We start from the raw sequence: 115,966 nt of genomic DNA on the forward strand, positions 1-115,966 counted from the left end.
GCCACTGTGCCGCAGAGGGCATTATTCCACTCCCAGGGAACATAGGTTATAGGCAGGGTCAGAGGGAAGATTGGACTGTGGCCCAGAGGACCTTATTCACTGCAGCATCCCACCACAGCATTGAAAGGGAAGTGCAGACCAGTGTTCAACTTCGTTATATCCTAGTCAAGGTCAGTTACTATGAGGGTTTTGATTAGTGCATAAAATGCAATCAAATTAGCTGAGTCGGCACCCAGCTCTGATGTTCGTTAAAGAAGCTGCCATGCTCATTAGATGGAAGGAAGCCACCTAAAAGGTCAAAGCTAATTTTGAAAGTCCTCAGGACTCAGAGCGGCAAAGCAGGGTGAACCTGGCATGGCAAAGAGAGAAAGAGAGAGACGCCTCATCACTTGAGCACTTTTGTTGGACTCTCACACCACGGTTTTCAGTGTGCTGCACTCCTCAGTGGCATTTATCCCACTGCAGACCTTAAAAAAGGGTGGTGTCCTCACCAGGTGGAGACCTCAGCATCACTTATTTGCTCCAGGATGCTCAGGCTATGATTGAGCCCAGAGTTAGTCCCAGCTAACAAAATACAATTTGAGAAAATATAATTTGAAATGCTTGTGACAGTAAGAGAGACTCATACTCCTGTTGTCCTTTAAAAGTAAAAGGAAGCAGGGTATCAGCAGAGCTCCTTTGGCTTTAGCTTGACTACACATTGCATTTAGGTACAGCTGTGATTATGGACGGAGCAGGAAAGAAATTACTCAAAACTGCTGTAAGTACTAAACTCACACAGACAGGTGGGATATCATATTTCACAGGATTTCCATTAAGCTTTGAACAGCAGACACCAGACTAGGAATAATAAACCGCAAGAACAAGCAGATATGGTAAGGTTTTTACTGGAATAAAGGCAAGAAAATTGCTGAATTAATGCTGACCTTTGTAAAATAATAAAGCCACAAAACCACAGAACAAAGATCATAGCAGTAACATTTAACTACCACTGAGAGTGCTTCCCCCTGTTGTATTTCACAAGCAAGATATACTAAGATAATATGGACAAAGAGATTTGCCAACCAGGCTCTCTACGCAGAGTTGTGTTACCTGTGTCTAAAAGTGCTGGAGAACGTTAGTTTTTTAGCAAGCATCTGCTGTATTCTGAACCAGATATAGCCATATTTGAATATTTTGGTCAAAAGGGGCCAGGCACTCCAACCTTTTCTTATATGTCTCCTGGAGTCTAGATGTCAGGCAAGAAAAGAAATTGGGTATGTATTCTAGGAGTAAAGAGAATAACCGAGGCATGGGAGAGACATGTGTGAAGGATTTCTTACTTTAACCTTATTTATCTGGTGACAATTTATTCTATGAAAACTGAGTTGTGTCAGTTATGACTTTATGCAGTCAAATTATACTGTTTGAAAGATACAGATTGAACCAAAAAGTCATTTTGAAACGGTACATTGAAACACTCCAGCCTAAAAAACTAGAGTCAGAATATTCTGAAGTCACCTTTATTTCAAAATGAAATTTTGAAATGCCACTGAAATGCTTCCCGTCTTTCAGCTTGCTGTCAGTCCCCAGTGGAAGACAACAGGCAGTTGCAAAAACTTCTCAGAAGCTCCATTTATGAGTTTAGTTTGAAGAGCATTTCCCCAGCCCTGATGTGAAGCTGGGGTGAAACAATTCCCCAAGCTTACTGCAAAGGCTGGAATGTGCTGCAGTCAACAGGCTTAAGCCCTAAAAGAAATTTGGCTATGGCAAAGTTAACACAAGGCTGAAACCTGCTCTGTCCTTACTAAAATCTCCTGCAGTGAGATCATACTGTTCTCGCTGTATCTGTTTTAACAGTAAGCGAAAATATGTAGGTTATTAAATAGAAAAGCCATCCCTGTTCATTTTTATGTTTGCAGTGGCTGAAGATGCTGTGTTTAATATAATAGCTTTCAGTTCTTCATACACATTTCTGCTGCACCTCCACATGAACCTTGGTGGTGGAGGGGGAAAATCACCCTCACTTTGCTATTAAAATGCTAACAATCTGGAAGTCTTTTTCTGATTCATCCAGTCCTTCCAATATTGCTTTGCTTAAATTGGAAACACAGCCAAGTAATGTCACCAGCTGAGCCATTCACAAAAAATTAGCTCTGTGGCTTTAGAAGACTGTCGCTTTACACAGTGACAAGTCACATATCCCTTTTCCAAAGTAGCTTTGTGTGTGTGCATGAGTGACTGCACGCATATATATAATTCATATAAATATATACACATATGTGTGTATATATATATCTCAGAAAATAGTCAGTATCAGGAGGAATAAGATTACAGTTTTGTGGGGAAAAATCAGAGTCCTTCCTACCCTTTGTTCACCATAGCAACTCTCTCTCACACACACGCACACACAGAGGCAGAAAAAGAGGAAAAAGAAAAGCTTCTACCTGATTTTCTACCAGGCCTTCTCCAACAACAAAAGCAAAGCTTTTATCTTCTAGATAGGGATAAAATATATTCTAGCAGTTCATTGCATAGGCATGCATCAACTTTTCAAGCAAGTACATGTTTTCACTCCTCTCTCTGAGAATTTAGGACAGCCTATCAGGAAATGCTTGGGCACTTCCCAGCACAAACATTTCCATGTCTTATAATGGCTGTCCTGTTAACAGCTTCCCACTTCCTAGCTTCCTGGGAAGCTAACAGCTTCCTACGTACTCACAATGACGCTACATGTGCATGCATACATATGCAGAGACATGCTACTAATCAATTCATACTTCAGCTTTCCAGCAAAAATATATCTGAGGTAGGGGGTAACAGGAAAGGTGATAGCATTGTATTTTACTGACCATGATGTGTGTTTTGGCAGCATATAAAGAGCCCACATGGTAGCATTGGGATCACACTGTGCAAGATGCTGTACAAACATATAGGATATACATAAGTCAATTATACATATCTAATGCTTCCTGAGGACTCCACAGCCTGAGGATATAAGCAATGCCTGCTGAGGTCACATCAAAGAAATACACAGACATCAGCAAGCCCATATTAAGCAAAAAATATCTGCGGTTTACAAACAGGTCACTGCAACACAGGAAGGTTAAAGGACCCGCTCACGGACATGCAAAAAGTTGTTTGTGGAGAAGCTTGAACATAAATCTCCCAAGTCTCCCTTGACGTCTTAAACGCGACCTGTTTGCCCTCAGTCGGGAACCTACGTTGCTCTGTCTGCTACTTTGCTTTGTGTCTCTTTTTTCCTTTTTTCTCCAGAAAGCAGCTCCACTATCTGAAATCTGCTACTAGTATTAGGGAAGAAAATACTGTATTGTTCACCCTCTGTCAAGGCCTGATGTCAGAGATGTGCTTTTACAACAGCTACACCTATACCATTTTGAGAAAAGCTATAGCTAGGCTACGACTGAGCTTGAAACATTACTTCTTCTGTATAAGGGATCTGATTTGCCATATTTTTGCCCCAGCTTTAAGCTAAGACTGCATTGGCTTTTGGGATAACAACAAAGTGTGCCAGTCATCAAGAAAAGTCATTAAAAAAAGGCACATGGTAACGGCCTTGGCCAAAAAAAAATTAGTGCAATTTGCTTTCCCCTGTGCGTCACCTCCCTTCAGCCTATTGTCACTGTGAGCACCCGGTGGCCCAAGGAGACTCCAATGGTGAGGATGCAGAGGAGGCAAGGTGACACTGAGCAGTTCTCATCACTTAAAAAAACCACCTCTTGCTGCAACCACTGAGGCTGAGATTGAGAGAGAGACATAGCTCCCTACTTAATGAGCCTCACGTCCCTGCAAGAACAGCACTGGCAGCTCGCTGCTGTGCAGCAGGTTACAAGGGGACTTTGTAGCTCCATCCTTACCAGAGCCAACACTACCAAAGTACTTCCCTATTTTATATCGCTTACTGTGGGCATCATTCAGCTGCTGATCTGCCTTTTATTTCGCCCTCACATACTGAATGTGCCAGCTTGCCAAGCAAGGCAAGCCATTCTTATAGCCTGGAGAATATTGCCTGTCCTGCTGCTGTCCTAGCACTCAGGAGGGCCTGTTCATTTGCAGAAGAATGATTGATGACAACAGAAATGCGTTTTCTTTGGGTTTCCAGGTCAGGAGACAAGTCTAGCTGGCATGTAAATAGCCAAAGCCAAAAAAGGACCATTTCTATTTTGATGCCCACTGTTTTGATGCACACACTAAGTATCGGAAATAAATCAAAAGTTCAGGTTTTATTCTTTCAAAATACAACATTTGCAGCAAGGCTAAGAAATCCCATGGTTTTAAATACTATTATCTAACAGGTTACTTAGCAGTGCCCTCTGGAGCTGCAGCTCTAGCTCTGTGACCGTGAGTTCCTGAACTGTGCGTGCAGCGAGATCCTCAGGCACATCTACCCAAATTGCATTCCCACCTTGGGGTGCAGATACACCCTCAGAGACAGAATCAGCTGATGTCCCTCTCCACTTGCTGGATGTTGAATTTTTAGTTTCTTCTCCTAGAAGAATGCTTAGGGTTTTTTCTCCTCCCACTCCCCCCGATCTTTGATTCAACACCAAATTAAATTGCCCTGGATTTTACCTCTTGCACTTTTTGAAAATGTGTCTCTGCTAAGTAAAAGACTGAAAGGGATTGGTAAATAATAGTACATTGCCAATACGCCAGGAACGGTGCTGCTGTATTCAATACGCTCACACGCGTCACTTGTTTGTACGTTGTCATTCATGCTCTTGCTTGTATAACAAGGTGATTGAACATTTCCTCTGAGTAAATGTGTGTATATCTTCTTTACTGAGGCATACACAGACGCACAAGGTCTCCTTGAGGACGTAAATTCATTTTCCTGTCTTTTTAGCAGAGTGGCTGATTTTGGTGTCATTAGCTGATCTGCACTGGAACTTCCTTGAGCCATTCATTGAGGTAAATGTCTAGGCAGGTGAAACTAATGTTTCTTTCCCAGCTAGGATGAACCAGTTCATTTACTCAAGCTGGACATATTAAGAGCAGTAGCCTACTTACTTCATAGCCAAGAATTTTAAAAAGGGGTGGCCAAGGGGCATTCAGCAAAATCAGCATTGATTTTTCGACACTGCCTGGAACACAGCCAGGTTTCATGCGGCCAGAATAAAACAAATACAGGACCCAAGCCTTAAAATGGTTAAAGGTAATAGCATGTACAGGCCTGTCAGCCAAAATCAGTTTGGGCAGGTGAGAGGAAATGGGTTAGTAAAGAATGAAAGGATGGGATAATTAACCTCACTTAACATGGGTTTATGAGGGCAAAAGACCCTGTCAAGTTAACGTAATACTAATTTAGGAAAACTGTTAAGGTCACTGCCACAAAGATTGCATCCTACTTAGACTTTTGTGCTTGGGACCACGAGGCACTTTAATCACTGAAGTCTGGAAGCAGCAGAACAGATTGAGTGGTTTTAAAAGGAATTAATTGACGAGCCTTCATTTTGAGGGAAATCTTGCAGACTGGCAGATGCTCCTAGTGGGGTCCTAACGCATCCTCACTTGCAATTCTTAGGTACCCTGAAGACAGGAGCAAAGTTTCAATGAGAAACTTCCTCCTGCTTTTGTCTCCAACCACGCTGGAGTGTCACATTGTGCATCTAAACCTGTCAGTGTGAAACGTCCAGCTTGTTTTCTCTGCCAAAGAGGTTATGGTAAACTTGAAAACAACTGGAATGTCTCCAGACTGATGCTTGTCGCAGCAGACCTCCCTCCGCTATTCAATTCTGACTATTCTTAATAATTGATCTCTATCGTCTTGGTTTTGATTAATACTAATTGACTGTCAAAAATGCAGACAAGTGCCCAGTGCTCTCTCTGCTGTTGCTAATGGGAACGTGCTATAAGAAAAACAGTTCCTTTCAATGAGCCTTGCCTCCACCTAAAACATCAGTCTCTCACAGAAGTCTCAGCCCCATGGGGTGGGCAGCGGGGCTGCATCCAGGACCACAGGACCAGAGCATGGCAGATATTGCTGTCCTTCATGCACACCTGTGAACTGAAGTCATACTGAGATGCAACTTTGTGTGCCATATTCCCAAGCCCCACATTGCTCAGCAGCTTCCTTGCCAGTGACCCAGCCTTTGCCGCTGACTAGTTATTTTCCCCAGCTCCCATCAATAAATGGGGATGTGGGGTCCTCAAAATGCCCTGAAGGTTCTGCTTTTGGACAAATTCAACTGGGCTCGCTTGCAGTTGTTGCATCTATGAAAAATGCTACTTTTGTTGCTGTGAACAGCTGGAACAAGTTCAATTGAATTTATATAAAGACTGGGTTTGTTTCTGAGCGGGTGACTCATGTTCTTGTCTATTTCTGATTAAATATTATCCCTGTAAATGGCATACACATTTTTTCCTATTTAATTGTCATGGCTGAAGGGATTTAATCTATGCACCAATTCAACAAAATGTTATCAACGGCTGGCCACGCGAAATGCAATCAGAGTGCCATTGCACGCATGGCTACGAGACATAGACGTGCACTCCTGGCTTCGGGGAGAGGCATTCGAGATGGCCTTTTTTTCACTCAAAGAGAAAGAAGCAACTAAAAAAATCAAACTGATGCTGCATTCACAGAGCCAGATGTCTTATACGCAAACAAAAGTCACGAGCAGCAAAAGAGTGATCCCAGTACACTGTGATATTTAATTGATGCAAGTTTGATGTTCAAAAAATGAGCGGGCAATTCCCATGTATATGTGTTCACCAACAGGAGGAAGAGCAGCTGGGGTGCTAATGGCATTATCCCAAGCTTTCTGAACGCAATGAAAGTTATTTTCAGGCACAACTCTGGGATTTGCCTCATGTCAAAACCCGAAGGTTTTGAGGTGCTCACGGCTGGATTTTTTGGCTGCTTAATTCTCACCTGTGAGGCCAGGTATCCAAAAGAGCTTAGCCGCACTAATGCAATTCTGACAGATTTTTTTCAAGTGCCTTTTTATTGGTATGCAACACAATAAGAGACGCTGAAGATTTGGCAATTGTGTTTGCTGTTGAAGCCTGTCAGGTTTAAAAGTGTCACCATTACTGCTTCCTTGCAGGACCGGCGTTTTCTTCAGCTACATCTGTTCAAACCCCCTGAGGGGGTTTTGAGCTGACCAGGCTGCTCTGCTGAGGAATCCCATTGCCCTGCTAACTGGCCTAGGGGCACATAAGCATATCTGCAACATGGATTGCATATGGGTTGCCTGCAGCCCATAGAAGAATCTCCCATCACTCATTTCTAGTGCTTGTGGGAATCTCTGCAAGCTGCTGGAAGAATACAGGCCATTGCCTCTGCATGAAAACAAGTGAGAGTGTATTCCTCCCCAAACCATCTAGTGTCCAAACAAGATCAGATTTTTCAGACTCTCATATGGCGGGGCCTGAGTTTTGCAACTGCAATGCATCAGGAGATAATTGTGAGTTAATATAGAGCAATGGTAATGAACAATAAAGAATGCTTTATATAGTTTTATAATCATCATACGGCACCGTTATTCCCAAATGCACCCATAAATCTGCCAAAGGAGGCAGCTCTACAGCAGAGACACTTTTATATGTGTTTAAAAAACGGGATAAAAGTCATATCAATCCTTGGCAGACCTAATTTAGTATCACACTACATTTATCATAATACCAGTAACATTAAAGTAGATGCCCACTGCACCGTGAGCTGGCAGCAGTTTATTGCAGGCCAAAGAGAAGTGGCACACTGTCTAGACGGGGGCTTCACTGGCAGGAATAAAAACTTGTGAAGTGAAATAGGGAAACCAAAATTTCCCTCTGTGCCATGGACCCTGCTAAAGAAAGCTAATGGAGGTCCACAAGCTACAGACACAAGCCCTTATAAATCCAGATGACTTTTAAGAAATGCAGTGTAAGATGGGATGCAGCCCCAGTGGCAAAAGGAGATGGTACTGCAAAGGGTCAGTTTCCCACCAAGCAAAGTGCCTGTGGCACAATCTAGTACACATGGCAGGACTGGCGATCACACATGCTTGGATTAAGTTGGATCTGGAATGTTTTTCGCACGCCAGGCTTCCATAATGAATAACACTAGTACTCAGTGTCAGAAAAATATTAGAGCTGAGAGCCTGGGTTTCCCGCATTAGGCTGCAGAAAGGTGATTGAAAATTTCCTTACAAGCTACTACTTGAGAAAAATTGAACTTTCAGCTAATCACAAGCTCACATACAGAGGTCTGTTTTCAGTGGAAAACTCTTTATTTCTCATCTTAGAAACTCAGCAAATGAAGACGCGCACAATATTTCATAGAAAACATGTTCCCAACAGGAAATCAGAAAGGCAGAGGCCTCAAGTACCACTTCCACTAGGCCCTGAGGCGGTGCTTCAAGACTGAGATAATTAGGCTTTTGCCTGCCTTAGTATTTTCTAAGTAGTTTCTATGTTTCACATAGGCCACAACATCACCTGTATGGAAAGCGTTGAATCATTTTTCCCCCACACACGTTTGAAAGGTGTGTACTGACACAAAGCGCTGCATCATACTTGCAAACATCATTGTGAATTTTACCCCCCGACTTACACCCTTTCTGGCTGTCAGTGCAATCACAACCATTAATTGACTTCTGCAGGCTCCCAGTTGGTACAGAAACCTTAATTTCTGACTTTCCAGAGAGGTCCCTGTTTATTTTTTAGGATTATTTGCAAACACTCCTGTCTGCTGCTTAAACACCCAAGGTACTTCTGACTAAATATTTTCATTCCCCAGTTTGTGACCTAAACCAGAAATCTGGGGTTATTTTAAGCATTTCTCTAATAGCTGTATGTATTCAGCAAGCTGAGCAATCTTCAGAAGAGCAACGGAAATGGAGAACTGGAAGGAACCAAGCCCAGTTTTAAAATGGAAACCTAAAAACAAAGTCCCTGCTAGTATTGCTGCAGGCAATCCAAAAGGCATGTCTGAGCTGCTTCTAATCATATCAGCCCTGCTTCCCAGCAGGAGGCGAGGGAGGAAGCGTGACACAAAACTGACAAACATACCTTTTATTTCACATCAGCCAGACTACCATGCTGAGAGACGTGATTCAGGCTTTTCTTAGGAAAACTCACTCTGGCCTATTGGGAGCATCATTTTAGCAACTGATCAGTGTGATCCCAATTAGAGAGAGCAGTTGAAGCTGGCGACAAGGCCCTCAGCGAGGGTCAGATCCTGCACCACAGCCTGCAAACGCACTTCCCTGTACCATTACTCTCCCTCCTGGTAATGCATCCCCTCCAAACCTACCTGCCTACCCATGTGTCCTGCTTTGACAGAGATGTGTCCCATGCCACAGCAGTGGGTGGGAAGGATGTGCCCTCAATGTTGCATGGAGCAAGAAGAGACTATGGAGAAGGGTCACAGACCTACGCGCTCCAGAGTCTGCTTACGGTAAGTGGTTATATGCAACTGTGGATACATCAAAAATAATTTTAATTTAAATCAGACAAATTTGCAGCAGCTCAGCAGGTGAGAGCTACACGAGCCAAATGGCTCAAATCCAGATTAAGCAAGACCACATGTTGCACGGAGATGTCCGCTGCTACCACACCACCCAGCAGCTGGAAAGGACACTTTGCAGTAAGAGCCACCTTGCTGTGACTTTTAATCACTGCATGCATTAACAACCTCACCTTTACGAGACAAAAGGGCATTTTGTCAAGACAGACTAAGTTGGCCACTTGATCATTTAATTGCCCTTGTTTAATTATTACAGTCTGGATCATGGAGGTATTGATTTTTCAGAAAGGCTCTCCAGACCTTTCACTGGGCTCTACCTCAAAGTGAACTAACAAGTGGGGGGGAATGAAGTCTGCAATATAAATAATTTAATGCACTGTATCATCCATGGACTACATTAAAGGGTGCAGGTAAAATAGGAATACAAGCTATGAAAAGCTGTCAATCTTTGATTTTCCTAAAAGTGAATGTTAGGGGTTTCTTCAATGGCCCAGCTCCAAACACCAGAATATCACCTTTTGTTTAAAAGAAAAAAAAAAAAAAAAAGAGAGAGAGAGAGAAAATTCTTAGGATTCTGGGAAAAAAAAAAGATAAAAAGATATCATCAAAATTCAAATCCAAGTACAAAAAAATAAGAAAAAATAAAATAAAGTAAAAGAAGATCCACAGGCAGAGAACGATTATTCTGAAAAACAAACCAAGATTGCTATGCCAAAGATATGATTTTTCAGTCAGTTTCTGAGCACTTGAGATCTACAGGGTGAGAACATCATTATAAAGGAAACCCAGTGCCTTCCAAGTTCATCACTTGTTCAAGAAGACAAAGTCCAAACAACTTTAGCAGAATGGATGAGAAGGGGCAAGGTTTTGAGAACACAGCAATGAAATGGTAATAAATCCCTTTTTTCTGTTATTTTGTAAAGATTCTTACTACTTTTAAAAATAACTTTTTTTCACCAAAGGACTCAGCAACAGAATTATCGCATGCCAACCTAAATTACAGCCTGTCAACAGAAGCAAAAGCCCTAAGACAGGAAAAGACACTGTTGCAACCTACGGCAGTGGTATGTAGCCAAAATGGTTTAATACGGGAATGTAGGTGGTGCGCTGCACCCTTCTAGTCGAAATCAATGGGCCTGAAGTTTAGTGATCTGCCCATAAAGCAGCATAAATGGTAACGCATATCAGCACTGCGGTTTCTAATGAATGCTGCTAACATCACAGCAGGTCCTCCACACACTTAGTCCAGCAGAGCTTTGCAGCCCTTGCAGAGGATACAAGGGGAAAAGGATTGTGCAAGGCCATGAGACAAGCCCTAAACTCTTTGCTCACAGAGATATGCAATTATTTAAAAATACTAACTCTCAGCAGAGAGCCAGTTTGCTTTTAAATTGCCAGTTCTCATTATGGCAAAGTAATATTTGAAAATGTTAAATGAATGACACCTGAGAGTTTAGAAACAGGAAGAAATGTTTTTAAAACCCCAGAGATTTGGATTTGGCAGTTGTTGGGTTTTTCCATGCTTTTTCATCTCCTCCTTTTGAGGGAAAAAACTCAGTATTTTTCTGCTCAATGTGAAACCAGTGTAAATTGGAGCAGAACTCATTCTCTGCAAAACTGTGTAACATCCCAGCCCTTTAGATCTGCAGAACTACAACTGAGGAGCAAGCAGTGATATTCTTGCAAGGTCATAGCCCCATTTAATGGAATTAAGGGAATTTATTGTTTCCTGTTTTGCCACACATTTTGGGGGAAAATAGCTTTTGCCTTCATCTGAACTAACTCCCAAGTAACTTAAAATCACAGAATCATAGAATTGTTAGGGTTGGAAGGGACCTTAAAGATCATCTAGTTCCAACCCCCCTGCCATGGGCAGGGACACCTCCCACCAGATCAGGCTGCTCAAAGCCCCATCCAGCCTGGCCTCGAACACTTCCCGGGATGGGGCTTCCACCACCTCTCTGGGCAACCTGTTCCAGTGTCTCACCATGGTGAAGAACTTCCTAACATCCAATCTGAATCGACCCATCTCTAGTTTTAATCCATTCCCTCTCGTCCTACCATTACCCGACATCCTAAAAAGTCCCTCACCAGCTTTCTTGTAGGCCCCCTTTAGATACTGGTAGGCCACTATAAGGTCTCCTCGGAGCCTTCCTTTCTCCAGACTGAACAACCCCAACTCTCTCAGCCTGTCCTCATAGGAGAGGTGCTCCAACCCTCTGATCATCCTCGTGGCCCTTCTCTGGACACGTTCCAGCACATCCATATCCCTCTTGTAGTAGGGGCTCCAGAATTGGATGCAGTACTCCAGGTGGGGTCTCACAAGAGTGGGGTAGAGGGGGAGAATCACCTCCCTCGATCTGCTGGCCACGCTTCTCCTGATGCAGCCCAGGATACGATTGGCTTTCTGGGCTGCTAGTGCACACTGACGGCTCATGTTGAGCCTCTCGTCCACCAGCACCCCCAAATCCTTTTCTTCAGTGCCGCTCTCAAGCCAGTCACTGCCCAGCCTATATCGGTGCTTGGGATTGCCCTGACCCAGATGGAGGACCTCGCACTTCGTCTTGTTGAACTTCATGAGGTTGGCATGGGCCCACCTCTCCAGCCTGTCAAGGTCCCTCTGGATGGCATCTCTTCCCTCCAGCATGTCAGCCGCCCCACACAGCTTGGTGTCATTGGCAAACTTGCTGAGGGTGCACTCTATGCCACTGTCCATGTCGCTGACGAAGATGTTAAACAAGACCAGTCCAAGTACTGATCCTTGAGGGACTCCACTTGTTACTGGCCTCCACTTGGACATGGACCCATTGACAGCCACTCTTTTGGGTGCTTTATTCACTGAATTGTCAGTCCATCAAACCCATCAAACTCCATATTGTATCAGCTTGGAGACCAGCATGTCATGCGGGACAGTGTCAAAGGCTTTGCTCAGGTCCAGGTAAATCATGTCAGTTGCTCTCCCCTTGTCTATTGATGTTGTGACCTTTTCATAGAAGGCCACCAGGTTTGTCAGGCATGATTTGCCCTTGGTGAAGTCGTGTTGATTGTACCCAATCACCTCTTCGTTATTCTTCTGCCTCAGCAGTGCATCCAGGAGGATCTGCTCCATAATCTTACCAGGCATGGAGGTGAGACTGACTGGCCTATAGTTCCCTGGTTCTTCCTTCATCTTTCTGAAAATGGGGATTATGTTTCCCCTTTTCCAGTCAGTGGGGACTTCACCAGACTGCCATGACTTTTGGAATATAATAGAGAGCGGTTTAGCAACCTCATCTGCCAGTTCCTTCAGTACCCGTGCGTGTATCCTATCGGGTCCCATGGACTTGTGCACTTTCAGGTTCATCAAATGGTCACAAACCTGATCTTCACTTACAATGGGCAGTTCTTTCCAACCCCTGCCATTATCTTCTGTGACTCCGGGAGTGTGGCTGGAGCCCTTACCAGTGAAGACTGAGGAAAAGAAGTCATTGAGAACCTCGTCCTTCTCCATATCACTTGTTGCCAGTTCTCCCGATTCCTTTCTGAGGGGTCCCACACCTTCCCTAGTCTGCTTCTTACCATTAATGTACGTATAGAAATTTTTGCTGTTTCCCTTGATCTCCTTGGCTAGATTTAACTCTAACTGAGCTTTAGCTCTTCTCACCAGGTCTCTTGCTGCTCAGACAGCTTCCTTATATGCACCCCATTCCAGCTGTCCTTTCTTCCACTCCTTATAAAGTTTCTTTTTGTGTGACAGTGTGTCCAGGAGCTCCTTGTTCATCCAGGCAGGTCTCCTAGCATTCTTTCCCTGCCTTCCTCTTTGTTGGTATACTTTGCTCCTGGACACAGAGAAGGTGATCCTTGAATACTGACCAGCTGTCCTGGGCCCCCCTTCCCTCTAGAGCTTTGTCCCATGGCACTTTGGCCAGCAGATCCCTGAAGCGATCAAAGTCTGCATGCCTAAAGTCCAGGGTCGTAAGCTTGGAATATATCCTCCTAGTTGCCCTGAGGATCTTAAATTCTATCACTTCGTGGTCACTGCAGCCAAGGTTATCCCTGAGCCTCACGTTGGAACAAGGTCCAGCATAGCACCTTTTCTTGTTGGTTCCTCTACCATTTGGAGGAGGAAGTTGTCATCAATGCATTCCAGGAACATCCTGGATTGCTGCTGCCTTGCTGTATTGTCCCTCCAGCAGATGTCAGGGTGGTTGAAATCCCCCATGAGGACCAGGGCCTGTGAATGTAAAGCCACTTCTATGTGCCTATGGAGGGCCTCATCTGCTTGGTTCTGCTGGTCAGATGGCCTGTAGCAGACCCCTACTGTAACATCACCTTCCCTGTCTTCCCTTTAATCTTAACCCATACAACCTCAACCAGCTCATCATCCTCTCCATATGGAGCTCCATTGATTCTAGCTGGTCACTGATATAGAGGGCAACACCTCCTCCCCTCCTACCCTGCCTGTCCTTCCTAAAGAGCTTGTATCCGTCTATCCCTACATCCCAGTCACAGGAATCAGGAATTAAAAGACCCATAAATGTTTTGTGGTTAGTGCTTTCCCACCTCTGTAAAACAGGTTCCTGTCATTTTGGCAGGGTGAGAGGCTCAAATACAAGTGGAACAGGGAACTGTATCAATACCTTACAGCAGATCAGTCCCTCCTGCATCTTTTGCCACTCAGCCCTGGGTAGCCCAGGCCAGCCCAAAAGTTTAACTCACATCACAGAGAAAAGCAGGCACCTTTGCTGCAGGTTCCGTGTTGGCTCCTCCATCTGCATAAGCTGCACAAGGGATAGCCTCAATGCTGGGAAGTGCTAATAGGCCCAGCAATTAATCCTTATTTTTTCAGCTCTGTGCTAGGCATGCAAGGCAAGAAGGCAGCGGGGGAAGAGAAGACACAGTGTCTGTGATGGGACAGGACAGGACCTGTTTTCTAAACAGGATCATCAGGGGAAGTAGGAAGTTGGGGAGCTGTTATAGACAGAAGCCTCATACAAACTCTAAGATTTCCATATTTCTCTTATTTAATCCATGTTGAAAATGATGCATTCAGAGCATTTGGAATAACTGTATCAACATATAAATTCCTTATAACTAGTAACTGCTGTTGCAAAGGTTAAAAAATCACCATATTTATTTATCCTATGCTTTGGGAGAATTGAAAATACATAAAAGCTGTTTGACTTGCACACCCTTTTTCTTAAAAAAAATATAAAATCTCTATGCTTTTATATTTGCTGCAGCTGATGGTTTGATCACGGTAAAGTGATCAAAATGGCATCACAGAGCTGTACATAACGCTAAGAGATAAGGAAAAATGTAGTAGATTTCTTCCCCAATTATGGAAACTATTCAAATAAAAACCAGCAAAATGTTATTAATTTTTCTTTGTAAGGGAGCCATGAATTTCAAATACCGGTTTTTTTAAAGGGATGTATTTTTCCATAGACATTTGAGTAAAGAGTGAGCACAAAATACTCCTAGCGTACCTGGCCACTAGCTGGCACTTTCCAGCTCTCCTTGCTTCAGGCAGCACGACGTGAACAACCAAATCAAACAGCTCTTCCACTTGGTTTCTAGTATTTTTTTCCAAGTTTCTAAGCATCTTCTGTCATTACAGATGGGAAATGATTGCATCTATGATAATTAGAATCAATTTATTATTATTATGAATTGCTATAATCAACACAAATCGGAAGTTTTCCTTCCTGCTACTCAGCCACAGCTTTGTTAAGGAAACATGCAACGCACAGCATTTCATGCAGCAACGTTAACAACAAATGCAATCTGTTATTGCCTTTGGCACAATGTCTTAATGCTGACCTGCTCATGGACATGTAACAGGTACTCTGTGCTAAAGCTAAGCAGTGCTTAAAACATTGTTATTTTAGGTCTCTTCACACCTAACAAATTGAAGTGATGCATGTATAATCGATATAAAAGACTCAGAGATACGCGAAGAGCTATGCATTTGATTTCATCTAGGTGATATGAAAAGGAAGCTCATGGCATATAGGAAATGATGACCGAATAAATTACATCCAGTAGGAATAAAAGTTGTTTGACTCAAAGATTTAGTTGTATTTGGAGTATGAAGGCTGAACTGAAAAAGGCAGATTAGGAGAACCATGACAGATGCATGTGTATATACAGATGTCCGGGGCTGAAAATGTTTCTGTTTGTATTTATTTGCAGTAGTTGCCTTTAATGGAAATAAAAGAATGCAGTCCAGCCCATGAAGCTGGAACTGATTTTGCAGGAATTAGATGAAAAGCTACCAATCTACGGACTAGAAAACATACATAGCTATCCATTTAAGACTGCAAAACATCCAACAGACAAAGAAGATTCGGTTTGAGACTCAAAAGACTGCAAATTGTTAACAAAATGGTGAAATAATATAGGTCTATAATTTATCAATAATCTAACATAGATAATATTATATTCTATATTTTATATCTGTATATTTATATAAACAATGTAGAAAATTCATGGTCAGTTGTTTGCCCAATGTAGCCAATGAGTTGCATGGAGCAGAAATGAGAGCCAAACTTCATTTAGGGTATTCTATGCTGTGAACCCAAAAAAGCTGGATTCTAAAAGATTCCTAACTAACTGCTCTGTTTTCAGAAGATGACAAATTAAACAGCAGAGGTGACAAAAATATTTGAGGCATGCGAAATTCTTCTTGTATCCTTCCCCTTCATCTCATGAAAACAAAACTTTCATTTTATGGGAATTCAGCCACAATAACTGAGAATCTTCCCAAAGAAGGTCTCTCTTCCCCACACTTCCCTACTGAAAGTTATCTACATCGATAAGTAAAGTAAAGACTCCCAGACAGAGACATAAGGAAAGCCATTTAGATTTTTAAAAATTGATCTTTTGGCACCTCAGTGTCCCTACTCAACTTTCATTCATCCTTCATGTTAGGACTTGGCCAGGTAACGTCTCGCATTTGGACCTTGGCAGACTGAGGGACATGCCTGAAAGCAAAGAATCATTAGTGCAGGTGGCCTTTGTAGGTAGAGACGGCTGTGTCTTGACTGCTAATTTCAAGTTTACAGCCTGCAACCGAATGCCAGAACGGACCTGTCTTCTTTTCTCTTTAGTAAAAAGGAAAATCACACATGCTATTGCTAGAAGCAGGCCAGGCAGCGCAGAGTGTGCAGCAGGTACCTGGCAGCGAGGCTTCTGGAGCTATCACACAGGAGACAACTTTTATGCTCTTTTGGAGTGAATGAGGATTATGCCAAGCCCTAATGTTCCATACGAAGGAAATGAAATCACTCAACATATTTTACAGCTCAGGGAAAAATGTTGCTTCATTTTTCCTCAAATGAGGTATTTAGCTCTGTTAGCAGGACATTATTAGACTTATTACCATGTCAAGTCCAAGAGAGCTACCAGTTTAACTCTCAACGCAGTCAAAGCGCTATTTGGAAGGAGTGGGAGCAGTGCACACATTTGAAGCGGGCAGGAATTGTCTTCGAACAATTCGAAGGAACAACTTCGACTGAGTTGAGCCAGTAGGGTACATTAAGAGAACGCAATCGTCTTGATAGTTCAGAGGGAGATACAAGATGATTAGAAAATATCATTCCCGTTTAGAAATCTGCATATAGTTAAGTGTAGGAAGGTTAATATACAGAGAAGAGAATAATGCTGCAGCTCCCACTTCGTACCTAAAAGCAAGCAAAACTGTCTGGGGCCCTATGTGATTTGGAGTTGCACGTGGTATTGGCAAAGGTTGCTTGGGCCCTGGATTTAATAGGATTTAAGTCCCCAAGTGCACTGCATTTCCTTAGCTATGCTAGGATGGGTTATGTTTTAAATGCTTCAAATGCAGAGTCCAATATCCATAACTCTTGCTGAGCAGCACCTCACTCCACAATTTCTATGAATTTCACTGTAATCATTTATGGTGTAATATCTAATACCCAAAAGCATACTCTGCTCACCACCACAGCTTGCCTCCTCATCCATCTGAAGAGCAAGGGAAGAAAAAAAAAAAGTTTTCTATAATAACACGCTGCCTTGCACATTCTGAAGTACGGTGTCCCGTAATACACTTTTAGTATCCCTTATAGCATCAGTGAGTGCTGTGGCAAGTCCTTGCATCACCATAGTAATGCTGGGATACTGTAAGGGACAAGGCTAGTTCAAGAAAGAATTAAAGAACAGGCTGTAGCTGAACATTAGGAGGTGGAGGGGCCGATTTAATGCTCAAGGGACCAAAAGGAGGAAAATACAACACCAGCAAGCCCATGTTTCCCTTCTCCCACCAGCCAATCACAAAAACAGTTAACAAGAGTTGTGTTTAATGGTGTGGCTTGTACAAGGCAAAGACTACGGACTCTGCTCTCTGATACCAAGAGGAGCTGACCAAAAATCACATAAAAAGCATCAAAAGTCTTCAGCGCTTTACAGGCCACAGCACCTCTTACGCTAATGCAGAGTGACAACAGGCTTTGCACTGATTTGGCTAATATTTATTTGTGCATGCAAAGATGCCAGGTCTGAAACGCTTATGGTGTGGCATTTAATTCAAGAAGCAAAGGGAATGCCCTGCTTTTACAAATGACTGTAAAATCATGCTGTTGTGGGACTCAGGTGCTTCGCATCCTCAGAAATGTTTTCCAAAAGGCTCAGAGAGCAGATGCTGGGCTGCTAACCGATCCGAAAAGCAAACAACGCCAAGCATGGGGAGGGAGGGAAAAAGAAGGACTAATGAAACCCTATGAATGCACTTGATGGTTTCCACTGCCAGGGCATCTTTCTGACTGACAGATAATTCATCTTTTACCAGCTCCCATTGCCTAGAGATCAGTCTGTTGGTTGTTTTCAGCTAAACCTACATAAACCAAAGTATTTTCAAACAGGAAACCAGATGTGATGGGGCCTGCCCCAGCCTGTGACAGGGACATGCGGGTTAATTATGATTGATGCCATATCACTCTTCATAAAGCACCCACTTGCCACATCAGGTGTTTTTACAGTCATTTATGGAGTGATGCTGAAGGTGCCAGCAACCGAGGTCTGGGGTCAAGGAGAAAGGGACGGCAGTATTAAATAGCCAATTAAGCTTCCCCTGCTTGCCAGGAGGAGGTAATAGAAATACACATTAAGCAAAAGCCACATAGTGATTTTTTTCTTGTGTTTTCATGCTGTCTGTGGTCCCACAGTGTCAGTGTTGCTCATACTGAGGAAGACCCAGATGAGGAGGTGGCTGCCAGGGTTAAGCTGTGGCTCAACACAGGTGGAGCTGGGAGGGGGACGCAGAGCCACAGTGCCTGCTGGGGACTGCCGAGGGGCAGGGAGCTGGCTATGACCACAACAACAGCTGTAAAAACAGCAGCATTTCAGACATGACTTTGCCGCACAGATAACATTGCTCCTTTAGGGGCTACACGCTATTGAACCGTCTCTGCATCTTTGACTTTGTAAGAGGAAAATTCTGAGAAATTCATATATACGGGAATTAGTGTGCAAACACACCTGAGCCCTTGGCATTTTTCTCACTTCTATCCAGTAACGGATATATGTGGCGTGCACACACCCGTACACTCATGTGGAGAAACGCAGATCCCCTGTATTCAAGTGGTGGATGGTTTAAGATGGAAGGAAGGCCTGAATCCAGTATTTCACCAAAAAAAAAAAAGATGTAAGCATCTCAGGCTTAAAATGTGTTCACTGACACATGGTGCGCTTTGTGTGTCTTCTATTGCATACTAATCCCCTCTGCAGCAGCTTTCACACCCTTTTTTCACCCTTCTTTTCCTAAACCACAAGACCAAGTTCAGTAACTGCCCCTGTCTGTGGTCTCAGGCAAGTTAGGTTTCTCTGCCTCCCACCTGGCGAAGGGTTAGACACATCTAAGACACTGACATAAGCTAGTGCTGCTGTGCTGGAAACTGGTAAAAATAAGAGCAAGAAGTGCGCTGGTGAGCCAGGGAGAAAAGACGAGGTGCTGTTCTCTGCTTTAACTATTCATAGTTGTGTAGCGCTTCTGAATTGGGTATGGCTTCGTGTATGACAGCCGTAGCTGTCATCTTCTGTGAGTTACAAATATGGATCAATGGTAAATGAACTATTGTGCTTCACTTTATCTATTTTATGAGTTAGATCAACTTATTGTATTTTAATGAAAAATCAAGATAATAAAGCTCATAATTAATAAAGGCAATAGGATCTGCAGAGCCTGGTATTGAACGAGCCAGGTAATTTCACGTGTGAGGTTATTTATCCTCTAGTTACAGAGTATTTTTTTTTTTTCCTCCTTGTATTTAAACTAATCGGAGCCATTTCATTTCAGGGAAGGGATAAGGTAAAAAGGAGGAGTCCTAAAATTGGTTTGCTCAGGCATCTTTGCTGGCTGGGGCTCTCAGCTCAGTACCAGGACAGAAGGAGCTATCAGAAAGTCCAGAAAGCTTTTGCACTCTATTTTGAAATCGTTTGCATGCCATTAAGGATAAACAGAGCACAGCTGGAGGACACCTTTCACTACCTCCTACATGTCCTCAACTTGAATTATACAGCTCACCTTAGCAAATTGTGTCCAGCAGTACCTGTTTGCAGAGCTGCTAAGGATGCCTTTTCTCATGAAAAATGGTGATTTGGGGGTGTGAGATTTGAACAGCACATGCATCTGTACATGCACAGGATCCTCAGAGGGGGAAGCTCCTCAGGGTGTTCCCCCAGATGAGATGGGGGCTCTGGGGTGTGCTTGATGCCTCTGCTGCAGGGAGACAGGGTTGTACTGGATCAGTTCTGGAAGAGCAGAGGGAGCAGGGGAGATTGCAAAGGGTGCCCTCATGTCTTCCCAGATAGCCCCATTCACCCCAGCGCCCAAAAAAGCATGCATGTGGGGATGCAGGTGCCACTAGCATCTTAATTTGGCTATTTATTAAGAAGTTCAGATGTTGGCTTGGCCGACTGAAACTCAATGAATAAAGAATAAAGCTCGTGTCTCAAAGTTTGGCTTGTCCACATGTTTCTCCAACTAACTTTTCGAGGCTTTTTATCCTAGCCTTGTAGCCCTGACGTTCCTCCGCAGTGAAATGATCAGCACTGAAACAAGGGATCATTTTTAGCAGATCATCTGGGTGTGTGTGGAGGGTAAAATAAACAACTTTCACATTAGTTGCAGAGAAGTGCACAAATGAATTACCCGCTGTTTTCAGCCAGTCATGAATAATTCAAATTCCCCTGTGTCGGTGGATCTAATTAGTAATCATCCAAACTATTCTTAAATTATCTAGTTTTCTGTTACTTGCATAGCAACGACATTCATTTCCAATAGGATTATTAATCCATTTGCCAGTGTGAGATTGCCAGGGCAGAGGCAGTGGGAAGCCATACCATCAGTTAATGTTATTAATGTTTCTTTAACAATTAACCTATCCGGTGTTCAGGGACAAACAGCATATGTCATGTAGAGAGATATTTTTAAAGCTCTGTGGATACGTGCCATACGTCCTGCTGATTCGGCCACCTTGAAACGCAAGGAGCTGTCATTAGCAAAAGCTTGACCCTGAATGTGCAAATTGCATAGGAACCAAATGAAAATATGAAATAATAGAGTTACCACAATATCATAGCAATAGCCGAGGTATGAATCCACTCCAAAAAGTGACTTTGCAAATGCAAGGCTCACCAGATTTTCACTGATTCCCATTCAAGTAAAAGAGATCTGTAATTTGTTTTCCCTGTTGTTAATTAGAAGGCTCCCAAATGCAGCCCATGTCTGAAGCTCACTTCATAGGTCCTTTCCCACTTTGTCTACCCTGTGACTCTGCGGTCAGTTCTTTTGAAAAGGAAAATGCCAGTTTAGTGTACCTCAAAAAATGGCACAGCTAAGATGGGTCAGGGAGCTGTATATTTTTATTCAGTATAATTCTGTAAATAATGAGTGGGTATCATAAGCTTTCCCTGTCCACCAGGTATTCATAGTAAAACACCTGCTCCAGGATTGATCTGTAACTATGCAAGGCCGGGGTGAGACTTTTGTTTAGGGCAAACCATCCCACATCAATTGCTGTGGGAGTTTCATATCTTATTTAGTAACATCTGGCACTGATGCTTGTCACAGATGGGAAACTGAGTTAGATGAAGCTTAGATCACATGAAAATATGTTCCCAAACTTGATTATTTTTAAAGGGGCTTTTAAAGTTACCAATCCAACATTCCCTTCAAATATATCCTTCCAGAGAAGCAGTGCCAGCTTGCAAAAAGGTAACAGTTTGATGTCCCATAGAGAAGCCCTCGCTCTCAGCCAAGCAGCACTCAGGTCCCTGGGTAGCTCGTTGCCACAGCCCCGTTCCCTGCATAAACCAAAATTGTCGCTAAACCAATTAAATAGCAGGAGGGATGCGCTCAGGGCAGCTACCAGCCCTAACTCCATCATGGGGTGGAGCAAGGCCACTGAAGAAAGCCACTCCAGCACACCGGCTACCATGGCTGTAAATACCAACAACTCACTCCCCTACACCTTTTAATACTTTCTACATCATTTTAAAAGGTGTTAACTCATTTGGAAGCAAATCTTGCTTTCTCAGTCGCTCTGAGGGCTTCACTGGAAACTAGTATTTGCAAGCACTCTGTATACAATACTTTTAAAATCAGTAAAATCTAATAGTCAAAAGACAAAGGAGAATTGAACTTTTACCAGCCCAGGAAAATCAAGAGACCTGTCATTACTTAGAAGTGCGAATGCTTTCTCATTAGCACAATACATTGTGCTGGAGCTGGCCACGTAAAAAAGTACGGCATGATAAAATAGCATGGGAGAGAGCACAGCACAATTTTTATTAAATAAAAAAAAAATACATTGATGCCACCAAAGGAAAGGAATAAAGTTGTAAACATATTTCCCAGACACCAGCTAACAGCAGGAGTTTACAGTTTTTCTGCAGTGGCCAAGTATAATAAAATTGATCTGTTGACTATACAGATCCATAAAATAGTTTACACAGAGTTAGAGTTATTGCCAGTTGGATCAGAAACAAAATTCTTCTGAAAGAAAGTGGCCTTATAAGCATCCTTTTTCCATTACACATCATGGCAACTGCAGGGTAAATGAGGGCCAGGTTTCCTCATAGGTCAGCACTTTGGGATATTATGCATTTAAACATCATTCAAGGACCAAGTATAGGAAGATGGGTGAGGTGGAAAATACTGGAAAACCCTTGAACATTCTCCTCCTCACAGCAAATGCAGGTTGTAGCCCTGCCCCAGGCATTGCACTTGCCCTGGCAAAGGAAACGGGTTTGCAGGGTGCTTTGAACACAAGTCTAATTGTTTTTTTTGGCAGGAGAGGCAATGGGAGACTCTCTCTCCTAACAGCCCCAGGAGGGTGATAGGGCAGAGAACTGCAGATGCAAACAGCTTAAACCATCATTAGCACTGGTGCCCAACAGCTAGTAGTGGCATTTAGCCTCCAAGTCTCCTTGTCTTCAGCCTGAACCAGATGTCCCCCTCAGAACTGGGCCCCTTGGACAAACCCCACCAGACCAGGCTTTCAACAGTGTTACTCCAGGTAATCAATTCTGGTCTATTATTAGGGACAAATTAATTAAATCCTAAAAAATTTAACTTAAAAACTCATTATGATCCAAACTTAGATGATATACGGTTCATAATCTTGATCCAGGAATCAGATCACTGCAGATGGACACCCAAGTGAGCTGGGAATCAAGGAGTTTTTCTTAGAAAATCTGGGGAAAAGGGACATTTGGGCACAGAAAAGGAGGGTTACCTTCTTTGAGGACTACAAATCCATACCTAAGAGGGTGGAAGCACTTCTATCTCCATTGCATACATGAGGTTAAAAGACCTGCAATAAGCCAATGCACAGCAAGAAACTGAACCTGTGGCTCCAAAATGCCCTAACCACTGAAGCAGCCAATACACTAGTGCAGGCCTCTTTTCCCCAACCTTAGTCTCATGATTACTAAAGAAAATCAGTATATAAAATATGCAAAAACATAATTCATTATTTCACAACGCAACATACACAAAATCCTCCCCAACGCACCAGCATTTAGTTTGAAATATGCCAAGGTTAATAGCTATAATGTAAAATCGTTATCTGCAGCAGAGTATTAATTAGGGACCTCATGCACAATGCATTAACAATTTGCATGCAAAGAGGGCTGCAGTCATTCTCCACAGGAGGCTGGGAGCACGTTATAGCCTATGGAGAGCTGGAAGACTTTGGGAAAAGCCTCACAGTGAGCTGTCTTACAGCCCAAAGCGGAGCTTAGGGCCAGCACCAGATGCCTCTCTCCTGCCCAGAGCACCAAGCGAAAAGCAGTTTTTCTGGACCTCTCTACATTGCTAGGCAAACAAGATTCAGTCATTTGCACCCCTCTTGGTGTACAGGATCCCTTCGGGCACTGGGGATGTACCTCAGCATTGGCTGCCATAAGCAGCTTGCTTCTAGATTTTGCCAGGCACCTTTCAAAGCCTCCCAACTTTTTTGGCTTGCACGTGCTGTATATTTTTGGAATAGTACAGAAAATGTATGATATGTTTAATGCTACTATTAACAGAGCCAGGCAGCCCCTAAGCCCCTGTAATTCAGCAGAAGCCACCTCCACAAGTCTCGGAGAAGGACAGAACACGAAATTTCTGTCATATTTGTGAATTTTGTAACTTTGGAGGGCCTCACAGTCTCCCATGCACAACACTTGAACCCTCAGCCTTGCAGGGGATAGTTCTAGGACAAAGCTTCAAAACTCTCATGGGGGACATGAAACTTGTTCAGCTGCAAGTCAGGAGCACAGCTCCTGCTTGCAAATATTCACAGCAAGCACATGCATCCCTCCATACTAAAGCATAGTATCAGATCTTTTTTTACCATCTGTATCTTTTCCATTCTTTTTCTGTGGAGCTTACTGGTTTGGTTTTTGGTGGTTGTTTTCCTTGAAAAGTTAACATTTTCTAAACAAAAGCAAGTTAAAAAGAAAAAGTATTCTTCCAAACAGCTGTTTTCCACATACAAAATAGTAGCTATGGTTTTAAGCAACCACAACGCACAATTAGATGTCTCAAGCAGTGTGCCTAAATTTTTACAAAGTCTCACTGAGACCACAAAACCACAAGAAAAGGGGCTACATGGGACTTTATGAGTGCATCACACACACCGTTTTCCCCCAAGGCAAGCTGATCATGACTCCAATGGCTGATGTAGCCCATCATATAGAAGGATGGACACACATCTACAGAAGACCATTGACTTCATGGATTGTCCGTCAGACTAGCAAAGAAACCTGGGAAAAGTGCTTCTTCAGAAGTAAAAAGCCTTCCTTATTTTTAATCCTGGAGAGGAAATCAAGATTCCTCATCTCGGGCGGCTTTCATCTGAAAAGAACGTGGTGCTATCCTAGCAATTTGCACATAGCCTTTGCCATCTTCCAGCTAAAATACTACAGCTGGGACAGACTCATGATTTGACTGTGGTGAATCTGAGGCTCTTATTAATGTGAACCGTCACCAAGCCAATGGTTAACATATCAGTTGTTTTACAGGGACTGTTATCTTTCTGCCAAACTCCAGATATAAATGATGTCTGTGTGACTTGCAAGTTGCTGGGTACAGTCCGTGAGGCAAAAATCAATAGTCCCTCTAGAAAGTACCTGCTCTAATCAGACCTGGATTTGATACAATGAGGACAAGAACATTTTCTTCTGGCATTTTTAGGCTAACTTCTGAGAGAGCTCCCTCAGGCTACATCCTGAGTGTGCCAGGATGTTTGCAAATGGTGCTGGCAAAGTTGAGTGGCTCTAAGGCTTGCACAAGGCCAGGTGTGAGCTACCCATGAGTTTTAAGATGGAGCTTGATAGCCATATAAACAGGATTGTATGACAGAGTTGTATGCAGTGGGGGGAGACAAATCATGACCACCCCCCAGCCCTATTCCCCAAATGGATTAAATTTTTATCAGAGCACAAGGAAGAAAACACCAAATGTCAGGTGTATTCTACTCCTAGCAGGTGCTAAAAGATATTTTTTCAAACGGTTTTTGCCCCTTTTAATCATCACTAAAGCTCCCTCTTGGGCTCCTTTTGGACAACCTGCTAGAGAGCAAGTATTGGTGAGGCTTCAGCCAGGGCTCAGGCACCTGTGGGCTGAGACTTCAGTGGGGAGGACTGATGAGAAAGCAGGAGAAATAAATCTCTGTGTGTAGCTGCCTGCCTAGCTCGTCACCTGCTGAGCGATGCCTCTCCAGGGACCACTTTGACTTTTTAAGGTTTTGTTTTATTTTTCTTTTAATAATGAACATGCAGATGTTCCTTGTTTCAATTTACTCCTATTCACTTTTCTTTCTTTTTTCTCTTGTTTCCAGCTTGTTTAGGGCAGGGCACCACTTGGCATGCAACAAAGCTGTCAGTCAGCGATTTCACATCCTTGAACCCCAGGAAAAGGAAAGTACAGAAAGTACATCCCTCCAACACTGCTCCCCCACTCAATGACAAAATCCTGTCCCTTTCCCCCTTTGGGCCGTGACCCCCAACTGTACCCTCTTTCACCCCTTTTGGCCCCTTGCATTAGTCAGCGTTCCTCGACTTCAAAGTACTCGAGGTGTCTTTGATCCTCTCAGCCTCTTCCTGCCACATACTTCCCTCACCATCCAAAAATGAGGCACAAGATGAAAGGTGTGGAGATGAAAGAGCAGGAGAGAGAGCTCGATCCCCAAGCAAAGGTGGGACACAGAAAAAAACCCAGACCACAGCCATCGGTGCAGGCATGAATAGGAAACACAACTTGGTCCCAGTAAGAAGCCACTTTGCTCCAAGCAGTTTTTAAATATGCAGAAAGGGGATGCAAGCAATAGCGCACTGCCAGCTAACGCCACTACTTTCCGACCCACGGTTGCATGCAGCAGCATCACGTCAGGGAAATGGCGGGCGGTGAATCTGCAGGAGGAACGAAGCACCACAGCACCCTCGCAGCCACAAAGCCAGATCCTAAACACTGCAAATGCCAGACCCTGCTGAAGCCCATGAGCATCACACAGTTCACAAGAGCTAAAGGCTTTTGCAACCACTCACACCATCTCTAGTGCCTCTGAAACAAAGTTCCTTCCAAAATTCCCAAGACAGCAATGAAAAAGACCAAATACGCAATCGCAGGTTTCCGAAGCACATATTACTTGGCACTTTTTAAGAGAAAAGCTGTCAGTAACAGGAGCCTCAAATGAAGTTTCACATCTAAATAACAGTCCTTCCTTTCAACAGCACTAGTTGCTGCTGGGAGCTCTGCATACTTTTGTAAAATCAGGCATCATGATGAATTGCCTGAATATACTCATTTTTATACTAAGAATCTATTCACTATGCCAAATTCTGCTCTCATTTCTACCAGGGTTACTTGAAATAATGGAGTCACCTCTTTTATCTGGGTAAGTTTAGGGCTGTCTGGCTGATCTTTTGAATAACAGCTATTCAAGTATTTTTCAGCATTTTTTTCTCTGAAACAGGATTTTTCTTTAGCAGTTGAATATCCAAAATACAGACCTAATTTTTTTTTTTTAATGGTCTGGGATTTTCTTGCAAACCATGTTTGTAGTGTCTTGGGCTTTTCACTGCTCAAAACTATTTTGATAATTCCTTTTGGTGACAAAAGTATTTTGATAATGACGCTATCAGCAAAAAAAGCTTATTTAAAATCTTACGATTTCCTGACAAATTTGAGCAGCAACTGGGAAACAACCTACTTAACTATATGAAATGCTACACCCTGCTTTAAAATACTTCCCCTCTCCAGTCTGTGCTTAGATGTCGTCTTATGTCCCTGACCTACGATCACAGCAAAGACAAAACTTCCGATTTTCCCCACTTCATGAGAAAAAAGACATGAGAGGATAGCAACCCCGCTAAGTCCTGGAGGACAGAACATTTGGATTCAATATTGTGACCCCGATGGCTATTTGATTCTGCGAATATCTGTGGCATTTACTGCCCCCAAAACCCACTGCAAACGCATTCCAGATCCACATACTTATTTTCCAGCGTATTTTTGAGAGTACTGCCTTGGTTTTCTTTTCTTTTTATGTGTGGATTCCTACATCAAACATACAAAAAATGCACCAGCACACCCAGAGAGTGCCTGTGAAGCTACAGAGCTGCAGAAGAGCCTTCCTGGAAGGAGCTGATCCATCAGAGACCCTCTACACTCTGCCCAAGCTTTGCAAAACTACCTGGGTCAGTGATAATTATCATCGAGGTAAATTATATTCTCTGTCATGTCATATCACAATTAACCAAGCAGCCATAATCATCTTCTATCTTGCTAAGTCCCTGAGTAGGCAGTTTGCTATCTGCTGTTGGGAGATAAGATAAATGCCCACATAACTGTGAGAAACATCCTATTTTCTAGATACACACAATCCATTTCAAAGGCAATAAATGCCCAACAGTGTGCTATTCCGCCACTTCCCATAACCTTTCTCTCTCTGCAACCTGATTATCACAGGGACCCTGCCTTCCTCCCAGCAGCAGCCCCTTTAATACACTTGCCCTTCATTTCTCCAAGTGTGGGCACGCAGTAGGAGATAACGAAAGTGCCAGTCTGCACTTGGAGAAATCATGCACCAACACATGAATGTATCCCTCACAGGGCTGCCCATCGTGATTAATCAGCAGAGGCAAGAGAGGGCAAAGCAGGAGAGTCTCCAGTGCATAAAAAGCAACCTCAGCATGAGAGAGTGCCTCCCTGCCTCAGTGCACCTACACTTATGCCTCCATGAGCCAAAAGTCTCTAAACACATCAGATTTCCTTCAGTGCAGTCTTGTGCTTCTCTCTGCCTTGGCTGTCATTTGGCTTTTGAAGATCAGAGCTTCTGAAATCAAAATGTTTATAACCAACCTACAGCACAACTCCCACCAACATCCAGTCAGCCCAGTGTTATCCTTCCACTGCTCATAAACAGCCTCAATGAGAGCAAAAATAAAAGCTAACAAATGGTAAACTTTTATAAATACTTTTGATCGTTATTCACTGGCCTCATAAATCTCTCACACATTAGACAGTCAGACTAACAGGGACGCAGAAATTTTGCTCTCAGCGCCATAAATCTTTCTCATGTTCTTTCTATGGTTATAATAATAGAAATTTATTGTTGCTTTCGTTTCCTCCGATATTCTGTGTAATTAATCTCGATGTGTTGCCGTGTACATTTAGAGACAGTACATTTTGTGCCTGCCCATTTATATTTTTTTCAACAGCAAGTCCCATCTGAGTTAATATATTGTGTTATATTATATATAACCACTGACCATAACTCAGATAGAACACAACACATTTTCATTTTGTTGCACCATTATTTTTGCAGTAAGTCGATACGATATGAGGTGAAGCGTGCCTTGCTCAGCACTTATTGATCTGTCTGTTTGCTCATTGCTTACATCAAAACACCACTTGTCAGCTCTGGCTCTGTTATGATTATCTTATCATGCAGGAAGCGACAGCCTCAAAGACTAAACGCTAGTCGACATCCAAGGTCAGGTGATACCAAGAACCAACCCAAAGGGTTTTCAGCAAGGCAGAGATGAGTAACTAACACTTCAGGACAAGTCTCCTTTTTACTAAGGGCACCTCTACATTGCAATCAGGAACAGCAACTACGGTAGACAGAGGAATTCTTCAAGCAGCTCTTTCAGCAGTGAAGCTCAATGTAGGGATGGTGGTAGACTCACAGTACTCCAAAATGAGAGGAACCCTATGGACCACAAATGACAGGCAAGCTGTCTTCATTTTTTGGTAGAAAAAGGAGTTCAGAGTACGCCAAAACCTTGTCCATCTTACTATAAGGAACACTGACCTTGTGGGAGATTCCAGTGGAGCAGAGATGTTGTATATTGGTTTGGACTTTTTACCTCCTCAATAAGTGCCTTGCACACTGGAAAACCATAAACCCACTTCTTGTTGAGGACATTTAGCCAGTTGTGTGTCAATGCGGCATATATCAGTACCACTTTGGACCAAGACCAAATGTGTTACCTCTCTGCATATTCAATGCACCAAGATAGCGTATAATGTTCATCCATCTTACCCTGACCTCATATGATGCCACTTGAGCAACAAAAATTACTGCACCCTCTTTCCTCCATGTTTCTAAATGATAGACTCACCCACCCTCCCCTGCAGACCGCTGCTCTTAAGTTGTTAAAGAGCTTTGAAAAATACATTTGGAAAGGCAGCTCTGCTCTTTCAGAGCTTGCAGGACAGCAGTGCCTGAATAAATGAACACAATTAATGAACCCCTGCTTAAAGGATCAATCCCTTCACCTCTGTAAAGAAGAGTTGTGGAGAGACAGATGCCAACAGCCAATTTGCTGATGCATTATGGAGTTTGTTGGCATGGGGGAAGGCAGGGCTGTGAGTGACAGCAGAGCCTCTTAAGGGTTTGGATCACACTGTCTTAAAAATCCAGACAGGAAAGATCAAGGTCTATGGCTGGGTTACTGGTTGATTGAAGTAATCTACCCAGAAAATGGCAAAGGCACTAGCAACCCCCAGTGTACAGTCATCCTACTACATGAGGGTCACAGTTTTAAGTAAGCAGGTTTCCTGTGCTTGGGTATATGCATAGGGGTGAGCCTTCGGTGCCCTGGAGGAACCTCATCTCTTGAGGCTTTACATCCTCTGCAGAGAGAGGAACTTACCTACAAGGTGATTCAGAGCAAGAAAGAAACCCAAGTTTTCCCTGACACAGAGGCACTCTAGGGTGCTGTCCAATGGCAGTGTGCAGAAAATATAAAAACCCCTCCACAGTACATGACCATTACCCACTACCAAATTATCATTTGTCTCAATCCCATGCTTTAGGGGCACTACGTGAGATGAAGCGATGATGCCAAGCACCACAAGCACTGAAGGAGGCCCCCAAGCAGCACAACATAGGGGTCACAAACCTTTGCGCGCTCTACCAAGCACCCTCTCTTTTTTGCCACCTCTTCTCTGTGGAACAACAGGTAGAGGGTTTTCTGGGATAACAGCGAGCCACCACAACATGGTGGCTTGGGGAACAGGAGAGCTCAACCACAATTTCAGCCTCCGTGCACTGGGTCAGGGAGCTATGTGGAGCATGTAATTTGTTCTGCTTCTTTCAGCGTAAGGCTGCAAAACAGGTTTAGACTAACTCATTTACAGCTGTATGATGCCAGCACCCAGGAACTCAACAGTCCACATAAATACAGAGCCAAATTATTTCTTGTAACACGCTTATAAAGAGGAACTGAAGAGCATTTCCATGCTCTGCATGGTTTGCATTACCGGTGATTTTTTTTCAAAATGTAATCCAATACATTACAGCTAAATCTGATGAGGAAACAGCTCACTAGAGTCCCCAAAGGATTGTTTTCGTGTGTTTCCTGATTTATGACTGTTTGATTTCACTTTCATGTGCTGAATTTCTAATTGCAACCTACCCATATCCAAGTTCCAGCCCATATGCCACGCACTGCTAGTTACAGACCAAGGGGGACTCATACCCCTTCCCTCACCTGCTCTGTGGCCTGATCCTGCCCTTATAGCAAAGCCCACTTATGGTTTATAGACCCCTATGCTTTATGCTTTGATGCACACAGTTTTCCTACCATGTCTCTCCCTTAAACTTCTCGGCTTCAGCTTTTGAGTTTCTCATTTTCCAGAGTCCCTTTTCTCTATCAGATGGTGTCTGACTTCAAGGGTCACAAGAGCTGCCTTAGCAGTACCAGCAGCATTTCCCTATTGCAGTGTGCAGAAAGCATGGGCCACATCCTTTAAACCCACTACACTTTTGTTATCCAGAGTCTCTTCTCCACCAAAACCGTGAGGAGCTGCTGGCAGTAGGCTGCTCCCATTGCCTGGTGTTTCCATCCCCTGGGATGATGGAAGGGAAAGGTGCTAATGATATGATACGCATTTTGCAGCTGCAATGTGCTTCTAGAGGGAGATAATCTAATTGGTACCTTATTACTAGAGCACTTTAACAGCAAAATCAGTGACAGGAACGTGCACGCTGAAGCCTTCAGTCATTTGGGGAGAGCTGATACGAGCTGTGGTGGCTGGGCTCATTGCTGTGAACAGATAAAATTAGATAGAGGTGAGCTAAGAAAGAGAAATTCCTGAACTAAGCTGAACTCTGGATCCCAGAAAAGCACAATTAATTTCCTCTCTTTTTCCTCATCTTTTGGGACAATTTTGTTCCGAAACCTGCAGCTCAGGATCTCTGATCCCAACACTTAACTTCTCAAAATCACTGGGGAGCTGGCATGGTTTGGGGAGCCTCCACTAAAGTGGAACTTGCATGTAAATCAGTGCAAGGCACTGCCAGGGTGTATCAGCCACTGAGGGTCTGCTGACATCCTTTGGGGCTTTATCTCTTGGCCTCATCTGTGCAATGGGGGCACCTCCAGCCTCCTGATGCTGCTGACACCAAGGCGGTCAGAAACCACAACTGAGCTGACAGAGTGCCACTGGGTCTTCATTTGAATACTCACAAGGGGAAAAAAAGCTCTTTTATTCAGTTCATTCCTCCTATTATTCTTCTTTGCACATGCTGCGTTTGTTTTTGTCATTAGGTTTCCAGTGTCCCTAATAAGATATTAATGAGATGCTAATTCAACATGCAAATTACAGGAGACTGGCATGGAAAGGTTGCTATATTTAGAGCCAGAGCAAGATTTTAATGGCTGTCTTCACCCATCTTGGGCCTTTTGTCAATTGCTTCCTTACTCCAGTGAGCAGCCTCACATCCCTGAAGTGTCTATGTGACCTTGGAGGTTAGGAGAAATGAGAAAAATTCTAGACTATGTTACCATAGGAGTAATGAAAAAAACCCCCACTATGTTCCAAAGACACTGTCAAAAGAAAGCCCTCTTCTTTTTACAAAGGAAAAAAAAAAGACCTTGAACCCTTGCCCATTCAGGAGCAATAGCAAGGGGAGGGGATGCCCTGAGAAATGAGATGCTTGTTGCCACACTGCAGAGTTCAGGAGTGATGCCAGGCTCAAGATGTGTCCCCATCACACAATCTGGTCTGGAAGAGCAGAGGGAGAGGACAGGGGTGCATATATATCCTGTGGTCCAGCAGAGGCAGCACAACCGGTCCCAAGGCCTGATGTATAGACAAGGGCTCTGCTCCTCCATCCGTATTCATAGTGGGGCTGTGTCTGCCTTCAGCTCATTGCAAGCACACCAGTAGTTTGCTCTCTTCTGTTGGAAATGTAAACCTAAGAAAGCAAGCAAGCCAAGTGCTCAGGTATTGAGGGATGCTAAATACTCAGGATAGGACCCTCCATTCCCACCACCTTTGTTTTCTCATAACATGCATCTCTCCTACAGTGCAAAAGAACACTTTTTCGCATCAAACTTGAGGGCCAGCTCTGCGAGTCACACCAGAGCTCAAGGCTCAGGAGCCATGGTGACGGAGGATGTGGAGAAGGCGGAGTTACTGAATGCCTTCTTTGCTTCAGTCTTTACTGCTCGGCCCAGCCCTCAGGAGTCCCAGGCTTTGGAGAAAGTAACAGGGAAAGAGGACGACTTCCCCTGGATTGAGGATGATCAAGTGAGGGATCAGTTAGGCCAATTAGATATTCACAAGTCCATGGGCCCCGATGGGATGCACCCGAGAGTGCTGAGGGAGCTGGCAGAAGTCATTGCTGGGCCGCTCTCCATCATCTTTGAAAGGTCCTGGAGAACAGGCGAGGTGCCTGAGGACTGGAGGAAAGCCAACATCACTCCAGTCTTCAAAAAAGGCAAGAAGGAGGAGCTGGGGAACTACAGGCCAGTCAGCCTCACCTCCATCCCTGGAAAGACGATGGAACAGCTCGTTCTGGGCATCATCTCAAGGCATGTGAAGGAAAAGAAAGCTATCAGAAGTACTCAACATGAATTCACCAAGGGGAAATCATGTCTGACTAATCTGATAGCCTTCTATGATGACATGACTGGATGGATAGAGGAGGGGAGGGTGGTAGATGTGGTCTACCTTGACTTCAGCAAGGCGTCTGACATGGTCTCCCACAGCATCCTCACAGGGAAGCTTAGGAAGAGTGGGTTAGATGAATGGACAGTGGGGTGGATAGATAACTGGTTGAAAGACAGAGCTCAGAGGGTCGTGATTAGGGGCACAGAGTCTAGCTGGAGGTCAGTGACGAGTGGTGCTCCCCAGGGGTCAGTACTGGGTCCAGTCCTCCTCAATATATTCATCAATGACTTGGATGAGGGGATAGAGCGCACCCTCAGCAAGTTTGCTGATGACACAAAGCTGGGGGGAGTGGCTGACACACCGGAAGGCTGTGCCGCCATACAGAGAGACCTGGACAGGTTGGAGAGTTGGGCGGAGAGAAACCTTATGAAATTCAACAAGGGCAAGTGTAGGGTGCCGCACCTGGGGAGGAATAACCCCTGCACCAGTACAGGTTGGGGGCTGACCTGCTGGAGAGCAGCTCTGTGGAAAGAGACCTGGGAGTCCTGGTGGACAACAGGATGACCATGAGCCAGTAATGTGCCCTCATGGCCAAGAAGGCCAATGGCATCCTGGGGTGCATCAAGAAGAGTGTGGCCAGCAGGTCGAGGGAGGTCATCCTCCCCCCCTACTCTGCCTTGGTGAGGCCACACCTGGAGTCCTGTGTCCAGTTCTGGGCTCCCTGGTTCAAGAAGGACAGGGAGCTGCTGGAGAGGGTACAGCAAAGGGCTACGAAGATGATTAGGGGACTGGAACACCTCTCTTATGAGGAAAGGCTGAGGGATTTGGGTCTCTTCAGTCTGGAAAAAAGACAGCTGAGGGGGGACCTTATCAATGCTTATAAATACTTAAAGGCTGGCTGTCAGCAGGATGGGGCCAGGCTCTTTTCAGTGGTGCCCAGTGACAGGACAAGAGGTAATGGGCACAAACTTGAGCATAGGAAGTTCCACCTAAACATGAGGAGGAACTTCTTTACTTTGAGGGTGGCAGAGCACTGGAACAGGCTGCCCAGAGAGGTGGTGGAGTCTCCGTCTCTGGAGACATTCAAAACCCGCCTGGACACGGTCCTGTGAAGCCTGCTCTGGGTGACCCTGCTCTGGCAGGGGGGTTGGACTAGATGATCTCCAGAGTTCCTTTCCAACCCTATGGTTCTATGATTCTATGATTCTGTTTTGTCACCTGGAAACTGTGAATAAGGATGTAGCCTTCTATTTATAAACATTGTAGCACCACTGACTACAAATACAGATTTTTAACAACAGTGCTTTTAAAGGTGCTTAAGCCTGAGAGAAGACCTAGGTGCTGAAAGCAACATGTCCTTTCTTGCCAGAAACTGTTATCGAGTACCCTACCCCGGAGGTTATCGTGAGACGCTTGATAACCATGTCCCATTGCATTTTTAGGGTCAGCTTCCAGAGTGCTGGGACACCCTGCCCTGAAGCAACAGATATGCTTCCCATCACACCAAGGACCAAGCCCTTCAAACTGCCAACTTTGGGATGCTTTTGAGAAGAAAGAGATTATTTTTTTTTTTAATTCTTATTACTGAAAGGTGACAGTAGCAAGCTCACTATCTCATTTGCTGTCACCATGTTACCGTGTGTACATCAGATACCCCCAACTTCATTACAGTGCACCCCCAAGCCCTGACGACAGTCATTCCCACAGTTACACACAGCCAGGCATTTTTGTGACTCTCAAAAGCCTAAAATATCCTTTTTCAGCCGGTAAGGAGACACATACATAAAAGGACTGGTTTACAAAGTTTCTGAGACCCTAAAACAGGACTCCCAGGTAGCAGAAACCAGTCGTGTCCCTTGAACCATGTGTTTGCTTGGGCAGGCATTGACTCATTCAGTGTTCACAGACTTCCTTGCGTGCCAGGCTCCTGGCCCACAAACAGCATTTTTAGTATTACTCTATTTTTAGATCTTACCCTGAATATCTGGCCAGACCTTTGGTTGCAGACAGTCGGCCCCATGGCTCTGATGCTTCTTACATGTTTCGATCATTCGCATCAGATGAGAAACTGGCTCCTGTTTTATGGATTTTTTTTCCTCTGAATCACAGTCTCCAGACTAAAATGCTACCAAAATCTCTGCAGACTTCTCCCTCCCCCAGTGGTTTCAGCTGGTTTTATTGCTCTGAGGCACCAGACAGTTTTGTTAATAACGGTAAATCCTTTTAGCCTCTGGTTAGCGCAGGTTGTGCTGTGATTGACAAGGTAATAAAAGTGTTAATGAGAGAAACTGGCACAGCCAAAGATCAATAGTTGCCAATAAGAAAAACAATTCTGATACTTAATTTTGTAGAATTCCCCCAAAGCGGTTGAAAATACATCACAATCAGTCTATTTTATTGTTTAATAGATGTTCTCTCCCTGGTGCTCTCAGATAGAGATCAAATTAACTAGAGATTGGGCAAAATGGCAAAGAAGGGAAGGGGATCCTCGTTCCTAAGTTTGCAAGACTGTTGGGACATGGAGCTCTGGGGCAAAGCCATTTCTGAAATAAATGTGTTTGGGGCTACCTTTCCCAGCCAGATGATTTTCCCAAATCACTCTTTTGTGCACATCTTTTCTGCGCTACAAATATGGGGGGGGGGAATACACACAAGGCCAGCTGTAGAGCCAGTGGTCACATCTAGGTTATGTCCGTAAAATCAACCATAAGCAAAAACGCTGCGTCAACTGTACTGCCCCAAAAGGCAAAGCTACAGGGATGCTGAAGGAGCCAGGGAAAATGCACTTTCAAAAAAAGCAGTTTTTAAGATTAGGGAAAATCTGGGTTTCTGAGAGCTAATCAGAGAGGTAAAAGCAGATGAAGCGCATACAACTTGCAGCACGGATTAACATCAGTTGCTTGCTAACAGGCTCCTGTACACGGCACAATCCTGTGTGGCCCTAAACACCCTGTAATACCCTAAATCTCCTCTCACAAATCTATCCAAGGCCAGATGCATATAAAAGACTAATCCCATTTCAAGGGCAGATGTTAAACGTAGGAGAACGTGTGCTGTCAGTAGGAAGCACTGCCAAACTAGGAATGCAATGAGAGGAGGGAAATAATTTCAAGAGGGGCACAGAAAGGCTTCAAGTCAAATGGCATAAAGACTGCTATGCATTCATGAAAATATGGAGAAGGTGAGAAGGACCAATCCTTTACAACACAAAAACAACTGCGAATAAGTTTTCCAGAGGCTGGTTGGATTATGCATGGATGGTAAGACTATTTGGACAGCTAACAGACAACAGCTTGTGCTGTCCCAAAATCAAAATGAAACACTAAAGGAGGCCTCTCCATGTGGGCTCTGCTCACGGAGGACACTGCCTTTCCAAGGCAGGACAAAGAAAAATTCACATCCAGTTCTGACAGCAATAATTTTTGATACTTACACGTTATTATCTGACAGAAAGTTTCCATTTCTACCCTGCATTCTGAGAGATTCAAGTAATTTTATTGAACTGGGGAACACAAAAGGACAGCAGAGGATACTGATACGTGGCTGACTTCATGCTCTAAGCCCAGCAGTGACCAAAACTGGTGGCAAAATGTCACCTGAATTGAGACACAGCAGAGCTTGGGCAATGTTGAAGGCTTTTAAAAATCCCTCCACCCATTATTTTTATGCGTAGGAAAAATACACAAACTCTAAATGTAGACTCTTCAAGTATTACACCTCGCAGGCGTCTGTGGGCTTTAGGGCAGGTCCAGAGGGGCTGGGGAATGCAGATACTACCACTTTACGTCAGGAAAGCTCTGCACAGTGATAAAGCCAGGCTAATTTTTCAGCTACCCATGTATGCAGATAGCAGCATACCGGAGGGCTGCTCTTTCCTGAAACCTTTGGTGTGAGCTCAGAGGTGCTGTAAGCTGCGGTCTCAGCTAGCAGGAGAGGAGTTGTGCCTGAATTTTCCAGCATGGGCCCTTCAGCTTGCGACTAAAACGATGTGGAGCCAAACTGTAGGTCCAGTCGGGCACACAGGGTCTCCAAATGAAGGCTCTGCCAAGGCAAGTACTGATTTCTGCTAAGCAAATACAAATACAGAAGAGCTGAAAAAGGGTAGCTAGATCCAAATCTGTTCTTCCTTCCCCCTCCCATCCCACAGCATAATTAAACAAATATTCCTGCCACTAAAGAGAATAGAATAATTGGAATCAAAGAGCATAAAGGGAGAGATCACCATGAACGGATGCCCAAACAAAACCAAGGGGTTTGGCTTATCCCTTTAGCTTTATACTCCTTTTCTCGTCCTGTCTATATTAATGTGGTGCTAAAACCTTGTATTGTCTGACTGCATTATTATTAATGGCAACTGGTACCCCAGAGGTCAGGGTGGCACTGCAGCTTGCTATCCACTTTAATTATCGACGCACATCACCAGCTTGAGAAATAAGAAGAGATAAGGTGAGGATTATTGAATCCCATCTCATGCTGTGTGTTATCATACACTCTACATCCAGATCAGTTCCTATCAGCCTTTCTCAGATCACTGCAGGAGGGGAGGGGGAAGTAAAAAGGTCTCCCCTTTACATTTCAATTTTGCCCACATCTTTACAAATTTGGCCAAAACAAATTCTGACTATCACATTAATGGCTACATCTGCCCAGGGGCTAGGCTTGTGGCCACAATACTTAAATATTTATCTATTTAGATATCCAAATATTAAGGTATTTAGCTCTTTAGAAACCAAAATATTTATATGTGTCTGCAGGAGGTGTTGTTGTACTTCAGGACTTTCACTGAGACAGCTCATGTTACAAGTACACGGCTTAGTCTCATTTGGTAGGACCAGAGCAGAAAAAAGAAAACTTAAAAGATGTAGATAAAATTCACCATTCTCTGATAAAACTCACCATTCACTGTCATTTTACCCAGTCTCAACACTGAACTAAGCAAGCTGAAGCAAAACAGGGGAAGGGATGGATTTTCCAATCAATGAAAAAGATGAATAAGATCTCAAGTGCAGTAAATATTTTCCCAGCAGAGTCCTCCCAACCCGAAGAGCAAGCTCTTACATGGCATATTCAAAGAGAGAGAGAATTGCCGGCTGGAAAAAAAATGAACAGATTCCCTGCATCTGCCGAGAGTCCCCTCCACATAGTGGGCATTGCCACTAATATAATATGAATGTATTATTTATGGAAATGTATGCAAAAGCTAAACAAGAGAAGCTATCCATATGCGCTAAGCACCCGTGCTAATTTTGAAAGGCAGCTCAGAAAAAAACGATAGCATTTTTTCTATCCTGTCATTTACAAGCCATGTAACTCAGCTCCTGAGTTCCAACAGATTGCACGCTTCCAAATGTAACTCGTCATGTTTGTTGGTGATAAAACAAGATTAGGAGAAAGGGGGGTTTGAATAAAGCTGTCTGTGGGGAACACTGCCCAAGCCACTATACAGCTTTACCCCATTTTCATGCAAGGCACACGTACCTTGTTAGCATTTCTTTTAATACTTCCAATTACGATCAAGAGGCAGGTAGGCCCGCCACTTGAGTTGAAGAAAAGGCCTTTGACAACCCCTTTTCTGTACTGAAGCAATGAAATATATATACGCATGGCTCCAAACACTTTGCTCCCTTTCAAAGCATGATGATTACCTCTTATGGACGCAATGACAAGAGACGCCTTTGGCAATCCCACGGTCCCCTTCTCCTTCTGAGAACTGGCAGAATGAGGGGGAAGAAAAGCCCAGAAGCCTTTTTTAGCCTCCTTATTTTTCTTTGTCACATCATTAAGGGTTCAATGAATCTCCAATTAAATCTCCCTGACTGCTGTCACCATGTTGATTGATAGGTGTCCTTGGATCAACCTCAGTAGGGCATGTTGTTGCAGCGAGCCCCCCTTTCCCCTCACCATCCATTATCAGCCTCTTGTCATCATTACCTTCACATGTCAGTTCATTTACCACAGAAACGGTGTCACCAACTAATAGGGGCAATAGAAAAACATTTGTTACAAATAAGGAAAAACTCTAATAAATCAGGTTACACTTCAATCTGAAACTCATGGAGAAACAGTATTTTTCCAGCATGCTTGTTCACAAGTGACCCTCTAAAATATTTTTTCCTGTCCTTATATAAAACCCCAAACAAAACACACACACACAGAGTATATACTCAGAAGGAACAAACAAGGCAGAGCCACATGCAGATAAAGTTAAACCAGCTTTTACAGCTCTGGGTTTTCTTCATTTTGAACAAAAAAAAAAAAAACGGACACTTAAGTAAGTTACTGATATACTGACAATATTTAAGCTGCAGAAGCTAAAGGTTCTTGCTGCTGACGCTGTCCGGAGATTTTCTATCAAAATGGTTTTTCATCATAAAGCAAATACTTTGTCAAAATTAAAGCCATTTGTATTAAGGTTTCATTTGTGATGGATTTCTGATTGCAAAAAAGAAATCAGGAGGAAGGGAGCAAGCTATTTCAAGCCTCTTGAAGTGTCATATTTTTAATTTCATCTGTTTTGAAACTGGAATTTATAATAAAAAATTATTGTTAAAAAATGAAATGTCCGAAGCCCAACATAAAATTTTACATTTATCAAAGAAAGTAATTAATTTGATTTAACTTGATTTAAAAGAAACATAAAAGTTTCCTTCTGACTTTTGCAGCCTCGGAACAGAATTTGTCTCTGTTTGGGAACTTCTCTGAAACTCAGAAAATCTACATGGGGTGGGAAAACCATTCTGTTTGATACCAGCACAAGGAGCAGCGCACACAGACTTCAGATTACATACATACCATCCCAGTGACCTGGCTAGGACAACAGCCAGGTTTTCGCTCCCTGTTTGTTCAGCATCTTGTACAGCAGGAATCTGTCTGTGACAGGCGTGCCTGTCCCTGCAGTGATTTATGACATAAAATGGTCTTTATACATTACACACCAAGGACTGTATCTGCAAGGACTGACTGACATGCAACCATTGCTGCAATTCCTCTTCCCTTTTTTAACTCTGATCACCATGAAAGCATGGAAACACCTCTAGATGCCTGCCAGTTGACAACCCAGCAGGGAAGATCTGCCCTTCAAGAATAAATAAGGAAAACCAGAACAGCATTGCTAAATTACATGCGAATTAAACCTAACTGCAAGTGTCCTTGCACCATCATCCCCATCCCAGCAACAGCTCCTGATAGGGGACGAGGTCAGCACACATTGCCCTGAAGCCGTTAGGGCTCAGCAAGACACAGCTGCCGTTCATACGAATGAGTTTCATCCTTTGCTAGAGGTTTTTCCACCACAGTTGGGGTAGAGGTATCAGTGCAACACACTGGACAATTTTACTCAAGCTCCAGTCCAGTGCTTACCCCTAGTTCCCACAAGATCCATCTATTCCGAGGGAGGGAGCCAACCTCAGAACAGAGGAAGACGAGCTTTTTCCTTAGGGGATGTTTGGAAGACCATCTAAGCAATTAAAAGCTGTGCTGCTATTGAAATCAAAAGGATTAATGCTCTTAAACCCCAGGGATCCTTGGTTCATCAATCCACTAGCAAACACATTTTCCTATCTGCTTCTATCTGATTTCAGCTAATGCATCCAGGAGCAGTAGGACAGTGGGTTCACATGAGGGCAGCGGCTGCTTGGTGAGCAGAGGATGCGGGTTTGCAAAGGCCACTCCAGAGCAGCACAAAACCGTGCAATTTGCACTGATTTATTACACAATTAGTGGTGGGCGCAGCTCAGTGCACTGTCTATGAGAGACAACACTGGCAAAGCTCAGTGCTTAAAGCTAACTTTGTACTCAGGCACCTAAATAACCACCCTGGTTTTCTTCGCCAATTTCAGTAAGAATTTTGTCTGAAAATTAAGGTAACTTCTACAGATTCTCAGTGCTGAAAATCTCGATCAAAGACCACAAAACTAGGAACTGTCATTTCAAATGGATGACTTTCATGCAGCCTTATTGTAGAGGATGCTACACAGACCTAGCAGAGCAGAGACCTAGCTTACTGTAAAGCCACAGCACAAATGCTTACTATGAAATGGAGATGCATAGACAAATCAGAGATGAGGGACTCCTGTGGGAAATCAAGTCATATTGCAGCTATAAAAACCAGACGCGTGTGGGGAAGCTCTTCAACATGTGTATGGACCATGACAAACACTAGGCACGCAAGGGATGGGTGGATCACGTATGGCTCCTTCCCATACCCAGACAGCATCATGAGGTGGCAGAATATGGGGTGAACATCACCTTGCAAAACGCAATGCGATTTCAACTGCCCAATTTTATTTGCAACTTGCTTTTGTTCAGTTGAAATGCTTTGTTTGTGGCAAAACTCTAAATTCCTGGGCTCCTCACAATGTGGATCAGAAAAATGACAGTGTCACCTACTGCGTTTCTATTGAATGTTTGTTCCAGTGGCTGCTGCTCGGTCACTGGATAAAGGGAGTCAGGGCAAGACAATTACTGGGTGTTTTTTTCAGGTGGCCATTCCCAGGTCTCCGAGCGTGGTCCAGCTCCCATAGCCTATTGAATGCGCCCGCAGGGCAGCTTCCCTTCCCTTTGCCATTCAGAGCAGTACACCTGTTTTAATTCTTCCACGCACTATTGAAAACCTTTATTTTTGTGGGGTAGAATCACTCCCCTTCAGCTAAAAAAACCTTTGCCCAGCCCTCACAGAAATGTGGGTAAAACACAGGCACAGAGAAAGGAAAAATTACTCCTGGAGGAGAGTGGTCACAGATGACTGAGAGCCCTTCACCATCAAGGATGGGACGTGGTGCTGCTCTTCCTATCACAGGGAAAAAACGCTGCCATAATGTGTCTTTTCCCGGTATTTATACACTTCTCTCTTTCCTTGACAGCAAACTGAAAAGATTAAGATACAGAAATGCCAAGCCACTAAGAGGCCCAAACCAGCCATCAGAGAAATAAAAATGAAATAAAACCTGACTGCTACGTAGCTTTTAGTGATACTGTTTGTAGGAGATGCCTGAATTGCAGTTATAAAACTAGCAAAAGGAGCTGAAGGCATCCCCCTCCCCGGCACAGCAGGCCTTGAATAAATCCCAGGCTGCCCTCAGGCATCAGGTGCTGCACGCCTTTTCCGTTTTTTCTTTCCTAAACCACATGTGACCACATGAAGAAGAGCTTACTTAAAAATGAACCGACAGATAATTAAGCCGTTTTCTAAAATAATAATTTTAAAAAAAAATCAATGATAACTCACAGTCTGGATTTGGACTTTGGGAAGAGAGATCGGCAAACGGTTCCCCTCTCTGAAGCCAGGCTGCCGCCTCAGGCAAACCACCGCCCGGCCTCCGCACGATGGCCGCCCGCTTGTGGGTCCCAGGGACAAGCGACCTGAAGCAAGGTGGCTTGAAGGAGAAGCCCAGCTCCCAGAGGGCATCTTTGGCCAAAACAATCCGGAGAAGCGCTGGGTTGGTGCAGCCCTGGCAGGGCTGAGTGCGTGGGGAGGTGTCGGTGACTGATGCCTGTGTGAGGAGAGGCGCGGCCCGCCCGGCTCCGGAGGCTTCCACCGCGGCCCCTTGGCAGCACCTCAGGGAAAAACGCATTCAAGAAAGGGCAAAAAGCCACAACCAGCGAGGAGTGAGGGGAAAAAGTGTAAAAAAACAGCCCTGCAAGCACTGAGGTGAGAGAAACAGGAGGAGGCACTCGAGCAGAGATCCCCCTGCAGCCTGTGGAGGAGAGGCCCCAGGCCTGGGCAGAGGGGCATTTCCTGAAGGTATGACTCATTTAAATTAATCATCATTAAATTAAACATTTTTGAGAGATGGGAAACAATCGAAAGATTATTCCTGACAACTATGCAAGCCTAAGTGCCTTGAAAATGAGTTGTTCAGCATCATCACTACCAAGAATGAACTTCACTTTGGATATGAAATATGTCTGATGAGCATGGTTAAAAAAATGGAGGGTTAATTTATGGAAGTGGATAAAATGAGAGTTTTCTGACAGTCCAGCAGCTGTTTAATAGGGTATCTGCTATCAGCTGGCAATTAAGAAGTGTAAAGGAGAGCAAATCCAGAGAGAGGACAGGAGTTGCTAAGTTCAGTGTAGCTTGAGTTTCCCAGACCTCAGTCAGCTCAGCACAGCTCAAATCATGAAGAGAAACCACCAGGAACTACACAAAAATAATTAGCAATAGATTGCAAAGGACTTCTGAAAGCATTTTACAGTATTAGATTGAAAGGAAATTTTGCAATTTCTCCTCATACGCATCCCAAACTAAAGCTCAGCTAGGATGAAATTTAAGGGCCAGAAAGGTACAAACAGCAAGCAGGGAACTTTTTACCCAGCTATGCCTGGAGCTGGGCTGGAAACTTCTAGTCTGAGTCACGACACACATTTCAGAGAGAGGCATACAGTTTTGCTGTGAAGACTTAAGGCAAAAGGACACACACCACAACTCTCAGTGAGCTGTTTCAACACTTAATTCCCTCATTATTAAAATCTGCCCTTTGTTTTGTAGCCTTCAGCTTTCAGCTTTCAAGTCTCGTCGCACCCTTGTGTGCTCGACTGAAGAACTCATCAGCTAAAGAAAACATGGCTACACTCAGTCTTTGATCAAATCACTTTTCGGTTTGCTCTTTGTCAAGCTGAACTGGCAGAGCTTCTGGGGAGCTCCCACATCTTTCATTTTGAAGGGCAATCACGGAAAATGCAAGGCTTTATTCCAGGAGCAGCTTCACAGGGGCTCAATACAGACCTTATCTTCTTGGCCCTACCTCATTTAAAAGACCATCATATTTACACAGCAGTATCTTTTTGAGGACAAATAATCACACTAAAAGCAAGAAGCTAGGCATTCCCTCAATTGGTACAAGACTCCGGCTATTCCACAGCTCTGCATCTTGCATCCTGCCAATTCAGGGCAGCTCATACGCTGACCAGAAGGGGATTAACACACACCAAAAAACATTACCCAGTTACCCCTGCATCTGTCCCGGTGCATGAAAAGAAAAAAAATATCAGAGAGAGGGAAAAAGAAACAGCATGTCAACGGGGGAAAACAAAGCCAGCGTATCAACCACTAAAAAAAAAAAAAAACAAACCCAAGTTAAAAGTTTGTCCCCAGGTGTTTGCCTTGCTGCAGGTTTCCACAGCTGAGGATTGGCTAGCACTGTTTTTACAGGTGCTGAGAAAAGCAAGAGTTGGTAAATGCTGCTAAAGTGCCTTTCAGTGATAGAGCAAACAAGGGCTTGGGCTGAGTATGGTGAGCACATCCACGTTGCTCCCTGCCTCCTGCACTGGTAGGAAATAGATAGCACCACTAGGAAGAAGAGACCAAACAATTAAAAATATTCAAATACAGAACACAAAGAACTCCACTCATTTTAAATCACTGCTTCATTTAGTGTCTGGGGTTTTTCCCCTTAATCTTAACACACTAACTCACCAATATTTTGCTTCAAAAATAACTAAAATGAAGGGTTCCCTCCTAGCTGTGGATATGAAGGGAGGCACAGACTGGAACTGTTTAATGTCCATTTCACCGCGGTAAGCGAGTAAAAATGCAGATAAAAGGAAATGATGCATAATCATTATCACCCTTAACACTATCTGTCATCACTCGTGTGCTGGTGGGTACATTATTTATATTTTTTAACATATATATATGAATATATACACACAAACCTGGATATAACGACCCCCAGACAGCAGATTCTTCGGGACAGAGTGTCTCTCTTTGCTCTGCAAACTGCAGCACGACAGTCCCAACCCTCTTTGAGCTGCTGGCCGCCCTTGTAACCTACCCACCAGCACTCAGGAGAGACAACAGACGCAAAGCAACCCGTAGCTCCAAGCCCCTCCGTCATCCGAGGGGGCAGAAGGGCTCCATAAGGCAACAACAGGCCCAGAGACTTCTCTTTATAAGGGCAAAAATAATGGTTTAAATATATGATATCCAGCTCCTCCAGGGAAAGGCCTCCTGTTTTATTCTACTCCCACAATGTCCCACAGCTGTGCCTTTGAACTAGACCTTTTTTCCATTGTTAAAGAGTTGTGACATTTTCTTTATTTAGCACTTGAGGTTTTATTTAAAAATACGAACCACCGAATTGTAAATCTTAACCAGGAACAAGAACCATCTGTGCATACTTATAAAGTACTCTGGCTGGAGATACGTTAATGATGGAATATGGCACACATGCAAATTCCTGCTTGGGATATATTTTTTAAATGTTCTTTTTCTACAGAGGATGCAAATGACTAATTGCTTCTGTTCTTTAGGTGCTTGAAGTGGAAAGCAGGCATTTCTGCTGCTCTGCCTCCCTTCCTAGGTGTTAAACCCACACATGTACAATAAAGATAAAGCAATCTACAAACGGTCAAGACCTTGGCACAAAATCCCTCCCTCCCTCCTTGCCCCCAGGCTAGATAATATCTGGACTAATTGCTGCCTGCACGTGTATGTCAAACTGTCCCAGATGTTTTATGATTTACTGTTGCAAAATGAAAATAATTCTAAAAACATGTGAATGAATCCAAGGTTAATCACACTTCTGCTGCCGACTCCAACTTTCCTGCCACACACCTTCAAAAACAGGGGTTCTGCCCATATTTTGTCCTCATCCAAAACCAAATTTAGGTGCCTAAAGAATTACCTAGTTGTAATTTAAGCCACCAAAGTCTAACTGCGATCCTGAAAAACCATCACGCAGCTATTACCTAGGCATAGCTCACGTAAATTCATCAGGCACCGTGCTACATTGCCAGAAAGTTTCCAGGTGCTCCACATGCTGGAAAAATCAAGGCCAAGCCACTGGGTTTCCGCTCACACACAATCCTAATAACAGCCTCAATACAAGGGGTGCCTCACCCGTCTCCCCTGGGCTTGCTCCGAGGCCTCCCGTCTCCTGGGATTTCACACCAAACGCAGTGGGAGCTGTTGCTCAGAGGGCAAGATGCAGCTCTTGTCCTGTTGTGGTGGATCTGGATCCCTTCACTGAGCGATCCCAACACCAGGGAAAAGCAATGCTGACCCTCCTTCCAAATGGTATATCCATGCTGGAAGAAATTAAAGATGCCTTTGGCCAGGCAGGTAACCGGAAGGATCTTATGTTCCTCCTTCTATTCCATAAATAAGCATATGCATTGGAAAATAATGCATGGTTGGACTGACCCTTTCCAGCTCATTGGCTACAGAAAAGTATTTTGAAAATTACTTTAATACTTATTTACCCAATGGACCGGAATGATTCATTTTGGCACACGAATATGCCTTATTAAAAGCTGCTTACTCACAGGTTACTCAACCCAGACCTTTTTTTCACCTCTCCGAGGTATGTATGAAATACCATGTTCATTACATATAAGTCTGGGGGACCCAAGTTATTTCTTCTGTCTCCTGCTAGAGAAAAAGGGGTACTTTAAAAAGAGCATAATAAAAATGGTTACAATTAGTGTTGCAGATGCTATGAACTGGCTGAAGAAAGTCTGTAACTGAAGATGAGGGATAAGCCTGGGATGGCAAGCCTTTAATAGGGCCTGTTGTGGTAGGAGAAGGCGTAATGGTTTTAAACTAAAAGAGGGAAGATTTAGACTAGATATATGGAAGAATTTTTTTACAATGAGAGCGGTGAAACACTGGAACATGTTGCCCAGAGAGGTGGTAGATGTCCCATCCCTGGAAACATTCCCTGGAAGGCCAGGCTGGATGGGGCTCTGGGCCAACCTGGTCTAGTTGAAGATGTCCCTGCCCATTGCAGGGAGATTGGACTAGATGATCTTTAAGGTCCCTTACAACTCAAACTATTCTATGATTCTTCCCACCCTCTGTATAAAGCTTGCCGCAGAGGGTGCAACAACCACGTTGCAACATTTCTGAAAAGGCTCGTTTTTCAGCGGGCTAAGAAAACCTTTCCGTTATCCTCATCCTCTGTGACAGGTCAACCCACCGGCTACACAAGGCCGCATCGCGTTACGTGTTGGGGCCCAGTAGCACCCGAGAAGCCTCAGGGAGAAGTGCCTTAATTGCCGGTAATGCAATAGCTCCACTTAGCACCCGCAAAGCAATTCAAAAATGGAATCAAACACTTTCTGGCTACACGTTTACGGAGCAGCCGGCTGTGTTGGCATGTTACTCCATTACTTAACCACTGGGTCATATATCTGTGACTACAGATGGCTTTTACATCCGTGCCTCTTAAGCAGCATCTGATACCATCACTGAACCCTGGCCCACAGGGAGGGATGCATCCGTTCTGACCAGAAAGATTTTTCCTTTAAATTAAACACCATCTCAGCCAAGGCATCAAAAGGTTTTCCTGCGGCCCCATTAGAGCTTTCCTCATCTCCAGCACGGGAAGCACTACCCAGCTGCGATTCAGCTGCAGCTCTGCCTTGCAAAGGACGAGAACTGGCAAATAAAATGACCTTTCCCCATTGATCTCTCACCAGCAGCCCAGGACACCCACACTTCTTCCCACAGGGTACTTTTAGCGATGCTTCTTAATGACATTTTTCCTCCAACTCTCCTTCACCTGGCTCTTTTCTTTCGGGCATCTCCAAGGCACCTGCAGCCTGCAGGGATGGCTGCAAAAACATCATCATGCAAGTATTTGCACTGTAAGTCTGCTGGGCTGAGCGCTGACGTGGCCCCAGCAGCTTAGCTGTTGGCTGTGCAGGGAAGGTAACGCAGAAGATCAGCAAAAAGCGCTTTAGGGTACCTGAGTCAATGTACCAGCAAAGTCAGTGATAATTGAAAATATAAAAGCAGAATGGTCTTTCAATCAGATCCATAGGTCATCAGCTTATCAAGTACCAATATGAAAGAATTCGCACTATGGATCCTGCCTGGCCAGGCACTCCGTGGCACAGAGAAGAAACGGTACAGATCACAAACTCATGGCCTTGGCTTACTGTACTTACGCAGGCTTCAACAAATGCCTCGGTGGACACTTGTGGTCTCTCATCCCTATCCTCAACCAGAAGCTAAACAACCAAATGCCTCAGCTTTATCAGAACTACTCACTTGCTTAAATATTTTGATGCCTATAGTTGTATAGTGAAAGACTCTTTTGTTCAAGGAAAACTATGATGGGTGGAAATTGCATAAAGCTCCTCAGGACATATTTCCTTATTTGTATGCCTCCCATACAAGGGAAGCCATATATGGCAGCAAATCTTTTCCAAAATCTATTCTACTTGTAGAATAATCCTCCAAATTATTCTGTGTTATAAAGGACCCATGATGTGTAAAATACGATGGGAACGTCACCATAAGACACAGTTCAGGTTAACCAAAACAATTTGACTCAAAATGAAACTTTTAATTCCGTGTTTGAGGGCAGGTTTGCACCTCGCTGAATTTGCTCCCAAAATTAAAAAACGGCGCACTTCTTTATTTCCCAATTTTCCCCTTGTTTCCATACACTTATTGAAAACATCTGTCCTTTCTCTCTCCCAAAACCGTTTCCAAAGCTCAGCACACACTTGCAAATAGAACATCAGCCCAAACCCCAGTTTTATAGCAAACATTGCCCTCACCCCAGCAATTCTGCTACGGAAGCCACACAGAAGTGAGGAGGATGGGCTTTGCTTTCTTCCCACATAAATATTTAACTGGCTCAGACCCAATTTGCCTGGAGAATCAAGCCTTCTCTTTTCATTGATTACTCTGCTAACTTCTTACTAGTGTTGAAGATCATCTCCGTATCTTTAGAAAAAAAAGTTGGAATAAACTTGGAAAGGAAGAAGTATTTAGCGGGGAGAAAGAGGCACGAGGCTTCAACACAGAGCAACATTGATTTGAAATCTTCATTCTAAAGCAGGATGGGTAAGGGGGAAGTTAATGTTCTTTTTTTTTCCTATGGTTTCTTGAAGGTATGAAGTGAGCTGCCTCTCACTTCAGTTACAGGTTCACAAAAAAAAAAAGAAAGGAAAGGCTAAAGAGGATGCAGGGGAAAGAAAAACCCAGGCCATTTCAGAAAGCCCTCAAAAGAGAGGCAAAGAACAAATATTAATCTTCTTGTCCAACGAGAGCAGGAGGGGGGGACTAGTGTAACAAAGAGGACAGAGAGCAGGGATTTCTTTTTGCAGCCAAAGGGTGCAATTACACATCTCTTCAGGGCTTACCTGGCAGGACTGCCGACGGAGCGAGTGAATTGACAGAAAAAGCCAGGTTTTCAAAGAAACTCAGCTCCCGGCCCCTCTTGTTAACCCCAGTAGCAAGGCCCTCCTTTTGAGCATAAAGCTACTGGATTTAGAGGCTGCCTCCAGTCCTCTCCAAAGTGAGTCCTAATAAAACACAGACGATGCTAACTGGGTGGAGTTTTCAAGCCTGCTGCTCCGTTTGACCAAGGGTACTTACTTCTATTTCGGTATTTCCCAACGTTGTAGCTGAACCAGTTCAGAGTAAAGAATCAGGCAAGAATGAAAATTACTCCATTTAGAAGTTAACATTTCTGACAGTTTACGATAATTAGAGATGTATTTAACCTGCCACCAGTGCTGGGGAGTGCAGCATCATAGCAAGAAAAGCTGGTGGTTTTAAAACCCTTTGTCTTAAAAACACATTCTCAAATCCATCAGCTGGAACAATGTTTCTTGCTAAAGGAGGAAAAAAGCCCACACCCCAGAAATGAAACACATGGAATGCAAACTCTATGGCAAAAAACCCATTCAGGTTAACATTTTGAACCCCGGCATTAGAAAATACAAGACTATAGTTGCCATAGCGACTACAAATCAATTACTTTACACACAGCTATTACAATATTAAAGTAAACACGTTCACAGTCAAAACTATTCTGTAGCCTCATGGGGACTAAGTTAAAATTGTTGTGGAGCCCAGAGCACAGTGGTAATGTAAATGCATTATTACATTATTTTTTCTTTAATTTTTTTTTGCTTTGCATTTCAATCTGTTTAAGCCCCTCAGCACCACAGTGCAGTTAGATGGGAGGAAGTGAGATTTCTCCTCCCTAAAACATGTCTAATTTGGCCTTACACAGGCGGGATAGCTACAGGGGACCGGACCCCAGCGATGGAAACTCAGATGAGTTCCACTCCAGATCTGCAAGAAAAGATCAACTTCCATCAGGTCCTGCCACTCGTGATGAATCTCTCTATACTGCTTTTAAGGCTTAAGTGTCTATGTGGGGATGACAAGCACTTCCGGAAAGTCAGCTGCAAGGGTAAGCATGGCTCCTTTTTGCAGTGCGCCTGTTATGGGATGCCATTTATGAGCCTCAAATCCACAGGAATATCCACTAGAGCCAACACATTTTCATGTACATCCTAATGGCTCTTAGAAGCTGATTTCTACCAATGTTCAGAGTATCACTATGGTTGCGTATTGTGTTACAGCTCTAGCTGCTTTTTCTCTTAATAAGCGTCCTTTGGGGGGACAGCAGTGGTGACAAAAATCCACATTTCTGAGCGAGGTGCACCCCGTTCAGTCCAAATGTGGCACTTTGGACTTCCCTGGGGCCAGAGAGGGGTGAGCTCAGACCCATCCACGTAACCTAATCATTTGCAATGACATTCAGAAAGTCTGAAAGCTTATTGATTTGTTTTATAATCATATTGTACATCCTTAAGAGCCGAACAAATGCCTGATTTAAATGATTGGCTTGATTTTTTTTTTCCCTCCAGTTCATTTCAGCAAAGGGTGATAGCACTTACTTATCGCCATTAAGAGGCATACGATTTACATTTGGGCTTTCAGGTCTTCCACCCTGACAGCGGCAAATGTCGAAGTCTCATGCATGAGAACCCACCTGACCTGCTTTTTTTCTTAATTTTTAAATGGTTTTCAATTTTTTTTTCTTTAATTTTTCTGCCTCATACAAGGCAACAGTCCTGTTTGCTTCTGCCCTCCCCTGTTTTGCACTGCCCTGTGTCTGCACAGGAATAAGCCAGGATGATGGGCATCAGCTACCATTTTTGTTTTAAAAGCTTATCCAATAAGCTAATGCTATTCTCCCAGTGTAGTCCGACCAGTCATCATTTTCCAAACACCAGGCAAAGTGCTGGGCCATGAACTGACATACAAAATTGTTAGGTAGGAAAATACCATTTAAAAAAAGTGTATGCCATGTACCACAAAATTGGCACCATAAAGCTCCAGGTGGAAATTTGTTTTCCCCATTTAATTAAAATTTCTGAAGTATGCTCAGAAAAAAAGCAAACCTATTGTCATCTTATTACAAACAGGGGCCTGAGGGTGGCAGGGGACACAGGGGCAACCAGCACCGCAGGGAGAAGATGGTGCTGCCACCCAGCCCATGGCCCTGGAGCATCACTCAGGATACAGGTGGGTGCTCCAGCAAAAAACTTGCCTGTTTTCCAGCAAAATTTCACTAAAACCTTTTAAGGATACTTGGTTCCAGTTGAGATAAATGAGCATTTTCTGGGGGCGGGGGTGGGGGAGCAGGCAGGGGGAAGAAGTTGTTCCACTGGAAAATTCACTGCCAGCTTTAGTGTTATAATAATACAACACCCTTTTCACCGTGGATCCACAATTTGTTTGCTTTTCTGAGCACGACTGTTTTCCCACCTCTTTTCCCTTCTGTTCTCTCATATTCATGTTTATCAGTTACGCACAGAAATAAAACTGCTTTATGGTGAATACCCTGATTAACGTCCTTTAAACACTGTTGACTTTAAAATGATCCCCTCCAAAGCTCTAAAGGCATTTTTGAGATTAAAAGTATCATTCCTCTTTTAGTGCAAACAATGTGAAGGCACCAGGTAGAAGGCAGAGATAGGGGGAAAGCCATTTCCAAAGCTGAAAGGGATTCAGGAGATTTAGCTACAGCCTATCCAGCTTAAAATAAAGTTACAGCCCTGTCCTTTCCTGTGGCTCACGTCTCTGACAGCAAACGTCATTAAAGCCGTACAGAGAGGCATCGCTGCTTGTTCTGAATCGCTGAAACCTGACGACCGAGAAAATAACGCCAGCTAACACATCCCTTCAGGGCCAAGTCCTTTAGTGGATTTTTCTTATTTTTTTCCTCCATTTGGTCAGGGAATGGGGAGGAAGGGGAATGGGTGGGGAAGCGGTGCAGCACGAGGAGATGTCTCCAGGCACTGGGTACACGTCTTGACGGTGGTGTCAAAATTTAGAGCTTGCCCTTGCTCTGAGGATTCAGGTAGTTTTCCGAAGGTGCTAAATGTCATTTAAGCTTTCAGATGCTTTAAATCAAGTTCCCAAGACGTCCCAGAATGATCTGCTCCCTCATTCACCTGCAACAAGCTTTAAACCTACTCCTGCACACGCACATACCCAAACTGCCCTTGCTTTCAAGTTCAGCTTCCCTCCTACTAAAAAAAAAAAAACAAAAAGGCAAATTATTCATTTCAGTGTCAGACCACACTAGCTGACTTCCATACTTGGCCCAGCTTTGCTGCACAAAAGTCTCCCTTTTTTTTGTGTTTGCAGAGGAAACCGGCTCGTGGTCCCTTCTGCAAGCCAGCGTGCCCCAGCCTCCCAGTAATTCACCTCCGCTTCTCTACAGCACAAGAATATCGCACTTTTGGGGACACCCTGCAGAGCTGCTGCTGATTTTACCCCTGAGCCCATGCAGGTGGGCTGAGGAATCGTTCCCAGCACCCGAATCAAAGCTGTCCGTTCCTGCGGCCCACAGTGCCTGCCATGCATCTTCAGAGCAATAACGAAGCTGTCAGTTGCAACCAGCCTTTGTGGATTACCCATATACATTTTGTTCCTGTAAAGCCTCTATTAAGGATGCCATTCCGTGATACATATTTAAGTCAGTATCTCAGCACCACGGTTGCCTGCGTGAAGGAAACCGAGAAACTATTACTGTGAAATTGCCTGCAGCTCTTGAGCACAGGAGGTAGCAACTGGCTAATAGTTTCTTAGACAGCCCTGGCAGATGTGTCAGGTTGCTTCGCAACTGCGCACCTCGTGGGAGAGCAACGCATGCAAAGCTCCCCCCCTCCTGGTGTCCCCAGCTGTAATTAATCCATAGCATCATTTCTATAGTGTCAGCAGCACCATATGGACCAAGCACTCTTTTGCAGGACTAACCAGGGAGGAGGAAGATTGCATTATGTGTCTGATTATTCTCCAGGGCAGCCATGGGTTGTTTTATGGAAGGCAGGAGAGCCTGAAAGGGGTAGGATTGACACGGATAAGGAGGAGGATGACCGTCAGAAGATGAAACTATGGATAAAACTACATCTTATCTTCTGTACTGCTACCATCTTACACAACGCTGCTTCCAGTCTTGCCTACAACGTGAATCCAAAAAGGGCAGCTCCAAAATAAAACATCTATTTGGCATTCAACTCTCCAAGTTGTCCACTGCATGGTACGCGTTGAACGAGCAGTTAGGAAGGGTGCAAGGACACATTACTTTGATACCAACGTAACAACCTCCTCTTCCCAAAGCTTATACAGGGCTCCAGGGAGTTGCCAATCAGAGCTGAGTACCTGGTTTCCCACAGGTATTTAAGTCAATAGCAGTTATGAACCTTTACAGGTCTAGGTTTAGGTGCAAAACTCCTTTAATTGTCTTTGAAAGCCTACCCTAGAAAGAGAGAAACATTTTTAAAGAGAGAACAGCCTCTCTAACCCTGTATTTAAATCATTTTGTTGGCATTGCCATTACTTACCAATTATCTACTTAATTTATACATCTATATTATATGCATAATCAGATTACATATAAGCTGATTTACTCAAGGAGACAACGGAGAAAGATTAAACACCGTGTTTCGCTGGTGGTATCAGCATTTCAACAGCAAAATTGACTCCAGCGCCCTGAAGGGGAGGTCAGTGGGTCCTCGTGCTCCCATCAGCAGCCCCAAACCACCCTGTCGGCAGGGAGGCGCTGCCTTAACTGTGCCCTGGTGCGCTGGGAAATGCACGGCACCAGCTGCCAAGGCTCCAGGAAAACCCTACCAAAACAAACAAATGAGAACACTGCTTCCTTCCTTCCTTTCTTCCTCCCTCCCCCCAAATTTGATGTTTACCAGGAACGTTTTTGTCATCAATTCAATGCGGGGAAAAAAGAGTTTATACTCAAAAAATAATAACAAGTGCTTGTATTTGACTACGCCTTATAGAGACAGTTGAAATAAAGCAGTTATGATCTCTGTGACAGTCGCTACTGCTAATGCCTATCATAAAAGCCAGTAAGGAGGCAGATACGTTGATTTATCATGCATTGCTGCTCCCATATATCTACTTTCTAATAAAAATCTGTGGAATTATTGCTTACGCTGAGCTTCACGTGCCCATATTTGTATTGCTAACCTCTCCTGGAAGATTTCAAAGCTTTATTTATGGGAGGCTTTTATCTACCCCTAGGAAAAAGGCTCGCAATGGGAGCATGCCTGCCCCCGAGACTCAAACCCGTTAAGAGTACAGATTTATACCACCCAAATTCCCCAGTGGAGAAACATGCTCTTTATCTAAGCTCTCGATTAAAGCATGGCTCCAACACATGCTTGCTGGCACTGAGGATACGGGTGACCAGGGATTTTTGTGTGAGCCCCAGATAAGTCCTCCAGCACCGTGTCTTTGGGCAGGACCACAAGTATCACCTAACATCAAGCCCTCCTCCTAAAACTCTTTAAGGTTTGTTTCACAGCCATGTTTTTTTCCTCCCCAATGTATTGCTTTCTTACCTGGTTTTTAATCTTATCATATAAGGATTTTTTTTTAGATTTTTTTTTTTTTAGCTTTTACTGCCTACACGCAGCATGTGCTGAGAGGAGCAACGCGTTACTTTGAGCCAAACTACCTTAACTATATTCTTCAGGGCAAAGTGGTCTCCTATCTTTTCTCTACAATTCTTGCATATTATGATGAATTTTGCCAGGTTTAAGAACCAAAGAAATCTACCAAGTGCCGCACTTAGCAGCTACAAGGTTGGAAAAGATTGACGCTTTGGAGAAAAAGAACGGTATTTCCCATTTCAAGGCCTGCTTGAGGACAGAGCTGGATGCAGCGAGAGGCAAATTCCTGTTTCCAGCAGCAGTTTGGAGCTGTGTCCATCCTACCGTGCCCCTCTGAGCCCCCGAATTCACGCTGAGAGCACATCACCCATGTCCGTCTTGTCACAGCTCTGACTGATCACAGGGAAGGATCAGCGTGCAGTGCTGAGCCACAATGGCTTCTTTTGGGACAAATATCCCGAACCAGAGATGTCTCTTTGGAAATTTCGCTACACTGGGATTCTTTTCCAGGTTTGGGACACCACGTCCTGTCCATGTTTTTGCAAAATCTCATCAAGAAGTCATACAATATGTGATCCCATGCACACAGCACTCGAGGGGACATGTGAAGGACAACATCCTTGATACGTGGCATTACCTACACGTCAGATTCGTACAGCACCCAGCAAGAGTTATCTTCCAAGAATCAACTGCTGCTCCATTTCCTGCCTTGAAATCAAACTGCAGCCCCCCCAGTAGCTGCTCCATCACAGTCAAAAAACAGCACTCACTCTTAGTTGGGGATGAAGCACAACTCTGAACAAAAAGTAATTAGCATCGGCTAATTAATCAGACAACCTGCATGCATGGATTTTTTAAACCACAGGCAAGGAGAGCCCACGGGAAAGCAAAGCCCAGTATGTGCATATTGTTCCCCAAAAGGGGAGAGGCACTAAGGCAGCAAAGTCAGTCCACCATCACCAGCATTGCAGTTTGCCTTAGGATACTATCGGTGCTGTAAACAACCTCCTTAGAGGAGTTACCTGAGGTATACCAGAAGAAGCAATGGAAATATTTGCATGTGCTCAGAATCAAGGCCAGAAAATTGTTTCTTGCATCTTCCACTTATTCCCTCATGAAAAATGTTCACAATAAACTTTTCTACATTATCTTTTGCTCTCAAATCACAGAAACGCAATATTGGCCCATGGAGGATTTAGGTCTTCAAAACTTTATTTCTGCCCTTTTTTCCCCTCAAAACATTTTGACTTTTCCGCCCCCCCTCTCCTGAATCTATTCAGACCATACCTGTCCGAACTGGAGTGTAGCAAATCCATCTGCTCTAATTTTCTCCTTATAAAGAACACAGAAGCTATTTGTGTTGCAGCTCTTACAACAGTCTTTTGATGGATGAGGATGAAGAGCTGGATTTTGCAGTGTCTCCTCCACCAGTCTCCCCTGAAACCCCAACAGGCCCCACTGAGCTGGACCCAACCGCACCTTGAACCCTAAAGTAAAGCACACACTGGCAGGGATGCTGGTCTTCATCCCACCTCTGCTTCATCCTCCTGCAGCAAACACAGCCCGGGCCAGTGACAGCCACGACAAGGGCCAAGTAGAAGAACAGAGACTGAACCCCAGCTGAGATCTCACCGTTTTTCACAGCTCTCTGGCCCCGCGTAACATTTTGATGAGGAAGTGCAGACGGGCGAACTGGGTGAAGGTGCCCATCTTGGCTCTTTACATGGAAAAGACAGAACTTGTAATCATCCTCACACAAAAAAAATATACACCAAATAATAAACTTTGAGGGCATCAGGAACGAGATGTTCTTACTCAGTAACCCCAGCTCAGGAAAAAGATATTCTTACTCAGTAACCCCAGCAGCATGAAGTCCTGGCTTCGCTGAACTCAACATGCCTTTTGCTATTGACTTCAACAAGATCTGGAGCTTTCTCGTTATCATTTTAACTGCACTTTGCTGGGGCTGGCTTTGGAGAATCACTTAAAGATTACAGTCAGGTGAAAAGTGAATTCTCATCTGTCTCTCCTGTAAAAAAAAATAATAGGGAAAGTCTTAAAAGAATAACAACTTTATTCCACTTCAGCTCTCCAAACCAAAATGAAAAACAGTTTAAATTCAGTGGGGAGGGGTGGGGTGTTGTGTATTTGTCAAAAACACTTAATATGGGGGGGACGCGATGACACACACGAGTAGAAAGAATCACCAACAGTTTCTCCCAGAGAAATTTTCATTTTTGATTAAATCTATTTCTGATGCGCTCAAGGATGAAACGCATCAAGTCTAGGAAATAAGTGTGTGAGCAGCTTCCAAGAATAATCAGGATTTACAGTGACCTTTTATTCCAGGCAAGCAAAGGCAAGCGGTATGATGGATACAGAAAAAAAATTACCGAGAAACAAGGAAATTTGCATCCAGCAGCAGCGGCGGCGAAGGGGGCACTGAAATGTGCTCGCTTTACACAGAGGGCTACAGTGCCATGTTATTGCAGACAAATGAAGGGCTTGTATTAAAAATGCATAATTTAATCAAGAGAAAAACTACTAATCAGATGGAAATATGCAGACCTGATATTGGTTTTTTAATATTAGTGTTATTAAATTCTGATATAGTTTCTTACAGAATCACCCAAATGTAAATTAATATAAGGAGAAACAGTTAACAAAATTACAGGACTAGATCAAACATTCCTGCTCATTCACAAGCGTCCGGCAGACTTGTGATATTAGGGATGGCATAAAAGGCTTAGTATAAAATACTACATGTGCTAATCTAATAGTATTTTCCCCCGTCAGAGCAGCTCGAAATGAGCCCCAACACAGCTGCTGGCGCCAGGCGAACAGGAGCTGAGGTTCGGTGCCAGCGTTAACTCTCTGCCTCAGCCCAACACCGTCGCTGTGTGCCAGCTCCACCCGGAATCAGCTACGAGGAGCAGGAACTTATTCCCTGGACATAATCAGCCTCCAGAGTTAATACCTGCCCTGAGAAAACAGGGCTGAACAGTCCTCTAGTTTAACATATTAAAAAGCACTGAAAACATCCTCTGTTTGTGCATACACAAATGATGCGAGAGTCATCGCCTCCGCTCAGCACCCCTCGGGCTTGTGGCACCCGCCCTTACCCAGGGCTCTCCCACCACCGGTGGACAAAATCGCGAGTTTCCAACTTGCCCATTTTACATCAGGTCAAAAAAGCTGGGCAGAAAGGGACTGTCACTCGTCAAGTGAAATAAATAGCGCCTTGGGGTTAAAGCTCGGAAAAGATTCCAGGTCCCGTTTCTCATTTGATGCGGCAAACCTCCGCAGAGAGAGATGTGCTTCTCTTGAAATTCCGCCAAGGAACGCGGGGCTCACTTTTCAGACTACGTGCCTGTTTCACACTGCTTGAGTTACAGCAAGAAAGTCACTCTGTAACACCATTCTTCCAGAAAATGCAGAATTACTAATATCAGCTTGGTTTATAAGAGTGCCTAGAGGCCCTGGCCCCACTGTTTCAAGCAGCATAGAAACACCAGAAAAAGTACACTTACATTTTTCCCCCCCTTGCCAATTAGAACATAAACACTGTAGAGCAGAGATTCTTTTTGTTTGCACAGCACTTTGTGCCATAAGGTCCTATCTTTCAGGCGTATCTGAACGCACACAAAGAGGATCAAAACAGGTACCGAGCATTTAACGTTAACACTGATTCCCACCGACACTTTATTTGATATCCACGTACGAGAGAAAGAGAAGATGCACAGCAGGAAAGCAAGGGAAATTAAACAGCGCGTGTGACCGGTAATACACAAAATTGCTCATTTTTTGCTCATTGCAAAAATACCTGCAGACTCTTTCAGACAGAAAGCTGATGTGTCAGTCTCACTTCCTACTTCCTTTTCATTTTATGTTATTTACCGAATGAGTGTTTGTGACACTCAGGGGATAAATAAAGCCAAGCCAGGTTCCCTCTGCTTCCTTTTTCCCCCGTTGTTACCAGCTGGTACGTCCCTCTGATCGAGGGTCCTGCATGAGCTGCACGCACACGGCCACCAGTGGCATCAGATAACGGCAAAGAGGCGGCTGCTGCTCTCGATTCCCTGCTATGTTACACCAGTGTTAATGAGGAGTAAATAATAATAAGGAATCAGCTTTCTTCAGCTGACAGACAGTAAGATGTTCAATATTTGTCAGAGCCACTGGCAACCCAGGGTCAGTTGCCAGGGGCTCGTGCCCAGCAAACGTACGATGCCGCAAACACTGTATAATCTGGAAGAGCCACTCTGTGGTATAAACTTCAAAGCACCCCATCCTGCCGGATTAGGAAATCCTTTGCAGATGGCAGATGAATGAAGCCGGAGGGGACACTCGCCCTCATGGGTTACAGCCCGTCTCATGCAGCGTGTGCCTGAGCTTGACGTCACCTCTTTAAGCAAAGAAACGCCGCAGCAGAGCCCTTCTGGCTCACGGGGTGGGTCGGGAGCTGGACGATGCCAGGAAATCCTCGGGCATCGTGGGCACCCTGGCTGAAAGGGCTGCACTAAGCCATGCCACCACACGGTTAGAGCTGGCTCAGGAAACACACCTCTGAGCTGCGATCCCATCTCAGTTTTGCTTCCTACCATAGCAGCACATCCTCCAGAAGGAGAAGCCCAGCTCTCTCTAAAGTGAAGCTCCTCTCAATCCCCAGAGAAATTTGAAAGCCGGAGAGGGACTTTTTACAAGGGCATGTAGTGATAGGACAAGGGTATCAGCTTCAAACTAGAAGACAGTAGATTTAAATTAAATATTAGGAAGAAATTTTTCACTATGAGGGTGGTGAGGCACTGGAACAGGTTGCCCAGAGAAGTTGTGGATGCCCCATCCCTGGAAGTGTTCAAGGCCAGGCTGGATGGGGCTTTGAGCAACCTGGTCTGGTGGGAGGTGTCCCTGCCCATGGCAGGGGGGTTGGAACTAGATGGTCTTTAAGGTCCCTTCCAACCCAAACTATTCTATGATTCTGTGAAATCTCGCAGGTTTAGGAGAAGCAGCCGGAGCACAGTGCCACAGCCAGGCCCAGCAGCGTGGCATCGTGGGGAGCGTACACATATGTGCTGCTCGCACAAGACCCCTGCCAGGCAGCAACAAAATCCTGAACAATCTTCCAAGCTAATGCACCGAGCAGTGCCTTCGTCTTGCTGTAAACATTTCTGGCTTTAGCCAACCAGTTAGGCAGAGTTATTCCTCACGGATTTGAGGAATAACCCCCCCGGGAAACATGGGGCACTTCCACAGTCAGCAAGCGTTGTCCCAGATGGCTTCTCCTGTCTGTGACACAGAGCTGGCACCCACCATCCTCATATTTGAAGACTTTTACTGTCCTGACCCTCCTAACAGGGCAGTGCTGTTACCCAGGACTGAGCTGTGACCCGAGGAGTCAGGAGGCAAAGGCACTCGGCAGACTGATGGCAGAGCACAGACGGGACCCTGCCCCTCAGCTGGAATTGGATGTCATTGGCTTGGTCGCTGGTAAGCACGAAATTTAGGAAGATCCCCAGTAAAATGCAGTTGCTAAAGGCATACCATTTCTTGAAACTCTTGAATGACCAAAGCACTGGTATTACCCACTCAGTTTCCATCGCCTTTTCGACGTCCCCTCTATTCCGTGGAGGCTGCTAGGGAGTTAACAGCTAGGAATTGAAAACGTGGAAGGAATACCTATAAGCAACTCAAGAGGACAACTCTTTAACTTCTCGGAGGTTTTGGAAACAAAACACTGGAAGGAAGACTAAGCAATTGAATTCCACTTCGTTAGAGGGAGAACCATTTCTGAAAGAAGAAATAAGCTTCAAGATGGAAACACAACCGTTGAGCAACAGGTCTGGAAAGGGGGGAAAAAAAAAAAAAAAGATGTGGCTTTCTTCTGAAAGCCTTGCAGCAGCCTTTTCCTGCGCTTTATTGGCCTCTAGTGGAAAACAGAAGGCATGTCTTGCGATCACAAAACTGCATTTACAGAGCAAAGGGGAAAATATACCTCTCCCCACACAGAGTGTGAATACATAGCTGGTGAAGGAATGCAAGACATGCGACTGAAAAGGACGACTATTCTGCATTAGCTACACAGGCCGTCTTGGTCTTGCTGTCATTCAGGAAAGACACCCAGTTAAATATCAGGTTTTTTCTACATATGGTCCTATTCAGGCACACCTCTTAACTGCCTGCCATAAAAGAAATAAGATTTCACCTGCAGAGGCACTAAGTTTGTCGATATTTGGTCTAGAAGCTCTGAGCCATTGTATGTGCTCCACTGAATGTTAACCCTTGCAGCGCTCAGACCACAGCAGTAGACTCTAAAAGTAGACTCCAAAATAAGGAGCTCATTACTTTCTTCTGTCAACTCAGGCTCTCGAAATGAAAACATATGCCTGTATGGAGCAGACAGCGATTGCGACAGCAGTTCTGCCTAGGTATAAATTCAGTGATTCAAAAGCCATGGCTCCAGTTTCCATTGATATAAACAAGACGGCAGGAGTCCTCAATTAATTAAAAATACTAACCGTAATCAAAAGAAAGCACAAAGTAGGATCCCAGGAACAAACCGCAGAACAGGTGAGCCAATGGAGGGCAGCAGGCTCAGCACAGATATGGGATAACATAAAAGACCAAGTCTTGTCTCGGGCAGAGCGGAACTCCCAAAACCAGACCCAGCTAAAAAGCAGACGCTGCCCCCAGCAGAACTGTGCGCACCAACAGCCGACAGACACCCCCGAGCGGAGAAGGGATGCAGAGCGCTGGTGGACTCCGGCCTCCTTTGGCTGAGCACAAATCTCCGCGCATCCCTCCAACAGCTCTGTGAGCTTGGCTTGGCTTCCTCTCCCTACTCCGATGCCAGCCTAGAGAAGTTTGCTCCCTGGGAAACACCGTCCCTCACAGCAGCCTGGAGATGGCAGAAGGCAGATGGTAGCCTTGGGGCTACCGAGCGGGCCAAGGGGGTGTGTGTGCCTTCCATCCTCCACAGAGGCTTGGCACTCGGGAGCCTCAGTACACGGGAAAAGGGAAGAGAGCAACAGGCGCTCTCAAGCCTAGGAAAAAAAACTTACTCAAAATACATTTTCAGTGTACGTTGACTGGGTTTTGTGTCCATCTGCTCTTGCATTCATTTTACCAGCCTCTATCCTAGCCTAGGGCAGAGGGGCATGCCACTAGACGCTTCTTTGGAGGCTGAACTGCCAAAAAAAAAAAAAGTGAAAAAAGAAAAAAAACCATGCCAAAACAACACGTCATTCATTCATTCACTCACACAGAGGTACCTAACAAATCTGTAAAAAAAAAAAAAAAAAAAACCAAACAAAAAAAAAACATACACAAACCATTTTTGAAAGCCAAGTGCAGTCTTCTGACTTGTTTGTTCTGGTCAAATGGCTTGCGTTCCCTGTTTACCTTCAAGGAGGGAAGGGAAGAGACACCAACGGCCAAAAGCCACCGCATCAGTATTTTTTGCCAATTCGGGAGGTGTTCACACACCCCCTGGTTTGTGTGTGAGTGTGAGACACACACGTAACCCGCGCCAGGGGAACTCTAGGCAGTAAACACCAGGCCACCTCTTGCTCGAGTTCCCTTGGCTCAGTGCTGGTCCAAGCACCTTTTTTTCTGCAACATTTAGCAAAGTAACCTAAAGCAGCCTGATTTTTATGCCATAAATGTAAAATAATCAAGCACAGGGCTTCGAGCCCATGAATCCTCAGGGCTGGCTGAACTCCCATCTGTAAATCCTACAGATTAGTGACATTATGCTTATTTCCTTCATGAGAAAAAAAGAAAACAAGATTAAATACAATCAGTCTGAGCTGGAAAGACAAGGTTATTGTGGCACAGTAACGCTCGAGAGGCAGCCGGGAGAGCTTTCCACGCCTTGTCCTTTGGCTTTCTTTGCTCAACAGAATGAACTCCACTTTACGGTCTTAATTCCTCAGGCTGCAAAACATTTGGCACTGGTTTGATATACATTCTTTCAGTTAAGCATGTGTATGGATAAAACCCCGTTCAAAACAGAAAAGGAAAATAAAAATAAAAATCACACGATCCTTAACAGACAAGTTAAACCTGCTTCTCTGCAGAGGAATGAGAGTCTTATTTTAGGAATAGCTGAATCCCATGAGAAAGCAGTCACAGCTGTGCACCAGCAGACCACATACCAGCGTGAGCAAGCTGCTTCCGAGAGCAGAGGAGGATTCTTCTAACTCAAGATACTGAAAATATGCAAGAGACACCCATGGTAACACCAACCCCAAGCTGCCAAAAGCATGTAATAAATGTGGCTTTTAATAACCTCTGCTACCACCACCGGACAGCGTGGAGTTTCTGAGGCTGTTCTCAAGTCCTGGCTACAAGCGTTTGCCATGAGATCCACCGCATCTCAAGGCACAAATGGGCACAGGAGCTCAGGACCGGGCAATCCCCGAGCAGTGACTCTGTGGCCACGGCAGATGCCGAGCGAGCAGCTGGCATGCCACGGCCGCAACTGGGCTACAGCACAACCACCTGCACCTTTGCTTGGTGCCGGGCCACTGGATGACCTGCCTCCTCCTGCTGTGCCGCAGAGGAAGCCGGCCAATTGGGATAATTTTTAAGAGCAGTACTTTGCTTTTTATCCACTAAGATAAAAAAAATTTAAGTTGAAATCTTTCACTTGCAAGAGAAATTCAGCCTCGGGTTCTGTTGTGCCCCCTGTGACTCGTGCGCTTTAGCTGTTTATCACTCCTTACAACTCCTGAAACTTTTTAGACCTTCCAGTGACATGACAAACTTGAAACTGTACATCTATGATCACTGGAGGAACTGAAAAAACACCACACCATCCACCCCCGCAAAAAAAGAACCAATACGAAGATACAAGATGAAGGAGCTCTTTGCTTCCTGAAAGTTAATACTGGGTCACCGTACAGATTTTACTGGAACTGCCCTCCTTCTGTGAAGCTACGACCGAGTCTAATTGGCATAGGAAGGGCACATGTTCTGACTCTTCCAGGTTAAGGCAGGTAAAAGATGTATTAACAGTCTTCCTGCTTATCAAAATACAGCACATGATACATGTGGTTATTACTCTGTTTCTGTCCAATGCATTGATTTCATCCAATTAACATGAAACTGTGATGGACCGTTCTGGATGAAAGCCTCTCCGAAACACGGCGGGGAGGAAAAGCAGTAACAATGCCCCATGTCAGCCCAGGAGCACAGGAGAGCACCACCCCATCTGAACAGTCCGGATGAGGAGAGTCCCCAAGATCCGCATCCTGCTCGAGGGATCCTACAACCAACCTACACAGCAGCTGACCAGAATGGAACAGGGCTCAAATCACATCAGTTTTGGGACCCCTGCAAGTGGGCAGGGCCACCCTCCCACTCTCCCCATCCCGTTTTGCACAGCCCTGGGGCACGACTGCTGTGGACGCGTCCGCACGGACTTACCCAGGCAGGCAGAAGAGGCAGCAGGAGGCTGAATGTTAGGGCTGGATTCTCCCCTACTTTAGTTAATGGTAAATACTTGCTGGAGTTGAGACAGGGCTTCAAGAACCAGAAGAACTGCAGGTCGAAAGGCTGCACTTCAGCAAGGTTCTCACTGGCAAAGTACTTGGGCAGGGTTGATGGGAATCAATGTTATAAACGGAGCTTCCAGCAGAACCTTCCAAGAGTGGAAAACCCTTCTTGCTCCCTTCTCTGCAACATTTAAATACCTTAATACGCTATCATTCATAGCATAGTACACTTGTTCAGGAAAAGATGTTTTCTCACCTCCAAAAATTGTTTTGGTTCCAGAATTGGTTCAATACTGATCCAGACTCCCAAGTTTTAGATGCTGGACAACCCTACAACACTTGGCTTATAATAAAAACAATGAGTTCAGATGAGGCAAAGATACTTTAAAAAAAAAAACCCAACCAACCAACCAACCACTACCACCAAAAAGAAACTCAGCAACAACAACCCAGCACTATGCATAGTATACTTCATCCCAATTTGGATTTTAAATCATTTCTAGGGAGACCTACTTTTGCTACCCACAGTAAAGATTTTTGAGCAAATGAGCTCGTTGCTGTGGAATTAATAATAGATCTATGCAGATTGATATTCCCAGGAGACAAAGGGAAAGGGAAGAATATTAAAAACTGATGCTCCTGGCAAATGAAAAACTAATGGACCGTATTTTCCCGAAGGGATGGGAGGTGCTTTCATTTTATTTCACTCTTATGACTATGCGAGACCTGCCATAATAGGTAACTCTCAGGGAGCACCATCTCCAGCTAAATGGAAACACCTTGAAAATTTCATAGAGAATGCGGAGGAGAGAGTAAGTCATCACATACCCAATCTGAAGAGCACTGAACGATCACGACACTGCCACAGAATGTAGCTCTGTTGATGATTTATCTGAAAACCAAAAGAATTCTGCAACCTGTTTAGCCTGGAGAAAAGGAGGCTGAGGGGAGACCTTATTGCTCTCTACAAGTACCTGAAAGGAGGCTGTAGAGAGGTGGGAGTCGGGCTCTTCTCCCAAGTAACAAGTGACAGGACAAGAGGAAACAGCTTCAAGTTGCATCAGGGGAGGTTTAGACCAGATATTAGGAAAAATTTCTTCACCAAAAGTGCTACCAAGCATTGGAACAGGCTGCCTAGGGAAGTGGTGGAGTCACCATCCCTAGAGGTATGTAAAGGATGTGTGGATGTGGTGCTGAGGGACATGGTTTAGTGGTAACGTGGCCATGCCAGGTTAATGGCTGGACTCGATGATCTTAAAGGTCTTTTCCAACCTAAACAATTCTATGATTTTATTCCATGAAAAATATTTTACTTTCAAACTCCTTTTAAGAGTTTCAACAGCTCCAACAGAACAGTTGTAAGATCTCTCTGCTGGTGACATCCTTGAAGCCACTCAAGGCAACTCACATTATTTATAAATATTTACAAGTCAAAGTCATGCTGTATTTTCAAAACCGCACAGACTACCAGAAAATTAATTCTTCAACGAGTTAGAAATCAAAGAAATAAAAACTGATTTGCATTGTTTAATACTTATTGATACAAAAGACAAAATAATTTGTAACAAAGCATGTATTTACAATTTGCATTAGAGAAACATCTTTTAAGATCGATGAAACAATGTGCCCCCAAAGATGGGGTGTGTTTCCAGTTGGATGGTAGGTACAGTATTCCGTAGCACTCCTTTGCATTAGGTGATCTTCAATTTGCAGGCAAAGTTATGGGGAAGAGGTCTCCAACAACATGCTTCTTGCTTTTGGTCTAAGTTATAAAAATAACAGAAATTAGTTCAAATTAACACAGTTTTAAAAAGGCCTATCGGATTGTGCCATAGTATTAGGGAGTTACTAGACAGTAAAGTGGAACAACTGCAAACTGTACTCACAGCAGCAAGGACATTACAGCACTCACATTCTCCAGTGGCAAATCAATACAAATATTAGTATCATTTCAATTATGCTCAAAAGAGCACATTAGCCTAATTTAATTTGACTAACAGTGATCTCTAACAAACGCATTCCTCTGTGCAAAGTTTGGAGTCATCAAAGCCACACCTGGTTGTGACACTGACCCTCCCTCTCCATGTATTTCCTTATGCTAGCTCTGATAGGAAATGTATTTTGGGCAGGACCAAGAGGCCTCAGAAGTCAGCGTGCGGGTGAGTTTCATACTATTTTTATAAAAATCTTGTATTTTAATTCACTTCAGCTCACGTTTAGACAAACAGTCCACAATCTATGATTTATGGTCCCAAACGCCACACAAAGCTGCTGATTTTGGAAAATTTTGGGAAAAGCCCAAGAATTAAAACTGTTGCTAATGTCTGATGCAACTCACCACATCAAGTGACAGCTGAGGACCATGACTCCAGATGAAGAGTCACGTGGAAAAAGCAGCCACTCGATAGCTGGGACTGCACAGGATGCCAAACTTCAAGCTGGTTTGAAGCCCACGTACAGAATGAGGAACACTCTAAGACTTGCAACTGAAAATAACAGCCCGTTATCAAAATACCTTATACTAAAATGTTTTGGGGTATATGTGCAGAAAATTGTTAGCTAGTTCCCCAAAACTGATTGGTGGACTTATCTGTCGTGGTTTAGCCTCAGACAGCCACAAAGAACCACGCACCTGCTCTCTCAAACCCCTCTGTTTGAGGCTGTGGGGGGAGAATTGGGAGAAAAAGGCAAAACTTGTGAGTTGAGACAAAGGCAATTCAACAGAACAGCAAAGGGAGCAGGAAAACAACAACAATAACACAAATTGAGGAATGTACAAACACGATGACGGTACCACTGTTCACCCACTGGACCCTGGACACCCCGGCCTGCTCCAAGCAGCAGCTCCAGCCTCAGCATGGCTCACACAGGATGGAATACCTGTGTCCCTGCCAGAGCGTGGGGAGAATTAACCCTGTCCCTGCTGGAACCAGGACATCATCAAACCCAGGTGTGTCTTCCTTAGAGAGACACCTCAGAGCAAAGACCAGAAGGGGCAAGTTAAAGCTGACAGTTGTAACACAACTTAGAACGCACGTTTTGTCTTTTACTACAGAGAAAGGGAAACCAGTGGCTGTTCACCAGTGGCCAAGCGCTCTGGCACACCCCACGCCCTTCTGGCTGACACACTGATGGCCCGCTGTGTGACATGGAACAGGCCCTCCACTTGAGGTGTACGGCATAAGGCTCCTCCCAACGCAAGCGTGAAGTAAACTTACAGAGGAGCAGCTTCCAGAGCATGGGAGTCTCCGATTTCACAGAATGGTTGAGGTTAGAAGGAACATCTGGAAGTCATCTGGTCCAACCCTCCAAGCGGGACCAGTTAAGAGCTGGTTGCCCTGGATTCGGATAAGCTCTCTTTCCCCACGTCTCCACGAGCTTCTGTCTCCTGATCCCTTCTGTAGCTCTCGACGTCTCCACAGCAAGCACAGCGATAAGAATGAGGATGCCAAGTGTGAACACACACACACTCTAATGTCCTTTGCAAACACACACTCCCACCCACAGGCAGTAAGTAGGGCAGAACGGAGATGGCAGGTTCTGAACTGTGGACAGAGCTGTTCCGCATGGAAGGATACGTCAAATCAACTTGGTCAGGTCTCAGCTCTGTCTCTAAGAGAAATGTATGAAGGTGAGCTCTTCCTGCTTATTCAGTCCAGGCTCCTCCTTAGACAACACAGAAACATCCAATACCAGGAAGATTGTTTTCTCCTGGCGTTTATCAGAAAAGTCAGGCAGTGACGTGGTGCGAAAGGGCATATGTGTCCATATCCATTTCTGCACGCACTGCCACGCTAGACCTCTGTGCCAAAACCAGCTGGTGCCAAACGGCATTCCCACTGGCAAGTGGAATGAAGATGTAAGAGCAGGTGAATGCCTGGACCAGCCTGCCAATACAAAATCAGGGTATGGCATGGTGCCTAAGTGATGGCAGGGCCACCGCAAGACTGTGCCAATGCAAAGGAAGTCACCAGCACGCTGAATTCGTGCTGCAAGAGGAGCAACAAGCACAACGCTATGATGCTCTGGGATGAGTCTGGCCAGGCAGAATGGTGCCGGGACGATCCTTTTGGCACTGCAGAGCCAGCCTCAACAGATGGATGAGGCTTGAGGGCAACCACATGGGCCTGAAGCGGTCTTGGTTCTGCTTCTGTAGTCTGGAAAATGGGAGATGATAACGATAAACACCTTGCCAGTGACATCCTCAGCCGACCTTCTTGGGATTAGAACTACGCAAAAGTCTTTCAAAGGATGGAGACCAAAGGAAGCTTTTGCATCACTTGTCAGGCCCTGTACTCGGCTTGAAGGAGAGGTAGCAAAGGAACCTTCAGGCACAAGAACACCTCTGAAATAATTCCAATACCTGGAACTGAGTTAGAAAAATGATACAATCCTTGCAAGCAGTACAAAGACAGAAAAGAAACCTTTAGTAAGGGAAACGCATCCAGAAAAGGCAAGAAATTAGTTCAGGCGGCAAGACACAAAAATGAAAGAGCAGACTGAAACTTGATACAGCAGCTGAGCTGAAACAGCACAGGTGAATGCCTCAGCCCACAGCCCACTCCCAGGGGGAGGGGAAAGAAAAGAAAAAAAAAAAAGGAAAAGAAAAAAGAGGCAAAAGTGCACCTTTGACAGATACTTCAAGGAGACAACTGCCAACTTGCATAGGAGGATACAGCGCATCACACTGGAAGTGCGCATAGAATTTCATAAATAAAAAGAAACCACTATCAACGCTTTTTTTAATACATAAGGAGAGCCCGTTGAATTTTTTTCAAAAATTACAAGTTCCAGATAAGTGCACCAACAATATTAAAAAAAAAAAAAGTTAAGAGGTGGACACTTAAGCAAATTCTTTGCCAGTGCATGTGTCCAATTAAGACAGGTTTCGTACTTCATCAGGATCACAGTTCCATGGAAATGGGCAAGGGCAGGCACAGGAGGACTGGGATGTGCACCTCATTTGGAACCCTCAGCACCTCACCAGAGAGGACCTTTGCAAGCCTATGAAGTCCTTCAGAAGGAGCTAGATTATTTTCATTAAAAGGAACATTGTCATTACAGTTAACCCCCTCTTTTTTTCCCATCGAGAAACACAAGTACGTCACACGGCGTGGGTGCAGGATGCAAGCAACAGAAGCTATTTCATGACAAGGTAATGATTTCTGTGAACTTAAGCAGGGTTAGCAAGTGAACAGAATGACGCTATTCTAAATTCTCATAATTCGCTCAATACAATTTGTTTGAAAGGTTAAACAGGATGCTAAGATGGACTTGGTATGTCACAAAATAAAGCGGCAAATAAAGCAAACATTTAGAGTTACTTTGTGTTTAAAACACAGCGGGGCTTTGTCACTAGCTAAAATACTGTTCAAGTCTAGCAGCCATTCTAATTTATTCCTGCAGCGACCTCTGTGCTTTACCTATGAATTACTTTACGAGTGCACAGCAAAGCTTAGCTGCTCAACAGGCAAATGCCTACTTCCACTAATATGAAGAAAATCAGCCATAATAAAAGTCAGAGAGCATTTGCTGGATGCAAAAAGGCCTCTGCAATTATCACTTAATTGTCCTTCATGGGCCAATACTGGGAGTCTCATACTTTCCCCGTAAGGTTGATCCCACCTTCAGCATTTTTTCTTAACTGGCTACTTAATTAGTCTTCCCTTCCTGGGCTTAATTGTAAATTTGTTTTGATTAATTAGCCTCAGAGCTGACTTGGCACTAACTGAAACATAGAAGTACTTAGTTTCTTCAGCGCATAAGCTACTGCATCCTAGGGGCACCCCCTCTTTGTCAGCAATAAAATTTCAAGTTCAGATCATGTTAGGAAAAAAAAAACAAAAACTTCTTCATAATTAACTTTGATTTCTTATAATTGCCCCCTCTGTATTACAACACAGAAGTGATGATAACATAAAGAAAGGATAAAATTCAGTAAGTTCAGGCCTCTTGTTCAGTGGATTATACATCATGTTCATTAGCTGAATCCTGCGGTTTTAGATAAGATGACTTAATGCTCTTAAACACAAATGATCACAGCACTACTAGAATCCCAAACCAAGGGCGCAGGTTACCAGCACAGACAACTGTGTTCTCATGGCATTGACACTGGAAAGGCTTCCCTTGCCAACTGGAAGAGTCACGTTCTGCTCTTCCAAAAGTTACTGAATTTCATTGAAAACCCTTTGCACAACCTAGACAAGCCAATCTGCAACACCTTTGGATGTTACTATAGCTCTTCATTATATTTACACCTCTCATATCAATCACTCCTTTCCTCTCCCTCTTTATGGCATGTTGATTCCAGAAGACACACACACAGTGTTACCACGGATCTGCCATCTTGATCAATTCTCCAATTCTCATTTCAGCTACTGTTACTGAAAACACAGGAAAAGACAACTTCAAACACCATGAAAAAATGTCATTATTTTATTTAGCTTAATAGTTATCCAAAAAATTTTATAAACTCCCTAAACAGTTGTCAACAGTATTGCAATTCTTCAGTTTTCAAATTTTAAAGCCCTTACCTATGGACCTGCAAAGAGAAGTGAAAAATCTTACTCAGGACATTAATATGTTTCTCCATGAACACTTCTAGATTTGCATCTCAACTGAACAGTCAGACTAAGAAAATAAACACTTATCCTAAATTAAGCTTTTCCATGCAACCTGAGAAACATTTGGCTTCAAGATCTCTTCTCACTACATTTGTGAATGTCCTGGTTTGAGGTAAAACAGAACCAACTTTCTGATTTGCAATTTTACTTTTTAGCTGGGCCTCTTCTAACTGACTAACCTCTGAAAGTAACAGCATATTGTTCAGAAACTGTTCACTCTCCAAGTGACAAGACCTGATTATACCGAGGAATGGTACACACAGAGGCTCTTGCTTATACCTATTGCTATAACACCCAAGGTCAGCTAGCTTCGCTGTTTGCCCCGTTAGAGGGTCAGAAGCGGAAAAGCATAGAGGGGTCCCACCTGCAGGGAGGAGCAGACGGGACAGGTGACCCAAAACTGACCAACAGGGGTATTCCATCCCATCTGCATCATGCTCAGTATAAAAGCCGAGGGATCAAAGGGGCAAGGCTGCTCTGGATCGCTTTTTCTTCAACGGCCGACGTCTGAGGAGGACCCTGTCTGTTTGTCTGCCTTTGATCCCGACCCAAGCATTCCTGACTCTAGTTCTGGAATTCAGTTCCTGTCCATCACTGACTCCAGTCTGGGACTTTCCCTGTGTCTGCTGGTGACGCGATCATCATCCTGGGAGCTGGATCCAGTTTTGTATATGTTGTATACTTTAATTTTTTATTATTCTATTATTATTTTCCTATTTATTATTATTTTCATTAAAGTAGTTTAGTTCTTCTTCTAAACTTGTAAATATCCTTATCTCTTCCTTTCCTCTCTGAGAGAGAAGGGGGAGGGCCATCTGTCGTTCTGATCGGCCAAAACCACGACAGATTTATTGGCGCCCAACGTGGGGCCCAACTGTGGCTCTACCAGAGTTCTGAGAGATGGTCTGAATAGTTTGAATTCCAGCTTACTCGGAGATTGATACAGACAGCTCACATCTTGTCGTTGCTAAACAGATTATTGTGTCGTCTCTTTGTAGGGATTACTTTAAAGTTAATTGATACGACAATGCTTAGCTTGTCCTATGTGTTGTATTGCTTGCCTGCTCTTTCTGTGTGCAGTGGTTCAAACGTGCTATTTTGCTGCTGTTTTTAATTCTGATCCAGGCTGTGATTGAATGTATAGTTTCTTTACCTTCATACCTTGAGCATTACGTAATGGATTCTGTTACTACTTACACTAATTATACTTTGAATTTTACCATGGACATGTTTACTTCGCCCTTTACTTCTTATGCCAAATTGTCACCATCAGAGCCAGGAGAGGGATCTCCTTTGGGTATCGTGAATGACAGTTGCGTTCCTCAAATCATGTTTTTGGTGTCGATTTTCATGAATGGGTTGCAGGGGTGGTTTCTCTTTAAATCTTGGTGTAGTAGGTGTAGTACCATATGCACTGACACTCCTCAAACTCCTTCGGCACCGGTACAAGTTGCCCCGGTGACCAGAAGGAAAAAGAAGAGGTCAGTAAGTTCCTCTGTCCCTTGTGATAAAGGCCAAGTAAAGCCAGATAGCAGGGGGGAGGACTCTTCTGATGAAGATCGAGGAAAGAGTTCTTCAAAAGACTATAGGGGAGAGGCTCCTGCATCAGCCCAGGAGGAGGAATCAGATACAGAGGTGATCATTAAATCCTTCTCTATGAAGGATCTGCGAAATACGATAAAGGATTTTACCTGGAATGATGGTGGGACACTTGTCTCCTGGTTGCTCCGATGCTGGGATAATGGGGCTGATAGCATGGAGTTAGAGGGTAGCGAAGCTAGGCAGTTAGGAAATCTGGCCAGAGAGGGCGGTCCAGATAGAGCTCTTGGGAAAAAGTCACAGACTCTCAGTCTCTGGAGGCGACTCATATCAGCTGTAAAAGGCAGATATCCTTTTAAGGACGATATAGAATGCCACCCGAGTAAATGGACCAGCATAGAGAAAGGTATTAAGTACCTGAGAGAAATGGCTGTGAAAGAGGTGATTTATGGTGACTGGGAAGTGAATGTAGATCCTCATGAAATGCCATGTAGACGACCTATGTTGCGAAAGTTTGTACAGAGTGCACCACCAATGTATGCCCATACCTTGTCAATGCTGATTTGGGGAGGAGTTGATGATGATTCTGTGGAATAATTACTAAATTGGCCAAGAATACAAAAATACAGCATTGTTCACACATTAAGGAAAGTCATAAAATCAAGAGGCTTCTGAGGTAGAATACAGCCGCAGCTGGCACACGAAGAATGCAACATCTGTGATTCCCTGTACAAGGTTGTTTGCGAAACTACACGAGGGATGGAACGGAACACGCTTGTTCCGTGGCCTTCCCTTGTGACGAATAGCAGATATGGGGACGAGATGGTACTGCGGAACTGATAAGCGGCCTACACACTACCCGAGCCAACATTTCGTCGAATGTTGATGAAATGCTGTCCTTTTGTGCAAACTTTGCTCACCACAATGTACCAAAACACACCTCCATCCCGGAGGCTATCCGCCCCCGAGGTGTGAACACTCCTCCTTGAATACATTAATCATAATAAAAGTACGTATGACTAAAGTCACTCAAACTCCACTTTGAAGATAAAAAAATAATATAAAAATAGCCCAAGAGAGAGGGGATGTCAGGGAAGACACCATCGCGAAGAATTCCACCGCTGATTTCCGGGATCAGTCGACGGGCTGAGCCTCTCTTCCCCCCCCATAGGGACGCCTTTGGGTAAGACTTCGATTACACCGAGCGCTTTCTCGGGGACTTAGGAATTTCTCTAGAGAATCTCTACCCTACATTTATAGCCAGGCTGTATCGTTTATAATTTTGTCGCGCGTTTGTATACTTAGCAATATCTTTATTTGCACGTGCTTTGCAGACAGTGTATTTATCACTGGCAATCCTAAAGAACCTGTATATCTGTTGTTTAAATAAACTGCACTGTTTAAGTAGCTAGCCATTTCGCTTTCTCACTGAACGCGACCAAAACTACAGAGAGGCCGTGCTAGTTCAGGAGCACGACTAGACTGAAGGTGCAGTCCACTATTAGTGTATCCAAATCGTAGTAGTTTAATACATATTAAATGCGATTGGACTGATAGTGCTGAATTGGGCATCACTCAGAATTTAAACCTAGCCGCACCTAGCCTCCCACCTCGGTGAGGAGTGTTAGAACGCAAGGGGGTTTATCTTCTGCCAAAACCACTTGGCCCCGTTTCACGCAACAGATTCACTAACTGTAAATGAAGTGGCTAGCAGAATGCGACAATATGAAGACAGTCTTTCTCGTCCCCTCACTGTAGCAGCTGTGGAATTAATTTTATCAGATTAACTGATAAAACTGAGAAAATGATTGAGAAAAAATGAGAAACTGATTGATAAACTGTTTGATAAACTATCTAGGATGGAGGAGAGATCTTGTTCTCCCCCTGCACGGACCCATGTTGCAGCCATTAGGAGAAGACCCCCTCCTATGAGACCGCTTCAGAGGAAACAGAAGACATTATGAAACACCCTGTGGTTTTGCCTCTGTGACTATGGAGAGGACATGAGTAAGTGGGATAAAAAACCCACCTCAGCCCTACAGGCACGAGTGAGTTGCAAGGTAACGCAGATAGAAGAACAAATTATTTCAGGAGGACATTAGAGGTGCCCTGCCTCCAGCCAGGAGGAGGAGAGGGACAACAGAGTTTATTGGACTGTGTGGATTCGATGGCCTGGCACATTAGAGCCACAAAGATATACAGCCCTTGTGGACACTGGTGCACAGTGCACCCTATTGCCATTGAATCATAAAGGGACAGAATCTGTGACCATTTCTGGAGTGACAGGTGGGTCTCAAGAACTGACTGTACTGGAGGCTGAAGTGAGCCTAACTGGGAATAAATGGGAGAAGCATCCCATTATCACTGGTCCAGATGCTCCGTGCATCCTTGGCATAGACTTCCTCAAAAGAGGGTATTTCAAAGACCCAAAAGGGTATCGATGGGCTTTTGGTATAGCAGCTGTAGAGGCTGAGGACATTACACAGCTGTCTACTTTACCTGGCCTTTCAGATGACCCTTCGGGTTGTGGGACTGCTGAAGGTTAAAGAACAGGAGGTGCCAACTGGTACTGCCACAGTGCATCGGCAACAGTATTGCACTAACCGAGACTCCCTTATTCACATCCAGAAACTGATTCATCGGCTGGAGACCCAAGGAGTGATCAGCAAGACGCGCTCACCCTTTAACAGTCCGATACGGCCAATGCGAAAGTCTGATGGAGGCTGGCGGCTAACAGTAGACTATCGTGGCCTGAATGAAGTCACACCACCACTGAGTCCTGCTGTGCCAGAAATGCTAGAACTGCAGCATGAACTGGAGTCAAAGGCAGCCAAGTGGTATGCTAAAATTGACATTGCTAATGCGTTTTTCTCTATTCCTTTAGCAGCAGAGTGCAGGCCGCAGTTTGCTTTCACCTGGAGGGGTGTCCAGTACACCTGGAATCAACTGCCCTAGGTGTGGAAACACAGCCCTACTATTTGCCATGGACTGATCCAGACTGCACTGGAGAAGAGTGGAGCTCCAGAACACCTGCAATACATTGATGACATCATTGTGTGGGGTAAGACAGCAGAAGAAGTTTTCAAGAAAGGTAAGAAAAATAATCAAGATTCTTTTGAAAGCAGGTTTTGCCATAAAAAGAGGTAAAGTCAAGGGACCTGCACGAGAGACCCAGATCTTAGAAACTAAGTGGCAAGATGGGCGTTGTCAGATCCCAATGGATGTGATTAACAAAATAACATCTGTGTCCCCACCTACTAACAAAAAGGAAACACAAGCCTTCTTAGGCATTGTGGGTTTCTGGAGGCTGCATATTCCAGGCTATAGTCAGATTGTGAAACCTCTTTATGAAGTGACTCAAAAGAAAAATGAGTTTACGTGGGGTCCTGAGCAACGATAAGCCTTTGAGCAAATTAAACAAGAGATTGTGCTTGCAGTAGCACTTGGACCCGTCCAAACAGGACAGGACATTAAAAAAGTGCTCTATACTGCAGCCAGAGACAATGGCCCTACCTGGAGCCTCTGGCAGAAAGCACCAGGGGAGACTTGAGGTCGACCCCTGGGATTTTGGAGTCGGGGATACAGAGGATCTGAAGCCAACTATACTCCAACTGAGAAAGAAGTATTGGCAGCATAGGAAGGAGTTAGAGCTGCTTGAGAGGTAATTGGTACTGAAACACAGCTCCTCTTAGCACCCTGATTACCAGTGCTGGGCTGGATGTTCAAGGGTAAAGTTCCTTCTACTCATCATGCCACTGATGCTACCTGGAGTAAGTGGGTTGCCTTAATCACTCAGTGAGCTCGAATAGGAAACCCAAATTGTCCAGGAATCGTAGAAGTGATCACAAACTGGCCCAAAGGCAAAGACTTCACAATGCCACCTGAGGAGGTGGTAACACGTGCTGAGGAGGCCCCACCATATAATGAACTCTCAGATAATGAGAAACAATGTGTTCTGTGCATTGATGGATCTTGTCGTATTATCAGGAAACACAGAAAGTGGAAAGCTGCTGTATGGAGTCCTACACGACAAGTTGCAGAAGCAACTGAAGGAGAAGGTGAATTGAGTCAATTTGCAGAGGTAAAAGCTATCTGGCTGGCCTTAGACATTGCTGAACGAGAAAAGTGGCCAATACTCTATCTCTATACCGACTCATGGATGGTGGCAAATGCTCTGTGGGGATGGTTAAAGCAGTGGAAGCAGAGCAACTGGAAGCGCAGAGGTAAACCCATCTGGGCTGCTGAATTGTGGCAAGACATTGCTGAGTGGCTAGGGAAACTAGTCGTAAAGGTATGTCACAAAGATACCCATGTACCCATGAGTCGAGCCCACTGAGGAACATCAAAACAATCAGCAAGTGGATAAGGCTGCTAAGATTTTCCAGACAAATTTGGACTGGGAACATAAAGGTGAACTATTTTTAGCTCAGTGAGGCCATGACACTTCAGGTCATCAAGGAAGGGATGCAACATACAAATGGGCTCGTGACCATGGACACTATTGCGCCGGTTATCCACAATTGTGAAACATGCGCTGAAATCAAACAAGCTAAAAGGTTAAAACCTTTGTGGTATGGGGGACAATGGCTGAAATATAAGTACGGGGAGGTTTGGCAAATTGACTATATCACGCTCCCTCAAACATGCCAGGGTAAGCGTTACATGCTTACAATGGTGGAAGCAAGCACCGAATGGTTGGAAACCTATGCTGTACCCCATGCTACTGCCCAGAATACCATCCTGGGCCTTGAAAGGCAAGTCTTGTGGCAACATGGTACTCCAGAAACAACTGAATCAGACAATGGGACTCATTTCAAAAATAATCTTATAAGTCCTTGGGCAAAAGAACATGGTATTGAGTGGGTATATCACATCCCCTATCATGCACCGGCTTCTGGGACAATTGAGCGATACAATGGACTATTAAAAACCACCCTGAAGTCAATGAGGGGGTGGAAACTTTAAAAACTGGGACAAGCATTTAGCACAAGCTACCTGGTTAGTTAACACCAGGGGATCCATCAATCGAGCTAGTCCTGCTCAATCAGACCTTTTACATAATACAGAAGAGGATAAGGTCCCTGTGGTGCATGAAAGGAACAGTTCACAACAGCGAACATCCATGAAGTGACAGGATATTCTGAAACAGAAGTGTACCAGCTTACAGCTGTCAATACTATTAAACAGGCATGTCCCATACTCTTCAGCTAGATAGATTATCTGCAATCAATCACCATGTAAAGTAAATCCTGTATTACAAGATTCATCATGCAACAGAGTCTATACATCAGTAGAAATGTAAGAAATACTCCTTCATGCTGAACTGCCTTTTCAACTGTTATGAAATGAGGAAATAGCTCTTTAGGTTTATTGTATTCCCCAAATGTTAATTTAAAATCATTTGCAAATAACCAATTCATCTGCATACTTGAAAAATAGAGGAAATTGTCTATGTGCCTCAACAGTTTTGTTTTATTGGCACTGTTTATTTTTCTTTAATTACTCAGCTTGTATTCTCCTATTTTATGTTTACAAAGTTGAATAAATACGGATGTGCACACACATCCGACAGTTTTGCAACCATTCTTCTGTCGCTTTAAACTGCAAAAAAGCTTTGTTTAGTACAACAGGAACAGCTTTCTAACCAAATGAAACTACAAAGAGATAGATTTTCAAATGAACCTACTAACCAATAAAGTAACTTCTTTCAAAGTGAGCTAAAGCCTTCAAAAATCTGCCTTTTTATTGTGGTGGGACGTTGCCAGTTAAACTCCTTAAAATAAACCTCCAGTTGTTACCTCGATACTGACCATAGAAGACATACACCTACCAACATGAAGCTGATGAAATGTGTGACTCAGCCTTTTTTTCCAGCTCTCTCAATTACTGTTCACAGAAAGTACTGAATTAATATACTAAACCGGTATACCAGACCACTAATAAAAACAGTATATAAACCAATATACCAGTACTGATTTACACCAGTAAAACCAGTATATAAACCAATAAACAAGACCACCGAAGGTAAGTAACCCATGACTTCTAGTAGCCTGATGTACACAAAAATGCAGGAAGCAGAAGCCAAAGCAAGATGAGGTAGAGGTGAAACATCAGCTTCTTATTCTGACTAATGACCAATTCTTGTTTGCCACACTGCACAACTCAGCACCCATGGGAGTCCTGGAACTCAGAACATTCTCATGCACCTCCTCACACTATATTCAGGCTAATGACATGGAAGCAAGTTTTCTGGGGTTTTTTTGGTTTGTTTTTTTTTTTTTTTTAACAGAAAGAAGAAAAAAATTTTGAAGAAAAAAATTTAAAATCCAATCCAGACGAACAGTGAACAACCTAGCTCAACTCAACTCCTGCTGTGCGACGTTTTAAAAAACAGCTTTGAGCAAGTGTCCGCAACTAGTACAACACACATGCTAACAGAATGAATTTGGCAAGGTTCTGTGCCAAGTCCTAATGTTAATGGAAACTGACTTACATCTCCTTGCAACAGAAATCAACTGAATTTATCTCCATCTGTACCATACTCTTCTTCCTCCCTTTCAAAAACCAAACCCTTCTGAACATAGGTGCCAGCCAAGGACAAACAGCTTTGCTTGAAGCCCCATCTAGTGACAAATAGTGGAATTGTTGCTAAACTAAAGCAACATCCTAGATACATCACCATGCTTGGCACAACTGATTTTGCTACTTTAAAAAAATAAATAACAAAAAAAAACATTTTGAGATGTAGACCAACTACAAAATGTTCTCTGCAAACTACACAGGACACTTCTCCCACGAAACCAACCAGACAGAAAGGAAGAGAACCATCCAGCCTAAAAAGTTACATACTTTTTTTACCAAATCCCGCCTGTTCTGTTGACACTCGCATCCATAGAATCAGGAAAACACAAACAGGCATTCATGGCATGCTGACCTCGAACATGCACTTCAACATCTGCCACTTTCCAGCCTGTGTCAGGAAAAGGTCTGCACACATTAGATCTGCTTAAGAAAACATCCTGAAAGACACATGTCTCATCATTTACCAATACCCAAAAGAAAATGCACTCAAAACCTTGCTGCCAAGTTGCAGTATAGTGCAGTGGAGGAAGACACATCAGTGCCTGACACAAGGGCAATATCTCACTTCTTGTCTGACCCCACCAACCTAGGACATGTTGCTCGAAAGCAGCAGGCTGCCTTCAGCTCTGTCACAACATCCATCCACACTTTCCGTTAGGGCCATGAGGTCCATAGCTCATACATGTTCATTAACCCCTTAACAAAGCATCCTTTTGCTACCCAATCTGCAGACCGGTAATGCAGAAGAAAATTTGTAGGGTATCTTCCTTCTGATTTCTCTGGCCTCTAACACAACTGAAAAGCGGTCTTGTTCTGACTTTCAGCTGAAACCAACGAACTAGTGGGATCAGTGATCACCACATCCATGTGCCCTGACCGCTGGGAGACACGCTTGGGCAAGGAGCAGAGGATCTTTGGTCAAGTGGCAAATTTCCAGACCTCTGCAGGCCTGAGGAGTTGAAAGACTTACAAACTAAATGTTTTAGTGGGTGGGATCCCCTCAAGCATTGGAGACAGCATGTGTGCCCATCTGGTACCTGGTATGGCTCCAACACAGAAGGGACAATATCTGAATCTTGCTGACCTTGAAGACACCAACCCAAGCCCAAAATTTAGAAAAGCTGCCAACATCAAATTATTATCAGCTGTAACTAAACGACTTCTCTTTTTTTTTAATTTTAACTCTTAAACTGCTTACAAAACTTGAGGTTGTGAAAAAAGAGTGCAGTGTGAAGCAGTCTGCAGCAAATAGTTCGTATCAAGACAGAGGAAGAACTAAATGGCAATAGGCAGGTTCCTCTGTTTCATCTTCTCAGAGTTAAGCATGACCTAGCCATGAATGCAAAGATGCCACATAACTTCTTTCCAGTATTTCCGCAGTCAGTCTTTATATGCACTAATCATAGGAACTACTGCTTGAAAGAGAATGATTAAAAAAAATATTATCTCAGATTCCCCAATCTAAAGTGTCTTTCACAGAGGTATAGTAATCCTGGTGTCCCGAGTCCTTTCACAGATACACGAAGCTAGCTGGCAGCTGAAAGCTTAAGGGAAGCACTAAAGCCTATTCACCTTTCCTACTTTAACTTTTAGCATGAAGACCGTGGCCAAGACTGTTTACAAGGTCAATAATCAATCCTCTAGTCATTGAAGTTTAGGATTCCAACTCAGTTTTCCCTATTGCCTTCTCTTCTAAATAGTAGCAACCACAGAGAAAACACCCTCCCCCAGAATAGCTGCAGTTTATCCTTATCTTCAGCCAGAAGGAACCTTGAAGACCTTGGGAGACAAATGCTATGTATACCATCTGCTGTCTAGACTTGGCTTCTGAAGTATACTGCATAATTACAGTTTTCCCAAAGGTCCTCATTATTATCCAGTCACACAGCAAGGAAAACAAAAGGAGATATTAAAGTAACACATTTGGCAATGACCTATCACTGTTACACAAAATAAAGCTGTCCACAACGTTCAGAGCTAATCAAGCCATAGCTTCCATACAAAAGATACAACTGCTAAGATCCCACTGAAGTGCTCCCATTTTACAATTCGAATTTGAGGCACTAATCATACATATGCTAGACAAGGAAGAAACGCCTGTCATTAACATATTACAAGAAGGCTGAACCCCAGCACACAAGCATTCCAGCAGCTCATCTCCTAGACACCAATTACTGGAACGTGAGCAGTATGGTCCTACATTTAAATAAGAGATTATTCTAAGCAGTTCATACCAGGAAGACGTTAAAACTATCAGATGTTAGGTGAAGATGTCAAAATTTTTCAAGTGCTAAGCATCTTTAGGGAGATTAGGCATATAAATACAATTCTGAACAAAAACGTGATTTAACCCACAAATTTTATATATATACATAAACTTTCTGTCTTTGGATGGCACAAGAACAGTAACATGCAGATTGAGGCCCTTCAGTATGTCATTTCAGTTTGATAGCAAACTACTGAGGATCTTATGGTTTTGATCTTAACTCTTCTTACGTTGATTTCAGCTGCTCTGTATTAATTTGTAAAATGTTAAGTTGGGCACACTAGAACGCTTTTTGTATGTAAAAAGAACTTCAAAACATACAAAAGCTTGAAAAGTTTCAGCAAACTTCTCTGCAGAAAGTTCTTCACCCATCACTTTTGAGTTGTGTGAAAAGAAGAACACTTTCTTCATTCAGAAGATTACGTATGTTATATTCATTTCCTACAAATAAAAACAGAAAAATTTTCTTTAGAAGCCACCAGCAATTTCTGAAGTCCTGTTCTATCTTCAGCCAAGTGTATTTTCATTTCATATATTTTAACAGAAGGAATATTAGCCAGAAGGATGTCACTCTTACAGGCACGTCATTGCATTTCAAAGAGGTAAAAAGGAATACAGCTAGCGTCATTTATTTCAACCTGTGATAAGAATAAAGTGCATCTTTGCTGAGATTTTTACTGAAAAAAATGTAATGGGCTTGAGCTCTCAGCTCTCAAAACCCACAAGAAAACTTTAAGGTGACTGAATTTACTGTAATTTATTCCTATAGAAAATTTCAATAAAAACTGCACACGGAAACTTATCTGCAGATGTTCACTTGGGATTTGCATCCTAACACGACCACAAACATAGAAACATCTAAAAGGCACTGCATATCGAGAATGAGTAACATCCTAACATTCATATACAGCCACAACTGACGACTTAAGGAGAGATCACCAACCACACCCATTGCATTGCCCATCCAGGCATACTGAGACAGCACACCAAGAAGTAGAGAAGAATGGTAAAGACGTATAGATCCTTATGACCATATGGAACTTTGAGCAGTTTATATAATCTGTTTCCCAAAAAGCAGACTACAAAATAGTCTCTGCAGCCCCCTAAACTTTTAGGATTAAAACAAACACAAAAAAAGCTTCCAAGCATTAATTGAACAATGATTGTTCAATTGGGACACCATGGTGAAAAGTTAATGAAAAAACACGTGACAGCTTGTCATTCATATCCTCTTCACAAGAAAGCTGTACAAAAAGCTCTCTACAGCTTCATGAACAGCCTGCTTTACAACTACTACAAACTCTCCTGACTATTGTCTTACCCACTGAAGGAGAGCGTCCCACATGGAATTCATTCAACTTCTATCTCAGAAGGGCAAAATCAGAGGTGTCTAAATTCTCAACAACCCACATGAAGTTACAACCTGTTCAACAAGACATTCTGCACCTTCTGTGTATTTCAAGCACAAAGTGTAAAATATGGTGAACTGATCCAAATGGATTTTCATAATTTTACATAGAAAGAACAGCAAAACAATGGTGACCAAACACTTGTATTAACTACCAATACAGTAACCTATCTGTGAAGTTTACCCAACATTCTAGGGACAGAACCAGAATACCAATTCACTCTTAGAACTAGGTAGTGTCACCAAAAACTTTGAGGCCGCCTCACGTAAATAGGCAGTGTTTGTATCATTGCATTCAAAGGTTAGGTCATCAACCCATGTCTGGTGTTGGGTCACATACCCTCTTCATAACCCTACACCTTCCCACTCTCTAACTTATCTCTTCCCATCATTCAGCTCAGTTTTGCTTCGTAGCATGCTAATTCAGTCTCATCCCTCTCCAAGAAATTGGTTTTAAACACATGTACTTACCTGCTGGAACGTAGAAGTAGTGACCCGTAGTCAGATAATATGATGTCTTATGTAAGGTGAGAATAATTTTGCCGTAGATAACGTGGAAAGCCTTAGTGAAAGCCAAAGGGTTCCAAGATTAGCAGTGTTTCCTTTGCAAACATTTAAGAAAGTTATCCAAGAAAACATACTATTTGTTTTGCACGCATGTTGTGACAGAGATCAAAAAAGAGAAAAACTAGCAGAGCTGCAATCCCTTTTCTCCATCCTGCTGAAAAATAAGACACACAACTTAAGAGGCGGGTGAAGGCCAATTTTAATTGATACTTCCAGCTTGCCTGCAAGCTCCAGACAGTAAGCATACATGGACACATAGATCTAATGTGAAGCAAAACAGGCCAACATGCATTCAAAGTACCTCTATCAACTTTCATGGCTTATAACTGATTTCACAACTAAAATGATTCATCGTTTCCTGTATTTATTTGCATTACTGGCGAAAAAAAAACTCTGAAAAAAACTGTCAACTTTGTATGCTACTTCTAATCATTCCAAGATTTTCTGTTTACATAGTCCGTTTTATAAAAATAAGAAAAAAGGGTACTTACTATTGTATCCATGTAGACATGCTGGTGTCCCTTTTCTTTAAGTGGTTTCAAAATCAATCTACCAGTGGCAAAAGCAGGTGTATTCAAATTTTTATATATTTCTACCGCTTCATCTTTGAAGAAGCATGGGAGATTGCTTTCAGTGTTAACACATTCTACAAAAAACAGTCCAGGAGATTACATTAATGCTAACACATAATTAGTCTTGCTGCTTGTTCAGTAACTACTTATTAAAACATTATTTAATATCATTAATTAATATAATTAAAGCATTATGTATTGTTTCAGTGCAACAACCCCAAGAACTAGACTCAATATTTAGCTGAAAAATCAGGACACTTTTTGTGTCTCCCCAATAATTTCTCCAGAAGAGCAATGAGTGTTTCAACAACTCATATTTTTATGCCCGATGTGGCGTGAACAGTTTTGTTTTCTCATCAGTCTCACGACATAATTCAGAAAGGCCCTTGGTCACACTCCTCAACTCACCCAGAAGTACTTCCTTATTTGTTACTGGGTCCACTACAACGGTTGGCTTAGAAGTATCAGCTAGGGAGTGATACAAATTTGCAGGTATCTCACTTCCTGGAGAGACAAAAATACCAAAAACAAACCCAGAAAAATAATCACTCTACCTTTTAAAAACTTAATTATTTAACCACAACTTCTACACAATTTAAGATTTCATACATAAGTACTTAAATTTTTTATATTAAGGGACTAAACAGACTGAATACACTTTCTTCAAATAAAAGAAAGCCATCCATAACAGTTCTTTGAAAATGTAATTTTCATTGGACTTATTTCTGTGTGTAACAGATAAAGGGTCTCTAAATCCTACAGAATTTTCCAGGGTAATGCCAACTATTTATCCTATGCTATTAATGACAGTATTTACTCAAAATTATCTGCATTTTAAGAGAAGTGCTTTTTTAGCAACAGATGCTGAGAGGAGATAAAATACATGATGAAGCACGAAGAACAATTTTTTTCCTTTTACCTACTGCTGCTGGGCATCAGGAGACTTAAGAGATAAAGCGTACAAAAGAATAAGCACATGTTCAGTTTTCCTTTTCTCAAGAAATACCCTTCAGAAGAATCTCAATGTAAGCTGTAAATCAAAGAGAGAGAGAACTATTTCTATAATAAAAAGGATTTTTCCAGAGAAGGAAATAGCCTAAGAGTTGATCACAACCTTACACTTTTTAAATAGTAAAGAGATGCTGGAGAATGTTCACGACAGAATAAATATCCCAAAGCTCTCTTGCAGAGCTCTCTTAAGCTGACAATTTTAGCTCCACAGTGCACAGGAAATTTCTTTAAATGCAGTCAGAACAAGGATGTTAAAAGCAAGCTATAGCACTTTATAGGCACTCATGGCTGCTTAAATACTCTTACCCCAAGACAGTCAGGGGTAGGAAGAAAGTTACTGTGTTTGAAATAGCGTTGTTTCAACATAATCATCTCTCTATAAAAAGAAGCATCAACAGGTGCAACTGTATAGCTATAATAACAGAATTTTTATTGTTAATCAATAAAATTTAGGAGTTTGTCCTAGAAATTCTACTCAGCTGATGGTCCTTATATGCATCACTCGAAATTCAAGGAGGCTAGTGAAAGACTACCTCTCAGAATGAATGTCTCTTAAAAAGGAAATCCATCACTTCTGGAAGACAGCCCAAATTCACCTAAAGCAACCAATACTACTTGTAAGATACGGTATGAACAGTCACTACGAGCTCAGGTTCACATGGACTGCAAATGATTTACATTAAAACATAAACTGTACTTAGATCAAAGGTTGCTCTAGACCAGGACCCTGTCTCCTATCAATGGCCAAAAGCAAGTACCCCTTCCATCCCTGTCGTGGTTTGGGCTGGACTGGCCACTGAGGCAACCAATAAATGCTCTCCCCCACCTCCCTATATAGCAAAAATGCTGTAAGAGAGTAATGGCACTTCCACGGAATACGTTCCACCTCTCACATGGAGCTCACACACTTTACTTAGAGGTATTAACAGTTAAGTCTCCTGTGAATTTATCTAGTTCTCGCCTTGAATCTACATAAATATTTTTATCCACAGTACTCTGGGGCAGGGAGCACACAGTGAGAAGAGACACCTAATTTTGTTTGAAAAAGCCAGCTCTCACTATCTTCCTTCCACACCTTCTAGTTCTTGTGTTTAAAAACAAACAAAAAACCCCAACAAAACAAAGCACAGTTTATTTCTATTCTACTTTTACATGCCACTTGTGTTTTTATAGGTCTTTCTCACACATCTGCAGTACTCTCTTCTGGGCTGAGAAGCCTTCACCATGTAGTTGCTTCTTGTACAGAAGTTATTCCATGTTTTTGACAAGCTTTCTCTGAACCTTCAGTAGTCTTACTACTTTCTTTTTGAGGTAAAGAATAAAATTTACATGCAATGCTCCAGAAAACCAGAAATTTGTACCAACATTGACTGTTTTCTTCCTTATTTCTCTAATGATTATTTTAGCCCTGATTTGTTTTAGAACCGTGTCAGGACCACATGGCATTTTCCATGTTTGTTAGCATTTGTTTTATTTGTTCTAGAACTTCACATGGAAACGTTTCAGTGCCAAACAAAAGCTCTAGACAGTTCCCATAAAGAAAGGTTCTTTAGCATCAGAAGATTTTCCACACAGCAAAAATAATTTGGCTTTTGGGCTTTGACTCTATCTCCCTTTTGTGAGCACTACCTACATAGTTATTGCTTACTGGCCATAGAGGCTCTAGCAAAGGTTCCGGTTTGTTCAAACACAGATCTATTGCCCACTTCTAACCATTTCACGTACTGTTCTTACAGCTCTCTCTTCACCTACCTTGTTATGTTTTTGTATTTAAACTATAATAGCTTAAAACTCTATTGACACCATATGCTGCCTTTTCAGATGTGGTATTACAGGTATCAGTAAAATGACCAGAAGTTTTTATACCTTAACTGTGTATTATGAAACTAAACACATTAGCACCATTAATCAACAAGCTGAACAAGGGCAGAAATACAGCTTATTTTTTTCAATCCCTCCTTTTAAAGGCACCACGACACTTGTGGATATGTCCTGTATCTTCTCCTTTCTAATGCTGAGAAGTTGAAGTTTTTAAAACGAGATTATACAGCATTGATATATAAGAACATTTTTTTCCGCATCAGATCACATTAACACATTTAATTATAAAATTATTTTCACCCAGAGCATCAAATTTTTACAGTAGAAAGATCTTACAGCAATAGAGTATTTGATTACAGATACTACTTTTTTTTTTTTTTTTAAAGTATCACAAGAAAAAAAGTCTGTGTTCATACTTGTATCATCTCTTTTCTGCTTGTGGACACCCTTCCGCTCTTTAATCTTCCTGTGAGGTTCTGTTTCTGGACATGCTATTCCACTAATCACAAGCTCTCCTGAAACAAAAGAAAGTTAAACAAAGCTCATTAACTCGTAATAATTTTACAAGAATGCAGACTTGCACAACCAACAAGCATTTCAGTTGAGAATATATTTCCTTAATGCTGAACTTTTCAGATAGGTTTAGAAAAAAAGCTTTTCAACATCAAGTATTTTGGAGTGCAAAGCAACTTGGAGACTTTTTGAAAAGCATTCCATCATATTTCAGTCAAAGAACATTTCAGAAAGCCATGACACGAGAGTCAATTTTTAAGACAAAATACCAATTTTAGGGACACAAAAGAAATACTATTTTCAAGCAGACTAATCAATTAGGAAAGGACCAAATTAGGCTGAATTTTCAGAAAAAAAATCCCTGAGAACAAGACATATTCTAGCACTTAGGGAACTTAACACTGAGACTGGATAAAATATTATAGTATCTGCTCTAGAGAACAGTCTCCACACAAACAGAAATGCTCCAGTAGATTGTCTCTTTTTCCGGTATCATACAGAATCTTTGATGTAATAAACCTACTAATACAGAGAAACCATCCTGTTCTTCCCTAAATGTTTAAGGCAAGAGTAACAAAGATGCTCTGCGGATGCTATTTCTAGCTGACGCAGGGGTATCAGGAGAGAAGAAGACTACACAGAAAAATGACTAAAAATAGTTGGAAACCATAAATAATGTCGGTTTGTTTTTTTTTTAAATTATCAGATAGTGAGCATCTCAAAGCTTTCATGGCACAAGATCAACCCACAGATTTCTCTTTACTGCCCTATCAGGAGAAAGCAAATAGGTATTTTGGAACTAATACCTGAAGGATTCATCGCATAGGTTACACGCTCGCCTCGCCAATATTCCAGAGGTCTTAGTCGTATCCTTTTTGTCCGACGAACATTAGGTGTGTTGGAAGGCATTACTAATTTAAAGGATGAAATCATTCACAGCAAGTATGAAAGGAAAATTCAGAAATGGGAAATATTAAATATGTTTTCCTGTTCTTCCGTATCAGGTGGTCACCACTTCCTAGCTGATATTTATATCACGTTGCTATTATGATGGGTAAAGGGAATCAAGTATTGCCAAAAGCCTTCTTTTGCATGCATCAGCATTTCACTCTCCTTTTTCTTAAACAGTCACCATGCTGACTTTACACTAGATTTCATTCTATATATCTTAGTGAATCAGCGGGATACAGACATTAGGGGCTCAAGCACATCTGTGAAGACAAAGCTCTCGACAAAGACTAAGAACCCTGCCTAAATCTGAGGGACTTCATTAGCAACAGTGAAAAGGCACTGCCTGGGTTATGGCAAAAGAAGAGTTAACAGAGACTGCATGAGCAGCCCCTCCTCTTCCAGATTCTTAAGTCCCATCTCCAAGGTCCAGAAGAGCAGCACTTTGCCAGCAGAAAACCCACACATTTCCAAGACTTCCCAGATATTTATCTTCAGACTTTCTTATTACATAGTCTCACCTTTCAATTTTTCTAAGCTGCCATATATGAATACAGTAAGACTTGATATTTCAGTGTTTGTAAGAAAGAATAAAAGCCCTTTAAGAGTTATGGGCAGTCCAAGAATAAATGCTAAAAATAAAAATAGTAAATAAAAAAAACTTGCTGAAGTAAGTTTTTGAAAATAGACAACTATAGCAGTGTGCACAAAATAGTAATGAAGGAAATAAAAAAAAACCAATAAAAACAGACTAGTATGGGACTACAATCAACTGCATGCCCATTGTTCCATCCTATCCCGACTCAGACCACCACAGAGGGCAGGTTATTTGCACCCTCAGTTACTCTGTGTGAAACTAATTCAAACTCTTACTGTTCTCACTGAACTGTAAGCAATGTCTTGACTCAATATTAAATGAAAAATGGAAACATGACAGTTAAAAGATAATTGTTGAATATAGTAATAAGAAAAGAAACACTGTAAGTTTTTAAAAGCAGCTTAAAAATCAGAGCAGGGTTATAGCACCCTGAAGAACTAACAAGTCTTATCTGTAAATACTTATTAACATACGCACCTGTTTCTAGGTGCTTTCCTGTGTCTTCAGCAAAGTTTACATCAAGTTGGAAATGTATTTGTGTTTATGCACTTACATTAACATATTTCAAAACAATCTTACCTATTTTATGCCTTGCTGTGTTGTCTGACAACAGAGCTCTTACTTGACGATTGACGTCCTCAGAACTATCTGAAAACATGTTCAAAAAACCATCACTATAGCCATTTACTATTCCTGACTTTTAGTCAAAATGCCCACTAGAAACAACCATAGGTAATACAGGCAGAAGTCACAGCGTTAGTGTTCCCACTAACATGTTTTTCATTAAACATACCGATGTAAATAAACAGTATACATAATTAGTTTTTAAACAGTGGAAGTTTGAAAATGAAATGAAAACTATACATTCAAGTAAATATTCTTCAGATCCATCCCTCTGATAAATCAAACATTGGCAAATTATAACTACACGTATAATTTTATTGATCCAAGTGCAAGGTTTATACCACTCAAGCCTAACTTCAGAACAAACTTCTTACTAGAATACACACAAAACTAGGCCTCTGAAGAAAGCATTGTATGAACAAATAAGATTCACAACTGACTCAAACTCTAATGAAAAGACTTGGTATCCCAGGGCTGCTCTTCATTATGACAATACGTGCAACTTGTGCAGGGAAACTTAATATTTTTAGGCAAACAGGCCATAATTCCCATAAGGTTGTACAATTTGGTCCAGAGTTGCCTGAAGCGATCATATATAGGACCATCGCATGGCGACACACCAAACTGGTACCAACTCAGTCTAAAAAATTTGTTCAACATAGTCTGGAAAGATAACTTTATCCTGGTAGGCTTGATGCCAAACCATGTAGTGCTAGTCCTTCCAAAGCTAACACAATGTAAAGTTTGCATACTGTACCACGTATCTGGGCAGAAATGTGACCGCAGTCAATACAATCTGCATTTCTTACTTTGGACAAGCAGAACACAATAAAAATTACTGTACCATCAGTTACAGCTTATAAGAAGCTTATACAGAAAATGCAAGAAAAAATACCAACTTTAAACATTACCTGAAGATGTATTATCCTGTTCACAAAACTTACTACTGGAAGTGAAGTTATCACGACGTTCTAAAACAGGCCCACTTCAAAGGAAAAAAAAATACACCTGCTTGAATATGTTAAATGTCAAAGGAACATTACAGCACTACCAAGAATAACAAATATAAGGTTTTTTTAGATCATGTGGGGTGGGGTTTTTCTCCTTCTAAACATCTGTCTGTACCAATTAGGCACTGAAGTGTCTAATCTTAATTAGACTGCTAGTTAGGAATCGCAGGTCTGAAATTCATCAATTGTCTGCCTGGTCATCAGGCAGACAAACTAGCATTCACACCTTCTCTCTAAACAGGTTTCCTAAAAATCTTTTAACTTCTTTTTCTTTTTTCTCCCTTCCAGAAGAAACAGACCTTCTACTGTAACATTACTTTTCAACAATTTTCTATACATCATGATTACAGAAGTGCTTTAAAGAAATGTTTTGCATACTGTAAGGAAAGGGCAGTAAAATAGTTTGGAATTGTATTTTGTAATATGTATTCTGTCATAAAGTCTCCCCCGTAAAATGACTGTAATTAACATGTATGTAACTCCACCAGAGTTAAAACTCTAGCAACCAAATCACCTATAGCAGGACTTCTCTTACAGCCTTCGCATTAGTACTCCTAACCTTCCCTCCTTCCCCCATCTGTGGCTACACTTCACTGCTTTTACTGTGCCAATGAAGTTCAGCTGTGAGCCACCTCACCTCCAAAAGATGTATTTCAATACTAGATGAGGAAACCTACACTACAAATTCGTCCAATTAAGTCTGCAGGCTCACTTATAATAAAAAGTTACAATTTTCAGTAGAATTACAACAGAAGAATTTAATAAATTCACAGACTGCCACTCCTGTTTTCTTTATTATTAAGCTCCCATCCCATGAAGGAGAAGATATGTGCATATTTATGTGCACAAACAAGAGTATGGATTGTAGATACAGTTCTATGCCCTACTTAACAGTGACTTTATTAGTACAGTTGTTATTAGTTCTAGGTATGTCTGTTCAAAAACCACACACTATTGTGGAATCAAGCCTCAAAGGGAAAAAAAAAATCCCTGAAGGCAAGAAACTTACTATGACCCCTTATTCATGACAGGAAGAATTGTATTAGTTTATGAAATGTATTAGCACGGTATTTAAACACCTCAGGCATGAATCACAATCCCTTTTCTACTAGGTTCTTCACTAGTAGAACACAGAATACAGTAGTAGTACCAAAGAGCTGTCTCAGTGGGGCAGAAGTGGGATTAAACGCAAGTTTTACCTTTCATGACTCATACCCTTCTCCACTGCAAAGCGCTTCCTAGAAGAGAAAAAAATAATTCTTACTATGTTTACTGTTAAGTCAATTTTACTTACTGAAAGGAACCCATAGGTCAGTAATTTTATGTACTAAACAGAACCATAAAAAAAGACTTTTTAAAAAAAAATTAAAAAGCAGCACAAAGAACAGTGACTAAAAACTCAATTAGACTGATTAGAGAAACTTCCTCTTTCAATTAGCAATCATTAGTAAAGTTACTTCCACAAAAATAAATATAGGTGAAGAATTAAACACTCAAACAAAGTAACAAACCTGACAGTGAAGTTACTCTATAGGTGGTGTGGCTGTGTGTGCATGTGTGTCTTTTTGTTTTTAAACTGGATCTGCTACTCAAGTCTCAAAAGAACACTTTAAAAATCCCAGCGCAAGTTTCCTGATGTGGAAGCTGACACTGGATTTGGCACCCACCTTTGAGAACAGGATGCTGATTACATTACTTTGTTTCTCTATTAGCTTCAACCAGACTGAAACTGTCACATAGTTCAATCGGGCCATTAACTGCTTAAAAGTTAACAAGACGTCTTTAATTACCTACCAAGTTGATAGATACTTGTAACAAATTACATAAAAAGCTTACTGTAGTCCATGTTGCGTGTTATGTTTTCTTATATTATTTTTTATTTTCACATCTGATAACTTCTGTTTTTTTATTGCCATGTCCTCTACAGAAGAGCTGTCAGAATCCCCTTGAGACTCGGTGTCCTCAGGGCTTGAGCAAACACCTTTACTGGTTCTGTGACAAATTGTTTTGGGTATCTTCCCTGAAGACTTAGCTGACAAACGTTTCTTTTCAGAATTCTTCACAACGTCCATGAGATGCTGTAGCACTTCTACAGCAGTTTTGTAATTTGCACCACCAAGTGACTCCAATGCGTCCAATACATTTTTAGGCTTTTCAGACTTAGCCAACTCCTGAATCACAGAAGTCTGTAATTCCTGATGCTGGGGTGAGGTAAACACTTCATTCAATTTTACAGGCTCTCTTTCAAGCTCTTCTTCACCTGGTTCACCATCAGAACTCTCCTCTCTCTGTAACCGAGGCTTTTTATTACTATTTTTCTTACCAGATTTTTTAAACTGCTTCTTTGGATTTTCTGCCAATCTCTTAGCTGCTGTATCTTTTGTAAGTTTCTGCTTAGCAGTTCGTTTCTTATCAACTAAACGCTGAGAACCTTTTGAAGCCAACTGCTTGGAAGACTTGAGATTCTTTTTTGGAGACACAGTCCTCTCTTGCTGCTGCTCAGCTGAGGACATAGGTGAATCCTCATTTGTCACGACCTTTGTTTTACATTGGTCAGCATCAGATGCTTTTGTTTCCAATCCAGAACATGACAACATCAGTTCTTTAGCTTCTGGTTTCCAGGACGTGTCCTTTTTCTGTTTTGGAGAGCCTTGTCTAAGTGCATCCTTTTTAGTCTTTCCTATCAATACACAAAACACTTGGACATTAATATCTTTTCCCATTAAACCCGAAGATACATGTTGACATCTGAATGCATAAAAATAAAACAAAAAAATCAAGAGAAGAAAAAAAAAAAGTATCACAAAACCAGATTTTTCCCTGATAATTAAAAAGAAGGTTCTCTCTGAACTATAGCATATGAAAAATTCAAAACAGAATTTTTGGTGTACTTCCAGTATTTCCTAGCAGGTGGTCGTGGTTTAGCCACACGGTCGCTCTCTCCAACTCCCCTTTCCCCCATGGCTGTGGAGGGAGAATTGGGAGAAAAAGGCAAAACTCATGGGTTGAGACAAAGGCAGTGCAACAGAACAGCAAAGGGAACAGGAAAACAACGACAATAACAGGGATAGAGGAATGTACCAATACGATGACGGTACCACTGCTCACTCATCAGACCTGGAACGCCTCAGCCCACTCCAAGCCCCAGCAGCTCTGGGCTCCAGCCTGGGAAAGGCTAATAAGGGATGGAATACCAGTGTCCCTGCTGGAGCTTGGGGAGAATTAACCCCATCCCCGCCCGGAACGAGGACACAGATAAAACAGGCAGAAACGTTACATTCAATCTGCTTTCTAGTTTTCAGTGATTCCTGCTACAAAACCTTTCTCAAGTAATTCCTAAAAACTGATCCCCTCCAGTTCAAAGCACATATCTTAACCTCCTTTCTACGGAGAGACGAGCAAAGCTTGCTTGTGGGTACCTACCTTCTTTGTCTGCTCATAAGAAAAGACAACACTGATAACTTAATTTTTAATGTCCTAACAGGAACGATGGCGGGTGGGGGGGAGTAAAAAAAAAAAAAAGCCAGCGTGAAGACACTCTGTCTCACTGCGTTATAAACACCCAAACCTAACTGTGCAACTGAAACATCAGTTAGGAATCCATTAATGTCTCTCATTCTACTTTATTTCCCAATAAACCACCACAAAAGTATCCAGAAATATAACCGGGAAAAAGAAGTCTGAAGATATGTTAAATAACTTACCCATACGAGTACTGTTTTTGATTTGAGATTTAAGGACCTTTCCTTTACTGTTAGAGAATGGATCTGATTCTGACGTTTCTTTGAAGTCAGGTACTTTGACATCCAAATCATCTGTTTTCTGTTTAGTAAGTGCTTCAACCTTTGCTTTTGTGTTCTTGCCCTTCTTACTCTCCGTCTTCTCCTTTTCAGAGGTCTGAGATTTAGACACAGGAGTTGCAGAGACATCTTTTTTTGATTTTTTGTTCTTAAGGGGTATTGAAAGCCAAGAATTAGAAGATACAACATCTGATTCATCAATTAGAAATTCACATTCATTTTCTATTTCTATATCTTCATCTTGCACAGTAGGAGGTGATGGTGGTGATATTGAGGCTGAATACCTGAAGAAAGGAGGGACAAAGTATTCACATCATTTAGGTGAAAAAAGTTTACTTTCAATCTTGCATGCTACAGAACATTCCTCGGAAGAATTAAGTTCATCATTCATTGCCCTTTAGCTTCCAAAAAGAGCACAAGGCCTGCTTCTGGTTGCTTTGACCTCATATTCACAACTCATTATTTCTCAGATGCTGGATAGTCAATTTCCTATCTAACCAGTCAAATCTATATTAGCTCTGAAAAGGACTGCTTGATCACTGCTAACTTCAGAATCACATAGGGTTTTCCCAAATTCTCCAACCTATCAAAACATCTCACACGCAATCTGAAACACTATTCAACAGCTACGTACTATTCTACTGGCAGACAAAAGCAACAATGCTGTTAAATCCTAACAGCACAAAACTTTGAAACAAGGATGTTGCCCCAGTACTCAGGATTGGGTTATTTTACTAGCAAATTGTGTTCCATATTAAGCCTCAAAACAAACCTTTTTCCAAGCGTTCCTGTTGTTAAAGCTGCCAAGACAACTGAAGAGAAAGCCTTCTCTTTCTGTACAGAAGACGTAGCAGCTTGTGCAACAACCTGCTCATCTCTCCCAGTCTGAGGTCTTTCCCAATTTTCAACTTCCACGGGGCTCTTCACTCCAGCAGGAGTATCTTGGTCATCAAAATGTAATCTATGTATGAGAAACAGCATTCAAATATGATGCTTTAAATCCTGAGTGCACACTAAAGTATCATGTGGATGGACAGATGCTCTCATTTTCTCCCGCTGACAGTGCCTCCCTTCTTATGAATAAGCTTTCATTTGGTAATTTGCTGGAACACAGGTTAGTGGTACTACTTCCCAGCATAGCAGCAAGTGTCCAAACCAATGAGGCAACATGGGGTGAGCTTGTGACTCTTGATCAAAGTGAGGGCGGCTCAGCAAGACAAATTCCCAATTTTAGAACACGCTTCAGAAATTGTCAGGTTTCCTAGACCCTAGTTGCACTCTCTTCCCAATCTCACTCCACCAATGGGAGTTAATGGGATCAGTGTGAGTCCCTCTCTATGATCTACTCCAGAGATTCAGTCCTGCAGGAAAGCGGAACTGTGGCTGGGACCACTGGCCACTATTGCAGCTGGGCTTCAAATTTTCCAAAGAGGACATAATGATCACAACAGAAGTTGTTCTACTTTGTATAAAACATTTGTATATTCAGAGCAAGAGGAACAATGACTGCTCATCTCTGCTTTAACAAATTTTTTGTTAACTTTTAAGATCAACACTGTCAACAGGACTCACTGAAAAAAATCTAGACTATCTGAGAAGCAGGTAATTTGGGGCATTTTCCTGCAAAAAAGGATTTCCAAACTATATTGACAGGCTTCCTGCACTTGGGTACTGCACTTTTGGGAATTAAACATTATATTTAATAAAAAACAATTCTGCCCTTTCTAAACCCAGGTATCAAAATTTTCTAAAAAGCCTGGAATTACTTCTCATGAGTTCACAATCCAAATTCATAAAAGACTGAAACCACCGTGTTCTAAAGGCAGGCGGGACACACCACCACCGACACGTTCAGCTCTACTTACATATGTACCGGAGAACTTTTCGCTTCCTCCACAAGAAGAGGTGATCCAAGAAACCCATGATCATCCTCAGGGTCCAAAGACATGGCAGGACTTTTGCATAGTGCTTCAACATCTTTTAATATATTATTTGTTTGTCTTTTAGATACAGGAGTCTGTGGTTTATTAGCATCAGCTACATAATCATGTATTGCAGGCTTCAGGGGTGATTCATGTGACCGTCCTGGCATATATATAGAATAGGTTTAATTCTGCTACTCAGAACCTTACAAAATCCCAAGAAATAGTTACCCAAAAAAACCCTTAATTCAGTAGTGCTACCAACCTCTGCTGCTGACTGGTTTTAGTGGTGATGCAGGTAAGGACTCTGCGGAATTACAGGCTCTTTTCACAGAGTTAGTTAACCCTGCCTCTGGCTGTCATAGTCAATAACAAATAATGAGACAAAGTAAAATATTTGGTAAAGCAACAGTATTTCGACAGGAATATAAATTTCTACAGAACACACTCTAATTTCCTTCCCTTAATTCCTACTCATTTGAAGCACAATTTGTTCTAATGAAACACTTCCATTTTCTATCACATAAGACTTTCTAAAACTAACTGTAAATTTCAAACAACAGGCAAAACAATGTGGACAGTAAAAATCAATTTGCAGCTTTGAATAGACATCCTGCTAGTCCACAGGCAAGCTATTGACTCTTTTCATTAGAATGAATTAATTTAAGCAATTTCATTCACCTTTATTAAGCCAGGTTGAGATTTTGCAAGAATTACTTTTGAGATTATACAGTATTCTAGCATAAGACTAAAATAAACGAACACCGTTATAAAGGATAGTTGTTCTCAACACTGCCATTAATAGAATATCCTATCTTTACAAAACCTACTAGAACCAAAATATTAAAACCAAACATACAAACTAGATTATTGGCATTGTTCTCTCAGACAGCATGATAAAAAGTCCTTCAACTTGTTTCCACTCTTCAACAAAGTTACAGATAAACAAAGTTATCGTACAGGTAACTGTTTATCAGGAGTTGAGAAGCTGCTTTTGTACAAGAATCATCTTTCTATTTTACTATCCATCAGAGAGCTAAGAACTGTATCCATATATCCAGCAAAGTGACTGGAACCAACCCTAATGGAGTCCAAGACAGCCGTACCCACAACCAGTTATAAGGCAGCGTGCTTCAACCTCACTACGTTGTGACACTGCCCTAACTAACTCACCCTTTGTCTCTGTATTGAAGTCCTCTTCTCTCTTCTGACAATAGGAGTTGAGCAACGGGGACTCGCACATGGAGAATTTATTGTAAGATTGCTACCACAACCTATACAGAAAAAACTATAAATAAGGGATTCTTGAAATCGTCCAGGTTTAATTTATTTTAACAAGTTGCTAGGCTCGTTATGGTCACATAAATCCAAAGAAAGAAGCCAGCTACTTGGGAAAAAGATTTCCTTTACAAGAGAGCTGAGACACAGTTTTAAGCAGCTTAGAAGGGGCTTCTTTTAAAGACTGTGAGGAAGACTTTATTTTTATCTGGTTTATCTTTAGTTTTCATTTCTGTTTATTTACCACTAGATATAATACAAGGAAGAAATGAATTAACCAGAAAATTAAGTAAAACACCAAATAAAAGCTTACTTTCGAAACAATCCTGTATGACTTTCAGTACATTTTGACCTGGCTGTACATCAATCTTAGTTCTAGAAAGAAGATGGGAAAAAAAAATATTTTCAATCAAAAATATTAAATGTTCCTATCCTAGCAATATAAAAGTAGTAAAGTTCTTACTACTAAATTTTTTAGATTATTATTTCCACCAGTCCCAACTTTAACATTAAACCTACCATTTAATATTAACCTACCATTTCCATGCACAGATAGCTGCAAAGAAACTTGTCTAAATAAGGACTCCAGGAGAAAAAGACCCACTGTCACAGAATATAATGAGACTGCAGAAATCTCTCTACATAAAAGAAAACATACAACTACACAACACCCCTCAGGTAGAAGAGCTTTGGGAGATTCCCACTTGAAATAAATATTTTAAAAAAAAAAAAAAAAATCAAGTAAAGTTGCCTGCCCAGCGATCCAGTCTCAGCAGACCCAGAAATGAAACATGTAGGCTGAACATGTATTCCTTCATAGGAGGAGTCACCCTCTGCTTCTTTTTCTACCACTTATCCACAGTTATTCTGTGCTTCTACAAAAGTTTCAGCAGCAAGAATTTACTTGACCTATCAAATCTGTAAGCAAGCGAACAGCTCAGCTGCTTGGGTTACTATTTCAAACCTCCCCATGAAAAATGAAAACGGCAGAAGTGACCATGTCGATCAAAACCAAAATACCAAGAGAAAAGCCATGGAATATTTTTCCTATAATGGTTATAATATGCCTTTAAAAACAAGTAAATTGGTAGATTTGGTAAGCTCATGAAATGCATGTCTAAAAATGGATTCCAGTAACAAAAAAGCTGACAGACTTCTGACATGCCTTTAAAGCAAGCTACAGCACTGCAAATACTCAAACTCAGCTCTAACATTTACCAGGAAGGGCAAAATAAGCTAGAGCTCTGCATGGGCATCCTCTTGAAAGGCAAAATGTTTGCACAAACTACTGCTTCCGTGCTCAGGCAGCCTAATTAGAGGTACCTTAGGTAGAACTACACCACAGTCTGCTGCCTCAGGAGAGGAATACAAAGGAAATCCTTGGTGCTTTGTCCCCCAGCACAATTTGCTCCTCCCACCACTAAGAAATACAAGTTTGGGAAACATCATGAGATCACGTTAATAAGATACACCCAATAGTTTTGACATTAAGCTTTTGGACAAAAAACAACGTAAGTTTTCCAAACAATCATATCTAAGAATAAAATTTTAAATGTAAATTACCCTCCTCCATGGCAGAATCTTGTTCTGTAGTCTTTTTTAAAATGATTCTGTGAAGAAATAAAAATCAGTTTTTACTAAGCATGGTGACACTCGACAGAAAAACAAGTAAGCGACCAACCTCCTGTTTCACGTGTAAGCATGTCTCAAGAATTCTCAATCTATCTGAAACTAGTGGGAGTTACTGCAGCCCTGTTTTTCTTAGAACGCCGCAGTAGCTACAACCCCTGTAACAACTGACAGAAATTCAGCTTTCCTCAAGAGCCATCAAGCACCTGTTGCATTTAAAGTTAGAGAGACTTATGTGATAGAAATCACAGAGAATCTAAGGATTTGGTTAACATTTCTGTAATGACTACAGAAAAACGAATGAACTACACAAAGCAAACTAGGACATAACCTTACAACACATCCACTGCTCCATGAGAACTGCTCACATGCAGATTCTTGCCCTGTGTTTATCACAGGCAAGACCACATTGACAGGCAGTGACAGCACATCAGCTGTTCCGTGGTAAAACTAAAGTCTCAATTAACTCCCAGCACCTCTGCATATACTTGAACCCTGAGAATAATCAAAGTAATTTGAATAGCAGACAGGACTCCAGTCATCTATAACATCAACTAAAGTAGTAATAATTCAAACAACAGCATGTTATCAGCATTACTTTCTATGCCAACAAATGAAATAAAGCCTACTGAGCTGGAAACAGGCAAAGACCTCTATAGAGGATAAAAACAAGGAATGGTTAAGCCAAGAAAAATTAAAGAGCAAAGCAGAGTGCAGTTTTTCACCACTGTGGCAAGAAAATGTCTCAAAAAAAATCTGAATGTTTAGCTGCAAAAAAATTATGACCTCTTCTTCATTTGTGTAGACTGGAATAGAGTACATGTGCAGCGTGGAGATTATCTAGTCCTAATACAACAGAACTCAGCACATTTTTCCCTAAATTTGCCATACTGACATTACTTTGCACTTCTTTATGATTCCTTTTTGGATATTACTTCTCATAATAAAAATAATCAAAACCACATAAGGACTTATTCCACTGCAAATTTTCAATATCTGCCTCAAATGGCAGGAAGAAACTCTTGGTCACGTGGGAAAACAACTGGCCAAAAGCCATGATTTCAGAAACAGCGCTGAACCATACTCAGGCTTAAACTTCTTCCCCTTGCAGAGGAGTGCGGTACAATCAACTGGAAAGCAATCTTTCATATAAGAAAATGCAAAACTCCTCTAACGGATCTAAAAGAGCTTTTAACAGCTCGTTTATTGTGACGCTCCTACCCTGTTAGACATAAAGAGCTTTTTAAGCCCCCCGCGTAGCTCTGAGAGAGGGCGGCAGAAGGAAGGCGAGTATGCTTCTAGCATGTTTAGACGAGTCACTGGCCCTTCACACGCTAACCCGCCAAAGATCTCCAGAGACGAGCGACAGGCGGAGCCGCCGGCAGCCTGAGGGAAGCGGGGCTCCCAGCAGAGAGCCCCTCGGAGCAGAACTGTTCCGTGCCACCAACCGGGGCCAAGAAGGAGGGCAGAGCACTACCTCCGGCCCCCCTTTCCTCGGGGGGAAGCGGGGACCCCCAGAGCCTCACCGCGCTCCTCAGGAAGGGGCGGGCGGGGCCGGCCTGCCGCCCCTCAGGAGCGCGGTGAGGCGAGGGCCGTGCCGCGACTGTTACGGAAGGAAACGCAACCCCCCACACACACCCCTACACCCCCGCCGCTTCCCCCGCGCCCTCTCACCAAGGCCTCCGCCATCCCAGACCGCCGCGAAGAGGACGCCAAGAGCGCGGCCACGGCACCCGGCCCGCCCGCGGTTTCCCGTCCGCCGCCGCGCGGTCTTTCAAACCGCGGGCGCCCGGGCGCGCTCACCGGCGGCTGGCGACGCGCTGGCCACGCGCTGGCCACGCCTCCTCCCCCCGCTCCCATTGGGCGGCGGCCGGCCGCCGCGCGCCAACGAGGGCGGCTGCTTTGCGCGCGCCCCACCTCCCTCCCCGCGGGCCGTTGTCGCGCCTGCGCAGAAGGCGGTGCCTTCTCCCGCCCCCCCCCCCCCCCGCCATCTCGTCAGCGGTCGGGGCCGCTTCCCTTCCCTCGGGGCGGCGGCGCTCGGGCTGTTGATTTCTTCCCCCCCCCCCCCCCCCCATGGGATACGCCAGTTCAGATCCTCGGGTTTCTAAACGCTACAAAACACCTGCAGGTGTTGCAAACCCCCCACAGGGGGTTGCAATCTTTTCCTTCACAACATGAGTGAAGAACACCACGACAACAACTGCTCGAGAATGTATCGCCACAACATCCACAGTATCTTCGGGTATCCGCAAAAGAAAGCCCAAAAAAAAAAAAAAAAAAAAACTTTAAGCGATGCTTTTTATCACACGCTGGCAAGCGGTGGACTAGGTGCCGGCTCAGCTGCAGCCTTGCCCGGCAAAGGTGCAGGAACCCCTGTTCACGGGCTCGTTGGCCGCATTCGACAGCAAAGTCAAATTCTGCCATTTAAACGCAATCCATAGAGAACGCGTACAAGAAATCTGCAATTTAGCCAAAATCTGAGAACACGTACCTCGCCCCAGCCCCTGTGGGGAATTTACTTTCACACATAGGGCTGAACCCCTCTTCTGCTAGGGTTGGTTGGCAGCTCTCTGATCTATCACAGGTCACGTTACCGGCTAGTTATCATGCTACACCTACACACAAAAGGCCATGAAGATATCCAACAAAAAAACAAGTTGGTTTTTTTTTTAATAATGTGTACTTTACATTTAGTAGCAACCAGCATCAAAACACCAAGTCTTGCCATCCCTATTCTTTCTGACCGCTAAGGGGAAAGCCAGAAACTAAACTAAACATCCTGGTTGTGTGAAAGTTGATGGTTCACCCTTCATTTCATCAGGACCAACATTTTGCTCCTGAACTACAATCTCCACAGTTTCTTTAAAGGCTTATTAGTTCTTTTGTGATGCAAATCTTCATACCTGCCCGTTGCAAAGTTGATTTACCTTGCCAATTATAAACCACCATAGGCAGATTTATTTCCAATTTCACTTTCAGCATCCTGTAATCCCCCGAGCCATTTGCTAAAGAAAGTTAAACGCTGATAGTCTCAAAGTTAATCCACACTCCCAATGAAAAAATGTAAATATTATTTCAGAGGCAGCTGGGAGCAGTCTACCCCCAGCAGCAGCCCATGAAAAGTCCAGTGCTGTAAGCCATAAAAAGCAGGCTTTCCCACCATGACCTCCAAGTGACACCCGCCACAGCAATGATGCGCTTTTGTACCAGCACGCTCCTCATTGGAATGTCTCCCCACCAGCAAACCCCAGGAGCACACTTTAAAGGGAAAGATACTTTTAATCTGTTCAGTCTGGTTGCCCCTGTCATCATCCACCAAGCAAAGAGTCGGTGGCGTGCGCTGACCTAAAAGTGAGTACGGAGACTTCCTCTTCGAGGTGCTGCTTTTTCCCCCTTCTCACCAGGGCGAGTTCTCTGGCTGAGGCTGATACGGAGCAGACCGAGAACAACGGGAGTGGAGGCGAAAAAAGAAAAAAAAAAAAAAAAAAAGAGCACAGCAACAGAAGATATCCAGATATCCTGCCGAGATATCCAAAGGATGCTGAGAGGCATTAGGGAACAGCCTGAGGGAACTCCTCAGCCAGCCCCCCGGCAAATATTCCAGGAGCGGCAGAGGATCACCGGTCTACCTTTGTACTTCCAAGGTTACCTGTCTGTCCGGCACTCGAGATGCCAGGTAAGGCATGCTGTCCCGGTAAGTGGATGTATTGGAATATTTGTTCAAAAATGTATTGCCAGGAGGGACAAGTCTGTGCGGAGAAATGTTTCTCAGCACTGGCTGACACAAATGGTTGCACAGAAGTAATGACATCTAGCTATTTCTGTTCATATTATGTCGTGTGTGTGTGTGTGTGTGTGTGTAAAATAAATTATGTGAGGTAACCATCATTATCTCCAGGATCCCATTATAATTTGCTATTACCTACTGAAATGTGGATTGAGTTTAACTGATTTGATAGCCACCACCATGGTGAAAAGCTAATGCAATAATTTCAATACCAAGAACAAAGTTTGACATGCTTATATTGCTCTGACACGTCCTCTTATCTACTAGAGAACAGTATCCATCCTGATATCTTCAGTGACACGCCAACTGAAGTATATGTCTCTACATCTGTTTATTTCGTGTTACTAAGGGCTGATGATTTAACATATGTGGACTAACTGGGAAAATAAGAGTGATTTTTTTGACCCAAGATTACTATTTAAGACACAAATCTGTAAATGCCTACATGCTTGTGTGTGGTGTGATAGCATGTGTGTTCAGCGCATGTCGCTAATCAGGCTAACTGCCCTTTTTTAGCACTTGATAACCACAATCCCTGTACTTGGGCTTACAAAGTCATTTTTACCCCATCTCTGTGGATACAGAAGCACAGACAGAATAGAGAAAATAAGTCACACGGTGCTAAAGGTAGATATAATCAAAAGACCAAAATAGGATGGCAGTTCACAAACACAGGAACAACCAGGTACCACAGAAAACAGGAACTCCAAGAAACTAAAAGTAGACTAATAATCTTACTATTAATTCTTCTGCAGCACGAGAAATTATTCAACACATTGTTTTATTGCATCTAGCAGGAGAACACCTGCAAGTTTAATAGAGCTCCCTGTTACATTCCTTTATTTATATCCTTTTATGTATAAACTTTTTTCCCCACTTTTTTCCCCCTGGACAATCCGTTCTTCTGAAATTCAGTAACTATCATACTGGAATAACAAAAACTAACAAGGCAGAGCAATAATATGGAGCCGATCTGAAGAGACTTACATGGGACTGAGGAGGTGTATTATCACCTTTGAGAGACCAGATGCCTAAGAGGAAAACATATTATTGTCTGTGAAACAGTAACAAGTGCTCCTGGGCAACTACTATTGCTACTTTTCCATAGAGCAGAAAGCCTGGTTTATAAGGTACAGTTCAAAAATTTCCCATGACATCCAGTCCCGTACCACAGCAAGCATTCACTGCCTTCGTTAACTTGCCAGGAACAGACGGTTTAATGAGGACATTTACCTTAACGCTGCAGCACTCACAGGTTTGTGGGTCCAGAGGCTGAATGCTACAGAAATTTTACGCTAGTAATTCAACAAAAACCACCGGAAAGACTGGTTAGGAACTAGTACGGTAAAGAGCAAGGATCACCTGCAGGATACTCTAGGGAATATTGCTCACCCTAATTTGTATGACCTATCAGACTTCACAAGTCAGTTGTTGGGGTTTTTTCCTTAATTTTTGTGCCTGTTTTTTAAACCCCTGCCTCAAAAAACCCACACCCAAACAACACACACAAAACAGGTAAGGAAACTGAAAACTAGAATAGAGTTTCTGTTTTACAGAAGTTGCCTTCCCAGTTCAGCATCTCATAACAGCCATAGTTATCAGGGGCACGTGAAAACAGAAAAACCTTTCCCCTCACTCTGGCATGACTGCATTAGGGAACAGTTAGAAGAGCCAGAGAATTGTAGTTGCCTTGGCATAGTGTTGATTTAAGAGAACTACCACACGTAATTTAAAGACAAAGCATGTAAAACACCACTTCAAATGCAAGAAGTCCAGTTAACAGGTCAGACTACTGTCAAGCTCCATGATCTTCGCCATATAGCAAGTAAACTGGCAGGATCAAAATTCAATGCAAATAGGCACTTCAAGAGAATGCTGTTCAGAAGACTGGAGTCTTTACACACGTTCATCTCACACTATTTTCCACCTGTATTTCTTCTAGGGAGAGCAAGATTTTAAAATGGCATTTAAAATATATTTTCCTTACATTATATACCCCCTTTAAATTGTTTTGACAAAAGTAAAGTTTTCTAGTTCCATGCCAGATTAGGATACTAGAAAACAAAGCCTAGAGCTTATATATCTTTTTGCCTGTAAAGAATTATTTACTGGCCTTTTTTTTTGCATAAACTGCCTGCAAAATACATACTTGCTCTTTAACGATCTTTAGAACACTGAAAATATGACAACATAGTTTTTTCTTAGCAGTTCTTTCACTTTCAGCATTTTGTGGGAACTAAACCGATCATCTTCCTCCTTTCCAACAGGAGTTTAGAGTGTATTGGACAGAACTCAGAGGAACTATGCTCTTCTTTTATGAAGACAAGAAAGCCCCAGCGGTGAGTAATGTGCTGTCTTTGTAACTACTCATCTGATTAAGTGCATCAGTTATTTTCATCAAGTAATCCTTAGGTACTCCTGACACCCCTCGGCACCTGTTCCTCTCTCATCTGCGTAGTCCAAAAAAAAAAAAAAAAAGGAAAATAGTACTGAACATTTTAACAGAAGGGTTGAGATCAAAAAAAGCCAGAGTGAAACAAACTGTAGCATTGTCGTGGTTTGGGCCGGGTTGGCCAATGACAAGACAACAGATGCTCTCCCACAGCTCTTGCTCCAAGGAGAGGAAGAAGAGAGATAAAGAGATTTGTGAGTTTAGAAAAAACTAAACTAATGAAATATTAATACTTAAATATTAATAATTAAATTTTTAAAAGGGAAATAACATAATAGATGCAATATAAACATACACAAAACCATATCAAGCTCCCAGGGAGATCTCACTGGCAGGCACTGGGAAAGTTCCAGACTGGACTCAGTGACAAATGAGAACTGGAACACACTGACCGGGATCAAAGGGCAGATGAGCTGATGGGGTCATCCTCAGACATCAGCCATTGGGAGAGAGAGACATTGAAGAAGCAGTCCATTGAAGAAGATTCAAAGAAGACAAGCCCTTGGAGAGGAGCCAACCTGATCCCTTTGGTCCTTCAGCTTTTACGCAGAGCATGGCAGATGGGATGGAACACCCCATCGGTCAGTTTGGGTCACCTGACCTGTCCCAGGTGTGACCCCTCCACAAGGTAAACACGAGAGTCAGCTGAGCCTGGTGGCCACAGCAATAAGCGTGAGTAAGAGCCTCTCTCACCACATATAAAGTTGGCTCTGCTCCACCCTAAACCAGGACAAGCATATTAATTTGCCTCATCAAAACAAAAATGAGTATTTTTTGGGGGAACCTGAACTAACAAACATCTGCATTGGTCCATAATTTTACCGAGTGCTTTTTCTTCTGCTGTGCACAAGGGTAAAATTATCGTGGTGTGTAATGTGACTTTCCTTTATGCAGCTGAGGAAAAAGTGCTTGGTTTTATTACGGTGTACTCCAGCTGAGGGTTTAGTTCAAGTCACAAAGCAAATACTCAGGGAGGTCTCATGGATTTAATCTGTTTGCGATTACAAAGATTAGGATGGGAAGAATCCATAAGGTACGTTGTTGGTGAGAAGAGCTTCTGTAAGCAGAAGCAAAGGACTGAGCTTTGGCATGTCTGTTAGTTAAACTAAACCCAAGTTCTGGGGGGGGAAAAACAAAGTTTCAGACTATTTTCTTCTAAACAAATTCCTTTGGCGAGCAGCTCAATTTCTGGTGAAAGTTACAGCTTGTGCCATTTCTCTTTTTCCCCCTCCTTAGTACTCACAGAAATTGGATATTTCAGCTTTGACCTCAGCAACCAATGTTTATCCAGATGAAAATGGCTCTGCACAGTTTATCCTGATGCTGTCAAATGGGGAGCTAGAACTGAAGGTAAAAAGAGGAAAGTTGTGATTTGTAAACCACTTGGTACTTTACTCCATCTCCCACAGATATTCAGAGTGGTGCGGGGGCGTGGGAGTAGAGCTGCCTTCCTGCCACCTAAGCGTACAGCCTGCAGCCAGGCAGCACCGAAAGGCAGGCAGAGGGAGGCAGGGCAAAGGAACCCAACGCCAGGGAAACTCCCCCTCGAGGCATGAGAAGTTTTTCTCAGGAGTATCTGGGAATATGAAATTAGCAAAGAATTGAGCAAGAAAATATACAAGAGAAACCAGGAAGTACCACAGTGACAGGCCCACGTCACCTGTAAAACCAAGAAGGTGACAAAATCTCTGACCACCCTCACCATTCAGAAGCCATACAGACTGTAGTGCTCAGGGACTACCTGGAAGGTTTTATACTTGAGACTCACCTATCTCCTTAGCACGGCCTTCTCCTTGGATGCACATAAAACTTTCTCCTTTTACTCCAACAGAGCATATGATTTTTTTACCTTCTCTCCTCTTTCCTCTCCCTCTAATTGAACATGGAGTACTGGGGAAGTGTAGGGTTTCAGGGTGGTAGCTTGGCAGGGTGCTCATTTCCAGGCACGTACTTCTAAAAGGGTGAGAGTTATTTGAGGCTTCCACGTGAAATATCATATTTTTTTTGTTGTTGCCATAGTTGTTCTTACACTGTCATTTTCTGTTCTCTCAGGCTAATGACTATGAAGGTGGGAAAGAATGGAAGGGTTTTATTCTCACCGTAACAGAGGTATGGATGAGTTTTTTATCTCACTTCATGTCAAAAGTGTCTGTAAGGGGTTTTCTTCTTCATGCATGCCAGATGTTGGCTTCCACAGGCACAAAGCCTTGCTTCTAGGGTGTTTGCACACACTAAACTGTTGAGGGGGTTTGTTGTTTTTGTTTGGTTTTAGTTTTTTTTTTCCTGAGAGCAAAATTCAGGCTGATTTAACCCCAGCTGATCTGCAGTACACGCCCTGCCACGGTATCCAGTCAGACAACGTTCCCAATCCACTGTTTGCTGTCCAGGAAGGAAAAGACTTCTAGCACAAGTCCCCCCCCACAGCTGTGAAAAAGGGAGCCTGCTCTGAGAGAGGCAGCTCTCTCGGTCTTTATCATGCATAAAGACATAACCAAAGTAGTGGCCAAACTGCGCGCCTGAGAGAACCCCTCAGCCCTGTGTTTTATTCTATTATTCCTTGCTAAATGCACTTTGAAAATACCAAGACCCTGTTTGATAATGACCAGTGTAAAAATGAAAGAAGTTTGTTCACAAATGACTTTACATGGGCCTAGCTAAATCACTTAAAAAGCTGAGGATGGCTGAAATAATTTAAGTTACGTTTATGTAGCCTTTTTCAGTATAGCAACTGCAAAGTATTGTTGTGGATTTTTACATCATTCCCACTTCTTTCAATGCACATTTCTTCTAAATCAGGACACAGATACCCGTATTTCACTATTCTAACAAGAACACATGTGCAGCATTCTATTCAAAGCAGAGGCATATCCAAACCTTCCAGATTATCACAGATGCTTAAACCAAGCAGGTAAGAAAGATGTCTGCAGAGCAGCTGCACTCAGAGATTAGCTACGATGCACACACAGAAACGATTGCTCACGTTTGTCCACTCTTTCATTTGCTTTTCAATTTTGCTGTTCCTTTTCAGCTGTCAGTTCCACCAGATGAGTCATTACTACCTGAGCAACTTAGAAGAATGCATGAAGTGCTAGAGAAGGAAAAGAAAAGAAGGATCACGCTTAACAACAGTTCCAGTGCATATTTGAACAGAAAGAGCCCTCCCAGCAGTACATTGACCGCTATGCCAGCGTAAGCTCTGAATGAACCGTGCAAACCCCAACCTGACCAAAGAGCCTTCCCTTCTTTCAAAGTATTATTTCCATGCAGAGGTTCAAAATTCAACTGCTGTACAAGGGTTGTATAATATTCAATGAACAAAATCTACCTTGAGACCTTTATAGAGGTATCCTAAGAGAAAGATTACTCCTGGAGCTTTCCCACAATGCCTTTTGTTTTGAAAAGGCTGAGGGCAGCATTGCTATGCTTAAGAAACTTTTCAGAAAGCCACACGTTGGCCTGCTGTGTCTGCCCTTCTGAGAAAATGCTGATTACCATAGAGAAATTAAAGGTAAGTCCTGGTTATTCTTCGCACATTCTTTCCAGGGGTGCAGAAAGCGTCCTATTTGTGTGAAAGCTTCACTTTCTCTCTGAGAAGGCCAAAGCACTGCTGTCCGGAATTATGCTCCTATAGTAGCATTAATCAGGAAGAGTCCTTCAGATGTCATGCCTCTTGGCAGCCATGGCTACTTACCCTGGATAAGCCCAGCATTGTGAAGAGGTGCTAGCGTGGTAGGCTGTGTCTCTTCACGCAGCTCAGAACGACGTGCCCTTGCCAGCGTAACTCTCATTCGTGCCTTTTCTCTCTTCCCTTCGGTGCAGGTGCTTCTATGCAGTATCCCGGCAAGAAGCGATAGAGATGTTAGAAAAGAACCCTTCATGTGGGAATTTGATCCTGCGTCCTGGCAGCGACAGCAAGAACTATGCAATCACTATTCGATACAAGCTGGAGTAGGTTGATTCCACAATATATTAACCCATTCTTGACTAGCATGCGCTGTATTAAAAACTGAATTCTTAATACCTAGAGCTGACATCTCTTGACATATGCCTTGCCTTCGGGCTGTTTTGAGAAAGGCAAATGGGGCTTGAAATTGATTTCTTGGTTCTCGCTTCCTCCAAAGCCAGTTAGATTAAACAAAGAAACAATAAAGATCATCCAGGAAAAGCCCGTTTCCTTGAGTAAATGGGCTTCCCTCATTTGCCATGAAACCCTACTCAGTTTAAGAAGTCATCACACAGAATGAAAATGGAACAAGCCATACGCCTTTATAAAATGAACAATGAAAAATGAGACAAGTATTTTCAAACAGTAACTTAGTCTAAAACCATACATTTCAACTGAATTGCCATGTTTTAGCTTTTGCAGAGCTTCAGAACAAGAAGCATCTGAGACACCAGGAATGACATTTGCAGTTCTGTGTTTCTAAACTAAAATGAGATAAAACAAACCCTGCCACACACCTTCAATAAGCTCTGGGGATATTGCAGGAGCAACGGGTGTACTTTGTAAAGGAGTTTATAATGACAATGATACCTCAAAATGCATTTAATTTTCACTGGCGTATCAACTTTCATTTTCTTTCAGTGCCCCACAGTTAAAGCACTATAAAGTGGTGTCCAAAGGAACAAGTTACGTTATTGAATTGGAAAGACAGGTAAGTGAGACATTCCCCTATTGAAGATTCTTAAGCAGGTGTAAGAAATATCACTTTACAGAAAATCTCTAGCGAATTCTTAACTATAATTTGTGAGTCAAAGTAAAGATTGCTTAATTATTTTTTTTTCCAACTCAGGCTTCAGTACAAAGCATAAAACTAAGCTCACACTGCAGTTAGAGGAAGTTCAAAACTTACTCCATGTAACTCTGAGAAATAAAATTAACTTAGTTGAAGCGTGAACAAGGCTATTTGGTTTAAAACAGTTTTTTTCCACTTTTCTCGAGAGATGTTTAACTCATGGCCTGAGAAGCATCCCATTGGTTTGAAAAAGCATCTGCTGTTATACCATCTGCTGAAAAGGCACCAGCAGTCATTGCAGAGCACAACGGTGCAGAGAGCGATCTCTCTTCTGCTTTGTTTACTCATTTGATGGAAGGGAAGGAGTTGTATGTTCAGGTGTCAAAACGTTGGCATAGATTACAGAGGGCTGTCCTAAACCTCACCGCATCAGTTGTTTGAGAAACATGGTCAGGGATCCCAGCCTGCCAGTATGTTTTAAAAAAGTATTCTCAACACAGGTGGCATGTTTTATTTGGTTTGGGTTTTTTTGTTTGGTTGGTTGTTTTTGTTTTGGTGAAACAGGTGACGCTCCCAAGCCTTCAGGATGTTGTCAATTACTTTGTGACCCAAATGCGAGGGAAGCTGAAGCCGTATGTCATACAGACGCACGCTGCAGAGGAGCCAGTGCTCTGAAAGCAAGCTGGTTGCTGAAGGCACACACAGGAACAGTCCTGCTAACAGAAAGAGGCACAGAAACAGCACAGGAACTCCACGCTATTAAAGATAAACGGAAGGCATTCCCCAAGCTACGCTTTCTCAATTTCTAGAACAGCTCTGTTGGTCCTAAACCAAGAACGTGATGCAGCTTCTGATACAGAAAGTTTTGAGAGTTGGGGAGGGCAAATAACCCCAATTTCTGCAGAAGATTAAATGTGGAAAAAGAATAAAAGAGTGTGAAAGAGAGGACACATTGCCGCTGCAGAATGCAATGGAAAAATATTGTATTGAAATTAGGCAGACTGTTTGTGGGCTCAGTTCTGTCACTGGCTCACAGTGCAATAAACTGTTCCTGTTAAAAACCCTATTTCTTGTGTACACACTTGTGACAGCATCAGTGACATTTATGCCATCCCACAGAGACAGCAGGGATGTCCCACCTCTGCTGTGGCTTTGAGCACTGTGATAGGTACAACGCAGTCCCAATAGCAAAAAAAAATAAATACAAGTCTGGGTAGCTTAAACTGAGGTTTCCTGTCTCTCTGTAAGGTCATGCAACCCTTACAGGGCCAGGAACACCCCAAGTAAGGCGGCTGGGGCATTTCCCATGTGATGCAACTGAGGGAGGGCATAAATTCAAGCAAAATGAGGCATCTCCTGCCCCGCTGAATGGGGTGTTCGTCAGACCCTGCCATGAGCTACTTCAGGTAACTAAATAAAAACAAGTTCGCGTCCCTGTTGGTTAAGCTCTTTGAACTACCTTCTCCATGGGCTGAGACAAACCCCAAGGAGTGCCCAAGGAAGACAAGACTGCAGAGCTGGTAACGAGGGAAGGCAGCAGGACCTGTTAGAGCTCTGCTGATCATACCAAACAGTTGTGGAACCCCACCGAGCCTTAGACACAGCATCCATCTTCTTGGGAACTGGGGATCCAGCCTTCAAAACAAGCAGCTTCAGTGATAAGCAGTAAGATACAATTTTAGTATTTTTAGCCTTTAAGTTCTGCCAGACAGATGGACTGAAGAAAGTGCTTGCAGGATGGGTACCTGCTGAGCTATACTCCTTCATAGTTAGTGGAGATGACTAGCTCCAGAGCCTGGCTTTTTAATTTAAAAAAAAAAAAACAACAAAACAAACAACCAACCAAATAAACCACAGCTCTTCTGTGACAGTGGTGCAGGAGCATTCACACAGCTGGGCTGAAGACAGCTATGATCTAGGTAGTGAAGCAGCTAGCGTCTTCACTACACGCACAAGGAGTGCTATAGCTCTTATTTCCAGACCAAGATTGATCATCATGTTCCTTTTGGAATCACAAATTAATTATTACTTGTTTCAAGGACTATGGAAGTCAGTCAAGGCTTGGGAAGGTTATTTTAAACGAACGCCCATGTGTTTCTAAATAATAGATTATGTGTGACCATAAGAAGGCACACCCACTGTATTTATAAAACACAGCATGAGACATTAGCACTTCCTTGTCATGAAAATATTTAAGATCCCTTTGTGAAGACAGTGCTGCTCACAATGCACCAGGTTAGAGTTGCAGCTTTTCCTCAGTATGAAACTGAAACTCATGTGTTGCTGTAAGAAGTGGGAACTTCATATTTCTTTGCTGTATCTCACTTCTGCCATGCAAAATGATTCACTTACTAGCAAGACAGTTCTGCTGGTGTTATCAATGCTGTAGCTCATTACACCTTTAAGCCTGAGCCTCAGCAAGCTTTCTGCAGCATGGATAAACACCCATGCTAGCTACTTTGCTGACCACACAAAAGATACCAAAAGATACGTTTACCAAAATAAAGTCTCAAAAGCGATCTGGTCAAAACTTACCAACCTTTGGAGAAAGGCTTACATTACTGCACTGTGCTGCAGCAGGGTATGCTTTCTGTAATTGCAACACAGGAGATAATTAACAGGGATGGATAAAGCTTTCAGGCTAATAAGCCACGTTACATTTGGCTGAAATTCAGTTGCTTCCTTCAAACAACTGGCCTACAGCCACATTGTTTCAAAGACACAAGGAAAATTAAGAACGTGAACTTATCTAAGCCTTTAGTTGTGCTTGATAGAAGTCAGACAGATACACAAACTCTCTGCCTAGCTCAAACTCACATTATTTCAGGATACAAGACGCCATGATGAGGTGACAAGGTTTCCGCACTCACAGAGGCCCAGATGGTGCCAGAGCTGTTCTTTTTATGTAGTCATTATTCTTGACTAGCACATTTTTTTTTAATAGACATTCACATATTCATCATATGTAGGGAAAGGATGGGAAAAAGAGCTGAAAACGTGTATTTTTTAGTCTTTGTATAGGTAAATAAAGTCCTAAATCCATCAGACGCACTAAAACAGTCTTGTTAACCGTAGCATGATCTTCATACAGAATCCTCACTACTCCTAGCATTAAAGAAACCTGGAGACTAACCACAGAGAACAGCTGAGCTGGGTACTAAATGCCTCATGTTTTGCATGCACAAACATTCCTGCAACTATGAAGAATACAGGAAATTAAGGGAAAGCCTAGTGTAAACATGAGAAAAGTCTGTTAGAAAGCATTTGAGTGAGAAAGATCTTTAATACTGATATAAAACTTCATCTCTGCAAGCCAGCTGCTCTTTCAAAGAATAAAATTCTGAAGGAAAGCTATTCAAAGTGTTCCAGTGGAAAGATAGTTCTCCACTGCTGCAGGGAGATGGCTAGCTCTAGCTGCTCCATGGGAATACAGCATCAAACAGTCCAATTAAAAAAAAAAAAAAAAAAGGTAGTTCTCAGATTCGAGGTAGTGCTAACAAGGATCTGCATTGCTAGCACTGGTAGTGACAATGCTGGAGATCTGGAAGACCAGCACCCTATAATTCACTTGCCCAGTTTGACTGAGCCCTTTTAGTGTGCTCATGCTGAGCACCTGCTGAGATTTTTGATAAAAAGCAGCAACAGATTGAGAAATAGGCTGCATCAAACACAAATTCGCACTGAATTGGCTCACTCCAGCCTGCACAACCTTCAATATAAATACATTCGCTCTCCATATCAGCAATTCAGAAAGCTTTAAAACATGAAAAACAATTTTAATGAGCCACTTGACATGCACATTTCTTCCATATAAAGTCCTCTTTAGGTTATTACTTGTAAGATTTTACCTAGGTTAACTTATATGCAGAAAATTTTAAAGGTTTGCTAACAAATGCCTAGAGCCGTTGTGCGTTTTCAGTTTTTCCATCAGCAGCTGTTTAACTGAGCAGAACCCATCCGTAGAACAGACATCCATCCGACAGATACACACAGTAAGAGCAATGCACAGAGATACAGCCATGTCTGCAAATTCTGGCCCCAATCCCTGCCAACCTCAACCTGGACTTTTTGGCAAGGGTCTCACAAAGCTGAATGCATTGTCATTAATAAAAGCCATTCCATTAATTATATCTGAACATTTACTTTAAACCCTGAGGACTGTCAGATGGCATTCTAGCGAAGTACTAAGACTTCACTATTTTTATGTTACTTACTTTGAAAACATAAGCATGATGTTACCACCGCACTAACGTACCAGAGTGTACTTACTCAAACTTTCATTTGTTTCCCAGTCTCCAACTGTGAGAGGTGACAGTGCTTTTGTCTTGACCCAAACCTTTAAGTGATTCTTAGCACTAATTAGTGATTTCGGTTACGAGTTCAGATTCTAATACTGCCACAGTGAAATACATTTTAGTTGTTACTTAGAAGTGGAGACTTATTGTCTGCTTGTGCCTTCTCTGCACTCTAAATGTAGTTATCTTTTCTCTCATTTCAAAAAGTTTTCTAAAAGAAGTTCTTCTAAAAAATGAAGTGTTAGGTAGTTTAAAAAGCAGTATTATTAATCTAGAAAATTATATCTATAAACTAGACTGACTGTAAAACTATATACACCTTCCAGAAGATAGCCTGCACGTAAGACTAAATCCCAAATATTGGAATAATTGTGTTGATTCCAGCTATTCAGTTCCATACATCTTGGTGTTCAAGTTCCCCAGCCTAATAGCTGTTATTTCTGACTACAAGTAACCAAGAAGGGAAAAAAGGAAGGGTAAAATTCCTGATGTTCATTAAATGTGAAGATATCCCTAAAGCTTAATAAATTATGATCAAGGATAAAGAGCTAAGTAGTCAGTAGCTTTTGCAACAGCTGCAAGAGGTGATGTGCAATCACAATCTCTAAAGCTTAAGCACACTAAAAGGTTTTCCAGTTCACAGGCTTTTATTCTAACCTCCCTTCACTCTGCCATCGTTGGGAGAAAAAAAAAAAAAAGAAATACCAGCTCAACTATCCAGTGTTTCGATGACAGAGAAAATAACATGGTGTCACAGATGTTTCTGTAACGCACCTCTGCCTCACTGCAGCAAAGCTAGCCCCTAATTATTTCTGATTAAGCGTATTCTTTATACTTAGATATCCTAGTAACTGACTGATAATGATAATAAAATCCTCAGTGTTCACTGCAACTGGTGCTGCGGAGAGGTGTACAGCATAACCATTTGCTATAAGAAAATGGTACCAAAAGGAGCAGCTGAGGAAAGTGTTTGCGATGACAAACATCTAAAGCCATTTGCCTTTTCCTCCTTTCAAAGTCATGATTTGCTACAGTGTTTTTAATTTGGTGAGGTCAACCACACCACCAAATATTTTCTCTTTCTTGAAGACAAAGTTTTATTGTTGAAAGCGTTAACTTGGCTCTTCAGTAGGTTTCCATTTCCCCCCTATTGCAGTATTCCCCAAAGAACAGTCTTAGTGCAGATAATCACCAATTCCAGCTCTCTGGACTTCAGGTGAGCTGTGACACCTACTCAAGGCCCGCCTTCCTATATTTCCCTGTTGAGACTGACATAAGATCACTGCTCTGACACACAGCATCACTAACTGTTCAGAAGAGAGCACCAACAACACAGTAAAGCAGTTAATCTGCTTTTAAGTGTGAGCTTAAACCTTTTGGATGGATTAAATCTCACGTGTAGATGGCAAGAATGAAATTCTTGTTTGAGAATTAAGTAACATATGAAATGGATTTGAGATGTTCTTAGA

The 115,966-nt window shown here is 42.8% G+C and overlaps 2 protein-coding genes across 6 annotated transcripts; one reads left to right on the plus strand and one right to left on the minus strand.

The window, feature by feature from the left end:
* Positions 1-66,092: 66,092 nt before the first annotated feature.
* Positions 66,093-101,023, minus strand: CENPC (centromere protein C). Of its 5 annotated transcripts, none has more exons than XM_063335995.1 (19): positions 100,902-101,023; positions 99,162-99,208; positions 97,912-97,973; positions 97,494-97,594; positions 96,586-96,676; positions 96,264-96,483; positions 95,171-95,359; positions 94,303-94,682; positions 92,435-93,278; positions 91,798-91,836; positions 90,500-90,573; positions 89,544-89,612; positions 88,225-88,329; positions 87,322-87,420; positions 84,482-84,577; positions 83,993-84,147; positions 83,406-83,496; positions 81,848-81,967; positions 66,093-66,278 (listed from the first exon to the last, which is right to left on the minus strand). In XM_063335995.1, exons 1-18 carry the CDS (start codon positions 100,914-100,916, stop codon positions 81,891-81,893), a joined length of 2,754 nt encoding a protein of 917 aa, XP_063192065.1. In that variant the 5' UTR covers positions 100,917-101,023; the 3' UTR covers positions 66,093-66,278; positions 81,848-81,890. The 5 variants fall into 5 exon arrangements, with proteins under 5 accessions (XP_063192065.1, XP_063192066.1, XP_063192064.1 ...); XM_063335996.1 differs by lacking the exon at positions 66,093-66,278 and adding an exon at positions 72,893-73,012 and having other exon boundaries at positions 83,993-84,105; XM_063335994.1 differs by lacking the exon at positions 66,093-66,278 and adding an exon at positions 72,893-73,012.
* Positions 101,024-102,717: 1,694 nt separating this feature from the next.
* STAP1 (signal transducing adaptor family member 1) lies at positions 102,718-114,008 on the plus strand. Its single transcript, XM_063335707.1, has 8 exons — positions 102,718-102,903; positions 105,282-105,353; positions 106,712-106,816; positions 107,519-107,575; positions 108,495-108,655; positions 109,286-109,414; positions 110,052-110,121; positions 110,767-114,008. Exons 1-8 carry the CDS (start codon positions 102,766-102,768, stop codon positions 110,875-110,877), a joined length of 843 nt encoding a protein of 280 aa, XP_063191777.1. The 5' UTR covers positions 102,718-102,765; the 3' UTR covers positions 110,878-114,008.
* The last annotated feature ends 1,958 nt before the right edge of the window (positions 114,009-115,966 follow it).

The sequence above is a fragment of the Chroicocephalus ridibundus genome, chromosome 5 (assembly GCF_963924245.1).
Source record: "Chroicocephalus ridibundus chromosome 5, bChrRid1.1, whole genome shotgun sequence".
Classification (NCBI taxonomy): Eukaryota; Metazoa; Chordata; class Aves; order Charadriiformes; family Laridae; genus Chroicocephalus; species Chroicocephalus ridibundus.

What these genes read in the sequence shown, in the direction of transcription:
- CENPC (XM_063335995.1), bottom strand. An exon ending in CTATGCGATGAATCCTTCAG is followed by an intron (nt 87,421 to 88,224) that starts GTATTAGTTCCA and finishes CTTTTGTTTCAG; the next exon opens with GAGAGCTTGTGATTAGTGGA. An exon ending in GCAGAAAAGAGATGATACAA is followed by an intron (nt 84,578 to 87,321) that starts GTATGAACACAG and finishes TTGTCTCTCCAG; the next exon opens with GAAGTGAGATACCTGCAAAT.
- STAP1 (XM_063335707.1), top strand. Translation starts at nt 102,766, where the DNA reads ATGCTGAGAGGCATTAGGGAACAGCCTGAGGGAACTCCTCAGCCAGCC. An exon ending in ATGGGGAGCTAGAACTGAAG is followed by an intron (nt 106,817 to 107,518) that starts GTAAAAAGAGGA and finishes CTGTTCTCTCAG; the next exon opens with GCTAATGACTATGAAGGTGG. An exon ending in TTATTCTCACCGTAACAGAG is followed by an intron (nt 107,576 to 108,494) that starts GTATGGATGAGT and finishes GTTCCTTTTCAG; the next exon opens with CTGTCAGTTCCACCAGATGA.